The sequence below is a fragment of the Camelus bactrianus genome, chromosome 2 (genome assembly GCF_048773025.1).
Source record: "Camelus bactrianus isolate YW-2024 breed Bactrian camel chromosome 2, ASM4877302v1, whole genome shotgun sequence".
Taxonomy (NCBI): Eukaryota; Metazoa; Chordata; class Mammalia; order Artiodactyla; family Camelidae; genus Camelus; species Camelus bactrianus.
This window is the reverse complement of record NC_133540.1, coordinates 48,668,887-48,813,065: the sequence shown is the minus strand read 5'-3', so window position 1 is coordinate 48,813,065 and position 144,179 is coordinate 48,668,887. Positions and strand designations below refer to the sequence as shown.

The 144,179-nt window shown below is 40.4% G+C and overlaps 2 long non-coding RNA genes across 2 annotated transcripts; both read left to right on the top strand.

Moving 5' to 3' along the window:
* Positions 1-41,351: 41,351 nt before the first annotated feature.
* LOC123616179 (uncharacterized) lies at positions 41,352-50,666 on the top strand. The gene is made up of 3 exons (XR_006724057.2): positions 41,352-41,428; positions 41,786-41,893; positions 43,764-50,666. It is a non-coding gene; the product is annotated as an uncharacterized LOC123616179 (long non-coding RNA).
* Positions 50,667-68,407: 17,741 nt separating this feature from the next.
* LOC141573334 (uncharacterized) lies at positions 68,408-132,915 on the top strand. Its single transcript, XR_012498982.1, has 3 exons — positions 68,408-70,051; positions 94,360-94,437; positions 129,917-132,915. It is a non-coding gene; the product is annotated as an uncharacterized LOC141573334 (long non-coding RNA).
* Positions 132,916-144,179: the final 11,264 nt, after the last annotated feature.

Here is a 144,179-nt window from a genome sequence, read left to right as displayed (position 1 = left end):
ATCAGCCAAGAGCAAAAGAAAACCATTCAGAATGGATAATGGTATCTGATAAAATGATAATTTCCTAAACTGAAAAAAAGTTTTGCTACATCAGATAATAGGCGATACCTACTGCTCACTGTCAGAGAGAGGAGCCCACACATGTGCCGTTCCGGGAGAGCTGCCAGCGCTGCAGTCACCACTGGGAGCAAGAAAAGGGCATGATTAAAAGATTCGCTTGTAGTGTTGCTCACCAGGAGTAATTTGTATATCCGGTAAGCAGACGTCAACAAACCCAACTCCCTCATTGATATTTTTGCCCTCTTCCATTCTCTCTGATCCCCTTAACCCCAAAGGTGTGCCGGCTGTGGCAGCTAGTTTTTCAGTCTCTGTGGGCATATTTGGATGTCTGATTTAAGCACACACACTCTGAGCTCTTCCGCTCCAGCCCACCACCTCAGCTACAACAAACAAAAGCCTCCTCCAAGCCTCAATCGCAATCTTCAGTTGTTTCTACCTAAAAGGTATAACATGCTTTGGGTGAGATGAAGTGTTTTTCAGTCACAAAGTAGGTGGGATGGAAAAGATGACCACAATGAACAGGCCAGGTGGACTGATAGTGGCAAACACTGCCCTCCCAGAGGTGAGCAGAAGGGAGGAATATTTTATGAATACGTTCAGAGGAAAGACCCACAACAAGGGAAATGGCTTTGTTAAGTAACGAGAATGAAGAAATTGTGGTGACGTTAGGATGGCAAAAGTACAGAATGACTTTTTAAAAAAAAGACATCTGAAGGGAGATGAAAGAAAAACTGACTTAGTGAAGAACAGAGGGGAAAAGTTAAACAAACGCAGGCTGACGGAGGAGCCCGGTTTGCACACGGCTCTGAGGGGGAAGAGTGAGCTAATGAGCATTCATTGTTACATGTAAACTGCCGGGTGACGCACCAGGGCACTGCTGTTAGTCACAAAAGAGAAATTATGGTACATCTTTCAGGCTCGGAAGGTCCTGCTGGAGCCCATGGTCTGTGCCAGGCTCCCTTGTGAGAGGCAGTCGGCAAACCTATTTATAGAGTCATTTTTTTGCTGTGAGAAATTGGCCCTGTGGTACGAGGACTTCCCCCTCCTCCTGGGCACCCTGGAGATAGACAAGGCAGTGTTGCACGGCTGTGCAGCACCCTTGTGTTCCTCTTTCCAGTCATGTTTTCTGACACAAGAGGTACTGGGGACACTTCTGAGTCCATCTAAAATCTGCATCTCTAGGGGATAAGGAAGTCTAACTCTAATGAAGGCAGGTTCAGTAGCTCAGTTTTATTTCTGAGCAAAATAATGCAACCATTCTGAGGAGGAGTTTTGTACACTTTAACTTCCTTTTTAACGTCAAGAAGCCCAAAGTCCTTTCCAGAGCACCACAGCCCATCACTTGAAACCACTGTACCTCTATAATACACATAAATTAAAGATTAGTAACAAAGATGGAAAGCACGGGCTTAGGACTGGACAAACGCAGGCTCAAGGCCAGCACTTGCAGGGGACGGTACCTACTTCCAGTGCTGCCCTTAGACCTGGGCACCCTGGCCCTATCCTGGCACACTGGCCCGCCCCACCTCAGAGGGCCTTGCTCTGTCCTTTCTCTGACCCCCTCTTCCCATGTGGCTGGGAGCCTGTGGTCCAAGGCGACATGGCCACTCTCCCATTGCCTGTGCCTCTCCATAATCTGGGTACCTGGGACCCAAACAGCGGGGCCCGCCTTCAGGCAGGTATGGGACTCTTTCTCAGGTCTGTCTTCAGAGGGTAGACAGTGGTATGGTAGTGCTGCCGTCAAGGGAAGCGGTCACGCGAGGTCCCGGTACCTCTGTTTAAAAAAAAGGAAAGGGTCAGAAGAGGGGGTTGAAATAGATGGAACTGGGATGTGGGGGTTTGCAGGGTCCACACGCACGTGTAAGATGCCTAAGGTAGACCTTGTCCCCTGCAAGTGCCAGAGAGTTGGGCGCGGGAAAGAGCCCTCCGTCTGTACTCTGGACCACACCTGCAGGTGCTGGAAGTGGCTTGTCCATCTAGTGAAATTACTGTGATGTTTAAATGAACTAATGTATGTAAAGTGCTCTGCACAGAGATTGGTAGACCATGGACATTCAATATGTTTGGTTCAGGGATAGTTTCTGTTCTAAATTAAACTTGACTTAGCCTCCTCTAAATTCCCATGAAAAACATGTAACCAGAGGCTCAAAGTAAAATGAAACCTGTATAGCAGCATTGAAAGATAAGACTATTAGCCATCTTATTATCAGAATCTGGGGGGAATGTATAAATAATAGGAAACTGAAGCAGAACAGAGAATCAAAATGTGTGTTTTGGGTCACTGATAAAAAGCACAGTCTGCCCTACATAAAAAAAAATCATAAACCTGAATAAACTAAATTACATAGGTATTATGATAGGAATCCAAATCAGTATATTAAGTAAAAAATACTAGAAATAGATAAAGCAATGGACACAAATATAGCTATAGTAGAAGTAATACACAATTTTTTTTAGCCTTTGAGAAATCAGGTAGGTAATTTATAGACAAAAAATTTGAATAGAAAAGTTAAATTTACATCAAATTATTGAAGCTTGTATAATTCAAACAAAGAACAGTCTTTTTAAACATATGTGAAACATTTTCAGAAATTGATTATATAGTGTCATAAAGAATATTTCAATAAGTTCCTCCCAAGTAGAAAGCAAATGGGCCATAGTGTTGATCTTAATGCCATAAAACTAAAAACTAATAACAAAAGGTTAAACAAACTGATTAATTGTCCTGGAAATTAAATACCATATTTTCATGAAACTAAGATACCTTGATTGTCACACACATCTCAACCTGAGAGTTGTAAAATGTGCAAAAATGTGTGTTTTACAATTAATGAAATGCTTTACCTTCTGGGTCAAAGAAAAAATGGAAATTTTACCAAGGAAACAAAAACATTAATAGGACTATGGTATATGACCAAAGCTATATGATGAGACATATTCATAATCTTAAAATGTTTCTGTTACAAGGAAGAAAGAAAATAAATGAACTAAGTTTTTAATTCAGTAATAGTTTCTTTTTGTAGAGGAACCACCATTCCTTTTCCTCAGAGACTGTTATTAAATTTAGCCACCATGTCAGACTTCTCCCTCCTTGTGAGTTTCTTTAATCTCAGGAGCCCTGTATTTCTACTTGAAATCAAATTTCTGTTGTTTAACTCTCCCACCTTCCAATTCTGTCATTCGGGCATGTTTTATATGGTAGCCTCAATTACATAAACAATTTAAATATTTTAAAATGAAGCTTCTAGGCCTGATATAAATCAGATGATGTGGTTAGATACCATCATGGAGTGAATATTGCTTAACACAACATGCTGACTCCTTTAAGTTTTGGTCCTAACTCTATAAAAACCCTAAATGATAAAGAATTTCCACCCCAAACCAAAAGGCAAGGTAAAATTTAACAATGGAACACTAGAAGTAAAGTCAGGAATAAGACAAGAGTGCTTCTGTAACTCATTATTTAGTATTACTCTGTCTGAAGTAGAAATGGGAAGTAAAACTTACAGAAAAGGAGGATTGTTATTTATGATGAAAATATAAATATAAAATATAAGAGAATCAACTTTGAAACACTTAGTGTGGAAATTCTCCTTAAAGAAGCTAGGTAGTGGATCAATAATGAATAATTTGTGAGATAACTGTCCCCAGATCAATAGCTTTCCTATTTGGCAGCAAAAAACAAAACAAAACAAACAACAAAAATTAAGAAGACATAAAGAAGGAAAAGAGTTAATCAATAATAATAACTACACTTTTACTAGAACATTAGGAAACTGTAAAGATTTACTTTGCTTCTGGATAGAAAGATTGAATATGATAAAATTGATAGTTATTTCCAAATTAACTTGTAGATTTAATGCACTTTTAATCCAACATAGTTTCCTTTAGAAACTGGAACAAATTACTTTAAAGTTTATCTATATAACTAAACGTGTGAAAATGTCCATGACTTGTTTTTTTAAGACTGATTGATGATTATCTGTCTCTCCTAAAGAAGTGACAAAAATTAAATAGCAAGGGACCAGACCAAAACAAGAATAAACAAACAAGCCCATAGCAGAATAGGGGGCCCTGGAAAAGCCCCTCATGTTTATAATGACAGTTCATGATTTAAAAAGAAAGTCTTGGATTAAGAACAAGTTGGGTGGGAGAGCAGACCAAGAATTTGGAGAAAAAATAAAGTTAAGAGTTTCACTCTTTCACTATAAATCATAATAAATATTCAATGAATTAAAACTACAAAAATTTAGAGCATACATATTTAATTTTGAGATGAGGATAGACTCTCTAAGTATAAGACAATGTAGAAAATGCAGTGGAATAAATTATAAAAAATTTATTCAAAAAGCATAAGTAAAATGATGAAAATAATATTTGAAAATAGCAAATCACAAGTTAGTTAAAAACATCAAAAAAAAGGGCTATTATAAATCAATAAGAAAACCATGACTACCAATAAAAAATTTCAACCTCACTAGTAATCAAAGAAATACAGATTTAAGCAATAATGATATGTTTTAAAATATATGTTTATACAATATCTATACATTTTATATATCTAAATATATTAAAATATCTAATATTTGCTATTAGCAAGAGAAATACATTGCTTGTGGCAGTATACATAGATAATCCTTTTGGAAAGCAATTGTGCTTTAGGTAATAAGATACTACAAATGCTTTTAATGACCCAGTAATCTCCTCTAAAAATTGATCCCAAGGAAATAACTAGATGACTGAAAAGTACATGGGGTTATATAAACGGTATAATCTTTTTTTGATAGAAATACTTACATTTATTTATGCATGTACATATATATATATATATAATGAAAGCCCCAAAACAGTAATTATTTATACATGTTAAGATTTTAAGTTTTGTATTTTTCAAAGTTTACCAAATCAGAATGTATTACTTTTGTAACTGGAAAAACAATTGAATGTTATATTTAGAAGTTAAAAAAATTCTCTTCCCTTTCCATGTAATCTAAGAGCTGCGAATAAGTGGTCTGATCTCTTTTTTTCTAGTCTCCCTTTTCCTCCCAAGACACATTTTACATATCTTCATCAAGACCTATAGCTCTTTAGTAAAGAAAAATAAATTATACCCTTGTAATTATGAATTTTTGCTTTAACTGCTTTGTATAATATGATCATCAAGAGTTCCCAAGTCACGTTTCAGCTTAATACTGCATCTTCAGCTAAACACTTAATTGATCCCAGTGGTAACAGCCATATAAGTACTTAAGTGAGATTATTTTGGCAAACTTCCAAAGGTAAAATTAGATATTACCGTTAGAATATTTTTAAAGGTAATTTACACAATTTCTTTCTCTTGACTGGTAAATCCCAATTGCAGCAAAGAAGAGGCTTTCCAAAATTCAGCTTAAACTAAAGTCTATTTCTTACTTTCTTCATGGTCTCCATTATAGTTGATATCCACACTTCTGAATATCATATGTGGTTTAAAAAAATCTTGATCACAACTGTGACCTTAAAGCTGATCTTCAGTAAAGAATATTTTCCTCAATGACAGGTTCTTTAAGAAGAAAGGAGCAATTTAGGTGATTACACTCAACTTGTGAGATGAGAACATGGTAAGGCATGTTCCGGGCGAAATTCAGCCAGACTTTTTGTGTGCTGCTTCAGTTTATGGAAGCTGTCTCAGGTTGAGATGTGGGGTCCCTAGGAGCTAACTTAGGTATTTATGAGAGTCCTTGAATTTATTTTTGTAATTCCAAGTAACTTAATGGACTCATACCTTTTCCCATGGGAGGGTTGCTTTCTTCTGCTTTTTTCTGCTTTTGCTTTCAGTTGCACCAACAAATGCATACATTTTTGAGGCTAGAAATTACATGAATCCTTCTCAGAATAACGCTATGAGTTCAATGGACCATTTGCTTTTTGGTGAATGATTTGGAGATCTTCAGAAGGTATTGGTGGATTTTTTTTTTTAATTTTTGGGGGGAGGGGGTAATTAGGTGTGTATGTATGTATGTATGTATGTATGTATTTTAATGTGCTGGGGATTGAACCCAGAACTTCATGCATGCTAGGCATGCACTCTACCACTGAGCTATACCCTCCCTCTCAAGGGGAGTGTTGCCTCCCAGTCAGGGAATCAAACCCTGGTCTCCTGAGACAGGCAGGGATACTCACCACTATACTAATGAGGACGGTGATGTTGGTGGATCTTGATGCAGCTTTAGATTTCCTCCTCTAGGTGCTTCCAGATTTTACTTTGGTATTGAATGCTTTGGCCAGCTACTTTTGAATATACAAGTGGAAAATAGACAGGAATAACTATTAATCTATTATCAGCTATACAGAAGTCAAATGAGACAATGTGCAGGTAGAAATGGGGTTGATATGATTAGGGACTAAATTTTTTTTAATGAATTAAATGAGTCTGACTACAACATAATCAAAGTTTCCGAATCATTATGTCATTTCCCCCATCAACTCCATTCTTAGTTTTCTTCCCATGATAAGGTAAAGAACAAACCCTCAGAGACAAGTGAGTAAAAGAGAAAAAAATTTTCAAGGGAGCTTTTTGATTCATATTTACTGTTATCATTGAGCCCTGTTTCCGATAGATTTTTTTTTTTTTTTTTTGCGCTATTAGGAAAATAATTCATTAAAATGCATCATTTTTCTCTTGAACCTATCTAAAATTGAGTGTGTGTGCGTGTGTGTGAGTGTGTGTGTGAAAAATGTTCCTAAGATCAGCTCTATTTGCATTGGTATTTCCAGTGGAAATGTCAAGTGTGACCTTTTTCTTGTTTGGGTGTCTAATCCTATTTTAAAGCCCTGTCACGCCCCTGCTGAGGGTCAGTGCCCTTGTGAATAGAACTTCTGCACCTGCTCCCCCTTTCTTCTCCTCTTCTTCCCCTCTGCGTGGAACTGGAGGATGTTCTGGATGGCAAACAAAACAATGCTATGCTTCAGTGGCTGCAGTGGCAGAAAACAGCTCCAGGCTTGGGAATTTGGTAGAGTAAGTTTTGAAACCATGAGAAAATAAACATGAAAATCAGCAAACCTGAAAAGAGGGAAAGAAAAAACGTGCAGGAACACTGCATTTCACTGCTCCAAATATCAGGGTTAAAACATATCCTTGAACTTTTTAACTGATCAGACAGAGGCTCTGATAAAAATCAACTTTGCAAATACAGGATGCTAAAACCAGTGTCACTGACATTTCACCTGTAGGGAAAAAGTTATTAACATGAAGGAACTGTGGGAAATACAACCAAGGAAGTCCAAATTACCATAGTGACTGGGTTTGCTTTGCCTGTTTACCAAAGTTGAATTTTGAATAATTATGCTTAGTAGAGCTGAATTCAGTACTCAAGGAATATAGACGATTTGAATGGTAAAAGGATTGTTATCTTCAGGCTTATTATCATTTAAAGACAATGTTTTATAAAAATCAGCTCCTTTTACCAGAGCTTGGTTTGAATTATAATTTCCCATCACAAGAAGAAATGAAAGAATTTCTTGTTGGATCCTAACCAAATTTAAATATGTAATTTTCCATTATACTGCATTTGTTTTAAAGCTAACCATGAGAGAGAAGGCTGGGTTCACACTGAGACACTGCTGAAACTATAAATTTCAGGATCAAGAGTTCTACTTGATAACACATTCACCACCAAATCCCCAAGTGAACCATATTAATGTTCTCACTAGTTTTTCTCCAAATCCTGCTCATTTCCCCTTTTTTTCTTGTGAAATAAAGCCTTAATGGTGTTCTCCAAGCTTGTAACACAAATGCATTTTATCTTTCATTTTGTACTGTGCTGCCAAGTCCAGTTGAGGAGGCAGCTCTCCAGCAAGTGCATCTTGATTCTTCCCTCATCGTCTTATATCTTGACCCTGGGGTAGGTTAGTAACTAATTTCCTTGATTGCAGCCTCCCATCTCCACCCAATCCATCCTGCGTGCCACCACAAGAATAATCTTCCTGAAGGATAATATGACACTCCTCCTTAAATATACCAAAACCCAAGAGAGAAATATAAAAATGTAATCCATTTCACAAGGAGTCACCACACTAGCTAAAAGGGAAGCGGAGAGAGCTAGGGTGGTGAATGCTTCAGAGATGGCTGGAAGTGGAAACGATCCTGAAATCAGGAGGAGGTGGACTTGAAACAAGCCTTGAAGAAATGAGGAGTATTTGGCTAGAAGAGAAGTGGCAAGGGACCACATGTCTTCTCTTAGGGAACAGTGACCGAAGACACAAGAGTGTTTTGGAGCACGGCTAGTAGACTTGTGGGAGGTGACTCTGAAAAGTAGGTTAGGTAGGCCTTGATTATCAGCTTATAGATACTTGTCCTCTAGGTTTGGGGAAGCCGTGGAAGATGTCTGGGCAGGGCAGTGATCTCATCATGTGGAAAGACTCATTTACAGGTCTTTGTACAGGACGGACTGGGTGGGGATGGACTATTGGAGGCAGAGAAACTGGTTAGGAGACGGTTGTTGTGATCCAGGTGCGAGTAAGGAGCTTGATTGGGTGAAGGCAAGGAGAAGAGAAAAGTGGAGACAGATGTGAGAGACAATGACAAGGAAGTAGTTATAGGATTTGGAAATTAAATGGTTATGAGGGAACAGATTAAAAAATGACTCTAAGTTTGATGAGTAGGAGAAACAGAGCAGCCAGAAGAATCCGGAGTTTTGTGTGTATGTAGTGATGTTTGAAATGACTGCAATTTATGTCATTGGAAATGTCACATAGGTGGTTTGGGATGCGGGATTCAGGTTCCAGAGAGAACCCTGGCTTAGAAATGCAGATTTCAGAGTCATATCGACTGCTAGTTGAAGCACTCAACAAGGACTAGATTTTGGGAAGTACTCATTTTCTGAGATGGCAGAGAAAAGGAGAAAGTAAAAAAAGAGATTAGAGGTAGGTGGGACCCAGGTGAGCCTAGTCCTATTAAGGAACAAAGGAGACAATGGCAGAAAGGAGGAGGAACAGGCAAAAACAAACAAACAAAATCCCCAGAGAGGTTCACTGCAGAGAAAAGAAGCCGGAGAACAGAGCACTGCGTTTGTAAACGGGAAGACCATAGCTGGCTTTTGAAAGTACGAGGCCACAGCCATGTTATGAATGACTTAGGAGCGAAAGCAGGGGCAGCAGTCATGAAAACTCAAGAACTTTGGTGGTAAGGTGGGGGTGGACAGGGTACCCCACTCACGTGAAGGACATCGAGGGGACAGGCATGTTGCTGTTTGAAGTCAGACAATCGAAAGCCAGGAGACATGAAGGACTGGAGATGTCAGAGAAAGCGGCATGGAGTTGAGAAAGCAGGTGTGAATGAAAGACTGTTTCATATGTGTGACTAACTGACTGCATGTGAAGTTTGAGGTGACTATTGAAGTTTGTCCCTGCAGGAGGGTGTGTGTGTGTGTGTGTGTGTGTGTGTGTGTGTGTGTGTGTGTGTGTGTGTGTGTGTGTCGGGTACAGGGGTGCAGGTAGGGATGGGTGTCACTGCTGAATAAATCAGAGTGGAATGTTTAGTGGTGGCTGGAGTGGGTTGTCCAAGCTTGGAAAGGCTAAGGGGTTCACCTGTGCCCTCAGGTGCTGGTTCCCAGTGCCTTGTGACACTGCAAATTTAATATATTCATAAACAACAAACAGAATCCAAGTGCATGGACCCCAGAAAGCAAAAGTTTCACTTCTGGTGGTTTTGTCTTTTGGTGTGATAAGATGGGAGGGTAGAAAATCATACTGCATTGCTGACTGGTTTGTTTGGTTGGTTTTTGTTGCTGCTCTTGTTCTCTTAAGTTCCTGTTCCCTTCGGACCTCACTGTGTTGTGATGATGTTTGCTTGTTCATCTCTCCCCAGCTAACTCCGCAGGGCAGTGCCTAGGTGTTTTATCTCTGGATCACTAGTATCTTGGATGTTCCTGGCACAAAATAAGGAGACAATAATGCCCGCCAAATAAATTAGGGAGGGAGTGGAGCAGTTAGCTCTGGATAGGAGAGATACACCTTCCTCCGAGGCAGGAGGAAAAGGAGAAGGGAGGAATGGAGAGGCATAGTTTTGAAAGTTTTAATCAAAGGAAGAGACCACTCATGCAAGGTGGTTTCCATTTCCTCAGTAAAGTGGCATCCAAGATGACTTTTAGCAGGAGAGATGGCAGGGCCTGAGGAAAGCCACTGTCTTCTGTGACTGAGGTACTGTATAGACACTTACACACAGTTTCTTTTAAACTCCACAGTAGCACTGTAAATTAGTTATTATTCTCATTTTGCTGATAAGGAAATTGAGGCTTAAATAGCAATTCACTTACTTATAAGTTCCTGTTAAAATACAAGCCTTTTGATTGCAAAACCTATATTCCCTTCCATAGACCCCGTTATTGGAGCAGTTTTAGGACATGTGAAAAGGATTCAAGAGGTGAAGAAAAATACGATTGAGCAGCAGCAAGGGTCTAGTAAGGGTGAGTGAACTTGAACTTGCTTACCATCAAGGCAGAAAAGTTCTATGACTGAGAAAAATAGAGGAAGCAAAAAGCTATGAAAATCTAGACTTTGTACTTGGTATGGTTGAGGAAGTTGAAGCGAAGAAGATATGGCCAAAGACAGTATTGAATTCCTTAATCATTTCAGGTCATTAAGTCTAGTCTCCTTAACAAGACTGGAAGCCTCTGAAATGTCTCCTTATTGTGCCTTGCAAAGTGTTAAGGGCTGATTCAATACATAGTAATTGTTTGAGGCCTGATCAACATAAAGCAATGTGGAAACTGAGATTAAAATGGAGATGTGTGCTAAATAAATCCAACATTGTTTTAGAGTTGTGTGCTTTGCCTTTAAGATGCTATTAGGCTAAACAGTGATTATAACAAGAACAACAACAACAACAGTAACAAATAAGTTCTTCGTAAAAGTAAATCTGGCTGAATAGACTTTCCTGGATCAGACTAACTCCAGGAAATCAAATAGCCAATCTTTGGTGAAACAGATCTTTGGCAAATGTGTTCCCTTACGTTGTGTTGCTCTAGGAAGAAAGATAATAATAACAGACATTTCTGAGTACTTATTTGTTCCAGGAAGTGTTCTAAGTACTTCACAGACACTAGTTCATTTAATCCTCATAATGACTCTAGAGATAAGTATTGTGATTCTCATCGTACAGGTAAGGAAACTGAGGCGCCAAAAGTTAAGCTGCCAAGAATACACAGCAAATGAGCAGCAAATTTAGAATTTAAACTTGATGGCTGGCAACCAAGTCCACATTCCAAACAACTTTGCCATTCTCCGAATGCTGGCATTTTCTGTGTTACGGGACAAGCAACTTCTTTGCGTTCGAGGAAAAGTATGAGTAAGCTTTGACAAACGTGAAGTGCGTCCTTCCTTGGGGGCTGGATAAATTCCCTTTTACCCGGCACCTGTTCTGTCAATTGTGTTCAGAAGGAAATCCTCTTTCTTACTCACTTGTGTGACATTTGGATCTCAGCAATTTTCTGGCAAAAATGTTCAAGACCTAAAGAAAACACCTATGGCAAAGGATGCATTCGTCTCGTTTCTCCATCAATGACAGCAATGCTGAGCCTGTGAGTTGTCAGATTTCTCCTTTCTCTCAGTTTTGAACAGATTCCCCTCATTTGGCTTTAGAAATGGTATTTGAGAAATCTTTAAGAAAGGAGATTAATCTAATGACCATTGTAAAGTAATTCTTTAAAAATTATTTCCCCAGCTTTACTGAGGAATCATTAACTTAACCACTGTGTAAGTTTAAGGTTTTCATGGATGATCTGATACACATACATGTTGCAAAATGGTTCACACAATAAGATTGGTTAACACAGCCATCTCCTCCCATAAGTACAATTGTGTGTGTGTGGTGAGAACATTTAAGAGTTCCTACCTTAGCAATTTTCAAGTATGTGACACAGTATTGTTAACTGCAGTCCCCGTGCTGTGCCTGACATCCCCAGAACTGATTCATCTTGTAACTGGAAGTTTGTACCCTTTGACAAAAAAGTAATTGCTTATCAAACGAATAGTGAAATATGCCATGTTCATCTAGGATTTCACCTGGGGGATCATACATTTGGATTAGCTATACATTTGTGCGCCCTAGGGACAGATGGCATGCCGGATAGTTCTGAAGGAGAACTTTCAGCTTCTGTTTATTTTCTTACAAGAATAGGCAGAAACCAAGAAATGACTCCTTTGGCTTCTTCCAGTCCTCCGTATATTACTCAAAGATGATAAAGAGAAACTTAGATTCCATTTTGAACATTAATGTGAAGTTTGCATTTTGTCATTGTGGTCTGTCAAAGTTTACCTTTATAGACTGGACAGTAGGAGGCATAGTGTTAATCAAAATTTATGTTAAAGAATAGTTCTCTAAAACTACTTAAAGCTATTGTTTAAATTCTTATCAAATGCTCTTAAGTATCTCATACAGTGTTCGAAACTCAGTTCAAAACTAACTTAAGGAAACTGTGATTTGAGTTGCTCACATTACCTTCCAGAATGATTAATACACACATATAACAAGCTGATTTTTTAGTTGGAAATTTGCTTGTTGAACTTCCAAAGCAGAGCGTTATGTCTGACATAAGTAAAGATTTGGCCTATCTTATGAAGAATTTATAGAGCACATAACATTAAATTCTGTTGGTCAGATCATTGCCCAACCAAAAAGTATCTTTTATCTTGAAGACTTTTTACAATTTCTTGTTTTGTTTGATTTAGTATGGCTAGATTTACACCCTTCTAATAAGAATAGTAAAAGATAGATTCTCTAGCAAGACAAACACACCCATGCCCAGTGTGCCCATGTGTGCAAAAGTGTTTCTGTACTTCTAATAGGTCCATGTGCACATGCATAATCCTCTCATTCTGCATCACTAGCACACACATTTATTGTTTCTATTTGTCCATGGACATACAATCTTAAAGTATGATTCTAAGTAACACCTACATGCTAACATTTTGTAATAAGCATTGTTAAGTTTAATACATATTTAAAATTTTTTTCTAAAATTTCTAAAGACACAGAATGTTTGACAAATAGTACTAAGTAATCGATAGATAAAATCACATTGAGTTGCCTGACAAGTAGGATTTCTCCACCCCAATTTTCTTCATTTTATGCTAAAATGATTTTAAACATATGCATATATAAGCTTATCAGACTTCCAGAAATGAACCTTCTAGAAAATCACACTGGGCTCCTCAGTTGTGTTTTCTTTCATTATTTATAGACAAATCAGAAACAAATGTTCTTTAAGAAGAAGTACAATGAACTGAAACCATCTGTCAGGATGCACTTTTCTTCTAGAATTCATCTGTAATACAGACTCGTAGTGAACCAGAGCCTAAGTCTCATGAAATCATACCGTATTTAATGGTAGTTTTAGTGTCAATTCAGAGACACAAATGTTAGTGTCAGTTGCCACAAGACCTAAATGGCTCATTTAATTCAGTGACGATTATGATTAAGTAAACCAGTGATGTGGGACAAATGCAAATATTTTCATTTTGGAGGTTGTAATTTCAAATATATTTTTGAAAGAAGACATTTTTAAAAAACTCACTGACGGTAATTTAATGAATATTCTAAAAGTGGTTCTGGAAGTTTCCCTCCTACAACTATTGTAGACTATTGAATAGCCTGCAGCAATTGAATGCTTGATCGTAAAGCAAGATCATAGAAAAGGTAGTGACCAGGAAGTCTCAGGAAATATACACATAAAATGTTGACTTTTGTACTTATTCTAAACACACAAAAATTTTATGTAATAAAAACATTTTACTTCACTTAGAAAAAGCGTATGAAATTAATAAGAGCATATTTTAAAGTTAACCATTTAGTCTATTAAGACACTGTGTTTGTTTTCTTTCTTTTTCTTTCTTTTTTTTTTTTTACTTAAAAATTATCATCCTTTCTGGATGTGATACCTTGAGAAGGACATAACATCTCTTACCTATAATTCCTGCCAGGAATGCATAATCTGAGTTGAATCACGAGGAAACATCAGACAACTCTAAATGAGAACCATTCTACTAAAAAAACAGAGAATGAATTCTTCAAAAATGTCAGTGTCATAAAAGACAAAGAAAGGCTAAAGGAATTTTCAAAATCAAATGACACTAAAGGAACATGACAACTAAATACAACATCTGACCTTAGACTAGATTCAGTTCTGAAGGAAAAAAAGGTTATAAAAGACATTTTGGGAGCAAGTGACAAATTTGGACTACAGATGTTTGATTAGCTAGTATTGCATCAATGTTAAATTTACTAAAGTTATAGACACAGTACAATTACAGATAACTGTACTGTGGTTGTGTAAGAGAATGTCCTTCTTAGGAAACACAGCCTGAAGCATCTAGAGTAAAGGGTCATGATGTATGAAACTTAGTATCAAATGGTTCAGAATGATAAAGAAAATGGGGCAAAATGTTGACAACAGGAGAATCTGGGTAAAAGGCATGTGGTGCTCTTTGTACTGTTAAAGATTCAAATACATTTGAAAATATATCTTATGCATTCTATAAGAGCATCTTGTAATTAATGATGAAAGGGCCCTGGAATGGGAAAACATTGTTGGCTTTGCCTGTGTGACTTAATTTTTTTACACGATGCGATGGGAAGACTTTATGACATGGTCTCTTCTAAAGCTTCCTACACAAAATGTGGTCTACAGATTAGCAGTGTAAGCATCACTTGGGATTTTTTTTTTTTTGAGAAATGCAGACTCTCAGGCCCCAGCCCAGATGTATTAAATAGGAATCTGTGGTTTAACAAGAGCCTCAGGTCTCCCGTGTGCACATGAAGGACGTTCGTCCTTAGTTCCTGAAGACCTGCACTGCTGTCAGCTGTCTCATTACTAGGACCACTTTGGGAAGAATAAAATTAATGGCTATTGTATCTCCTTCATAGAACCTCTCTTTTTACTGATTGTTTACTATCATTTTTTGCCCTTTCTAAGACTTCTCAGTCTTTTTCATTCTTCTTTTTTTCCTCATAAATTATTTTTATTGCTCATCCTAATCTTGATGATTTTTTTTTTCCCTAGACACAATTGTCCTGAATGTTTTTTCATTACCTACCCACATAATGACTCATTAGTTCTTTTCCATTGTGGTCAGAAAATAATCTCTGTAAGATTTAAACCCTTTGAAACTCATTGAATTCTGTGTTATGGCTCAGCATATGATCTGTCTGGGTGACCATTCTGTATGCTCTGGAAAACAAAGTGTATTCAGCAGTTGTTGGGTGTAGTGTTCAGTAAATGTTAATTAGATTAATTTGATCAATTGCATTATTTAGATTATCTAGATCCACTATGATTTTGCTTATACTTATTGTATTATTTAGACTATCTAGATCTATCATGATTTTGCTTATACTTGTTCTATCAAGTATACTGAAAGAGGACTATTAAATCTCTAATTTTGTGGATTGGTCTGTTTGTCCCTTTGAGTCTGTCAGTTTTTGCTTCATGAATTTGATGTTCTGCTACTAGGCACATACATATTTAGAATTGTTATGTCTTTTTGACAAACCTCCTTTATTATTACAGAATGTCCTACTTTGTTTCTTATAATACTTTTTCTTGAAGTTTACTGCATCTGATATTAATATAGCCACTCTAGCTTTCTTAATTCACTATTTGAAAGATTTTTAATAGACTTTGATGTCCAAGGTATCTATTTCTTTATATTTAATATGTGTATATTTGGATTTTGCATTTTTATCTAGGCTGACAATGTTTGTTTTTAAACTAGAATGTCACATACATTAAATATGATTATTGACAGAGTTGTAAAGACTCTGGATTCTGTTATCTTCCTGTAAGGAATGTTAATTCTTGTGTTTGTAGTCAGTTCAGTTTTGGTCAATTACCTTGAATTTGTATCTTTGGAAAGCTTAAAATATATCTGAAGCTCTTCTAATTTGGTGAAACTTAATCTCTAAGCTCTGTCTTCCCTAAAGATCTTGCCTGGGCTAGATTTTAGGTTGATTAGAGCAGGTTTATGGCAGGTCTTATTAAGACATGGACTTCCATAGTCTCAGATGAATTCCAAGGGTGTTAATGGGGTGTTAATTAGATCTCTTGATCTGGCAGGTCTGGGGCTTTAACGTCCTCCATCAATTTTCAACATCTAGTATCTCTGTTCTCTTCTCAGCTTTTAGCAGCTACTATCTGGAGCCTTGAGTGAGATCACTCGCTCATCCCATGTATAGAGTTCTTGGGCCCTTATTCTGCACAGCTTCCTCCTGTTCAGTCACCTTGTCTTGAAAATTCCAGCCATTCCAGCTGCCCCAGATCTCTGAGCTCTGCCTGCCCAGCTTAGCCAAAATACCATGCCCAACTTGGACTCCCCTTCTCTTCACCTTGGTGAGGAAATTTCTAATATTTCCTCAGGGATTACTGTCTTGTACTGCCTGTTAACCACTTCCTGGAAACATTTATTTTGTTCAATTTTACAATTGTTTTGGAGAGAGGAAGGGTTATTTTGGTTCTAGTTACTCCATTGTGGCTGAAAGCCCCTATAGTTTTTATAATGAGCAGAAGAGAGAAACTCCTTACCTTGATGATTATTTAAGGATGAGTGGCCAAAAAATGGCAGAACTTTGTCCATTAAAGCTCATGTTTGATGTCTAGAATTTAATGATTATAAGATAATAGAAATAATAGATTCCTGTTATTAAAATGTGTACTCCATTTAGGATTTGAACTTTTCAAAATTATTTGTAAGTATGTTCTATCTAGGTTATTTTTGCTGGTGCCCTCATTGCCTTAGAAATATTATTTAACAAAGAAAAAGTAAATAAATATTTTAAATTAGTCATGAGCATTTCAATTTACTGATACCAAGGAAAAATACCACACTTTTATGAACTCTCAGAGAGTACTGTTAGAGGATAAAGCAAGGGCTAGCAATTTGCATGTGTTTTCCTTGAGATGCCATCAATGCTTCTATGAAGGCTAAGTCCAGTCTTTTTTGAATAAAAGAGTGCTGTAATTGAACATATATATTGCCTATGTTTGCAGTTGGGTAAGATACAGGACTTCTGATGCCAAAGACTTAAGACCCTCTCATCAAATTATTTTTCCATTGTTTCAGGGAAAATTTGTAGCCTCACTGTGAAAATGGGTTTGTTTAAGAAGCCAGTTTTCCCCTCCCCTGCTTCCAGGATTTTCATATTTCTAAGGAGAACTGAAAAACCTGTTGTGAGTAACTGGTATGGACCTAGTGGGAAGAGCTCTGAATCTTAATAAATTACTGTCTAATTTTGATTTCCGGCAACTAGTTTGAATTAAGACGACTGTCTAAGAGCCTCTGCAGAGTCAGGTAAGTAGAGGACTCTTTAGAAGGCTTGCTTTTATGTAAGTTTTTTTTAGGGTAAACCAGGTGTTGTGAATGGGTTCATTAAAAAAGTCTTTAGGCTCACTGGTAGTAAAGAATATGCATATTAAAACAACAATGGGAGACTATTTCCCTGCTAAACACGAGGACAGAGAAGTTTTACACACTAGCCTCAGAGCAACTGAAGGTGAAGTAGGTAGCTCTGGTTGGAGTGTAAATTGGTACATATTTTCTAGAGGGCAACAGACAAAAAAGAGTTTCAAAAATGTTTATGTTCAAGGACGTTCATCATACAATTGTTTATAGTAAAGAAAAATCTGAAACAACCAAATAATGAGGGGCTATTATATTTTCAGAGAATATTAAATAACATAAGGAAATGTTTTTGACACAACACTGAATAAGAAAAAAGTAGGATCTCAAAATTGTTTAGCATTAGAATTTTGATAAAAATTCAAAGTGACATTTTAGAATATTACATCATATATAGCTATTCATAAACATGTGCAATACAGATCTATAGATAGATATTTTTTAATCATAGAATATAAAAAGGATTTATTTCTTTAGCAAGGAATGCTCCAAAATATCCAGGACAAATAATTATCCATTTGAAAATCTCCAGGGATGGAAATTCCACAAATATTCGTAGTGTTTTTTAACTCTGATGGTCAAGAATTTTTTTTTCTTAAGTTTAACTGAAATCTCTCTGATTTAATTTAAAACCACATCTTCTTGTTCTGGTCTTCAAAACTGTAAGAACATTTTTCTTATGCTTTATACACTAATAAAACCACATGAGACATCTCCTTTATCAGATTAAATATCTTTATTATACTATTTTCCTCATTATTTAGCATTTTACCATTTTGTAAATGTCCCTTTCTCCCTCGAATCTGCTTCAATCCTGCAGATTCACCGGTAGCCTGTACCTTAAGAAGGATTAGAAACCTGCGGTAAAGAGTGATTTGTATACTTGTCTTGAACCCCTATCCCTTCTTACTCCTTCATATTTATTTCCTGCCTTTGCTGGGACATCAAAGACTTTAAGGGGATCCCAGGAATAGTTGCAGTAATAACAGTTTGGTTTCCTTTAAATTTCTTGTTTATCTTGGATAATTTAACTGTCTGCGGGTGCAAAGGGATGGATTTATATTTGCTGGAAACATGCTACGTGGCAGCACTGTGCAAGGTGCTTTATGTGTATCACCTGGAACAATTCTACAACACCCCTGCCAGTAGGGAACATTGTTCCTATGTGAAGAAAAGGATATTGAGACTTACATGGCTTAGGTAATTTGCCAGTGAAACCACGAGTCTACATCAGACTGGATTTGATCTCAGGTCTCTCTGAGTTCTTGCTGCTACACAATGTACTTTTGTTATTTTAAAAAATAAGAGCTCAACTGGTTCTTTCTTAGTTTGATCTGGCATATTAAAATTAGCATTTTTAGTATGTCATTAAAGCTTTCAATTAGACAGAATTTATTTTTTGTGGCTTGGTTTACAATGAGTTTAAACTCTCAAAACAATGATAGTTTCCACTTTATTTTGCCATACGTCTGTCCTGGTGGCTACAGAGAACCCTCATGTTCACACAGTTACCTACAGCCACCCTCCGTGGCAAATGGCAAACTATGGACCAACTTGGAGAATTTGAAATATGATTTCTAGAACAGCCTGGCTGTGGATCCATCAGGAAAGTCCCGGTGAAATTCAAGGTCAGGGACATCACAGATACCAGAGCTATAGAGGTCTCCAAATTGTTCAGAAGGGGCCAAAGTGGTGAGGATGGCAATGAACAATGGGGTCCCTCCCAGGCCACAGCGCCTCCTCCTTCCCTATCTTTAATAAAGGGGGGAGGGCGGGGACACTAAAGCTGCAGAAAAGCTACTTTAAAAATTATTTTATAAAACTTGTCATTATGACTGAATCAGGTCCAGAAAAGCATACATAGTAATACAATATTTGTTGGCATCTAGCATTCTGCTTAAGAAATAGAGCAATACAAATACAATTGAAACCCTTTCTATAGCCACCCCAATCCTATCTCCATCTTCCCTCTTTCCCCAAGGGTTATATGTGTTTGAGATTTATGCATGTTAATAATGAGAGCTTTAATTCATTCACTTTCCACTGATGTATAGTATCCCACAATATGAATACAGTGTAATTTACTCACTTTCAAATTGATGGATGTTTAGGAGACATGGGTAAGATTGGTGGGGGAATATGTGATTGATGTGAGTTATTTTCTAGGCTTATTTTTGTTTTGGGAGATGGATTCAACAGATGTTTATTACATTACTAAAAATAAGTAAATAATTAAATATAAGCTGAACATGGGTCATGAACCAAGGATCACGATTAATCCAATTAAGATACACCAGATTATGAATAAAAATCACAACTATTAGTTTGCTAGGGCTGCCATACAAAGCACCAAAGACTGGGTGGCTTAAACAACAGAAGTGTATTTTCTCACAATTGTGGAGGCTAGAAGTTCAAGACGAAGGTGTTGGCAGGGCTGGTTTCTTCTGTGCTTCTCTCCTTGGCTTGTAGATGGCTGTCTTCTCTTTCCTGTTTCCTCCCATAGTCTTCCCTCTGTGTGCGTGTCTGATTCCTAATCTCTTTCTCTTATAAGAATCCAGTCATACAGGATTAGGGCCCACACTAATGACCTCATTTTAAGTTAATTACCTCTTTAAAGACCCTATCTCCAAATATAGTCACATTCTGAGGTACTGGGAGTTAGGACTTCAACATACGTATTTGGGGGCATGTAATTCAGCCCCTAACAACTGTTACAGACAATGCTTCAAAGACATTCCAGTAAAGCTTTCCTTGTACAAGTAAGTGCAAGTTTCCCTGGGGAATCCACTTAAGTATGGAAGGGCTAGGTCACCGAACAGAGTGCTGTTAAGTGAATGATGATGATGCTTGCAGTGTGAAAATCTAAAAACACAGCAGTAATAGTAGCTAGTATTTTTCAAGTGACAATAACTACAGTATACGAAATTTTATTTAATTTTTACAACATCTATTTGAGGTAGGTATTATCATTATTCCCATTTTCCCGAGAAGGAAACTGAGGCTTAAGGAAATGAAGTCATCTTTCTAAGGGTCCAGAGGAGCCAGTGATAAAGCTGGGATTCTAACCCAGGTCTGTGTGATTCCAAAGCCTGTGCTTTTGTACACTGTAGCTCCATTTGGGGAACACACACACACACACACACACACACACACACACCTACCTCTGTGCAGTGTTGCTCCGCAGCAGAGTTAGCCCCTAGATCAAAAATCCCTTTAGTAAGCTGTACTAGATGTGGCTTGAATGACAAGCGCTGTGAGAACAGCCCAGGAAAAGAAAGGAGGTACCAATCCCCTGAAAAACAACTCCCAGAAAGGCACATCTGTGTTGATTTACAAAAATAGAAAAGCGTAGAAACCTTGTAGCTGGGAGGCCCCGGCCGGAGGGGCAGCGGCTCGACATCCTGTGACGCCAAGAAGTGGTGGCGGAAGTCGCTGCGAACAATGGCCACAGATGCCAGCCGAGCAGGGAGCCCTGCGGGGGAAGGCGTGTGTGTCACCCAGCAGCTGCGGGCCGGGCGCAGGAAGGAAGTGCGGGACCCGCGGGGTTGCCATGAGCACCCTGCGCCTCGGGAAAGGCAGGGGGCTCTGGCACAAGCAGGCGCGCGGCACAGGTGCTTTATGGCCTTTGTTGTTATTCCCTTCACGTGGCCCGGTTCCCGCAGACACACAAGTCAGAAACAGTAGCCTCTTTGAAAGAGGAGATAAGAGTTAGATTAATAAGCCCTCCGTTAGCATCCCACGGCGGGGGTGTCCGCCCTGTTCATGTCATTAACCCAACCTTTAAATAACACTTGGGCAGATAGCCCCGGACAACACTGGGGGGGGGGGTTGGAGGGGGGGGGGGTTGGAGGAGGGCGGTGTGCTGTTCTTTTCGACTTTCATGGCAGGAAAAAGCAAAAGATGCTGGTCTCATCACACTAAAACAAGCTGTAAAGGGAAATTAGGACTTCACTTGAAGCACAAACAAAAGTGATTTTCAGTAAATGAAGATCCAGTTCTTAGGATGCAGAGACGAATTACCCAAGGTCAAGTGATTTGAAAAGAATCAAATCTCTCTCTCTCTCTCTTTTTTCCCCCCTCTCACTCCTTCCATCTCTTCAGCCCAATTGGAATTTCTTCCCTTGAAAATTCTAAAGGACCATAGAGTTAGGGGTGGGAACGGTTAGATCTTTGAAGTCATCTTTCTGCTGCTGAGATATTCCTGTGGAACAGTCTGTACCGCTTTGCCTGGCGTGGCTTTGAACAATGTGTCTTTTATCAGATGAACTGTTGTGGAGACGGAGGCCTCGGTTTCTGTCCAGAACAGGTATGGCCCAGGCGGGAACGAGGGAGAGGCACACCTCCGCGCACCAGGCAGGCCCGGCCCGCTGGCGGGCACTCAGAAGGGCAAGAGGGGAGCCAGGACTCCACTTTGATGTGGTTGTGTGTTTGTGTGCTGGGGGCAGGGCGGGGGAGTAAATACCAGGGAGAGTTTTGCAATGCATGCCTATCAGCTGAGCGCTGGACAAACATTTTTACCAGCGGCTGTTTCCCCGAGGCTGCTGACAGTTTGGGCCACTTGTGTTAGACATTCCTGAAAGAGAGGAGCATTTGTTCAACTTATATAACTTCTTTTTACATCATAAGACTAAAGCAGTCCTTCCGGGCTTATGTCCTGTTGAACGGCGTCCAATTGAAACTTCTTTCCTTTCCACACTCAGAAACCCGACGACCTGTTTCAATTCCGCCTGATAGCATAGCTTACTGTTTGCCCGCGGTCCTTCTCTGGCCCTCCTAGACAGCCAGGTTTCCTCCTGACATTCCTTCTTCCTCTTGTAAGTCTAGCTGGATTTTTTTTTTTTTTTTAAGGCGGGGAGGGTATAGCTCAGTGGTAGAGTGCGTGCTTAGCTTGCACGAGGTCCTGCATTCAATCCCTAGTACCTCCATTTAAAAATACATCAATCAATCAATCAACCTACTTACCCTCTTTCCCCCTCAAAAAAATCCAAAGAAATTCTTTGAAAAGAAGCCAAATCTTATGATTGAACAATTTCTACAATGTGTTCTTAAATTGGGTGTGTGTGTGTAAAATGAATGTATTTTTTGTGCATGTAAAATGTATGTATTTTTAAAACGTTGGGGATACTGTGTGATTCTGGAATTGCAAGGTAGGAGTTTAGCTAATGGAGTTGGGGGATATCAGGGTGTGTGCGTGGCTGGGGTTGCCTGCTCAGGAATGTGGAGATGTGCATTCACACACTTCCTGCCCCCCAGTAAAGGAGTTTAATAAAGCACATGCAGCTTCTTATATTTGCTATAGCTTTTTATTTTTCCCTGCCCATTTCTTTTTTGACAAAAATGCTGATCAGTTATGCTTTGGTTTGTCTTTCTTCAAAGGTTTTCAGTACAAATTGGTTTCAGGCATTATGACTGAATACAAGCATCTAATAATCATTACTGTACCCTGATGCTTCCCAATACTGCTAACCCTGTGGCCTCGCAAGAGGTCCCGTTCACCCAAGCAAGCTTGGTGGGTGATGGAGGGACTTCGCTCTCTTTCGTTTAGGGGTATACAGTTCAGAGTGCACCTTCACACAGGTGTTCTCACTTTCCTTGCACAGCAGCCGTGAGTAAGCAGCACAGGTGTTACTAGATTCATCTGACAGATGAGGCCGCAGGGCTCAGGGAGGCCAAGGGCTTCTGTCCAAGTTACAGTTGGGAAGTTGCAGAGCCAGGCTCCTTTCTCTAAAAGCACTTATGGCTCAATCAGCATGGGTTTCCACTAGTATCATGGTTGTTACCATGTGCCAGTCACTGTACCTGGTGCTTCATGAATGTTATTCCAGTTACTTCTCACTACGACTGAAGAGTTGGCACTGGTGATGGCAGAAGAGGAACCCGAGGATCATGTCATCCGGACAGTCTTCTCATTTGGAATCAGGTCACCGGATGCACCTCGGGTGCTCTTTAAACTCTAGCCCTCTCAGTAACATGACCCTGTGTCTCACTCTGTGCTCTATCGCTTTCCCCTTCCCGTCGCCTGCTGGAGCTGGGCTGGGCCCTGCTTTGGGATGTCGAAGAGGGAAGAAAGTCATGGGCATGACACGTCAGTGGAGGAGGTCTGGCTGTCCCCGAGATGTTCGGGGAGAGGGGGGCTTTGAAATGTACACACGCGAAACCAAGCACGGGGGACACCAGGGCCATCTGGGACGAGAAGTGAGGAAAATGTGAGCCATCTATGGGCAGGACTGCAGCTCCCAAAGTGAAGAGGCCACTGGGAACTCCCAGAAAATCGGGGTCTCAGTCCCGCATTGCTCTGTGTTTGTAACACCCTGGTGCTCTCGACACCCTGCCATAAATCCTCAAAGGGAATGGCTACTCTGCTCTTAACTTGGGACAATTGGAAGAAAAAATTGTTATTATTTTTTCAATATTGTTGCAATGGCTGTACCCTCGGCATTATCTGTGAGCAATCTTGTGGATTTGGCAGACATCAGGACCAACTTGGATTGGGAAATGCCAGACGGGGAAAATTTGAGTAAAAATTTTCAGGAAGAGAAAATGTTCCTGAGAGTTAAAATTGATCACTTTAATATGTGTGGCTTATATTCTTAAGCTCAAATTTGAATTTCCAGGTGTGGCCCCTTATAACATTCATATAAAAATTACCACTATTTTTGAAAAATTTCTATTTCAAATGATACTGGGTTTTTAGTATTATTCCAAAGTAAGGAATGTGATATATCAGAGCTACTACTGGCTCTTACATGTCTCAGTGCTTGCATTCATAAAAACACCCTGCTAAAAGGTGTGGCTTCATTTCAAGTTATTGGAGATGCCTAACAAAACGATCATCATGAATTAAAATGCATTATTATTGACATACTGAATGTTTAGAAGCAGAACCAGCTTGATATCTTAAAGACTAACTGACTGAATATCAGTTGTCTCATGCGAAAATAAAATCTTTTATCTACCTGTTTGGTTTCTCTTTACACAAAAGGGAAGTTAATCTAGAATCAGATGGAATGTTCCAGAGACGGACACTGTTCATGTGAGTGTGGTCATTTGTGGGGGCAGGGTTTGGCCAGGAAAATAGTAGTCGCTCTCTGTGTTCCAGATATAAAGAGGTTAATTGAGGATTAGGAACTTATACAACTTTTGGAAAAGCTGGGGGTGGGGGTGGTGAGGTAGGGTGCACCGGTGCAGAGCTTTGTAAAGCTGCCCTTGAAGGTCAGAGGAGTTGACTCTGAAGCCCACTGGAGTAGTTTCCAAAAGCTTGTCTGCAAGCTGCAGTACTTCTTGAGAACTTCTGAGAAGCTCTCACTGTCTCAGTCTGCTGGGCCGAGTGGGAGGTTCTCAAAGACCTGCCTGTGCTTTTGTGTGCAAATGCTTCCGAAGGCTCAGAGAACTGGCTTCACCTTGCACATCTATCCCGAGTCCTCTCCAAAACTCTCCACGAAGATTCCGGGGCTGTTCCTAGGCTTAGAAGGGGTCGGTGGTGGCACTGGATTGGCAGTAGCCAATCTAGCATATGGCCTACTTCTCTAAACTCTTGCAGAAAAAAAAAATCAATATAATCACAGAACAAAAATAGACCCTGGCATGAGTTCCTTCCTTCCTTCATTCATTCAATGAAATATGCCTCGAGTAGTCAGGCTATGTGCTGTGTGCTATGTGCTTGGAATGCTATTGTACAGAGACAGACTAATGCCTGCTTATTCTAGTCGGGAAGACTATTAACATGCAAATAACCCCACCAAAAATAACGATAGCTTTTGATGGTAGGAAGGACATAGGGGCTGTGGTGTGTGGCATTTCATGTTGAGTGGTACCTCTCTGGTGGCACTTTCACATGGTGCCTTGTATTAGACTTACCTGGATATATTTCTTCCTCCTCTGTGAAGTTTTAAGCCCTTGGAGGCCAGGAAAGTTAGCCTACTTATAATCTTACTCTTTCCAAGTACTGTAAAGGCAAGAAGGCAAGTAAGCATGAGTTAGACAAATGTAGGCCACAGTTCAGAATTCCGGACAGACTCAGGAGCTTCCAGGGCGATCAGATGGACGAAATGTTTTAATTTTGTGTATGATTCACATTCTTAAGTAAACAAGGGTGCATGGTGGGGATTGGTCACATATTCCTCCATTTCTTTTGTTAAATACCTGGAATCTCAATCTTGACACTTTGGTTCTCAGAGTTCTCATAAAACAATCCTCCTTTGGGGGTGGATTCCTCCAATCTAACTGAAGAGGGCAGGGGCAAAGGTAACAGAAACTATCAGAAGATAAAACATGTTGGTGAATATATTAAACTAGTATTCCATGATACCTAGCAGGAAACAGGCGAAAAATGAAAGCCCATCACAAATTCAGGAGAATAAATATTTTAGTTTGAATTATTCAGATTAAACATCTGTGTCCAGTGCAGTAATTGACATGTCAGCGGACTAATTGTGTACCTCTCAGGGGAATGACCCATGGGGTGAAACTTACAAATAGCAGAAATGTAGGTTTGTTCAAGGTTCCCTCTTGGGGATAATGTTGAAAGCCCACATCTTCCTGAAAAGCAGATCATACAATGAATTACGCCAATCATTTCTTCTCATCTGTTGTTTGCAAATGTAAATGAGATTTATAGTCTCTTACTCTCCTTTTGCATTTTATCAAAATTGAGACAAGCAGAAGGAGAAATATGCTGAGAGTTAAGTTTCTTGTCCTTTTGGCTACCTCTCCACAAAAACATATCCCAAATCATCTCTTCTCCCCACATTTGATTCTCCCTGGTAAGAAACAGTCTTAGTCCCCAAGATTGATTGGGAAGAATAAATTGCAAATGTTGCTGCTGTCTGTAAACAGAGTGTTAAATGTGGCTAGTTAGAAGGCAGCTCATTCTGGGGAACTTTCTGTGGCTCACCATTTCCTCTTCTGCTTCCCAGCCTCCCCTGAACGATGAATGACACATTTTGCCCCAGCTTGTGTTGCACCCAATGATAAACAGATGGATCCTAGCCACAGCATGAAGCTGGGAAATCTGTTTGGGACAATATGTTTCATATTCCTGCCCAGCTGCCTTCTGCTTCTGTCTTTATAAAGTCTGCTGAAAATTTAGGACTTTGCATTGTCATCTATGAAGGAGTGTTCTTTACCTCTGCCCCCTTCCTCCTCTGCCACTATAAATTATTTCTCCGGTAGTGATTTATGTAATGTCCTTAAGGGAGAAAGGCTGTGACAGCAACACAAAGAGAAAGATGCTCCGGATGGAGAGCCCCATGAGCCCCCACATCCCAGCAGGGTAGTGTCCCGGAGCATGAAACCATAGTTTTCTTTGATTTTTTGACTGTGAAAGGAAAAAAAAAAAACTTATTCCCTCTCCCACATCCTTCTCCTCACTTCAGACCAGAGTGCATTTCATACCTATCCATGTCATGTTAAGATGTGCTGATAATTATTCTGAAAAAGATCAGCTTAGACACAAGAGCAGTGTTACCTGGTAGGCTCTTGTGTCACCATGCTACATGCCTCTTTTAACCACGTTGAACCATTTAACCTATTAATTTGGTTGATTTAATTTGTCTCTACTAGGTATATGATGGGAATAATACGGTAAAGAAATATTTCCGGGGAATTTTAATATTTGAAAATTATGGATTGCTATGTTTTTATTTGCTGTCGCAACCAGTTAATCCAAATATTTACTGGGCGCTGCTCTAGGCAAAGCCCAGTGCCATACGCTGCTGTGAAATCTACATCACGCTCTGGAATGGCAATGATCACTTAGTTACTTAGTAGATTCTTCTCTCTGTAATCTGTGTCAAGACCCACGCCTCTTCCACTTTATAGCAGTGTCAAGCACATTGTAAGCAATTTTGATTAAAGACTGTCTTATAGGATGGAGAAATAATCTTTATAAAGATTAATATGAGATGCTGAATTTCCAATCAGGATGGTGAATAAACAGGTATTGGCACAAAGGGAAATAGTTTCATATGCAAGGCTACATGTGGCAAAGTACAAAAGCTGCTACCTGATGAAGGTCTGTCAAGTGCCCTCCCAAGATGGGATTTATGTTCGTGAATTCATATTGATCTGAACGTGTAGGATTAGAAATCTGACTTTATCACTATGCTGAAATGTGTTCTTTCTATAGAAGCTGCCTCTTACTAGTCAAGCTCATGGGGACTGATGTATAATCACAATGTCCGTTTATTAATTATTTATCATTTTAAAAAATATATATTTTTATTAAAGTATAATCAGTATACAATGTGTCAATTTCTGGTGTACAGCACAATGCTTCAGTCATACATGAACATACATATATTCATTTTCATATTCTTTTTCCCCATAAGATACTCAATATTAATTCCCTGTGCTATACAGTATGAACTTGTTATTTATCTATTATATATGTATTATTTAGTATCTGCAAATCTTGAACTCCCAGTTTACAGTTTGTTAATTTAGATTAAGAAATGACTGGCAGAGAGATCCCAGATGCAAATGCTTTGGTTCGCATATTTTCATTTTTCCTCTTTATAGGTACATATATTTTTGTTATCTGATACCAATAATACCCAATTAATTTAAGCCACTGTAGATGGTTTTTGTTACTTTGCAACCAGATGTCATCTTGATATTTCTTGTTCTTTGGTCAAAAAATGTTTCTCTTGGATCTTTCCTCTTTCGTAAGGATTTTAGGGTTGACTGAACAAGTTAAATGCATATATTTTGAGAAAAAAAAGAAAAGAATCTATTGTAATTTTTAACTTGCATTGTATGGTATTTAAAGATTTATCTGAGGAACATAAATATATTTCTGATGTTGGGTATACCCATCTATGAATATTATATATATATAATGTTAATTTTATTTTATATATATATAAATATAGATATGTTTTTAAAATCAAGTCTTATTTTATGTCTTTCAGTGAAGTTTTCAAATTTTTTCACATGTCTTGCTCATCTTTTGTAACATTGATTACAAAATCTCTTAAATTGTGTTTTAAAAAATTGTATTTCTTTGCTATTTATTGTTGCTGTATAGGAATGAAATTGATCTTTATACATTGTTATAAGCAACTTTGCCATCATATTCGTTCTAATAGTATACTCTATATCAGATTAATAGTGTATAAATTCTCTTGAATTTTCTAGATAGTTCTATCATCTGCAAACCATGACAGCTGATGTTTTCCTTTCTAGTTGTGGCAGGGACATTTATGACCCTCGGAATATTCTTTCGAGTCATTTGCAGTCCATGCTTGTGTCTAAATTTTCAAGTTGAGTTATTTATATTTGCCCCTTTAGATTAAAAAATCTTCACTGTGTCATAATGTTCCCTTTCCATGTATTCCTAGTATCAACAGTTAAGAATTGCATGTCCTTTTAAGTATCTACGTTAGCTTATCCTCCATGTTTTGATATAAATGACAGTACTTTTACTTTTTTCAGTTCTAAGTACAGCCGACCCTTGAACAACATGGGTTTGAACTACGTGAGTACAGATATACATGGATTTTTTTCGATAAATATGTTGGAAAAATTTTTTGAGATTTATGACAGTAGAAAAAACTCACAGATGAACTGTGTAGCCTAGAAATATCAAAAAAATTAAGAAAAAGGTAGACATGTCATGAATGCATAAGATACATGTAGATACTAGTCTATCCTTACATAGGCACAGGTGAGTGGTATATAATATGAAATTAATAATGTGTTAGTTTTCTTTTAACTTTGCTTTCGAAGAATTACAATATGGTATGCTTGTCTCTCTCTTGTAATTGGAGAAACTGTGTATCAGCCTATCATCACAGGTAAGTGGTTTTTTTTAAAAAATGTAACACTTTCCAATACTGTGATCTGAGATTTTTTTTTTTAATTATTTTATTTTGGCAGAGGGGTGTACGTAATTGGGTTTATTTATTTTTAGAGGTGGTACTGGGGATCGAACCCAGGAACTTGTACACACTAAGTATGCACTCTACCACTTGAGCTATACCCTCCTGCCTTATTTCCAATACTGTATTATAAATTTGACTGAAATATTGTATGCCATAAAAATTTTATAATAATTTATTCATTAGCATATAGGCTAGGCTACCATGAAGCATTTGTATCAGTTACACTAGGCAATCATATTGATTACTTCTTCATTATCAATGCAGGAATCATTTTACCTGTAAATAAATATGAATTTCTTTTTCACATTATCTTTTCACTTTTGATGTCTAGTGTTAGTAACACATGTAACATCTGCAGTGTTTTATCATATGAGAAATATTGATGTAGGTACTAACAGATTGATTCATCTCGTAAACACGAGGTAAACTTACCATATCAATAAATACAGTACAGTATGACAAATGTATTTTCTTTTCCTTATGACTTTCTTAATGACATTTTCTTTTTTCTAGCTTACTTTATTGTAAAAGCACAGAATATAATACATATAACATACAAAATATGTGTTAATCGGCTATGTTATTGGTGAGGCTTCTGGTCAATAGTAGGCTTGTAGTAGTTAAGTTTTGGGGGAGTCAAAAACCATACCTGAATTTTCGATTGAGTGGGTCAGGTCAGTGCCCCTAACCCCCACGTTGTTCAAGGGTCAACTGTATTTTCTAATTTGCATTGTGATTTCTTCTTAAGCTAATGACTTAGAAGTATTTCAAACATGAATTTTAAAAACCAATTTTTATTCTAATTTTAATTACATTATGTTCAGGAAACATGGTCTACCTGATGTCAATTCTTTTTATTAGTTGAGATTTACTTTGTGGTTCCACGTGAAGTCAAATTTTCTAAATATGCCATTTGTGCTTGAGTAGAATTTTTGTCTCTTAATCAGCAGATGCAGTATACTAGACAGATTCATAAAATTTTGTATATCCTTATAGATTTGTTTTAATACCTTTATTGAAGTATAATTTATATATCATAAAATTCATCTATCTAAAATTGTACTAAAATATTATGATTTTTAGTAAATTTACATGATTGTGCAAACATCACGATAGTAGTTTTAGACCATTTCACCGTAAAGAGATTCCCTCCAGCCCATGTGCAGTAATTCCTGTTTCCATCCTTACTGATCTGTGTAGCTGTCATCCAGCAGTTTCAGAGAGATATGAATGTGGGATGGTTTTGTCAATTTCTCTTAGTAATAATGTAAATTTTTGCTTTACACAGTTTGTGGCTATTTTACTAAGTACATACAAGCTTAAAATTATTACATTTTGTAGGCAAAATTTTCACTTAACCATTATATAGTATCTATCTCTAAAAATCCTTTTGTCTTAAAGTCTATTTTGTTTGCTATTAATCTAGTTAGAACAACCTTCTTTGGATTAATATTTATTTAGTATATCTTTTCCACCATATTTTTATAAACATTCATGACGTTAAATTATAGGTATGTCTGTTAGAATCAGCATATAATTGGATTTGGTCTTTTTGTTTAATCTGACAATCTCAATCTTTTAACAGGTTAAACTATGTACATTCAATGTGATTGCTGACATATTTGCCTTTTTTTCTACAAATTATTTGTTGCCTTTTATTTACCATGAATTTTTCTTTTTCTTCCTTTCCTCTACCTCCCTTCCCCGCCTTTTCCTTTCCTGTCTTTTTCGCTTGACTAAACTTTTTTCCCAATTCTCCACTGATTCTGTCTGGAAGTGATGCCTTCTACACATACATACATAATACATGCGTATGTATTTGTGTGTGCGTGTGTGTAGGCATATAAATGTATGCGTGTGCATGTGTATATAAAATCCTTGAAAAGTCTACTTTTACTTTAAGAGTTATAGTCATGTAGCATTTTAGTTCCATCTTGAATTTTAGTATTATACTGTAAAGTATCGTTAAGATTTATATACACGTTTACCATTTCCTGGTATAAAACTATTTCTTGCGTCTTATTTTTTCCTTCCAAGCTCAATCTCTTGTTTTTGAAGTACATATTTTAAAAGTTTTTTTAATGAGAGTGATAATAGTAAAGGCTTTGATTCTTTGTGTGTTTGGACATGTCTATTTCCTCCTCACTATTGAATAAAAATGTGGTTGGGAATAGAATTCTGATTTATCTGGTATTTTCTCTCAGCATGTTGAAATTATATTCTATTGTCAGCTCATTTCTTTGGTTAAGAAGTCTGATAAAAGTCTATGTATCATTCCCCTATCACATTTTTAATCTCTGCTTGCTTTTATGATCTCCCTTTATGTAGATTTAATTTATATTTATTTACTCTGTTCAGCACTCATTCTGCCTGCTGAATCTGAGGAATCATATCATTGATTCATTCTGGAAAAGCATTAACCACTACATCTTCAAATTTTACTTCTCCCTCATAAAAATTTCTGGAAATCCTGTGAGGAGCTTTGTCATTATCTATTCTGTCTCTTAAACTCTCATATTTTAAAATCTCTTTCTCTGTGTTGAATTCTGAGTATTTTTTCAGAGAGTTTTGTTCTTTTAGTGTTTTAATTATTTATTTTGTCTTTAATCAATGTACATATATTTATTTAATGATATCTTAGAGTTTTTCATTATTTTAATTTTGCTGTTTAAGTCTGTTGTTTGTTGGGTTTGCGGACTCCCAAATGTGGTAGATTCCTTCGATATTGTGTGAGATCATTTTCAGTAAGGCTCTATCTCTGTGAATTCTGTGCACCTTGAGTTGTGAGTACACTTCACAGAGTCTGTATTTGCCCTGCCAGCATTTCCAGGGATTTAAAGGCCTAGGGCCAGTTTATATGTTAATGTTATGGTTTGAGGTCCTGAGACTATGTTGGCGGTATACAAATCCCAATTCCAGCTATGTGTGATGTTGACTAAGCATTATTATTATCTAGGATAGATCTTGACCCCCAGTTGAGTTAAACAGGTATCTGCCAGTTAGTGGATTTTTCAGTCCACTCAGACTTTTCAAGCTACTTTTATTATCTTCTTTTTTTGCTCCTTCAACCCAAACTCCCACACTGACTGTTTCTACCAGGAGGCAGAGATCTGTGTTCATAATGCCTGCCCAAGAAAGACGGTGTGTCCGGATGGCCCATTGCAGTACCCCAGCTGGTCAATCAGGGTGTAGCCTGACCCTTCAGCCAATACTTCCAAACATGATGATGCCATTTAATTCCAGAGTAGTAGACTCCTGACCACCTTCTAGCCTGTGGCTCCGTTCTTCCATTCAGTGATCATGCAACACCTAAGATTCATGTCTGACCAAACAAATGGGAACTACAGCCTGGCCAAGTTGACACAGAAAACTGACTACCCCACGTATGTGCCATGGAGAGCCTGGAGGATGTTAGATCACCAAAGCAATTAGGTACACACTTTGATTTGCCCCTCCAACCTTCCTCTTAGAACTGGTCCCCAGGGGAGGAGGTTACTGCAGTCCGGGAGGAGCTGCTCCCAGAGTGTATCTGGTGTCTGAGGACCCAGGTGGTGCAAGGGGTTCAGCCTAGTGGATATCATGATGTTCCACCCAGAGCCCCCTTCCGCACTGAAGGACTTGTTCCCCCACTTTCTGGAAGTGCTACCAGATGTGCCATCCAACTGCCAGCCCTGTCTGGGAATTGCCCTTGACTGAAGAGAGCCCTCACCCCAACTGAAGATGGCTGGCTCCCTTGTCTCAACTCAAGATACTTATGAAAAACCACCCCAATTTCAAAGCCTCCCCATGGAGTCAAATGAGGCCCTAGATGACCCTGAATGGAAGCCCTACTTTGCCCTCTGCCTAATCCTGCTTCCTTCTCTTCCTCTATGGAGGTGGATCCCGAGAGCACTCCCTGACCCACCTTCTGCATGCTAACCTCCATTTCAGAGTCTGCTTCCAAAAATTCTGATACATATTCAGCTGGTTGAAGTTCTTTCTCTGCTAATACAGCCCTAATTTTCATGCCTGAGAGGTCTGAGGTCTTGGTGATACTGCTTATATGGGTTTCCTGTCATCTTTTGGGGGGTATTTCTTCCTTTTTATTTGTGGTGAACAATACATAAAATAAAACTTACCACTTTAACCATTCGTGAGTATCTAATTCAGTAGTATTAGATATATTCATAATATTGTGTAGTCATCACCACTGTTTATATCCAGAACTTTTTCATCATTTCAAACAGAAACTCTGAACCTATTAAGGAATAACTCCCCATTCCACCCTCCAAAAATTGCTTTTAGTGACCTCTGCTCTACTTTCTGCCTTTCTGAGTTTGTGTATTCTAGATTCTTGATATATAAGTGGAATCATACAATATTTGTCCTTTTGTGTCTGACTTACTTCACTTAGCGTAATGTTTTCAAGGTTCATCTATGTTGTATCATGTACCAGAATTTCATTCCTTTTTTTTTTTACAGCTGAATAATATTCCACTGTATGTATATATCCATTTAATTTATCCATTCATATTTTGATGGCCACTTGGGCTATTTTCACCTTTTAGCTATTGTGAGTGCTGCTATGAACATTGGTGTACAAGTTTCTGAGTCCCTACTTGCAGTTCTTTTGGATATATACCTATGAGTGGAATTGCTGGATCCTATGGTGCTTCTATGTTCAACTTTTAAGGAGCTGTCAAACTGTTTTCCATAGCAGCTGCACCATTTTACATTCCTACCAGCAATGCATTAGTATTCCAGATTCTCCACATCCTTGCTACATTTGTTAACAATATTTGTCTTTTTCCATTTTAAAAGTTATAGCCATCCTAACAGGTATGAAGTGGCTTATCGCTGTACTTTTGATGTGCATTTCCCCAATAACTAAGGATACTGAGCATCTTTTTCATATCTTCCATTTTTTACCATATATAAAAAGAACCCCAGAGGATATCTTGGGTTCAGATGTACCCTCTCTATGCCCTTTGTGTAGCAGCTGTCTTTTACCTTCTTAGCAACGATGTATGTGGGATACCATGCTGGTGAATAAAGCATTCACCTAATACACGTAAATTATCACACAAAGAAGGAATTGCAGGCAGGGTTGCCCAATCCATATCCAAAATAAACATCTGTGAGGACAGTATGCACTTCACGATGTAAGGGATTCAGTGTAACTGGCCTTGCCAGGTGGCTGGATAGTTCCTTATGTTAAGGTGGCCCTATTAGGGGCTCAGCATTGGTTTCTGTTGGTTGGAGATTGGAAACTTAGTAATAGCAGGAGGTAGTTTAGCCTTGGTGGAGGAAAATCCACATTGTACCCATACCTAACCCTGTATATACAATCTCTTATTTCATAAGCCAACTGAGCATGGCTGAGTGAAGATAACCAACCAATATCTACAAAGTAAGCAACCTTAATGACCTAGTTATTCAGTGTTTCCTTTGCAGAAGAATCAACTGTGAATACTGACATGGAACACAATCATCTCTATTCTCTTGGTATATATTCTGAATGGTCCATCTATCTGACTCCTTCCCAAGTCCCCTAGTTATCAATCTTTCAAACTTGTTTTTTTCCAAGACCCAGTCATCAGACCAAACTTAGCTATCTCCATCATTTGAAGAGATTTCTACCTCCAGTTATTTCTCCTAAGATTCCAAGTGGACAATAAGATGTACTTCCCAAAGTTCTGCCCACTTGTAAGCATTTTCCATTCTCTGTCTTTTTGAATCATACTTGGGTGAGACTGCAGTAGAACACTTATAGCTGGAGCCAGCATGTTTTATAGAACCTTCTCTAAACAAGGTTGAATATTTTATCCTCAGTTAACTGGTTACAGGGAGTTCCCAACAAGGACCTAGATATATGTTGGTGAAAGGATAGATGGGAGGCAGAAGTAATATGTTGGAAGTGGGAAGCATCTGCTTGCTTCAAGAGCAAAACATCTATTTGCTGAAGAGCCTTTGATCCAAAATCCTTAGAGTTCTTAAAATTATAATTATCTTATTGCCACAATCTCCATGTAGTGCCCTGACCCACAAGGTGATAAGAGATAACAGACAGGGTTTATTGCCATTGAGCCTGGTAGAGCTGCTGAATCCTCTTTCTCTGGACTCTCACTCAAAGTAGTAGGGGCTGTTTTGTTAATGGGCTAAAGCAGAATACTTGAATCCAGAGAGGCCTACCAAGCACTGTGAAAGGGAGCAAAATGTTTAGCAAATTGTTTCCTACTTTGGAATGAAGATACTGACTTTCTTGGACCACTGAAAACCCCAGAAACTTCATAAATAATAGATCTCTGAATGTACTTGGGTTTTAGCTCCCACCATATGGCATGTCCACATTTTCCAGGACATCTAGAGTCCCTGTTACTTTCAGTTCATTGGTCCTATTAGCACGTCATCATCAACGTAGATGTCCAGAGGGATGCCCTGTGGGATGGTGGTGATCCAGGTCTCAGCGGACCAAATTATGCCGTGGGACCAGGGAGTTGACAAAGCCTTAAAGGGAGTTGGTGAAAGTATAATGCTAAACCTCCCAGGGGAAAGCAAACTATAAAGGGTGGGGCAGAGGAGAGCTTTGTTTTTTGGAAAAAGTAGGTACATTCCAGATGCCAGGGACAATGTTGATTTGCTACTGTAATGAGATCACACTTGAAACAGACCTGCTGTGGAGTCACCAACTGAGAAAGCTTAGTAGTCTACTATTAATCTCAAAAACATACATTTCCCCCTCCAGAGATCAAGTCAAACAAATGAGTTAAAGGAGGTTATCACAGGAATAACTATACCTTAAATTTCAGTTCTTGAATGATGGTATTATTCTCTATGATCCTCTAACAGGGACTAGTATTCATTTTGGTTTACATTTTGGAAACTGAGGGAAAGGTTCTAGAGCTTCCACTTATCCTTCCCTTTTCTAGGATAATCCCACTCCATAGGTCAGAGTTCCCATGGAGGGGATTCTTCCAGTTGCCTGGAATAGCTGTTACAACTATTTGGCAGAAAAAACAGCACGTGGACAATCTATCATGACCTCAAATCCTTGGGAGCAACTAGCTACCTTCAAAGATTCTTACTGTTCAAACAATTCTGACTTAATTTGATTCAGATGCCTATTTTGGGAATCACATCTACCTCACCTCCAGCAGTTAAATGTTGCTACTTGGTCTCTGCCTGTCCAGATTTAATTAACTTCATTTAAATAAAAAAGCCATTATCAGTGGGGTTTTCTCTCACCTTCATTTCTGACCTGTAGAGGACAGAACCAATGAACTTTAAAAAACTGCTGACACTTGTCCCCTGCCAATGCACTGCCTAATGTCAGGTTCAGTGAGTATTCTCTGGGCCCTCTTGGCACATATAGTTAGGGAGGGGGGAAGCTGACTGCATATGAAAATTTGTCTCAATGTACTTATTTCCTTTAGTCGTTAGGTTCTTTCCTGAACATTATATCAAGAAATTTCTGGCATCTCAACCTTATTTCCTGTAGACCACTTCTAAGTCCAGATTTTAGAAAAGCAAGTGAACAAACAGGACCACCAGCTACTCAAGCTAAAATCACTGTTAAGTGGAGCGGTGTTGATTAATTCAAACTGATCTGTAATTATTTACCTCCCTCTCTAATCTAGAACCCTTAGAATCTGATCCCCTGTATATTATCTGTGTTCTGGATGATCTAAATAAGAAAACTGTTATAGTTGTGTTTGTCTTTCTTTCTTAGTTTAACTTCATAAACATGGGAATGCTGAAATATGACTGTGGTTATAGGTCTGAAGGCAATGAATGGTGGTTAAGGGAGGAAGACAGGGAGAATTGGCATCTAATGCAAATTATTTACCTGAGGTGGGATTATCACAGACTCTTAATGGATGATAGTTACAGCTTCAACAGATAGGGCAGCCCAGGCTGATTATTCTCGGTTAGCCCAGTGGGACTGGACAGTTCAAATACTCACTGTAGTTAAATCCTCCCAAATATCCAGTCCAGTTATGGGTGGAAGTGGCAGGGTACCAAGCAATCCAGAATTTCTCATCAGAGAACTAGTATGAGTGTAAATTCACTGATGTCATAATTCAGACTCACAGGCTCAGACTCTACATCTCATTTTTGGCTATGTCACACACAAAAAATGTGGCTGTCAAGAGATTAACAATCTTTAGGGCAACTGCAGTAATTTCTTTGTCTCTGACCATACCATCAACCAAGAACTTAAAACCCTGATGCTGTCTTTTTCTTTCTGTAAGAACCCCAGTACAATTAGAATTAGTCAGTCAACCACACAGACGGTATATTTCTTATGTCCCTCCATTCTGCTCTGTAACGGCAGCATTCCAGTGCTTCTGGTGACTTCATGTAAATGTGTAGGCACCTGTGTCCCATCCTCGGATCATAATCAGATCCTCAGTGCCTTCAAATCCAGCCAAGTCAGACAGTCAATCTCAGATTTCTATCCCCTCACCTGAAAAACCACCTCTGTTACCAAAGACTTTTTATGTCAGAATTCACTCTAATCAGTTTAAGGAAACACTAGGTGTTTAAAGAATCTTCAGGAGGGCCAGAGAAGCAGGCTGGGGTGACTGCTACAAAGCAAGGAACAAAGCAGCCTTGAGAAATACAGAAGTCTTACACAGACATGTTTTGAAGAAAACACTCATGGTATTACCGTCTATCATTTGGAACTTATAACCATAGGAACTGTACTCCAAGAGATTCTACCATAGCTGCCCTGGAAGAGTTGGATGTTCCTGCTTTCCAGGAGATCTGAGCTCCCCTTCATGTCCACTGCTCATGTTGTTCACATCCACCTTTGAGTTTGGAGTGGTTATGTCTGCTTGGCAGAAGCTAGATCTCATGAGGACCCCTAAGCTGCAAGGGAGTCTGGAAAATGTGGAGTTCAGCTTCTGGACTCTGCAGAACAGGAAGTCAAGATACAAGGAGGTTATATAAATGCTTAATTGTTCAACTTATAGCTATTGTTCATACTTGTTAAAGGAGCTGTCAAACTTGACCCTTTTCTCCATTTGATTAATCTCAGCAGACAGCATAGGAAGGTTAGGTGGGAGTCAACGTGGCCAAATTAGCTGTGGGGCACTTCTTACAGATTAGGAATTTTAAAGGAAGAGTGGAGCTATCAGTAAGGTACTAGAGTTATAATATAAAAATAGAAAGCAGATATATCTATCTATCTGTATCTATATCTATATCTATATATCAAACATAACAGCAAGAGAGTAAAAGAAGTCCATATTTACAAAACAAAGAACTAATGGCATTTCTTCCCAATCTTCTAAGGTATGACAATGGTACAGCCAAGAATAACAAAGAACAGGAACTAGAAAAAGTGAATTGCAGTTTCTCTTAATTTTCTTTCATATCTAAATCCTCTGTTCTTGGATTTTAAAATAAAAACAGCAACAGGAACTTACCTTTGGCAAAAACTGGAAATAATTTAGGTGGTTATACCTCTTGGAAAACACAAGATTTTAATTTTTTTTCAGGCTCAAATAAACACAATTCAAAGTAATGTAATGATAATCATGAATGAATGCTAAGTGGAAGGGATGATGATAACATCTTAAATTGATGATAAGATAGTAATTATTTGGGGGGGGGCAAGTTCCTATCTGCTACATCTAGAAAGTTAGACTCATAAAATCAGGACGTGAAAATTAAAAGGAACCTCAAACCAGTCAAGCTTCTCACTGCGAGGCAGAGTTCTTTCTACTACTCCCTGACAAATGATTCATTTTCTATCATCAACTTGAATATTTCTGAGAACAAAGAACAAATTGCTGCATTGGTCATCAAACGTAGAATGCATTTGATTTGGTGTAACTTTTTCTTAGCGATGTCTTACTATTTGTTACCCATTGATTATTGTTTTCTAAGCTCTCGTAATCTATATAATCTGTTCTTTTATTTATTAATTGTAGTTAACATATTTATTAAACTTCTTGATGGGGCGAAAAGATTTTTAAAAATAAATTTCAACGTGTCATATATCTTCTACTTAAAATCAAAATGAAACATATTAAGAGGATTAACCCCTTGGGTAGTTTCCAACCTTCCCACCTAAACCCCCATTTGGTTCTCTAACTATTAAGCAATGGGCACTGCTAAGAGAAAAATTTTCAAATCCTCAAAGAAAATAAAAATCCATCATGTATTTTATTTTAGTGTGCTATATGCTGAAGAAGAAAAGGCAGGGGAAGTGAAATGGCTGTTTATAAGGCTGATTTATACTGATTTGCCTGTTACTGAAAGAATTACGAACTGTACTGATACCAAAACCCCAAATAAATTCAGTGACATAAATATCATCAACTGTGAGATTTACCTCTTCCCACCATGGCAATCATTCTGGTCAGGAGTCTTTGAGATTGCAAACAACAGAAATTCAATAAACTGGCTTATTCAAAAGAAAGAATTTATTCTTAAACATACCTGAGAAGGTGACTGATTCAGACATGGCTGAATCCAGGTGCTCATATGATGCGGTCAACAATCTCCAAATCTGCTTCTATTTCTTGAGCCTTAGGCTGACTTTTCCTCCTGGATAATGGTGATAGTCAAGTGCAGCTCCAAGTCTATATGCCACCATTTAGTCACACTCCACTGCAAAGCAAGAATGCCTCTTTTCTAAAAATTCCAGCTTAAGTTCTCAGGCTAACTTTCATGAGCTCAACTCCGTTCACATGCCTGTTCCTGAAACTCTTCATTGTGGCCTGAGACTTTGAAAAGGCTGGCTGGCCAGTATGAGTGAGTGTACTGCTGCAAGTAGGAAGGCCTGAGTATAGCTGTGAACTGTACAAAGCCTGCAGCTGACGGGCGGTGCAGCCCCTGCTATTTGCTGGGCAAGCCTGGTGTTTTGGTGCTGGACATGGGCTTCATTTGCCTGGAGGAAGGTGTGTATTATTTGAATTTGCACAAAGGCATCCTATGAACTAGCTGTGGCCCTGGAGCCATAGATGTGAATCACCTGGACTGTGAGTGAGGCCCAGTAGTCCTCTGGTTGAAAATCAGATGCTGTTTCTAATGTTAAGGAAAAATGGACACTGGGCAAAGAGCTATCAGATGCCCACTACAGAAGAAATGCCATTAGTGTCATTCTGAGTGTCTTGTCTTGTAGATCCAGCTGTGCTCAGTTTACATCTAAATCTACTCAACTCAGCTCAATCCAGTATTGAGGCCAAAAAGTGCGTTTGCTGGGTAGGTGGATAAAGAGACACTACCAAAAACAAAAACAAAAAGGCAAAGGACAGAAGAGATTTTTTCCTTAAATAGCATAAAATATTCTTACTTTAAACTATGTCAACTAGGAAAATTTTTTCCTCTAATTGAAAGTTTACTTTGCTTTTACAAATAATTTAAAATTTCTCATGCAAAATCAAAGATGGTTGAGTGTAAATATTCCTTTAGTTGCTTTTTAGCAAAATAATCTGTGTATTTAAGTGAATGGCACATTATATGTTCAAATATGATTACACTCTGGTAAATTTACAAAACTGAGGGATTTAAAAAGAAATACTTACTTCATTATATTTATTATAGTTTTATCATTCCTTACTTCCTAACGTTATCAAGTCCGAGCTCCTACTGCCCACTGCACAACAGGCCAAGAAATCCATAGATGAGGTGTTGGGGCAAGGAATGGCGGTCTGATTCGGAAAGCCGGCAGGAGAGGGTGGGCTAGTGTCCCAAAGAACCATTTTACCTGGTTAGAATTCAGGCTTCTTTTATACTAAAAGGTAGAGGAGGGCTGTGGCTGGTTGTTGCAAATTTCTTGGTACAGTAATCTTTTGTTCTCATAGCTGCCCTATAGGTCTGGTCACAGTGCTCCTATAAACCTCCAACAAGACAATTGTTATCTCTCCTGTTCTGCAATTTTTTATCTGTATATGAACTGAAAAGTGTTACACCTTTAAGGTCAGAGCCTTGAAAACGGGCTACCCTGCATATTGCAGGCTGTAGGCAACATTGTTTCACAAAGCTGCAGAGGCAGCATGACTAAGCACAGGCCACAGAGCACGACCCTTGGCGCTAAAGGAAGAGACCCAACATGAAGTCAGGTTTGTTTTCTGTTACACTAAGTCTGAAATAGCAGCCAGATATGTACCCAGTAGAAGGATTTCTTATATTTTAAAGTGACCTTTAAGTACTCTTTAGCTTTATTTTAAAATTATTGTTAGTAACTCAGTTTGCTTAAAGAATTGAATTAACCTTTTATTTCTGTAAAGAAAAAACCTACCTTTACTTCCCCTTTTAAGTACTGTTTTAACAGCACGCGTTTACTTCAGACCTTAGGGAAGTACAAAATAAACAGCAAGCTGATAGTATTATCTAGTCAAAGTAAAACACGGCACAGGGAAATGGGGAGAGAGGGCGGGCAGTCACCAAATACCAAATGGAATTTGTTTTTACTTCAGCATTTAGGGAGCATCGGTGAGAACTACTTCTTCTAAGCTAAAAATGTCTAGCACCTGAAAAAAAAAATCAAGACGGGTTCTCTCTGGATACAAGAGGACAGGATTTAAGTGAGTACACACTTAAGGTTAAGTGAGTAAATACTTAGGGCGGAAAAAATGTAACCACCACTGTGGTACTTTGGAACTTTTTTGTTTGTTTGTTTTTAAACTCAGCAGCAGAGCAGGGAACTTTTCGGTTCCTCGGCCAGTCGGCAGGCGAACCTGCGTTTAAGGCGAGGGACACCCTGCTGGGTCCGGGAGGGAGACGACGATGCGGACCAGGTGATGACGATCTGCAGAAATTAAGGCGCTGACAGGGCTCGCGAGGCCGGGGCGCTCGGGCGGCCGGGCGGCTCCCCGCGCCCGCAGAGGCCCCCGAGCGGTGGGGACGGCGGGCGCGTCAATGGGCCCATTCAGGCCGGCGCGGCGCGGGGGTTGAGAAGTTAAGGGGCGGGAGGTGGCGCGCCGAGGCCGCGGCCGCGCCATTTGCATTTCAATGAAACCCGTCTGTTGACTCAGTGCCCGGCGCTTCCGCAGCTCCCACCAGAATCTGCCTTTGTTGGTTTTAGCTCCGGTCAAGTCCACTTCTTGCAACGGGGGAGCCGCGCGCATTGAGTTTGTGTAGTCAGGCAGAACACTCGACAGGAAGGAAGGAGGAAGGGGTGCTCCGCGCGGCCATTGTCTGGGCAACCGGGCTTAAGCAGCCGAGTGACTATTTAATCTATAAGGTGCACTTGAATCCCTTGCAAATCCTCTCAGTGTGGAGCAGGGGGCACCCAGACGGGGACAGATGGTGCAGAACCCCTTTGTTTAAAAATATGGAAATGCGCTTTTTCATTTACTTAAGGTAGTCTCGCTCTTTTAACTGTTGCTATTTCCGCGTGTTTCATTGTCCAGGAGGGACCGGAGATGCTAATGGGTCTGGTCGGCCTTGCCAAAGCGCCCCGGCTCGCTCGCTCTCTTTTTTAATGTAATAGCTGGAAGTGAGTCTGTTAAGTTTTGGTAAGCCATCGTTACACTAAGGAGCCCTCCTACCTTTGTGGAGTCTTCTGAGCTTAGGCAGAGAGCAGCAGAGGGAAATTTGTTTAAAAGTCTTGCAAGATCTCTTTTTCAGAGGCCCCCTTCTCTCTTTTCTTTTTTCACATTGAACATCAAATTCAGAGGTGTCAGGTTGCTTCGAGCGTAACTAGGGGGAAAGGGAGAATGTCCTGTTCTCAGTGTCCTCTGCTACTTTGCACTGACCCCTTGGGCCATGACGCACAGTGAAGGGTGACCCACTTGGGTTCCCATAGCCGGAAGGATGCTGTGGCTCGGGCCACACATGTGTTTCTGCTTCCACAGCTGTAATTTAGAGTATGTTCAACATCAGGCTGTGGCAATGTACGCATATGCAGTATCTTAGAAAAGTGGAAGATTCTGCCCACAGAGCCCTTGGGTACGCTGACAGGTCACAAGATGGATTTTCTGATTATCCTGCCAACACCGAGGACTCCATTTTCAGCGAGCCTCGGGGCGCACGCAGCAACACACCCCAAGCCAGTCTGAAAGGAGGTCGACCAACTGTCCACACACGACCTATTTTTCCTGCCCCAGCTTTTGTTTGAAACATGGCAGTCATGATCCTGCTAGACTCTTCTAGCCATGGCAATACAAATCAATTAAAGAAAAAAATGTGAATGGATAACAGGTCAAAATCAGAAAATTTTCCATTTCAGCACAGATTACCCAGGAAGAAGATTAGTGTCTTGTGGTTTTGGAGGTAGGCTGAAGCTGACACATTGGAAAATAGGTAGTTGGAATATCTTAATCTTGAGATGTTTAAATCTTGGGCATGTTAATACATTTATATGAAGAGACAGATGTCTGTTTGGTCTCTAATTCTAGCACAAACATTTGACTATGTGAAATGCTCACAATCCATTTCTATTTTTCTTAAAAGGTCCTGTGTCTTACTTGCCACGTGGCCCTCAAGTTGTTCTGACACGCTTTCTCTAAGAACACAGACAATGCAGATACAACACCTGGATCTGTGAGTTAATTACTACCTCGGCCGCCACCAAGAGACTTTCTAAGTGGCCAAGCACAAGGATCTTCTGTTTCTTATCCAAGTGCCTTATTTCATCAAAGCCCCAAGTCCATGAATTGACCCTTAACTATGAATTCCTGCTTCATTTCTATTTCACTTGGCCATTTTAGAGCACGAAAGAGCCAGAATTAGGTGTCAGCCAGCAGGTGTGGCTTATAATTCATATTTTTTGAAGAAAAATCTGTCTAAGCTGGTTTTAAGTTATCTTGTTAGACATTAAAACTGTGGGGGTGGGAGGGTCAGTGTTTTTACATGCTTAAGCGTTGTTCATTAAACAGATTTGTTGAGAAGTTCAAAAGGTAAAAGAGAGCTTTGTTTGGAGTTTTAAAATTTTACAGGTTTCCCTTCCAAATGGTGAAAAGTGGCATACAATATTATTATTATTATTTTTATTCCACAGGCAGGTGTGAGCTTGAGCATATTAAGTTTCTTGGCTTTCTTTTGATTTTATATAATGAGCCTTTGTTGGACTTGATTACAGTGATGGTCTCCCTCTCTGATTCTGATTAAACCATGAAACCCCACAAACTCACCGATACTTGTCATTTCAGTTTGGTTGGTAAGTGAATTTTGGTGATGAAACTGTGAAGCCACAAATTCCCTGGAGCATTGGAATGCAGTTAAAAGGAAACTACCCCAACTAGCAAAGAGTTTGGTTTAATTTGAACCTGCGGCTTCAAGCTCACTCACAGTTAATAAATGATACCCATTCATCTAGCCCAGGGGAATGAGATTGGCGGCACCCACATTCGACTGGGTGAAGAATTCTCAGGATGCTCCTAAAACCAAGCTGGGTTGTACAGGATCAACCTGGGCCTCTGCTGAGGATCAGAGAATGAGTATTCCCGTAGGTAAGGGCCACTTTAGCAACTGACCCTGTTTATGGTAGAGGTGGTGGCCAGCTGGGACATGAACTCACAGGTTTTAGTTACGAAATCAGTTTTTAAAAGACTATCATAACTGGGTTGAAGGTGTTCAAACTGAACTATTATTTTTAGTTTCTGCATTGCTTGGGTTTGTCCAGAATGAAAGTACTTCTGGTGACCTTCCATACCAGAAAGAGGACTGTTTAGAGGTGTGAACCATTCAGGTGTGGACTCAGGTTAGGAAAGTTCTCCAAGTCATAAGCTGTTTTTCCTAAAGGCAGGACACGTTCCCAGGTGCCAGCGGTGTAAGATTTGTGTTCTGTCTTACCCCGTCTCTGCAGTGGTTGACAGTATTGATTGCTTCTTCTTTGAAAAACTCCTCCCTTGGCTTTGGTGACAGATCTCTCTCCTGGCTTTGCTCTTACCTCTCTGGCCTCTCCTTCTCACTCTTCCTTGTAGGCTTTTTGCCCCTTTGCTCATCCGTTAACTGTGTTCTCTTGGGGGTTCTGTCTTTGGTTCTCATCTCTTCTGTACATTGTCCTTGGTGAGATTTCTGGGAGACCTTTTTCGTCAACACACTGTGTCTTCCTGCCTCAGGGCCTTTGCTCATATGGTTTTCTCTGCTTACAGTGTTCTTTCCCCAGAGATGGGGATACCTGACTTATTTCTTTATTTAGTTCTCTACTCAAATTGTCAACTTTCAAATGAAGCTTCCCTGGTTATCCATAGAAAATAGCAGGTACCCAGTCAGGGTCGGGACTAGGGTAAGGCAAGTGAGGCGCCCAGGGCACACAGTTTAAGGAGGCAAGTTCAGATCAGCATCTGAGACCGTGTGCCTCCTTATAGTTGGTACTCTGGGCATCTTTCTTACCTCATCTGTCCTGACCCTGTACCTGTACTCAGTCACTCTCTAGTCTCTTAATTTAGTTTATCTTACTTTACAGATGTTATATAACTAACATATATTTAGTTGATAATTGTAGGTCTCTCTACCCTTGTCTCACCCACGCCATTAGAATGTGGGCCATGTTGGAGCAGGGCCTTTGTCTGCTTGGGTTTTTGCTGTCCCCCCAGAGCCTAGAACAGAGTCCAGAATGTAGTAGGTATTCATCATAGATTTATATTTAAATGAATATAATATGTAAATGACTATCGCTCATATTATTGATGACTCTCAAATGCACAGAAACAAGAATTGTAAATGGACCTCCCCTCTTGGATGTCCCGCAGCTATTCAAACTCAGTGTGTCCAAAACTGCATTTATCACCTTTCACTCCCAAACCCACCTCCCACCTAAATTTTCTTTTTCTGACGAATAGTGCCTCTGTTTTAGCTCAACCTAAAATGCTAGAGATGTGGTAACTTGAGCCTATCAAGTTTCCTCCCTAAATAACTCCTGGCTTCCTCATCTCCTTCTCTGCTGCCCTGCTGTGATGTAGGCTCCCCTCCCTTCCTCCTGGAAAAACTGCCGGTGCCCTTCCAACTGATCTCATGGCAAATACCTTGTTCTTCTCTGCGGAAACCCTCTGGCACACTGCTGGGAAGTGAGCTCTCTACACCACATATCGGATCACGCTGCTTCCTTATCTTAAAATCCTTCCCTGTACCCCCATAGGTTTCAAGATACAGTTCTGATTTCATAGACTGGAAGCTCCCTTTGCGGTCTGTCTGCTGACTCTCGCCCCAGAGTCTCCTGCTGCGCCCCCTCCTCTCCTCCTGCTCCTGCCACTATTCCTCGCCCGCTCAGTGCACACCCTTGGTGCTCCAGTCACAGAGGACTTGGAATTTGGGAATAATCTAGCCTCCTCAATGCTGCTCTACCATTGCCTAGCTAAGCTCTACCTATCCATCAGCGGAATGGGCAATTTGAACTCCCCTCTGCCTGTCAAGTTGTTTTGTAATTTTCTGTTTACTTACCCTTCTCCCCATCAGACTGAGAGCACCTTAAAGACAGGGACTGGGTCTTTCATTTCTGCACATTCAGCATAGAGTTGGCCCTTGGTGTCATTTATTTTTTTTTGTTTCGTTTTTTTATTTTATTTTTTTTGGGGGGGTGATTAGGTTTATTTATTTACTCATTTATTTTAATGGAGGCACTGGGCATTGAACCCAGGACCTTGTTCATCCTATGCCTGTGCTCTACCGCAGAGCTATACCTTCCCCCCTTTCCATGTCATTTGTTAAATGAATGTATAAATTCATCGAAAGATTATCTTGTCATGTGGGATGAGGTTTGGATCTAAATGACTTTTTCCTTACTTGGTATCTATTTATTCCAACATTAAAAAAAAAATCCTTCCTTACTCCCTTGTGTGAGGAGCTTACTCTGTCACATAGTACATTCTTTCAAGTAGTTGGATGTGGTTTCGGTTTTCCGTTGCGTGCTCTGGATTTACGTATCCGTTCCAGCATCAGTAACACACCAGTTTAGACTTCCTCAGACACTTTTTTTTTTCACCAGAATATTGTCGGGGTTTTGTCTATGTTTAGTTTTCTAAATACATTTTGGTATCTAATGTCTTACTGATTTTTAATGCAAAAATCCAGTTAGAGTTATAATTGGAGTAGTTATCTGAAAATTAATTTTGAGGAAACAGAACTCTTCCTCATTTTATTCCCATTATGAAGTTGGTTAGTTGCTAGTTTAAGAGTAATCAGATAACATAAAAACCGCATCAAAAACTGGCCTCAAGTGATAGCCACATTTTAAAGTTAATCATTCTACTTCCTCATGACAGTCCTCATAGACTCAGGTTTCTCATGTCATTATATGCGCCTCTCTTCCCATGAATAGATGACCCGTCCAGCAAGCCAACATACTTGTCTTTGAAACCTCTTTGAGGGAGATAGGCCATGTCTTCCATGTACTGTTTGAATGTCAGATGGAATAATATGGGTGGAAAGTTCTTTCCCTTGTCCAATCCTAGTACTTGAAAACAAATTCAGCCTGTTTTCTTGGTGGAGATGTAAAACAGCTGGCCACCATCCTGTTTCCACAAACTCCTTATACCCTCATCTGGCAAGAGGGAAATACATCTTTAGCTCAGTTGGTCTGAAAATTTATTTTGTGGGACCTTCTAAACATCCATAAATTTTACACAAACCATTCGAGCGTTTTACGTGCTTAATCTTGTATTGTTTATCTAGCGCAAGATGCTGCGCCTGCCCGAAACCCCGTTATAAAGGGAGGGCCGTAACCTTGGAGGAGTCCGGGCTTAGTGTTCACCGTACGGTCAGCCTTTCTCGTCCCCTCGTTTGTATTACGGGATTAAAATGAAAATCATAGACATTTTGGTTTTTGCCTTGCTTATTTTAAGTCTCTGGTGTCTTTTTTTTTTTTTTCTTTCTTTCTTTTTTTCTTTCTGGGAATAGATGCTAAACTTTCTAATTTAAGCGAAGGGGTTTATGAGCCCCTGGGGCAAAGATTTCATTCCATAGCCCTGAAGTTGGAAGCGGGGAGATGATTTGGTTCATTGATTTCTCTTCTGAGTCTTTTTCTTCCCAGTTCTCTAGCTCCTGATCCCTATCTGCCAGGGGAGTAGTTAATAATTTTTACTCATATCCTCTGGCCTTCAATTAATAAGTACTCAGGTGATCTGATGTAAGGTGTGCTTTAAGTTTGTTCAAGCCACTTACATGAACCCCCAGCTACAGTGTATTTCAGGCGAAGTTAACTACAAGCCTACAAGGATGATGAAAGTTGGTTGACATTATCATGAAGTCATTTAATTTTTAAACAGGTTAATTTTACAAAAATAGATGTAGTTTTTAAAAAGTAACCATAGCCACGGAAGTCCAATCACTCCCACTTCAACTTCCATGCAGTATAATTTTTAAACTGCCTGAGACAGCTGTTTTAAACCGCCGTCAATCAACAAAAACAAAAAACAAACAAACAAAAAAGCCATCCCAACTCCCCCAAGTTGGATCACTGTTTACCTGCTTTTCCTCCATTTCTCTTATAGGAGAAACAGGAACAGAGCAGGTCCGTTTTTAAACAGAAAACCGCTTTGTAAAGCAGCGAGTACATTCAGGGTGCACGCCCTGGGCTGCATCTGTCTGGTCCAGCACACGTGCAGCGTTTGTAGGAGACAGAACATAACATGTTCTTCTGCAGTAATGACTTGGAGCACTGTATACTTATTTCAGGGATGCTGCTATTACTGAAGATTTTTTTTTTTTTTTGTACTTCCTTTAGGAAATGCTTTTAAACTTTCAAACCCAAAGTATTTCCTAAATCTGTCCATTTCTTGTCATCCCTACAGCCCATGTCCTAATTTAGATGCTTACCATTTCTTAATCTTGACTATGGAAAAATCCTCTTACTAGTTTTATGCCCAGTTTTTTATACTCCTACAATTAATCCTTTGTACTGTTGCTAAAATTATCTTTTTTCTCTGACCACATCCCTTAGCATGACATTCAAGGCTCTCCCCAGTCTGGTCTTGTTCTACTTTTCTAGCCTTTTTTCCTCTCTTTCCCCTCCACACATTCTATTTCCAGGCAGTTAGTAAAGTTAGACTGACCCTGTACCCCATTTGCCGAGAGTGGTCTAGGTTTAAGCCTGCTGTCCTGGGGTCCTGTCTAGTTTAGCATGTTTAGCACCTTCAAAGGTGTCCTGGTTTGGATGATAAATTATATGGTCACTCCATCATATTTTTAAACAGTTTTATTGAGACATAATTATGTACCATTATATTTACCTGCTTAAAGTGTACAATTCAGTGGTTTTAACATATATACAGAGTTGTGAAACCATAATCTTGATGCAATTTTAGAACATTTTCATCACCCCCAAAACTTTGTACTGGTTAGTAGTGCCTTATCTTACCCCCATTCTCCATTCCCACCTCCCAGCCTTAGGCAACCATGAATTTACTTTAAAAGAAATTTTTTTTAATGTTTATTTTTATTTATTTATATTTCTATGCTTTTTCTCTCTACAGATTTGCCTATTCTGAATATTTAAAATAAATGGTATTATACAATACGTATGTGTGTGACTTCCTTTGCTTAGCATGTTTTTGATACAGTATGTATCATGTGTCAGTATTTCATTCCTTTCTCTGACGGAATAATGTTCCATCATCTGGCTATACCACATTTTATTTATCCATTTATCAGTTGAAGGACACTGGGATTGTTTCCACTTTTTTTGCTACTGTGAATATAATGCTGCTAGAACATTAGTGTACAAGTCTTTGTGTGGATATATGTTTTAATTTCTCTTGAGTATATAGCTAGGATTGGAGTTGCTTGGCCATATGCTAACTCTATGTGTAACATTTTGAAGAATTGTCAAAACTGTTTTCCAAAACAGCTGCTCCAATTTACTGTCCCACCGGTAAGGTATGAGGGTTCCAATTTCTCCACATCTTCATCAACACTTGTTACGGTCTGTCTTTTTGATTATAGCCATCTTGTATGTGAAGTAATATCTCATTGTGGTTTTGATTTGCATTTTACTAATAAGTAATGATGTTGAGCATCTTTTCACATGCTTATTAGACATTCACTAATTTTCTTTAGAGAAATGTCTATTCAAATCCTTCACCTATTTTAAAATGAGGTCATTTGTCTTTCAATTATTGAATTGTAAGAGTTCTTTATATAGTCTGAGTCCCTTATCAGACATGATTTGCAAATATTTTCTTTCACTCTGTGGGTTGCCTTTTCACTTTCTTGATGCTGTCCTTTGAAGTACAAATGTTTTTCATTTTGGTTTAGTCTGACTTACCAGTCTTCTTTTTGATGACTTATGCTTTTGGTATCACATCTGAGAAATCATTGCCAAGCCCAAGGTCACAAAGATTTACTGCTGAATTTTCTTCTAAGAGTTTTATAATTTTAGATCTTTCATTTAAGTCCATGATCCACTTTGAGTTAGTTTTTGTGTATGGTGTGAAGCTAGGGGTCCAAATTTGTATTTTGCTTGTAGATATCAAGTTGTCTCAGACCATTTGTGGAAAAGACCCTACTTCCATTAAATTGTCTTCACTTGCTACCTCTATGCATTTTCAGTTTAATAATTTATATTGTTGCCTTGACCTAGAATTTTTTTTTACCATCCTTCTCTTCCTGTTAACATCTAATTAATTCCTTCAAGATTATATTCAGATCTACCATCTCAATGAACATTCCCTATCGACCCAAGCTGAATTACTCCTCTCTTCTTTCTGTTGCCATAAACAGCATTTATTTTGTCTTGAATATGGCATGTATTTTATTGTGTTTAAATTAGCTGTATGTACTTCTGTCTTTCTTACTGGACTGTGTATTCCTTATGGGAGGGCTTTCTCATGTGTGTGCTAAGTACAATGTGTAGGAGGTAGTCAGTAAATAATTGCTGGTTAAATAAACAAATGAACAAATAAATGAATGAATGTCTTAAATGATAATACATTTCTAGCCTATGGTAGTGGATTTTGTGTCTAAGAACAACGAAGAGTTCAGTGAATGAGAGTGGTCTGGTTGCATAATACTATTTTAAGCCAAAGGCAAACTCTGAAGTCCATTCCAAAGGAGGGGACCCACAATATTTGACCAACAGTAGCATTTATTTAAAAATTTTTTTTTATTGAGGTAAAACTCCTTTACAACATTATGTAAGTTTCCTGTGTACATTACACATCTATCTCTAAATACCCTACAGCACACCGACCACTGAAAATTTAGTTTCCATCCACGTCCATTCAGTTGATCCCCTGTACCCATTTCTCCCTTCCCTGTGCTCCTTCCCCTCTGGTAACTGCTACTCTGTTTTCTGTATCTACGTGTTTGTTTTTGTTTGGTTTGTTCATTTACTTTGTTTGTTTTTTATATTCTATATAGGGGTGAAATCATACAATATTTGTCTTATTTCACATAGCATAACGCCCTCAAAGTCTACCCAAGTTGTCTCAAATGGCGAGATTTCATCTTTTTTTTTCATGGCTGAGTAGTATTACATTATATATATGTGTGTATTAATGTATATTATATATGTGTATATAGATATATATAATACTATATATGTATATGTACGACACATTTTCTATATCCATTCATTCATTGATAGGCACTTAGGGTATTTCCCTCCCTTGGCAACTATAAATAATGCCACAGTGTATGTAGGGGTGTATGTATCTTTTCAGATGAGTGTTTTTGTATTCTTTGCATAAAAAATACCCAGAAGTGGCATAGCTGGATGATAGAGTAGTTCTAGTCTTAATTTTTTTTCAAGTTAATTAATTATTTTTAATTTAATTTAATTTTTTACATTTTTTATTGAGTTATAGTCATTTTACAGTGTTGTGTAAAATTCCAGTGTGGAGCACAATTTTTCAGTTATACATGAACATACATATATTTATTGTCACATTTTTTTTCACTGTGAGCTACCGCAAGATCTTGTATATATTTCCCTGTGCTATACAGTATAATCTTGTTTAGTCTAAATTTTTTGAGGAATCTCCATACTATTTTCCATAGTGGCTGCACCCAGTGATAACGTTTTTGGAATAATTCCTCCAGGTCCCCCTACTAAGGAGGACAGCATTTGAACAGATGAATAAGGGCTAGTATGGCTGTTTAAAAGTCTCATTATTTAGTTTTTACCTTCCCTCCCAAAGGTATCTGTCTTTGACCAGGGTAATAAGAGGTGTCACCCTAGGGTAGGAGTTATGACTGAGGGGTATCGCAAAGCTCTGCTTAACCCATACCTCCCCCGTTTCCTCCCTTACCTGTCCTGGTGCTTCCTTCCCTACTCTTTGGCTTATGAGTCCAGCCCAGGTTTAATGACAGGATTCCTCATGGGACACCAGAAGCTGAGGCATCATCCCTACAAGGTCACATTTAGAAAACTAAGCCACCACTGGGAGGCTGATCAGACTTAGTTGTCATTATTTAGGTTACTTTGGAGGACAGGAGGTGACAGAAATCTGAGGTGGTTTGTGCTAATAGACTTTGTGCCCAAATGGCTATTATTAAAAAATACACTGCTCTTTTGCAGGCGTCTAGGATCTCCTGGTCCACAGCTATAAAGGCAGACCTAAAGAGCTAATGGTCAGGAAAATCAGGTCCGCTTTAAGCCTGTGCTTAACTAGGACTTGTAGTGTTAAGGCAACTAGTGCTGAGACCGTAGAATTCTATTGTAACCTATTGTCTGGAGATAAGAAAACACCGTGTTACTGGTTCCAGCGTCACAATGAGAGAGCTCACTTTACACCATCACGTACTCAGGGGATGTGATTTAATCTGCGATATTATTGAATCTCTGGAAAAGTCAGTTGTGGATCTCCTGTGGATTTTTACCGTGTGTATTCCAAATAAAAGCAACAAAAATGAGTACGAATCTTTTGTATATGGTCAAAGACGAGTTAGTCAAGTGTCAGCGCTGTATAATCACATTCTTCTCAACACGTGTGTGGCTTCTGAACGCTGGCAAAGCAGCATTACAGTGGGGGTGGAGGGGGGTTGCTGGCGTTTTGGAATGAGTGAACGGCACCCACATAGCATAGATGGCAATGAAAATTTTCAGCTCAGAGATTCAGACAGGCTCTCTGCTGAAAAGGGATGAGGCTAATCCACTGACAGCTAATCAGAAGGTTTTTGTGAAACAGAGTAAATCCTCCTTGCTTTTGAAAGTATTGGCTTCCCCTTGCTCAGACCTAGTTATGGCCATAGCAAACCATGGGGAATTCGAATCAGAGACCTTAGGAGGCTGAGGGGCCAAGCCCGAGCAAGTCCAGACTGTCCTGCCAAAGCCCACATGCAGGGAGATATAGTTCCTCTATTTGCTACTTTCCGGAGGGCTGGACCTGTTTTCTGTATTAGTGGAAATTAAAGCTGTAAGACATGGCAGTGTAAAATAAAACTCCAGGAGGGAGGGTCAGCTTCAGAAAATACCCTTTTTCTAATTTAACCTTCTATTGCTTGAGCAATAAGGCTATAACCCCAGTGAAGCTAACAGTACATCTGGAATGAAATCCTTTCATGAAACTTGGAGAAGAGAATATCCCATTTTATAACGTTGAATGTGTCTTTGCCACATGAGTAAGACTGACGTGGCCTTGCTAGTAAGGAACAACATTGCTGTTAGTTTTTAAATTATTGGCATACGGTAACTTTATGTGGACTTGCTGGCATAGACAGGGAAATAGCTGATTCTGAACAGACCATGGCTTTAGCATCAAATCACTGACATACTGTAAAATGATCAGTTCACTGGTAGAAGCAGAATATTAGGCCCGCTTCTCTCCCCATCTCCAGCATAGCTTATTGTTCACCTCTTAACTGTATTTGTCTTAAGGCATCAGGGAATCTATCATGGTAGAGATCTTTATGGGGAAAGTCACATTCCCAGAAAACAAAATCATGCATCTATATGCGTGTGCATATAATTCACGGAGAAAGAGAAAAACAAGGCTGAAGCCTGTTTGCTAAGAGCGGATTATGCTAAGTTTATGATCTTAATTTCTGCACCTATGTCATCAACAGCTTTGCCTGATTCAGCTTATAAGAACATTCATTATAGAAAGTAAAGAAGTCTAGCCTGTGGCTGCTCAGCTAATGAATAATGAAAACAGGATAATTTCAACCTGACAAAAGAAGAATGTATATAACAAGTATGCTAGACTATATAAAATATCTGAAGTCCTCACCCTAGTCGGTACCTAAAACATTGCCCTGTTCTTTAGCCTTGTATTGTAGGACATGAAGTCTTAGAATGAATGTGCTAGTACATTCAATAGAGTAAAATTTTGTAAGTTTAAACTAAGAAAGAATAACTTGGTATGAATAGTAAAACCTATTAAAATTTAAAAAAAATATTAAAGAAAAATAGATAAAACCGACTGTAAAAAATGTTTAATTATTCTTAAACAGACATGAGCCCAAACACATTGGACTTAATTTGGGGGCTTTTTTAACTTGACAGTCCTCCACCCTTCCGCACCTGGCTTAGAATCACTGCCAGGTGAGCCCATTACTGACTGATGAGCGTGTGTCATACCTGCACTTGGGAGGGGCAGGAAGCAAGAGTGGAAACTACTGACCCAGACTGGAAGGTCTTAAACATCTTCCAGACGACCCTATTTGTACCATTCAGTTTCTTTCTATGTGGTACAAAAGAAAATTTCCCCTGGCTGCTGAACTAAAATGATTATAAGTGATTGGAATTTTAGATAATAGAGTTTTAGGTAAAATTTTCATTTAATTTTTGTTTGTTTGTTTGTTTTAGAATCATACCTAGATAAGATACAATGTAGAGACGTGGAATAAAAGAAAATACATTTCACTCACTGTCATTTTGGGTGTGCATCTGTGGCACCTAGTCTGAGATTAAGTGTTTGTCCAGGACTGAGGGGATTGTCCTGGACATGGGACTTTCAGTGCTAAAACTGAGAAAGTTCTGGGCAAAGTGGGAGAAACTGCTTGCCTAAATGTATTCTCCCAAGTGAGACTTAACACAAGAACTGCTTGTCTTAGCCCAGTCATCTCAGGCAATCAGTGGAAAAGAAATAGAGAACAAGCTAGTTGTTTTAAGCTATTAAGTTTTGGAGTGGTTTGATTCTATCATCTATGTATTTGTCTGTCTACCCACCTGTCTGTCTGTCTGGCTATCTATCTGTCTATCTAGCTAAAATTGTACTCAGGGCTTTGTAACAGGATTTTAAAAATAACAGTATGTTATGGATCTATTTTCATGTTTTAAAATGACCCTTTACAACATCAGTTTTAACGGCTGCATGGAATTCCATTGAATGAGGAACCACAATCTATTTAACAGCTCTCATATCATTGGACTTTTATGTTGCTTCCCATTTTTTGCTCTTGCAAACAATGCTTACCCAAATATCCTTACAGCTAAATCTTTGCACGCAAACTCCACAATCTTTTTTAAGATTCTTAGAAGTGGAATTGCTTAAAAGTGGAATTACTGTTTTGAGGTTTTTGATGAATATCGCCAAATTGCTCTTCTTAAACGTTGTGCTAATATTCAGACCCACTGACTGTGTGTGAGAATGCTCATTTGCAGACAGCGGGTTTGCAACAAGACGAGCTCCCAAACTCCATCAACTTGACAAGTTAATGAGACCCTCTTACATTCTACGGTTAGTCTCAGGCGCACCACAGTGAGATCCCTCTGGTCAATTTAAAACTGTGCCATGAGAATGTGTTCTGTGCAGCAGCTCCTGATGTTTACATAAATCATTACTTAAGCCCTCAACATCATCAAATATTTATTTAACATCCGCCGTGGGTTAAGAATTGCAGCCGTGAGCCGATGCAGCTTAGAGTGCAAGGGAGGGCACAGAGGCGTAGTTCATTACCTTTGCCTTGGGAGTATTTTCTTTTTCCTTCCTCTTCGTAGCTTTATAAAATCAAATTATGGGAAAACCATCCTGCAATTTAGAAAATTAACCATTTTACATTATGAAATATAAAATACTTTCATAAAAGAGCACCATACATATGTGTGGTATTAACAGTTAAAGTTGAACTTTTATGTAACCACCATACAACTCAAGAAATAGAACATTACCCACACCTGAACCCCCCCATCCCCACCCCTCCCGTGTGTCCTTATGGAAAGGCAACCTCTTCCTGCCCCCGAAAGGTAACCACCATTCTAATGCTATGGTAGTCCTTTCCTTTCTTTTCTTTCTTGCTCTACCATCGTTTAGTTTTGCCTGCTTTTAACTTTATATCAAGAAAATCCCAATGAGTTATTCTTCCGATTTTCTGCTTTTGCTCAACATTATGTAAGATTCATCTCTTGTATTCTGGGTAATTGCATCATATTCCACAGTATAACTGTGCCATAAGTTTTAATCCATTCTACTGTTGATGGATTTGGGTTGTTACCAATTTTTGGCTTTTGAGCCAGTTGAAGATTGATGATGTAACCATGAAGCAGATGCAGGGAAGGAACAGACTTCATATTAGATGCATAAATAAGTCCACTCTTTGAAAGAGATTAGTTCCTTTGTGATGAATTTTCCCCTTCCAGCGCTTTCAGCTTTGATGATTTGCTTAATTTATAGTTTTGATTGTGAATCCTATTGTCTCGAATCCTCTTTAATTACAGCTGTTTAGTGAGGGTTTTTTCCTTCCTCCCTGTGGGACTGTGTGTACATAGGAAACACTCCCGGTGGCCGGCCACCACTGCAACTGCCCGAGTGCGGTCCTCCTGCCACAGTTGCTGTTCTGGGTGAAAATGGAACTTTTGGAGAACACAGCAGCCTCAGAGAGAGGAGGCTTCCTCTAGTATTCAGGAAGTGGGCAGGGCTGAAGAAAGGATGATGTGTGGCTAGCGAAACAAGCTTTGCCCATTTTAGAATTACTCTTTGAACCAGCCATGTGTCCAGAGAGGAAGGTGGGGGAAGTCTCTTTCCTTTTTAAAATTTGTTTTTTCTTGAGTTTTAATTTCTAAAGTCAAGAATTCCTGCTATTACTCTTAGTTTCCTTGGATAGCTAAATTATTCACTAAATAGGAATTTGGGAGCTAGTTCCCAGATCTCCCACGTCACTCAAGCAGCTCTTATCTCTATATGAATTCCCCATGAAAACTGAAAAGCTATCCTGTAGCAGCTGAAAGCAGGCCAAACACCATTGGAAATAATCATGTTTGGGCAGCACACCACATGCGTGGAAATGCACGAAGACTCCCTTAATATGCCAGAGTAAGAAATGGGCCACACTTTCAAAATGCCCAGTGCTGCTCAGATGTGTGGCAAACGTGTGTGAGCGTTGATGTGTGTCTGTATAGGAGAAACAGCAGGAACTGGATGGGTCAGTGGGCATTCATTCAGATTCACAAACTACTGGTCTTAGTTCCCCTTTCAAAGAATGTAAGAAACTCTGGTAGTTTGGTTCTAGTCCTGCATTTAATTCAGTTTCTTCTGACTTCCATTCACCTTTGGTCACTGCTTATGCCCCCACTGGGAGGTTAGAGGAGCACAGGCTTCGAAATCATGTGGCGCATAGCATTTTCACAGTTTTGTGGGTAAGTGGTTTTGTTAACTGCCCTTTCCAAAGATAGGGTTAACAGAAAACGATTTCTAAATTTTATCAGATTCGGTTTCCAATAGTGTCTGGGATTCTTGGTGGAAAAATCTGTCCCATGGGCTCTATGTCCAATAAACTTGGCAGGAAGATTGACCTGAAGCAGCAAGTGTCCCCACGAGACTCGCTAAAACTTAACTTCAGATGGTTTCCATTATGTGGGGTGTGCCACTAAAAGTCCTTGGAAAATGGGGATAGCAGTGTCTATCTGATGGGAGGCTTCAAGGACATCATACATGTAGAACACTTAGCACACCAATGCCTCAAACAAAAAGCAACATTTGTTGCTAATATAATCAGAACCTAATAATATATCTTCACTGTTGGTAAGGATGGCAGGACTTGTGAATAACTATCAGATAAATAGCTGATAAAACTAGCTAAAAAGCTAGACAAAAGATATATGGCTGGACTGTCATACAGTCATGCTGCTCCTTTGTTGGCATTCCCTTGGTCTGATCATGACCTGAGTGGGCTCCGTCTTGCCTGTAGGTTTCCCCAGTGTGCACCAGCAGCTGGATTTCCATTCCTTTTTATTCTTCCCTTTCAGTGCTGTTGTTGAGTGGTGCTGGAATCCAGCAGTACTTGATGATCCCAGTTTGATGAATATCCTGTGTGTGTGTGTGTGTAGTGCTCCTATATGCGTGTTGGTACATGAACTTAGACTTTGTTAGGTCCATATCCCCTCATCTAGAGCAATGTGCTGACTCCAAAAAAAGTCCAGTGATACCTGAAATGTGCTCTGATGAGAGTATGTATGTGTCCGGTAAGTCGAAGTGCCTGAATGACATGCTTATGAATGTTAGACAATGTTTATAGCTTGAGTTGCAGAAGTTTTACCAATGGAATTTTTTTGTATGCCTTAGATTCTAAGGGAATGTCCACTTCTTCTGTAAAGGACAAGATAATAAATACTTTGGACTTTGCAGGTTACATACAGTCTCTGTCACATATTCTTCCTTCCCTCCCTCCCTCCATCCCTTTCTCCTTCCTTCCTTCCTTTCTTTTTTTCTTTTCTTTCTTTCTCTCTCTTTCTTAAAAAAATATAAAAGTCATTCACCCAGGAGTAGGCGAGTAGGGAGGTGGCAGGTGAGAGGTCATGTATAGGACTAAGGCCAGAGGCCCCTGGCTGTAATCTGCCTACCTCCATATGACATCACATTGGGCATACTGAAAAAACGTGATCTTGCTAGGCAGGCTTTGGGAAATCAGTATGGACTGACTGATTGATTTCCTATTTTTGAGTCATTCTTTAGGTGATGGGGAGTTGAATCCTTCACACCACCATCACCCCTCCTTTGTAGCCACATCATTAGGGAGTAAACTTGAGGTGATTGTAAATTTCTCTACTGGACTGAGCAGTACATCATTAGTGAGTGTCATGAGTCCTGTGGTAACAATCTGTGAAGTCCTTTGAGGTGAAAGGCAAAATCATAAATATTAATTATAGCCATTGTTTTGATGAAAGGAGGATTACTGGAGGCACAGAAGCCTCTAAATCTACCTATTAAACCATACTCCAGCTCTTAAGTTTTTGAATGAAGGGGTTAAATTATGTTAGAAAAGAAAGTCCATGGGATTCTTCTGTGGTCTGAAGCCTCATAAAAGGCTAACTTTTCATATGATACTATTTTAGAAATGCCTTCCAAAGCTTTCAGAGTCATTTTCATGAGGAAAAAAATTCAAAAAAGAAACATTTTAAGCTATTAGTGCTTTTCATCAGGAATGCAGTAATAGAGTCGTGTTATTGGTGCAAAGCCCCAGACTTCAGTGTTAAAAGGAACCCCGTCTACAGGGTGAAATTTTTAAGGAGATATAAAACACACTTAAGGCCTTTTGAAATAGTTATGAAAGAGGAGAAAAAACTTGAATAAACATATTTTTCATATTTTATATGTGTTACTATGGAGAAAAATAATTAGAAAGTTACTGAGTGATTTCATTTAGATCAAAATGTTTCCTTTGTGCCTTGCTATACTAGCCAAAAAGCCATAAACTATGCTGGTGGAAGGTGCTGATTATTTACTATCCTTATAAATGTCATCTTTTAAAGTCCCAGTGCTTGAAAAAGAAAAGGGATGATGTGTCACCATGTTAAAGGAAACTTATTTAGAAGTGAAGGGGCAGGTAAAACTCCAAGAGAATCAGTGGGTGATTACATTTTAATTTGTACATAGGCTTGTAAAAAGATGAGACCAAAAGCTTGGTTTTTAGCAAGATTTTTCTTATTCTAAAAGTAAAAATTATAAAGTAAGGAAAGTGATTTTAAAAAATCATATGTCCTAATACTCAGGGAAAAAGCCACCATTAAAATGTTATCTTTATTTATCCATCTATTTTGAACATAATTAGTTGACACAATGAGTATTGTTTCATAACTAGCTTTTTTCCCCCCACTTAATAAATCAGATCATCTTTGCGTGCCATCTATGCATTTAATTTTTGTTGGGTTACACTTCAGTAAGTTAATTTTAATGGCCACACAAGTCTGAGTCTGTGGTTTGCTTAACCAGTCCTGTTGGACATACAGGTGTATCGGTCAGAATGCATTTGGTTGCAGTGACAGAAAACGGATCTCCAAAAAGTTTATCCAAAAAGGGGAATTTGGTGGCTCTTGATATAAGGAAGGAAGAGGTCGGGTCAGCCTCAGAGTCCCCTGGATCCAGAACTGGGAGTATCAGGACTGTCTTCCCATTTCTCGGCCTTAAGTCTTGGCTTCTTTCGCACAGTCACTCATTCTGTCACTTCAGGTGGCTTCTTGAATGGAGATGATGGCAGGCAGCTGCAGAGTTAGAGGACAGTCCCCGGGGGAAGGCTTAGCAATGCTGAAGTAGGGAGCGCATCCTCTCATCTTCAGACTGGGGAATCTTGGGAAAAGAGAGGCTCAGAAAGACTCGCCTTTGGGCAGGTGCTCCCTCCTGGACCAGTTGCTACTGCCAGCAAGTATTACTCCCATTGCCTGGGCCTGGGTCATGGACCTCCCTGTTGTCAGGGGGACAGGCAGGGATGTGGGATTTATAGACCCATTCAAATGGGAGAGGCACAGTTTTTCCTTGTAGGGAGTTGGGGAAGGCTGGTCATAGAAGACTGGAAAATATGGTGCTATGCAGATAAATATAAGCCTTGTCCATTATGTAGACTGTTAGCAGTTTATGCAATTAAATGTTTATGTTTATAGCTAAATCTTGAGCTAAAGTTTAAAAATAGAGGTCATATTGGTTTCTCCAGATCTCTGTTGCATTTTCCTAAACATCTTCAGAGGATTAGAACAAAGTATGAGAGTAATAGTACAGAATAAAGACTGAAGAATTGTATCTCCCACGCTATTCTGTTTCAAGCCTTAAAAACCGTGTTCTAGCTTCTAAGTACTTGGCTGTATCTGCTTTTCCTTTTATTTAATAAATTGGTTTCAATTTCACCAACTCCTGTTTCCTGAATTAAGGACTTCCTGCATTAACAAGTCCATTATCTGAATTACAACTTGCTGTGATTGGTCCACATACAAGCCAGCAACACTGTAAGTTGTCCTGGGGTCTGAGCAAGACTCCTTTTATTTGTTCTCTCAAGAGACTCAGGTTGTGTGTTGATGAACGGGTTGTACATTACTGCTCTCATCCTCCCCATATTGTTAATGTGATGTCTTTCAAGATAGTGCAAAAGCCTTTAAGGAAATTGGGTGAGAGTGAGAAATCTTGAAGAGCTGCCCCGTAGGAGAAAAGCTTCACATGATGAAGCTGTCTTCTCTACTCCTCTTACCTTCTGTTAACCTCCAAAGAGCAGTTGCAACCACAGACTGTAATTTGGTGCCTCTGGCCACCAAACCTTCCAGCAGTAGCCTTTCAAAAATAGTTGTCTTGATGGGGGCTATGTATCGCTCAATAGTAGAGCACATGCTTAGCATGCACAAGGTCCTGGGTTCATTCCCCAGTACCTCCATTAAAAAAAAAAAGTTATCTTGTTTATTTTATTTTTCTGAGTCCTCCTTGAATTCTCATGTATCTTTAACATACTACTTCATTCTTTATTTAGCTGCCAGTGCATGTTTGGGGTAGTGCTGAAGGAAAAACATAACTCATATCTGATTCTGTACAATATCATTAAGTACTGCATACAAATATACCCACTAATGAGTTCCTTAAGTGTTAAATAGTTAGGTAATTGGGGTTTTAAATGCTTCTCAGCATGCAGGGCTCTTTGATGCATTGTTATGTAGAGGTCTAAGAATGATTCAGTTCTGTTTGGGAAAATTAGTTGGGATTTTCGGACACATTGGGGACACATTATTATTTTTCACATGAAAGATAATAATGGATTTATAGTTCCTGTCATCCAAAAGTTAGCTCACCCATTTTGGGGAAATGATTAAACTTACTCTGCAACACATTTTTCAGGATTGGATAATGAGGCATTCCTGTATAAGCTAATTAAAATCGGAGATTATTTTGATTAAACACAGCAAATGCACCGCAGCAAGTGTAGTGCTTCCGTGTGATGCCTCCTCACCCTTTTTCCCTCCTAGAATATCTAATCCAAACGAATTTAATGATTGCATTTTTGCATAAATTCTTTGAAGGGTAAGGCTAGCATGCTGTTAATCTTTGCATATGAAGGGGGTCAGAAAATGCCACCCCAAAATATGCAATTTGGGGTAAGTTTTATTCTGAGCTTAAGGCGATTAAGAAAGGGCAAACACAGGAGAGCTCTGCCCCACCCTCCTCCCCAAGGCAGGGCATGTATTTCCTTTTTGTAAAGACAATTTACATGTGTAAAATTTCCATTTGTAGAGTTATTCTCCTCTTTTGTAAATCTCTTGAGATAATGCATATCACCTCAGATAACTTGAATCTGCACAACAAACCTTTTTAAACAACCCTTATTTATCATGCATTTCCTAGTCTTCTCTGGAAAACATATCCCCTTGCCAGAAGCCCAAACCATCCATCCTCTCCTTTTCCCTGTCTGGTCCCTTCAGTCCACTTTATCACCCTTTGTTAAAGTGGTATATAAAACCCTCCTTGTGGCTTTCACTTCTTTTCTGTGAAGCTCCCCCTGTGCACATGAAATAAACCTTTGCTCCTATTAATCTGTCTTCTTTTGTTGGTTTAATTCACAGATTCCAGGCATGGAACCTGAGAGAGTACAGGGAAGGTTTTTTCTCCCCTCCACACGGCTTGCAGCGTGCGACATGCAGCGTATGCCCAATGTGTTATTTTTAAAGAGATAAAAATTATTTCATGTACTCAGTCTTAATGTCAGTTACGGCTGCACTACTCTACCTGAAAATCTGAAACCTCTTGGTTGGTTGATTTTAGCAAGCAAATGGTCAAATTAGATGATTCAGACACTGCAAATGAATTAGGTCTCGAAACTTTGTTGCTGGATCTGGGATACTACCTGAAACTACCAACACCCATGGGCAATTTCAGGAAAGCAGAATCTTGGCTTTGCTTGAAAATCATGAGGAAATAGTCACCCATCCTTGATTATTGGTCATGAAATGTGATTGGTCTTAGAAATGGTTCTGCTGATATTGTGATTGGTTTTAGAAATGTTTGTGCTAATATTGGTAATCACCTTAAAAGACAGAATTCCCAAAAGTCAGAAAAAATGTGAGAGTAAGACCTTTAATAAGGGGTTGCAGGTAGGTAATGGCGGGAGGGTGGCTGGAGAGCGGGGCTGGGAGGAGACTTGGAGCTTTAAAGAACATGATGGGCTCAGAAATAGCAGAAGGAAGCCACAGAGCAGGGGCAGCACGTGGTGACCGGCCTGGAGTTCTGTTCCTGAACAATGGAAACAAGGGTGGAACCCAGGAAAGCCCCAGAGTTTTGATTTGGGTGGCTGGAAGGAAGATGGTTTCAACTGGTATCCAGGGGTAGGCCCGGAATTGAGGCACGAAGAGTTATCTCTCATCCCCAGCCCCCTGCAAGGGCCGTGAGAACTGAGAGAACTGTTGGTCCTTGCAGTGTGGATTGGAAGGTGAACTGGGGTCATTACAGTCCTGACCGGTGTCCATCTAGGTCAAGCTCAGTGAGCCCAGGTCCCTGGTAATTACCCAGTCTGTACCCCGTGCTACCATCTCAGTGTTCAGAATTTACTCTAAGCAGTGGCCATACGGTCTGTCTTTCAGAGGAGACAGGACAGGAGTCAGGACTCGATACAGATAAGAGTATTTCAGGAGCATCATCTCTGGAGGAGGAATCCCTCAATTCCTGGTGATCATGGCATAAAGTTACTTAAATGTGGACTTTCAGATGATCAGGGCTTCTTCATGGAGGCTTTAAGAACTACAAATACTGCAGGTTCTGTTGTTCAGATAGTCAGACTGCCACTTCTGAGAGACAAAGAAGCTGACTCTATCTTGTTGAGCAAGGGAGCTGGACTGTTGGAATGCAATGTACTTGCAGCTTGCTTGAGCAGGCATATATACCTTTCTGAGTGAGTACAGAGGGTTTTGATTAGTTCTAAGAGAAGAGAGAGACCTTTTTATTAACTCTAACAGAATTGGAATAATGCTGATTGGCTCTTGGACCAAAGCTGGGCTGATTCAACCCAGTCAGTTTAAAGCTGTTTCATTTTGGTCAGATAATCCCTGGTAGGATTTCAGAAAGCCAGGTTTCTCAAGGGCCGTGATTTGGGAAGAATAAGGTTTCTTAGTGCGACGTCCCTGATGTTCACCAGCAGATGGACTTTCGCAGCTTTGAGCCTATACAGTCAGTCCAACCAAAAAAGAATTTGAATTATGTGGTCTAACCATTTTTATTAATTAAGTTAGCTAGAAAATATTTGAATCTCTTGTTCATTTTGTGTTATAAATTCTCAGTCTTCAGCAAAACCTAATACTCTTTTGTGTATTAAGAGTAGAGAGTCTAAAGTGGGTTGTGTGTCCTAGAAGTGAAAGCCATGGGGTATGGCGTCTGGGCCGGAGGGATTCCGAAGTATGTCAGAACGTCCCGTTCCACTACACTGCGCGGGCGTTTATGAAGCGCATGATACTAGTGTCACGCCTGCTGCTGCTCTGTGCCTGCCTGCCTGTTGTTTTATACGTGCAGTCTGTGATTCCCAACAGTCCTGCAAGAAGGTAAAGGTGTTACTATTACCATTTTACAAGTGAAAAATCTGGGGCTTAGATAACCTAAGGTCATCCAAGTGGTAAATGACTGAACGAGAAATTTAACAAAGGTCTGTCTGACTCCACATTCCATGATCAAACCTCTGGACCTTGCCTGTGCCTTTCACTCTCCATGGGAACCTATTGCAAGTTGGTGCCAAGACTGCCCCAGCAGGTCATTCTGAGGAGTGCATTTCTGCAAGGACAAGTCATTTATCACGAAACTGTCACTGTCCATTTCAGGATGCGTACTGCATCTTCAGCATCTCAGTAGCAGCATTTGGGACAAACTCATTTCAAGTAAATCACCAAGCCACTACAGCACCGTCTGTGCTCTAGGGTGGGAAGGACCTGGAACAGGAACACCGTTCGGGATCTACCTGTGGACAGGGTGAAATGCTGGCAAAAGTTTTCTGTCAGAGTTGTGATTCTTCACTCTGACTTTTGTTTTCCTCTTCTCTGCCTGTACTTTTAAGTCCATCAGTGCTTCCAGTCTGGATAAGAATCACCAACGGTAATAATTAGTAAGGTTTTAGTGACTAGGTGCTTCACTAAACATTTTATCTTCTTTTCAAAAGAAAAAAAAGGTGACAGTGGCTAACACAGAGAAGGCAACCATTAGCAGCAGAGCTCTGCAGGCATTCACTAGGCATTGGCAGCCAACACTTTAACGCACTTGGTGCTGAAGGATCGCAGAATGTGCTTTCCCAAAATGTGTCACTTGGGCCTATGGATTATTTTGAGCTAAAAGCACTAAAAAACAGCAAGTACCGAAAGGACTCTCTGATCCTCCCTTTTCTTCCTCAGCGCAGGAGATAAAGCTCCCATGTGAGAGATGCCCTTCCTGCACCAGGGGAAAGGAACACTCTTATCACCAGAGATGGGAATGGGGGCCGAGAGAACTCTGTACAAACAGACCTTGTTAAAATAACTCTTATCTTCCTTTGCTCTCCTCATCTATTTTAGTTACTTTTCCACAATTGCCTCTTTGTGCAACCTAGCATATACGCACTGAGGTTTTGCCGCTTCTTTGTCTCTTCATTTCCTTATGAAGGCTCCTGTGTCCTGCCAAACTTACATTAAATAAATCTGTATGCTTTTCTCCTGTTAATCTACATTATATCAATTTAATTCTCAGGCCCATCTAGGGACTCAAAGATGGTAGAAGTAAAATCCTCCCCTGCCTACAGTACTTACGGTACTGTGCTCAGCCCTCCAAAGTGAGACTGAGTAAAATCCACTTCCTGCCCGCACGGAGTCTGTGTGCCATCACAGGAGACAAACAGGTCAACAAAGTCATGGCAAAGACATCACTGGGGTCATGGAGAGGCGCCCAGAGTGCAGAAGGAGGGAGGGGGGCAGTGTTACAGGCAAGGCGTAGCTTCCTTTTGCCTGGCCATCACACTTCTCTAAGACTGACGTTACTCCGTTGTGAGGGTCAGATTGCTCTCACGGCTTTCAGCTGTGTTAGGCAAGCTCCAGTCAAGCAGACTGGGGGATCAGCACATCCATGTGATCTTCCCGGCGTGTGTTCTTGGGCACAGGACTGGGGATAGGAGGTGCTGTTCTTCTAAACGTCAGGAGAGTTAGCATCACTGCAGGGGAGATTTCTAGAGGTTCCTACTAGTCCCAGAGTATGGACCTAAGGGTAGTAGTGATTTCTTTTTTTTTAATTTTATTTTTGTATTGAAGTGTAGTTTATTTACAGTGTTAGTTTCAGGTGTACAGCAAAGAGATTCAGTTATACATATACATACGTATATTTTTTTATATTCTTTTCCATTATATGTCATAAGAAATTCAATATAGTTCTGTGTGCTATACAGTAAGTCTTTGTTGTTTATCTGTTTTATATGTAGTAATGTGTATCTCTTAATCCCAAATGCCTAATTTATCCCTCTCTGCCTTTCCCCTTTGTTAACCATAGTTTATTTTCTATGCCCATGAGTCTATTTCTGGTTTGTAAATCAAATTTGTAGCTTTTTTTAGATTCCATGTATAAGGGATATCATACGATGTTTGTCCCTGTCTGACTTACATCACTTGGTGTGATAATCTCTAGGTCCATCTCTGTTGCTGCAAATGACGTTATTACCTTCTTTTTCATGGCTTAGTGCTCTCTTTTTAAAGAACATTCCAATAAATTAGGATTTGGGGTTAAGGTGAAATTGCTTCTGGCTTCAGAAGAATATGTTAATGAGCCCTATGGAATTCTGGGGACATGGAGATGACTTTTGTCAAGTTGTTAATTCCACCTTTTGTGAGGGACCATTTCTTGTGATTCATGAGATCCACACATTCTGATAGTGCTTATTTTTAATGATTTTGATGGTGTTTCTCTTGATTATTTAATAGATGGCTTTTAATTTCTTTGAGCAGAGTTTCGTTAGTGTGTAATTACTCACATTGTGCATAGTAAATGCAGCCATCCTGAGGATTCAGGGCTCAATCCATGTGTCAGATATTGTCGTTTTCAGGGCCAGAAGCCAAATCTGCCTCAAACATCTTCTAACTATCCAGAAGTCATTCCTTTGAATTAAGTCCCCACCCCCAATTTTTGTAAATATATGTTTGTGTTATTTGGCCATTATAAATTAGCCCATTAAGATCCACAGCTAAATAACATAGGATTATTGTTGTTTTTAAAGAAGTCAGAGAGCCAAAGAGAGACATCAGAGGGAGCACACAGTGAAGGAAAAACTGGGAAAAGGAAATCCACTGAGGACTTCTAGAAAGCACTGGCCAACTCTTGGTAAGGAACTCCCTGAAAAAGGAACCAAGATTAGGGGGCAAATTTTGCCTGTTTTATGGTTTTGCATAGGGTGAGCCTTTTAAGGCTCCTGGGGCAGATGATTTTATTTGCCTACCTAGGAAGACCCTGAAGTTACAGTAAATAGCCTCAAATTAAATGCTGGTAAAGTCCGAAAAAATTTTGGGGGGAATTAAAATCAGTCCCCAAATGTTTTTAAATATTTAAAAAATGGAACAATAAAACACTGCATTTAGAATGAACATACTTACTTTTCTTTTAAAAAATGTGTAGATCAGTTTCTCTTAGGGAAATAACTGAACAGTTTTAAATTCCAAGTGCAAAAATGTATTCATTCTTACTTTTTCTCTTTTGTCCGGCCAGTAACTACTCTTAACAGAACTTGGAGCAGTGGCTTTCACACTTGGCTAATGACCTGAATACCATGGAGAATTCAGGTCAAATTCTCAGGTGCCATCTTAGACTTGCTCTGTCAGCATCCAGGCTTGGGGACCCTGAAAACTGTATTTTTGAAAACTGTCCAGGTGATATGGAGCCTCTGGCTGATTTGAGAACCACTGCCATAAAACAAACAGGGATTTAAAACTTTCAGTCTTATCTCAGCCTCACACTGAATATGCTTCTGTAATGGTTTAAGGTAATAATGACCTTGTTGTAGGCTATTTCCTGTTGATTAATGACCAGCTGGAAGAAGCTGTCTCTAGGATCTTTCAATTCAGAAGGCCAGTAATGACCCAACTAAAGATACACCTGCAGTGCAAATGTGTAACGTTTTTCTTCATGAGGAACACTGCACTCTTAGGTTGTCTTAATTGCATTCCTTTCCTAATTCATCTCGAAAATGCCGCAGTTGCCACAGTTGCTCCAAAACAGAAAAAACAAACAGGAGGATCAAAGTGTATGTCTCTGCTGGAACCAACAGAAGCAGAGACCAGGGGAGAAGATTTAGCTCTTGGGTGGATTTTGCTGAAATGTTCTATTTGTATAGCAGTGATTTGTACCAGGTAATGTGAACTAGGTTGCCCTCAGTCTCTTTACAGATTACATCCCATTTCCTTTACGGTGCTGCTAAATAATTCCTAGGGAATTATTCACCCTCAAACCTCTCTCTGCTAAGAGTGAGCTGCCACATATGCTTCTGCTTTAGGCACCGCTGGACAGCCAGTGGCTTCAGAAAGCCGCCTGCCTTTCAAACCGTTCAGGCTGGAGCAGCAGTCTTTCCACCCACCCCTTTCCCTTGAGGTAAAGAGAATGTTCATACCTCAAGTCTTGTTACCAAGCAACAGAGTTCCATTTGCCAATTGCTACCATTTCCTTCTCATAGTATTACAGGCCTTATTATTAACATTTAGTTCAGAGAAATTGCTGTCATTATGTGAAGTAACTTCCTTTAGAGGTTATTCATTAACCTTAGGTATTTTACTGTGTAATTATAATTGCCAAGTGCCCGCAGGCTTGGAAAACCTTTGAACTCCTCAAGGTATTAGGGGATGGCAGAAAGGATATTATCTGATTTTTCTTCCTTTTCTAGTTGTTTTAATCTTGAAGGTGTCCCATTTCCCCTGAAGACATGTCTGCCTTCCTAGAGGGTAAACTTCCAGATTGCTGACTATAAACTCAGAAGATACGAATGGACAAAGTTGCCTCTTAGAGTCTGATTTCCCCAAATACTGTAGACAAGAGTGAAATGGTCCCTCCTTTGTCTTAAGGAAGGATCAGGGGACTATTCCTAAGACCCACAGGGTTGGCACCAACACTTAGGCATGCGTGGGGCTCTGTGAGGACCTCGCACAATACCCAGAATTGTATATTGTGCACAACCTTGTTCTGACATAACGGAAGACGTTCATCCTATTGCTCACCCGATGGTTCTATAAAAGCAATTTGTCACTCCCCAGCTTTGCAGAAGCCAGGTGTGTGTTCCATAATACACCTATTATACAGCCATTCTCAGTAGCCACTGCTTACACAATGACCCTTGTGATTTGCCCCCTTATGTGGTGGTTGCCAAGGTCTTCGGTCCCCACCCAGCACAACTTCAGATACGCATTTCACTTGTATTATCAGGCCAAAAAAAAAAAAAAAAAAAAAAAAAAAAAAGAAGAAGAAAGGAAGAAAAAAAGAGCACTCCCTTTCCTTTCTCTCTTTGTTTCAAGACAAACAAAACTAATTGGCATTTTTCTTCCCCCAACCACATGCGCCTGCAGCATGGGTGCCCCAAAAAAGGAAACCTGTTTTCCTCCTCCCAGGTTTCTGAGTTCTCCACCCAGTCTTCCCACAGCCCTCCACTCCCCGCACCCAGCCCTTCCCGCCTCCACCCAGACCCGGAGAAGCGGCCCGACATTCCAGGTAACCTGACTCCCCAGACGGGAGGGGCGGGGGCGCTGCTGAGAAGGCGGCCACGTGACCTTGCCTGCCGCCAAGGGGCAGGCGTACCTGGTTCGGAAAACTAGGGGACAGGTGAGCCTGGAGTGCCGTTTTGAATCTGAATTTAAAAAACGTATAGTTTCTAAAAGGGTGCTTGCTTCTGCCTCCGACAGATTCCACTTTGATCATTCCCAGTGAAAAGGCACGGCTGGCCGTAGGGTTTTCTGGCGTGAACTGAGCTGCCAGACAAAGGCAGCGCGATCTCTGGGAGGAGAAGGCCGAGCGGGTTTTACAGCAGCCGCCGCACAAGTCTGGACGCGGAGGCTGCGCTCCGGGAGGGCCGGCCGCCCTGGCAGGAGCCCGAGCTGCAAGCCTCGGCTGGGAAGCGCATCCCTCCATCATTTCCCTGGCTCTGCCGTCCCTAGCTTGCCCTTGACAGCTCTCTTCTTTGATCTGTAAAATAGGAGAAAATAGGGGACACTTTGATATTCTTTAGAAGGCGCGGGGATTTGCTACTTTCTCCCCAAATAAAGGGCTGGTAGGGAATTTCTTTGAGAACTGGAAGGAACATGCTGTCACATGTAACCTTAATGAGCTTGGCCTCCTCTTCTAGTGCCCATTAATCAGTCAGCCAACACCGAAAGCATCTAAGTGTGGATTCTGTGTGCAGAGAAGTGAGAGCATGGTCTCTACTTTAAAGATACTTACGGTTTAGCTGGGGAGCTGGAATATATAGGAGTGTAAAACATGATAATAGCTAACATTTATTGAGTACTTCCCATGTGCCAGGTTCTGTGTGGTACTTTCCTTTATTCCTCATAAGAGCCCATCAAATAGGTACTACACTATCATCTCCATTTTACAGAGGGTTTTAGCGAGATCACGTGCCCCTGGACACACCATGTGCACAGCCAGCCTGTGCTTCAGCTCCAGCCTACTCCAGAGGAATAAGCTGCATTTAAGCCCAGATCTGTTTAACATCCAATGATGGCAAGTGGTCAGTTTCATTCGGCCTCCTCCTCTCTGCTCTGGTTCTGAGACTGTTCTTGCCCTCTCTCTGGAGAGCAGGAAAATGGCACTGGGACCTTTTAAGCCACCAGTGCTCTTTGGGACCCTACACATGTTCTCTTTCTTCCCCTTCCTCTGTTTTTTCCTACTGGGCAATCACAGTCTGGTTAATTTCTCCTTGGACAGCATTAACTTTATGGGTACATCTTGTCTTGTCCTCTCTGATTTTATTATTCAAGTAGAGAGAAGGGACCTGATTCAAACAAGTAAATGTACAAAGCATACAAAGCATAACTTCACCTTGTGAAGTGGAACTTGATGGTCCCTTAGGTTCCTTCCTCTGACTTACGGTGATTCCTTCACTCTGTGTGGTATATGCAGCAGTGACCGTTCTTAAGCACAGTCAGGCAGAGTCAGGGTTTCACCAGTACCCCAAAGGCTGGTCTCGCAGTATAGCATCTTCAGTTTGCCACTCACGATAACTCAAGGACCAAACAGAATGTGGTTTTTCTCAGGGAAGCCAACATCTTGATGATTTTTAATAGTGTAAAACACTAGCCAATGGGATTTTATGAGTATCATGGAGAGACACATCCTTTGACCTGGTGTATAATCCCACATCTCTGGACACTGGGCTAATAACTGCAGCCTCCTTGCGCATGGGTCTGAATGGGAAACAGTATGGTGTTTGGAAAATTCTAGATTGATGGCAATTAACCCAGAGCCCAGTGTTTTTTATGTTGTATCCCTAGTCAACCTAGTACCTGGGGACTGAGAAGACTTGGAAATCCCTGTTTAGTATAATTCCTTCTTCTCTTAACCAGAAGTATGGGTATCTGAAAACTTGCTACACTTAGTTTTGCTTTTATTGAGTATCACTTACTGGTAAAAATAATGAAAAAACAAAAAACAATGTAGATGTTAGGAAACCTAGGTTCTAGTTTTAGACCTGATACCAGCCAGCCTTGGATCCGTCATACCAACTCCCATCCATAGGGGCCTCAGTTTCCTCACTTTTAAAAAAAATAGAATAAAAGCTTGGACCAGGCCAGTGGTTTTGAAATCAGAGCAGCTCTGCTCGTATCTTTTATATATTGGGATCTGGTGTCAGACATCTGTGTACTAAATGGAAAGGGAGACTCACTGACGACAACTGTTACAAACCTGCTGCTCCAGAGGCTTGCCCAGGTCTTCAGCTCTAACGTTCGATGATTCTCTTTAAGGCACTTGGTGGTGGCTCTGCTCCTTGGGAATCATAGCTGTTTAGTTTGGCTGGATTGTAAATTGCATGACAGGAAGATGTGGAAGACAAGGCTGGAAGTGAAGTTTCCGTCCAGATTTGGTATGGCCCCGGGTGCTCTGCCAAGGAGTCTGGATGTTGTTTCCTTGAAATTCAGAGGCCACCAGTGATTTTTGACTGCAAAACTTTGTCAGTGATGATTTGAGTAACAGAGACCTGGAAAATAGTAGCTTATGCACGGAAGAGTTACTTCCTTATATAAAAGCCTTTGGAGATTGGCAATTTGGGGAAGGCATGCAAATTCCAGGCAGTCATCAGGGAGCCAGGCCCCTCCTAGTGTTTTGCTTTTCTGTTCTAGTGAAGCCAGCTTTCATCCTCACAGTTACCTCACGGTCCGTGATGGCTGCCGGACTCCACCCACCATGCCTGCATCATGGGCTGGAAGGAGGAGTGAAAGATAAAAGTGGGGTGCATCCCAGATGAGTCAGCCAACTCTTATCAGCCTTCTCAGCAGTCCCTCATGGCCCATTGTTTTACATCCATTGGCCAAACTGAATCTCATTGCCACTCCTGGTTTCAAGGAAGGCTAAGAAATGTACACTTTATTCTGGGCAGGGATGTAACTGGCTGAAAGGCAGGGCTTTGTTACTGAGACAAAAGAGAATATGGGTATTGGAAGCAGCTTGGGCATGGTCTCTGCTACAGAAAATGATCAGAACTCTGCCCTGGCATCATTTATTTAGTGGCAGTAGCTGGGAAACCATGAACTAGGTGGAGGGAATAAGGACCTGAACTGGGGTGCCCCTGAGAAGGTGGTGGAGGAACGAGGGGGAGCTCCTGCGGAGGACGGCCAACTCTTCAGGTGTGACGGGATTTCCTCAGCTGGGCCTGAGGGATGGGGAGCATCGAAGGACACACCCAGCTTTGTGAGCACGTGAAAGAGGTGCTGGTGATGCCAGTGACTAAAATAAGGAAGCTGGGGGAGGAGGTGGAGGAGGAGGAGTTTTAGGGAAGGAGGTCCTGAATGAGATTTTGGACAGGTTGAGTGTGGTGCAGGACTGGAGCTTGGGGGAATTTGTATTGTTTATTTCCAAGTAAATATGACATACACCTAATTTTTAAAATCCTGATATCTAGGATGTCCTGATGTCTCAGATGCTTTTTTGGGCTTCACACATTGTTATATAGGGACATGCTGTTAATGGTGGTGGAGTAAGTAAGTAAGCAGTGGGGTTACCTCTTCTCTGCTGACCCTGAGCTCCATAGAGGTTCTTTTCCACCGCTGGGCTTAAGGATCCTCAGAGTTATGACAAGGATGATGTTCTGGGCAAATGCACATTTCTTAAAAGAGCTGCCTGGGATCCCTGTGTGTTCTTCCACCCTAGAGAGCTCAGATATGGACAAAACACAAGACTCTTCAGTTGTAGTCCAGAGGCACTTCTTAGTAGCAGATTCTCTTATTTCTCTGTTTTTCTGAACTTCCACCTGGCCCCGCTTGACCTTTCCTGTCTTCTATCCACTGTTAGGGTGGCGCAGGCTAAGTGAGGGCTGCCCTGGTATTTAGGAAGAAGGTACGTAAATAGCCATATGCAACATCCCTGGGTCCTGGAGAAGAACTTACAATGCAAATGTGGAGGTGAGGGCCCAGGTTGGATGGGGAGTGGGGGCAGACAGCAAGGTTAATAGTAAAGGTAGTTAAGAAACTAAGGATTAAGGCAAGGGGTCGTGAGCTCAGGCAGCAGAATTTAAATCCCCGTGAGCATGAGGCATTATGGGGAAAACTCTTAGTGCATCTTGTCTGAGTAAAAGCAGCTCCTTAAAAGAGGCAGCCTGGGTCAGATAATCTCAAGTAGGGGCCTTAGCAAAGGCATGCTCAGTGAGAGAAGAGGGAGTTGTCCACCTAGCCTGCGTGTCATATAGAGTGTTAGTTACTCTCCTGCTTGGTTATGTGAACCTAGATTTTGGATATCCCCTTCCTTCCGAATTTTGAAGGCATCGTTCCATTGTCTTCTGCCTGAAGGTATTACCTCTGAGGAGTGTGACAGCAGTTCTGACCACCAGCCCTTTACTTGTAAGCTTTCTTTTTTCTCTTCGGAAGCGTTTAGGATTCTCTCAACTCAACACTGAAGTGCTTTGCCGTAAATCTTTTATTATTCAGTGGGCTGCTCCCTTAATGGGCCCTCCTTGTGTCCTTCAGTTATGGGGGATTTTTTCATAGTATCTCTTTGATCATTTCTTCCATGATACATTCTCTGTTCTCTTTTTCTGGAATCTGATTAGTCACAAGGTGGATCTCCTAGACATCTTTTCTCTTCTGTGTTTCATCCCTTTGAGGTAGTCATTGTCCAATGAATGGAGATGGGGGTGGGCAAGGCTTTTTGGCACTGGGACTTTGTCTGGTGGGCAAGTGCTCAGAATTCCCCCTCTCTCACCGCTAGTCACTACCCACATGGCTCTGGTCTTCCGTGTGATTTGACACAACTGAAATTCCTTGGTTCCTTGGATTTCTGAATGGCGACGGAGGCCTTCTTTGCAACCTCAGTTCTTCCAGCTTTCTATGTCTCTGTAGCTTAGAATGTATGTTCATGCATTGGGTGTTTAATGTAATTGGTGAATTGAAGAAATGGATGTTTTTTGTTATTAGTACACATAGAGTGATTTTAGTTCTGTGCAGATCCTGATGATTTAGTTGTATGACTCCAGGCAGCCAGCTGTCCATACTGCTTGAGTGAACCTGCTTTTCTGAAAAATTAACTTTTGAATTTTAGAATATTTTCACTTGAACGTCCTACTGGCATAATACAAATGTAAGAATGCTTGTTTGTTTATCATATTTTTTAGTGGAATTTGAGCATTCAACAGAATAAGCCCAAAAAACCCACAACAACCAAAAAAAAAAAAAACCCCAAACCTACTTCTTACCTTTGTCTTAAGAAGACTTTGTCTTACGGAGACTCAGGCCTTGCCAGAGAGCTGAATGTCCCTGCCCTCCCTCAGCCCCTTAGCAAACTTTCTTCTTTTTCAGATTCTGAACTACTGCTACACCATCTTGGTTTTTCCACTTTCTAGGTCTGTTTCTTGCTGCCTTCTGTGCCTCTCTGTTTTCACCCTTCCCGATTCCTCTTCTTCTCTAAGTTGGTGTTTTTCAAAGTTTGGTTTATGAATGTCCAGCATCAGAATCCCCTGGGGCCTGATCAGACCAAATGGATCAGAACCGCTGAGAGGAGGCTGGGGGCAGCTGAGGGGTCTGCCTGTTGGTTCAGCGTTCCTGGGGTTTCTCGTGCACCTCAGAGTTCAAGAAACACTGTTCTAATTCCCCTTATCCACCAAGCTCAGTTCTGACACTGCTTCACATCCTTGGATCTTTTTTTTCTGGGGAGGGTGGTCCTCATACAACTGGCGGGCGTCACTCTCCTGGGAGGCACAGAGGCTCCTCTTCGGCTGTGACCTCTTATCTCACGTCCAGTCTTCTATTTCCATCTATTCACGGGGACTTTCTCCTGTGCTGAGTGTGACCACTCACCCTTGCCATCTACTGGCACAGCCTCCCCAAGGGTTAGCTAGTGTCCTCCCAGGTCATTCTGTAGAGGAGGACACAGAGCCTGAGGGGGATCTATATGGGAAGATTGGCTTCTCTAGAGAGAATCATCATAAATGCATATTGAAAACATGAAGGCCAGAACACTTTGCCAGTACACACCATCTTTACAGACATGACGTGAGGTCTGGGTTTGTTGTTCTTCTTGAATGACTTCTAGAACCACTGGGAGGTAGGAAAGGAGGGAGCAAATGGTAGAGCTTAGCTTTAACAATCACAGTGGAAAAGCTGTGGGAACCTCCCTGGAATATGCAGGGCCAGCGGGGAGTGCCCTGTAAAGGGGGCCTTACCCAGTCACACTGTCAGGGGGAAACGTATGGTGGTCATTGGCTGTTGATTATAATAGAACTGGGTCAGTCAGAGGTCAGAGAGGCGGGGAGAGGCTGCAGTTCCTCCAACTCTGAGATCTTTAGAAAGAACATAGGACTTAAAAAACCCCCACATTTTGGGGAATTTTCTTTATAAAATTATCAGAAGAGTAGATCGCTGGATTGTTCCTCCTCTGCATGTGAAACCCTACAAATATCATAGGAAGAAGCCCCTTTAGGAGGAAGCACTTAGAACAACTGCCCATTGGCAGAGTCAGGTCACTGCTGGCCAGATCTGGCGGCGATCTGAATCCGTTTTAGTAGTTGAGAGAGGAATGTCTGTGCAGACAGAAAGTGGATACGGGGCGCACCCCCTCCGCTTCAGGGGTTGCTGATGGGTCCCGGGGGATTTACTGCTTCCTCCGAGGGGCTCCCACCGCAGCTGGAATACAGGCTTGTTTCTCCAGCTGTCTAACCTTTAGTTTTATCTGTCTCTCGCTGACCTCTGAGTTTTATAATGAGTCAGTTTATTTGCTTGTGCAAATTGGGTTTTCTTAGAAATAGAACAGAGCTAGAAAGAGGCCAATGTTTGGGTTGTTTCCTCTTAAGAAAGAGAAGCAGCCGGGGACCAGGCACTGCAGAAGCTGCTTCTGCTCTGACTGTCCGTGTTGTTGGTTTCCGGTAACCCGGTGTAGTGAAGTGTGGTGCGCAGAGAGAGATCATCTCCCTTGTCGGAGGTGGAAATATCTTCAGGCTTTGCCAGCTCATTACTTCTCGTTTTCCTGGGAGTTCAGAGAAGTTGCTTAGCAACTGGCCTGACCGGTACCCCCACCGCTGCTGCCCCCTCAACATTACCAAGCTGACCGGTGGGGCCAATGGAGCAGTTTTTGAATGAAACAAGGCCGAAGCATTTTGTGAAAATGGTACCAGTTTTTTCCTCGATGGGACCTGAGCTTGTAACCCAGTCCGACAAAACGAGAGGGAACAAGCCAAAAAAAACTTTTTAAAGAAACAACACAGGCAGTAGGAAATCATACTGGTCAGGGCTTGTTTTCCTGGCCCAGGGCCTCATTCCAACCTGTTGCAATCAGCTCTCCGAGTGTCTGTAGGGACACCCTGGTGCAGGGGCCCCTCGGAGGAAAGGAACTTTTACATTTCTGTTTGACTGGGCTCCTTGCCAGGGGCTAAGTTCAAAGTGCAGTTTCCAGTAATTTGCTGGGACTTCTCTGTGGGTTGGATAGGCCAGGACAGAAGCCTGCAAGCCGAAGTAATATTTCCTGATTTCTGTCATTTCTTAAGAAGAGAAGGAAGGTTTCTGGAGGGACCAGGGGTGGGCAGGCTCTTGCTGGCTCTGAGAGCAGATGGAGTCTTCGCTGCCTCCTGTCTTCCCCGCCCTTCCTCCTCTCCCTGTCCAGGGCCCTGGACAGCCTGGCACGGGGCTAGAATCGCACTGAGCAAACGAGAGGTGCCCGTGTGGTGCAGCCCGTGCACCCCTCCCGTGATTTACTGCGTGCGCGTGTTATTTGGAGCTATAAAGTTGTCGAGTAATGGCAATATGTTCTTGTTTTCTCGTATCTGTAGGATGAAAGCGAACATTTTTATAATCCTTCCCTCCTCACCACATTTTGTTCCCCTGCACTAAACATGTGGGCCTGATTAGAGGAGAAAAAGAGCTGCAAAGGGAAGTTAGATTTTACACTCTCATTCCCTGGGCCACCCCTTCCTGGCACGTGGAGGGCGGGGCCGTCTTCCTGTCATGCCATCTTTGTATTTCGGGTCTGGCAGAGGTCTCCACTCGTAATAATTCTGAATGACTCTTTATTCAATGAAGGAGAGTGGGGAGAGGGGGACTCTCATTTCCAAGGAGCCTCTGGTATAACAGTGTCACTTCTGCGTCAGGTAGGGGCTGGCAGGAAGGAAGCTGTATTGATTTGGTTGTAACTCCTTTTCTACAACAAAGAATTGTCTTCCAGCGATATTTGCTCTGGTCCCTGTATCCGCCACTCTCTACCTGGAAAGGAGCCAGTTGAGCACAGGAGGGCATTAGAACAGAGGAGAGAGAAGTAGGGGGCAGTAGTGGGGGCCCCGATATGAACTCTTTAAATTCCTTAGCCCAGGACCAAGTGGCCACCGCCCTTCAGTCGTCCTCCCGCTCCCTCCAATGCCCTTACACCCACAGAAACAAAGCTCCAGGAATACACAAAGGGGTGAGAGGGAAGAGGGGGCCTGGAAAGACTCTGTGGGAGTTACTTCCTTCTCTCCCCTGTGAAATTCCTTCCCCTTCTTCCTTAGCTCTTCTACAACACATTTCTTTTCATTCGCTGATTCACCTTAAAAAGACTAACCCTACACGAGGCTTTCCCTCTAGCCTGGAAACTTGAATTACAGCAATTTGACATTATAACATAATTCCACTGCAATAAAGCAATTTGGGACTGGCCGTGGTGATGGAGATGTTGGTGGAAATGGGGAGCAGAAAATTGATTACAATGTTTTTTTTTCTGTATTCGTCTGAGAAATACTAGGAGAAAGACATGTTGGTATGAAATCTTTTAAAAATATTTTAATCAGAGGATTGGTGCTATGTAAAATCATCTCCGTGTGTATCTAAATTATACCAAAAGAACACGTTAAAAGTTTAAAAGAAGATGGGAGACAGTCTGGTTGTGTGGATTTGCATCACACAAAGAATGAATTGGTGTAATTTTCCCCCTCTTTACTGAATTGACTATTTTTTTAACTTATGAGTGAATTGATTGTGTTTTACAATGTGTAATAAAAAAAAAGAGTCTCAAATATATTTCAGTAGTCTTTAGCAATAATGAAAAAAAAAACTAACTTTTGGCAAATTGTCTAGAAAACCAGGTACCTCGCTAACTCTGTCTGGGAGTCTCAGGGAACTGCAGAGCAAAGAAGGAGATGAACTTAAAAACTCTCCTTGCTAAATGACTTCTCACATCATGGTGTATGGGGTGTGGGTAATTTGGATTCTGAAATGATGTAAAGACAGCTCTCTCATCATCGTTGGCTGTCTCAAGGCAGGGCCTCGATTTCCCAGCAGGTATCTGACTTTTACCCCTCTCTGTTCAAAAGAAGAGAGACGCCTGTAAAAGACACTAGCTTTAAAGTTGATTTAAGACGTGTGTCACTTCCTCTCAGTTCCTGTATGTGCTGGAGTCTGGGGGACGTGGTTAACTGCATGTCTCCTCTGTCTGTAGTGTTAGGCCTTTGGCAGTTATGGAGTTAACGCTGGCAGTTTCACCTACTCAGGAAGCATCCTAAAAGCCTAGTGTAGAACCTTTGTCAGGCCCGAAGCTCTGAAATTTCATCCTGTGTGTGGGAACAGGCGCCTTCTGCAGTGAACAACGTGCCCACGACTTCAGGGTGAGTCTGTGGTTCTTCACAAGTCCCGATGGATGTAGCCTGTAACTCTTGTCAAGTGATCGCATTTGGTTCCCTGTGAAAAATGGACCTTCACACACAAAAAAGTCACCTGAGCATTTGATGGAAACAAGTGAGGGTCTACGAAAATGAAATGTCTTAGCCAGAACGTAGTTTTAGACAATTTTTAATCCTATATTTTTCAACTTATTAACCCATCAAGAATCTTAAAGAGTCACTTAGACTTTTCAAATGTACTTTCCTACACGTTGTGGAGGTGCTATCTGCTATAGTGATATTTGAGAATTTGAGAATTTGTACGTTAAATGACTTCCTGGGGTTGTAGATTTGGTTTTTCATATTTGACACGCTTGCCATATCTTGGAATATATATATATTTTAGGCTATTGTGCTCTTAGAATGAATAACTATTTTATTACGTGTTTTAGCACTCTCCTAGGCCCATCGCATTTAAATGAACGGCTTTGGAATGAGTGCTATAAATTATATATTTTTACAGTATCGCTAAACTGCGTTGCAGCTACATAAGTGAATGAGTATGCCTTTGTTAGAAAGATTTAGACATGAAAAGCATTAAGATACAATTATTCATATTGCAGAAGCATTCTGTGCTTCAGGAGAGGGTTGTGTGTCAGGTATGGGTGGTGTTTCTTTAGTTCTTTAATTGAGATTGTGCTGCCAAGTTAAGTAAAGACCACTCCCAGGCAGCTCTTCCTTTTCACCCCTGTCTGCCTCTTTTATTTCTTTGGGCCTCCTTTCTTCTAATTTAATGATCCTAGAGCCAGCATAACAACTGGGTGGGAAGGAGGAAGGAACTAAAATGTAACTGATGTCTTCTCTGTTTTATATACATTATCTCGTTTAATTCTCACGACACCCTCTGAAGCAGAGTACTGACAACACCCAATTTTGTAAATGAGGTTCAGAAATATTAAGTAACTTGCTCTAAGTCACACAGCGAGAAGGTAGAGGGAGTTACATCCAGATTTGTGCAGTTCTGAGCACAGAGCTCCTGGACTCTTCCGGCGGCCTCTAACCAGGAGGGATTTGGCCTTTTGTGGTTGGGCAAAGGGTATTTTGTGGCCTTGCTCCTGTCCCCCTAACGTCTGACCACATCATTTCATTTCTAGTGAGTCTCCCTGAGACCTTGAAAACTACGGTTGAATTAAGGAACATATCTCTTGCATAAAGCAAAGAACATCTGATTTCTTTTTTCCTGTGTGTATGACAGCTAGAGTTCCAGTGTCTTGCTTATAGTAAATGCACTTCCAGAAGAGCTACGCTTTTAATGAATGTCACCTTATTCTTCATTTTCAAAATAATCCCAGACATGTTAGCCCAAAAGCTATATATCTAGGCTATAATTTTAAATTTATCACTGTGCTATCCTTGTGAAAACTTTCAGCTCAATTTTTTTCCCCCTCAAATATGCCTAATACCACCATTACCTACTAACTGTGGATGGAAATAGCAAGTCATTACGATGTCTGAATTAACATCCAAAACATACTGGTTTTCTTCCAGGATTCCTGTATCTATTATTGCTAAAACATATAACTTTTAAAACTCAAATGGTTTTCCCAAGCCAGTTCTCTAATCATAGACATAAATTTCACTCCATTAAGAAAAGGAAACCAGGCAGGATGACTAAAGTTAGGAATAAGATCTGATTTCAAGGGAGGGGAAAAAAAAAGATTAGGCGTGGAATTCTTTCCATAGCTTGTGGAACACGGTTAACATAAAACCCTGCTTTCCCGTGTAGCCCTTTAAGGCGAGAGGCCGGATTTAGGTGCGGATGCTGCCTTGCCCTCACTCTGACACGGCAGGGCAGTGGGCAGAGACGGGGTGTCAGGATGCTGCTTCCTTTTCCCTGGAATGGCTGCAGGGGTCGTGGGACTGGTGAGAGCTGCAAGACAGGCTCTCCTCCTTTCTGCGTCTTAGGGTGGTTGGAAGTTATTCAGTTGCACTTTCTCCCATGAAATACCTGTTGCATATTTATAAGTCCTTTCAATAATGACGGTCCCTGCACACTTGTGATAACCAGGCAGGCCTGTGGGGAAGGAAAGGGGACGTGGTGGGAAAGTCTAGCTCCTTAGGCTATGGATGGTGGCTTCAGTGGTATGCTTTTGATAGCTGCTCCTGAAATGCCTCAGCCCCTCAAGGGCTGCTTTTTAATGTTGATCATGATTTGTCTTCATAGGAATCTCTTTTCAACCCACTAGGCTTGCTTCCTTGCTGTTTTTTAAAGCTCAGTCATGTTCAACTGTCTTTGAAAAATGCTCACTCTTACTCTCTGTATTCAGAATAGGAGACAAGACTATTTTCCACCCCTGCCTCACCAACAAACCCACCTGTTTCATTTGAGACTGGTCCCTGAGCACGTTCTTGATTTCCTAGAAGAGCTCTATAGGTATATGTGTATATGAAGTGTATAGAAAGGAGTATAAAAGTACACACTTTTTTTTAAGTGCACAGAGTAATAGAAAGTAGTTTTTGATGTTTACCTTGTAGCTGATGAACGTTTATATATGTTGAATTTGAAATAGGTCAGCGTAATTAGCAGAGAGAGAAAAATCTTTAAAAACTTTCCCTAGGGAATCAAAAAGGAAGACAAGAGAAGTTTATTTTTAAAATATGTATTTCTCTTGTTAGAAATGAGATCCTATTGGAAGTAAACCTTTTAGGAAGCAAAGTAGCAATAGTATTAAAATTTTAAAAAATCGTATCTTTTAACCCAGCAATCCCACATCTGGGGAACTGTGTGGTGTAAGAAATGTCTCTAGGTATCACCAAGTGGCTCTCCATCACATCACCCTCTTTGAATTCTCCGCAGATGACTTAGTGGCATTATCTCCTGTTTTTCTTGTTCAAATTCACTCATTCATTCATTCATTCATTTATGGTCTTCTCCCACCAGAATGTGACTCTATGAAAGCAAGGACTGCGTCTATCTCCCTCACCACTGAAATGCTAGTATCTAGAATTGTCTCTGGCACAGAGTAGGTCCTCATTAAATATTTGTTGAATAAAAGAAATAAAACACCCATAGATCAGGATGTACGTCCAAGGATATTTACTGAAATATTATCGTGGTGGCAAAAAACTGGAATCAAGAGCATGCCGGGGGTAGGGTGGGGACTAAGGTGTAGCTCAAGTGGTAGAGTGCATGCTTAGCATGCACAAGGTCCTGGGTTCAGTCCTCAGTAACTCCTTCAAAAATAAGTAAATAAATAAACTGAATTACTTCCCTCTCATAAAAAGAATGAATGAAGAAAAAAAGCATGCCCAGTAGTGACGGGCTGGCTCAGCCAGGCTGGTTGGCCCCGTGTGCCTGGCTCAGCCTTATGGTGTAGGGCTTAATAGCATGGCTCTAGCGTCAGGCTGCCTGGGCTTTAATCCTTGTAGTCATCTTAAATGTCTGATGAACGGCCTCGGGAGTGGTGCTAAGCTTCTGTGTCTCCGTTTTCTCATCCATAAAATGAGGACAACAGTGATACCAATCTCATAAGGTTTTTGTGAGAATTAAGTAAAACTGGCAGCATAATATGGGGACAGTTTCTGGCATATCATAAGTACTCAATAAATATGAGTTATTAAGAAATATTTAGAAGAATGAATTAAATGTCACTTAACAGAGGAATTCTCATAATGCACTGTTGAGTGGGCAAAATATGATGCAGAGAAATGTGTTTGATGGATGGATGCTACTTTTATAAATTTAACAATGCTAATAAAAATCCTGTCTTATGTATATGTAATACATTTATAAGAGCATAAAATAATGGAAGATATATACTAGGTATATAAAGCCAGTGCAGGAAGAGCAGGACTAGGGGGTGGGAAAGAGAAGAACGGAAAGTTAAAAGACAACAAAATATTTGTTATTAACACATTGCCGATACCATCATTAAATTACAAAACATGTGCGTTTATGTACTTGCACATGACGAGGTGCTTAAAAAGTGAATCTCTATTAAATATTAATGATAGTTGTCTTGGGGGATTGGAACTCCAGGTGATTTCTTCCTTATTCTTTGATGTATTTTAATTTTTTACAATAAGCATGTATTATTTATATAATGAGGAAAAACAAGAGAATATGTTTACTATAAGGATAAAACTTCTCTATTTCCATCACTCTATTAAAGGAAGAGAGACGACATTTGGGTGGGTGTGTCTCTCTTTCAGAGGTTTCTGAGCCTGAGGAGCTGTCAGTACCCAGTTTGGATCAAGCGCGTGGCCATGCGGTCTGAGTACAAGATGGATTTAGCTTTTGGCAAATCCCATGCCTGCTACCCCCATCCTCTCCTGTTTTGGAAAGGTGAACTCAAATCTGAGGGATTATGTGAACTGAAGGTGTTGTAAGCACAGACAAGTGGACCACAAAATTCTTGAAAATGGGAGAGAAGGGAATCACAAACGCTCATTTCTACTAATAATTCAGCCCTGGGAGGCTCTATGGACCCCGAATCTAGAAATTTTCTTAAAATGCTACTTTATTCATGTCAATGCTTTGTTCAGAACCCTTGTTACCTTTGTATCCCTCTGAGATTACGCTGAAATTCTTTAGGCTGGTCTCACCCACCCAGAGTCTCTCTTTCCCTTTCTCCCTCCTTTTAACTTTTCTGAATCTTACTCATCCGTTGAGCCTTCTCTGAAATGATTTTGAACTATCCGTGTCACCAGGAACTTCTCCACCCCTGTTCTTCCACTGCACGTGTCCTGCACTGCCCCAGCCACTTAGCACTCCCTTGTGCTCCTATAACCGGTCATCCAGCCTCACTTGCAAATTGTCCTCTTTCTCCAACTGGGAAGCTCCCTGAGGATGAAGCTTGTGCTTTTTCCTTCCTTGCATTTCCGCAGTTCCTACCATGTTAACTTGGGTATGGCTGGCATGCAGTAAATATTTGCTGATTGATAGGTATGTTATTTTCTGAAAACCAAAACTATGCGGTCATCCCATCATTAGTGTATGTGTTGGAGCCCTTGTGTAGAAGACAATGTATTTGCATCTAAGCTTATCTATCTAGATAAGAACGCCTGCCTAAATGTAGGAAAAAAAAAACATTAGGAGCCTTTCAAATCCTCAGAAATGTGTATGCACTCAGTGGTATGAGTCTACATTTGCTGTAAACAGGATGAATAAAAAATGAAGCTGAATGAGAGACGGTTCACTTTTGAGAACTGGAAACAGTGAAATATTACAAAGGATAATAGTGGCTCGCACTTAAATGGCTTTTATTTCGAGCTAGTTTGTCTGAATACTTTATGTGTCTTTACTTATTGAGTCCTTAAAACAATTCTATGAGGTAGACACGTTACTTTTAACCCCATTTGACAGGATGAAACACAGTTAATCAAGCTTCTACTTGTACTGAGTTTCTTCAAGCTGTTTAATTGAACTATGAATAATTTTATGATTTCTGACTTGTAAATTTACCTATGTGGCTACATCTGTACAAACGACAGAACCCACACACTCAAGTACTCTGTAGATGATATGGCTATGATTCTGCTTAAGGTGAGATTTAAAATAAAGTTAGTTTAAAGAAAAATTACTGAACATACTCCAAGGAAATTTTCTAAGGCAGACATTTTCTGAAGAAGCTATTTACGTTTAATCTGAGAATTCAGTCACTGTGGGACAGTCAGTATATGCTTCCTAAAAGAGATTTGATCTCCCCTATTAATAGTTACATCTGGTTTAAAACCCAAGACAGCTTTATTATTGGCCTCATTCAAATCATCTTGTCTGTGTATGATTATGATTTTATACCCTCAGAGACCGAAGATTTGCTGTCAGTGAAGGGTGCTCAGAAGAATTTTCTAATAGTCTCCAAAGGGATTTTCAAGACAAGAGTTCCACAAATGTTGGCAACATCTTGTAACCCAAGTTCTGGGAATATCAAACCACTATACAAGGTTACACAGCTATTCAGGGACAGACAAGATGGGGTGCCAGAACTTTGGCCTCCAGTCAGCTGGTGTCCTGCTGAACTGCACCACCACTAGGGGGCTCTGTGGGGGACGGTGGGCCGGCCCTGGAGCGGTGCTGGGAGAGGCAGCCCCCAGGAGTGGAGAGAAGCACGGGGCATTGACCTGAAGCCTCTGCTTCTTTGGGAGCAGCAGGTAGAGTGCCAAAATGGTGAAAACTGAAAGACTGGTTAATCTCTGTAGTATGTTTAATTGGTGTGTAGGGGGAAGAAGATTGTTGGATGTATGTTATGCCCCTCAGTAAGAAGAAGGAATAACAGTTCTCATGAGTCAGTCTTAATGGTTTAACAGCCCAGAAACTCTAAGCCAAGGCTTCATCTGATTTTGTGACCCCTAAAGGTAATAGCTAACATTTAAGTGTTAACTGTATGTCAGGAATTGTTCTCAGGGCTTGTCTTTGACATCATTTGATCCTCATAACAAGCCATTTGTATCACTCCTATGTTACAGAGGGGGAAGGTGAGTTACAGAGAGGTTATACAACTTGCTGTAATTTGCCCAAGATTACATCTCTGATAAGTAGCTGAATTGGGATTCAAACCCAGGCAGTTCAGCTTCAAAGCCTCATCAATTTAAATAAATCAATTATGGAAAATTTCAGACGGGCACACAAATAGAATAGTGCAGTGAACTTCATTTACCATCTCTCAGCTGCAACAACCATGAACTCATGGTCAATTTTGTTCTGTCTGTGTCTACCTCCTTAGTGCTCTCCCATCCCCCTTCCTGGATTATTTTCAAAAACACACAGACATCTGATCATATTATTCACAAACATTTCAGTAAGTACTGCTAAAAATACAGTGGCTCTAAAAAAACACACTCTTTTTCATAAGATACCCATAGTACCTATTGTCTCTATTTTTGTGACATCAGCAGCTTTGAAAAGCATTGTCTGGATCTGTGATAACCTATCATTTCTTCATTTATTTGCTATAATACTTTCCCTATACCAACAATTTGATTATCCTGATGTAAAGTTCACACAGGGAAGGCCAGATAGATGCTAGAGTCACAAACACCCCTTTCTCTCTGTTTTTTACTAGTTTCAGTGAGTTGGTTTCCAACATCAGCCAAAGTTGATCACTTAATTTGTTTAAAGTATCATAATGAACTTAATGGATGTTTAAGTCTATTTGATACTTAGTTGATGCAATTTTCTAATCAATGCTCAAATGGTCCCATTTGGGTTAATGGGAGCCTCTTCAAGTTAGGCTTAGGCGTCCTTCAGTCACCTTCAGCAACTCCCTTATTTTCTGGTATGACAAGATGTTCTAGGCTTATCTTGAATATTTCTCGCCCTCAACCTGGAATTTGGCATTTGTCCGAGTAGCTGGCATTCCTTTATGGGAAACAGAATTTAGAGACCACAGCCTGGATATAAGAGCTGCTTATTGCTACTAGATTGGTCACTGTTTTCCCGTCTTTCCTTCCATTGTTCCTTCCTTCCTCCCTCTTTCCCCCTCCCACCTTTCCTCCTCTTTTTTCTTTTTAAAGAGAAGCTAAATGATGAATTCTTACTGATAATTAATGATTTGTTTTCTTTATAAGTTTATATATGACTAATTAATATTTCAGAAGAACCATATAAACTATTATTATTAAAATATGATTATCAAAACCAATTTGAATTTATTTTACAGTTCTTTTCATCTTTAGAGTATATCCCGCTAGGAATGTACAGTCAAATTATTGTCTTTTAAGGTCACTTGAAATGAATTCTTCTCTAGACAGTCTAAAAACTTGCCTGGTGGTTAAATTTATTTGTTTCATTTTACTTTAAAGTTGTATAATTCTGTTAAATTTCATTTAACTTTGTTTTAAAGTCATATAAAATAAGATGTATTCAGAGAAGCCTGGCTTCCATTTTTGTGTGCTCCCTCCTCCATAAGTAGTTTATCATAACATTTTTTTTTATAGGAGCAAGTATGTACAGATACTGGTATCTTCCCCATCTCCACTTTGTTTGATGAATGTTAGCTTGATATACACATTTTCCTCTACCTTGTTTTTTCACATTTTTATACCATTTGTCTCAACAGTCATTAGCAGCATATGCAGACATTTCTTACCCCATTGAGAACAGCAGAGTTTATTCAACCAGTCCCCGAGTGACAGACATTTGAGTTGTTTCCAGTCTCACTTTTAAAGGTCTGTCCATATGTGGGTCAAAGTTGAAAGACATTTAAATGAGGGGGGGAATCCCATTCCAGCAAAGGGGCAAAATTAGATAAAATGTGTGCTACAATTTGGGTCACTCTCCTGGTCATCCTGTGTGTATAAGGTAAGAGAATCTCCTGTGTTAATAGTAGGAGAATCAGGACCACGTGGTTGTTTCTTAACCGTCCATGTGGTTCCTAGTCCTGGAGATCCACATTGGTGTAGTTTCCCTCCCTTAGCTGTACATGTATTTACATATTTACACATGTCAACGGTAATGTGCTGGGAGCAGCTGCTAACTGCCAGGAGTTCAGATGCTCATGTGACACAGACATTACTAATGTACTGCTTTTGGCCTCCTCTAGTTTTCTGTCTTGTTATCTTTTAAAGAACGAATCTACCCTTGTGTATACAAATATCACTTCTTTGCAAGTGACCATTTCAGCTTAGGTACTTCTCCATGGACCTCCAACCTAAGGCATCTGAAATTAAATGTATCATCTTGGATGTCTTGCATACGGTGTGAAAATGTCTGCTCTGCTATCTCTTCCTATTTTCAATGATGCAGTATTTTCCTGGATTTAGAGCCACTTGTTGTATATCTCTATTTATTTAACCTTTATAATACCTAATTTGACGAAGTCTCATAGGTTACATATTGATTTACCTGGGGTCACATGGAAATCTGGGCATGACAGTCACGTCCAAAAGAGACTCCTTAGGAAGAGTCTGTCACAGCAGCCGTTTGTCCCTGGCCCTTCCCAATGGATTGATAGGTTAGATGACGATGTGAAAACATACTGGTCAAATGTGACTATTAGAAGAAACACTGAATGTGTGGAAGAAAGCACTTGGAAAAATGATCTAAAAAGCTGGGATATCCAGTCATCTGTTGATGGCCATTTAGATTGCTTCCATGACTGGGCTATTTTAAATAGTGCTGCTATGAACATTGGGGTGCATGAATCTTTTCAAATTGGAGTTTTCTCTGGATCTATGCCCAGCAGTAGGATTGCTGGATCGTATGGTGAGTTTATTTTTAGAAGTTGAGGTATTTATAGACAATGGAATACTACTCAACCATAAAAAGAATGAATTAATGCCATTTGCAGCAACATGGATGAACCTGGGTATTATCATACTAAGTGAAATAAGTCAGACAGCTAAAGACAAATATCATATGATATCACTTATATGTGGAATCTAAAAAATGATACAAAGGAACTTACTTACAAAACAGAAACAGACTCACAGACATAGAAAACAAACTTATGGCTACCGAAGGAGAAAGGGAGGGGAGGGACACATTAGGAGTTGAGATTAGCAGATACACACTACTATATATAAAATAGATGAACAGCAAGGTCCTACTGTATAGCACAGGGAACTGTATTCAATATTTGGTAATAATCTATAATGAAAATGTGAAAAAAAAATATGTGTGTGACCGAATCACTATGCTGCACAATGGAAACTAACACAACATTGTAAATCAACTATATTTCAATTAAAAAAAAATCTGGGATAAATGAGCTCCAGTTGAACAAAAGAAACTGATTAAATGCCCTGGGGGAGGTCTTAGGAGAGACAGTGACCCGTGTCAGAAGGGTTAAAAGCATGTCCCAGCAGAAGCACTGATGTGTTGGGTGTGATTGCCTTTGACAATGAGAAATCGTGGTGATCCTGCAGCCTTGACAGGCTCTCTGTAGAAGGCTGAGTACTGTCGATATTGGGAGGTGCTGGGAAGCAGAACCAGGTCCAGTAGATGACAGAGGTGTGTCATCCAGGGTTCTGTGGGGCAGGAGTGCCCTCTGAGTGTGGGCTGAGGTATTTATTATAGGAATTAAAGCTTACACAATTGTGGGGGGATCAGGGGAAGGGTAGGTCCAGAAAGAAGAGTTGGACGATGAAGGAGTCATTCCCTTAAGAAATGAGGGAAGCACTGGCCTAGGTGAGCAAGTCAGAGCTTGCAGGGAGATCTGAGGAGACAAGCGATGCAGCTGCTGACATGGGACTGTGTCGGAGAGCTGGTGGAGTGTCTTTGGGAAGCTGCTGCCTATGGCCTGCCACCAAGGAAGTGGTGGTGCGACGCTGTGGGTCAGCGGGGCTCACGATCGAGAAGAAGAGCCGAACGTGGAGTAGAGGGGCGTGAGGACAGCTGGGACGGCGAGGCTCCTCGGCCTCTTTCTGTCTGTCACCGCACCCGACTGTGGACTTCCCTTGTGCCTCTCACATCGCGTCCGAGGTGCTCTTTTGGCTACTCCGCCCCAGAGCGCTAGAGGGAAGGGAAGTCCGGCCGTGTACTTACCAGTCTAACCACCTTGACTGTAGCATTCTCAGCACAAAAAGAGGTAGGCGTTTGCTCAGTAAAGAAAGAAAGGGATGATTTAAAATCTGTCCGAGTGTAGATGCCTGTAGAGGCAGTGAGGGAGTGCCCCCGTGGCAGGGACCTTGAAGGTGGAGCCAAGCGCAGGGCATTTAGTTTGTCTGGTGGTTAAAAAGCACTGCCACGGGCTGCCACCACCAAATATACCCACTTGCCTGCATCCGGACCTAGGCTCCCTACTTGTTGTTCCTCTGTCCCTTTCCATTTTCTGTGAACTGGTAGTTTGATTCAGAGATTGACTGCAGTCAGCTTAGATGATGATGATGATTTTAACAAGAATAATTCAGAAGATGTGCTTAGTAAGTATTATCTCTCTGTTGTGATGTTAGTGGTCACTGATGTTCATTTCTTCCTTCGGGGAAAGCCAGACCTCTTACTCGCTTGGCTGCTGCCTCTTCCATCCACAGTAACTGAAACTTAATAATCTTCGGTGGAGTAGGCGTGGCCTTGAGAAAGAAGGATCGGGCACCCGCGTTCTTACGTCCGCGTTCGCCTGCATCCCCACATACGCTTCCTTGTCAAAATGAATTATTTCAGTGCTATTTCAAGAGAAGGCCTAGGCGACCTTCTTAATCAGGACTGTTGGCTGCCAGCGTGAAGTGTGGGGGGTGGGGAGGTGCGAGGAAGAGCAGGCTCTGCCGTGAGCATGTGTCGTGCAAACATTTACCCCCGCCACCCCCGCCAGAAAAGCATATGACCCTGTGTACTTTATTTTCATACTGTGTTTTTGCACTGAGGGATAAAACCAAATCCTTCCATTTACCCTTCCCGGCGAGGCGGGGGTGGGGTGCGTTGGGGGTGGGGGTTGGGGGTGGGGGTTGAGGGTGGTGGAGGGCAGCAGAAAGGGGATTGGGGAGCAGCCCGGTTGTGAATCAAGGGATGGGCGTTTGCTTTCGTTGGCCCTGGTGCCAGCCCAATCTGGGGACCTGGGTGAAGCGTCTTTGATGCTTTCCCTTTATAGAAGTCCATAAATACAATCTGGGGGAGATCATACAGGACTCAACTAGTCTGGACGCTAAATCACCTGTGATGTCTTGACGGAGATTTTCTTCCGCAGAGATGGAACAGACTCCTTTGCTGAGGTGGAAGAGCCAGGGTATTACAGCGTCTTAAACTGTTTACACTTCGGGAAGTTTTTTTTTTTTTTGAATTGCTTTCACGAGTTGAAAGGTCCTATATTATTTCTATGGTTTTGGAATTCTCTGAAGGAAGGCTGGATTTTTCTGCTTTATAGTTTATCTGAAACAAAACTTCCTGAAGCAGTCAGGAAAGAAGAGAGCAAGAAAATTGAGACTGGCGCTCTGCCTACTGGTGGGAGAGTTGCTTAATTACTCTGACCCTCAATTTCTTAATCTGTGAAAATATGAATAATAATACCTAACTCAAGGGTTTCATGGCGGTTGAGTGATGTAGGTATGAAAGCACTGTGGGCTGGATTCCTGGTACCAGGTGCTGAACAACGATTGACTTCTTTGCCTGGTCTTGCCTTCATCTTCTCTGTAAGGCGTTGTGTGTAACAGGCGCTCAAGACGCACTCGTAATTGATTTCATTTTAGGGAAGCATTTCCTTGATGATGTAGAGCGAGATCCCTTTGTTGGTGACAAACTTGCGCCAATTCCCATTGGAGGATGGGTTGCATTGGGGAAGTCAGCTTGTGAATCAGTGCCTGTTAACATTTCGTATGTAATAGCTACCATGAGAGGAAAAAAAAGCTCATTTATTTTTCTGAGAAGGGCTGTGGTGGTTATATTGTCACTGTTGGCAAGTTTTATGGACTTAAAAATTATAGTCGTCCTTGCGAGGACTCCCTCTGCCTCCTCAGCGGCTGAGTGGCCCAGCAGTGGCTCACTAATTCCAGCCATCTTGTGTGGACTTGGGTCAGTTAGCTCAGAGCATGGCTCTTTCTCCTGTAGCCTTTGTTTGAGAGTTACTTTTATGAGCTCGTGGTACGTTAGGCATTGACTTCACCCCTCAGGGCTAGCATCCTTTTAGTATTTATTTATGTGTTTTTTTTACATTTTTGAGTGAGTTTTAAGAGTCCTTTATATGTTCTGTATACTCTCCCTTTATCAGATGTGTGATTGGCAAACTTTTTCTCCAATCACTTATTTTTAAATGGTTGGAGCCAATGAAATCTTTTTGAAATAAATCTGTTTTGAGCAGTATATAGCAACTCCTCTTAGATGAGTCATAGGTGGTTTAAAATCTGATCTAAGTTTACTTTTACTTGCCTATGGATTCTTTGCTCAAGCTTTATACAGCTAAGAAGTTTAAAAAAAAACTTTTTTAAAGCCTCTGTGAAGATAAAACATACAAGATAATATGTGCTTGCAATTGCTTTACCAAGGTTTCAGAAGAAATAACAACAAAACAAAACAACTAAGAAGTTTCTTTGTCAAAGGTCTGGAAAATACAACTTTTGGATCGATTTTTGGGAGACCTGTTTTGCATTAAAATACCAAATAAAACAAAATGATGGATTGTTTTGGCACCATTTAGGTTGGGCTTATGTGATGAGAACTGTACATAAAAGACAGCCAGTTATTGTCAGAGTTGACAGATTTTTGGGTACCGTTTACTTGTTCAGTAAAGTCCCAGGGGTGAGGAGCTTTTCCAAAATTCTTATGCCAGGAACGATGCAAACTTCGGCTGTAAAAGACTGACATTATCTTCCCAGTTCTATAGCTACCTCTGAATTGTGGTCTTGCCTGGCACACCAAATTAGTTCCTGTGATTTTCTGGACAACTTTTATCCTTCTTGACATGGCTTCATTTTATTTTTTTCCGAGTTTGAAAGTTGCCCGAAAGCATTGGTCAGATTTTAACAGGAGACCCGTGCAGAGGTAGCTCAGACAGGGAAATGACTCAGAGCACGTCCTAGGAGCAGCATGGTGATTAGCTTAATTGGAGTATAGGTGATGTCTAGGGGTTTTCTGAGAAAGAATGCTGGAAAGGGATTTGGGGGGACATATTTGGAAAGCTTTGCATGCCAGAACAAGGAACTGGTACTTAATTTACTTAATTTTTGGCAGTATGGATTCATTTTAATCTGATGAAACACATGCTGGAGAACTCCTCAGGAGGCCAGTGATCAAGAGGAGAGGTGACGAGGGTTGAATGGGGTGGAAGTGAAGACAGGAAGCACACCGAGACTGATTGCCTTCATTCTGCCACATTACGTTGAATGCGCTTGTAATGCAGTGTGGCGTCCGTCACTAAATGGAACTGTATGCCTGTTCATAGAAATAACCTCAGCCTGACATCAAGTCCAAGGTTAAATGAAGGATAAATGTGTTCAGAAAATATTCATGCGTGTTAGGTGGCTGTGGGGAGAGGTTGGACCACAAATTTACATCCCTGGGTGGAGGTTGAACTGAAAGGTGATTCCTGAAGTCAGTGCAAACCTAATGACACTTTCTTTCGGCATGTCACAATTTTTTAACATTTATTCCCTTTTTGGCCTCATTTTATCTTTAGGGCAGTTTGGTCAGGTAGCCTGTAGCGTCTTCACTGGGTAGAAGTGAGGCATAAAGAGGGTAAATACCTTGGTCAAAGTATAAAGGTGGCAGAAACCAAACCCCGAATCCTTGTTTCTAGGGCCCAGGTCCATTTCCTACCATTTTTGAATCCTGCTTCAGCAGAACTCAATGACCCATTCATCTGCAGTTTAATGAATCTGTTTGTGAATGTGGGCTGTTCACTATTTCCATCAAAGTAATGTTAACCACCCCCCTCCCCAACCCGAATGCTTTGTTTCCCACCTGAACTTCTAAGGGCAGTGTGAGAATTGCATTGTGACTCACCGCCTGGTGCCCCTGGCACAGCTGCAGGAGAGGATGCAGCCCTGTTTGGATGAAACATACTCGACTGAACCCTGGTAGCACTTCCAACGACAGGTCAGAACCGTTAAGCACTGCATAAATGCTAATTGATGAGCAGTGTTCCTGGGAATCAGAAAGATGCTTGAGAATGTGCCTTAACTGGAACCGTGAATGGTCCCCTAGTGGCTCTGGATTCATTGTGCTTTCCTAAGTGCCTCATTTATGGCCAGGCCTCGGGGGAGACCTTAGCTCCTTGAGTTTATTGTTTGTAATATTTGATATATTATTTGAAGTAAATTGAAAGCATTCCTTGCAGTGCTGCTTTCTACTCTCTTCTATCTTTTTACACAAAATATAATTCTCAATTTACAGATTAATTCCTGACTTTCAACTGAGCTCACAGAAGCAAGATTCCATGGTTAGCAGTGAGCTGCCTCTAGGAGACACCTGGTAAGGACTTGATTTTGATGATGAGATCCTAGAGTTCTATCCTGAGCCGAGGCCAGAGTCTGATACCATCGTGGAGGGTCTTGGGAGGGAGGGAGTGTATTTTTAATGTGGGAGGTGTGTTAGCATTTGTGGCCAGAGGGAGGAGGACTGTGGCAGTTTTAAGACATGGCTGCACATTCATCAAGAGGAAGGGTCTTGTCCCCTCTCTTTGAATCTGGATGGACTTAAAACTGTTTTGAAAAATAGAGTGTGAGAGAAGTGATGCTTTGTGACTTCCAAGGCTAGGTGATGCCATACCAGGCGGTTTTGGCTTTGTTCACTACAACACTTACTCTGGAACCCTGAACTGCCAAGGCTGGAGGTGACCCCTCTGTGGCTCTCATCCTGGAGAGGCTTCTCATCAGTGTTCTGGTCGACAATTTATGCTGAGTTCAGCCTTCCAGCCATCCTTGCCAAGATGGAAGACATGGAAGTGAAGCAGTTGTGGACTCTTCAAACCAGTCCTGCTGCTAGTTGGATACCAGTGGATTACCTACCTAGATACACATGCAACAGAAGAATCACCCAGCTGAGCCCTGCCCAAATTACAGACCCACAACATCGTGAGAAATAATGAAATGGTTGTTCTGAAGTCCTTCCACTGGGCTGTATTTCATTCTGGAAATACGGATTGAGTAACTTCTACAGGCGCAGTTCTGTTTTGGTCTAGCGGTAGGATCCAAAGATGCAGACAGTCTTTGTTCTCCAGGAGACAAGCTTATTTGGGAGGCAATTGGTGAGAAGTGAAATAGCAAACAGGAAGTTAAATACCATCAGAGGAAATGTGATGTGATAATGCGTGCTAAGCTTTGGGGTGCTTTGTTATATAGAAATGGTTAAGTGGAACAGAATTTGGTATCAGAAGTGAGAAGAACTGAGGGAATGCCTACCTGCCTGAAGAAGTCTAAGAATTAAGTGGTTAAGTAGTTACATCCACGATGCCCAGTTACATCTGTGATGGAAATTTTCTCTGCTCGTCTGAAAACACCTGAAAGTGTGTGTGAGTGTGTGTGTGTAGTTATATAGTACTTACGACCAACTCCAGAGTGAATTGTTATATAGATGATTGATGTTCCTCATTCCTTGCCATACAGAAGATGAGGGTCTAGATTCTTGCTACTCCTAGCAGGGTCTGAGGACCAACAACATTGGTGCTACTTGGGAGTTTGTTAGAAAAGCAGATTCTCAGGCCCGGCTCCGGATTCTGAATGAGAATCTACATTTAACAAGACCCCAAGAGATTCCAGCACACATTAAAGTTGGAGGAACATGGGTCTAAGCTTTGCTGCTTCTGTTACTATGGCTACCACCAAACACCAAAGGAGAGCATCCCCCTTTTGTCCCATGTGTGAACAATTTATATACATTGCTGCATATAATTTTATTCTCAGAATAACAATGCAACACAGATATTATCTTCTCTGTTATATACATGAGGAAGCCAAGGCTTAGGGACCTCAAAGAAGCTGCTTGCCTAAAGCTAGTGAGTGCTGGCCACAGGAGTGGAACCCAGACCTGTCTGCTTCCAAAGCACAGACACAGTGAAGCCTAAGGATTCAAATGTAGTATACTTGGAAGGCGCTCCCAGGAGACAACCTGTAGGGGAGTGGGGAAGTGAGACAGAAGTGGGAAGGAGAGATAAGGGGTTCATTACTGAGCCACTTACTATTCTGGACAACTGGAACTTCATCCCTGGGAACTCTGGGAAATGATTTAGAACAAAATCTTGGGGTTATTCCACCTGGACGACGAGGGAGTTGTGTAGAGGGCTGCTTCTGGGGGTGCCAATTCCCTGGTATTTTCGGGCAACTGAATATGTAAGCTAAGAGGGCACAGGTGGTGACAGAAATCTCTTTAGGGAAAGAAATGCTGGTGCTGGCAGTCAGAATGAGGGTAGGAGGATGTGGGTGGGGTACCCCCAGTACCTGCTGCACTGTGCTCGCCTGTATCTTAGACAGATTTCTCAGAAATGCATCTTCTTGTTCATTTTTATTTATTGGACCCATTACTGTTATAAAATTAAGGGAAATATACCTCAAGTCCTTATTCTTAGAGAACTGGCATTGTTTTTCAGACCTTAAAAGAAAATCTGAATAGTGGAAAAGATCACATCAAGTCATTTTACCTTAACAATAAAGATGTTTTCATCCCACTGTGTTCCCTGGCAGCACTCACCTATATACACATACCTTCTTAAGTTCTCTCTTTCAACCGTGATGTATCATTACCACTTTCTCTTCGGCTACCTAGTCTTTAAAAGGTAATGATGCACGACTCCGAAACATCCCATTGTGCGGCTGCCACAATGCATGGAACAAGTCCTCTATTGCTGTGCATTTAGGCCAAGAAACGCATCTTAAGTGGCACAAATACAGGAAGAGAGAACTTTTCCAGCATGTGAGTACAGCTCTGTTTAGTTGACGGTGACTGTGGTCCTTTCACTGACTGTATTTCATTCAGGAAGTATGTATTGAGTAACTTCTACATGCCCAGCTCTGTGTTGGGCCTAGCGGTAGGATCCAGAGATACAGACAGCCTTTGTCCTCTGGAGACAAGCTGGATTGTGAGGCAATCGGTGAGAAGTGAAATAGCAAACAGGAAGTTAAATACCAGTAGGAGAAATTTACAGTTAAATACTGGTAAATACCAGTGATGTGCTAATGGGGGCTAAACCTAGGCTGTGTTTTAACGAGCTTAGAAGTGTACGTTATACCAGGGGTCACTGAGTTTGATCTTGTTATCTTTTAATTCTGTAATGCATGGGCAGAAACTCTATATTGGTTCTCACGAGACTAATGAATGGAAAGGGTCCTGGACCCCTGAATGCATATTCAACAAGCACATATTTATTGGGAATGAGCGAGGAAGGTGTGAAACTACACATGACCTGGTCACACAGATTGCTGAGAGCTCTAGGATTCCCCATAGATTTGTTTTTACATATTGCTGGGGTTTGAGCCCAGGGCCATCAGACTCCAGAGCCCTGCCCTTGACTCCTATGTTATGCTACCTGCTAAGAAAAATGAGGATAGACTACTAGTGGACGCTTTCTACAGGATCTGAGAAGGGGTAGAGAGGTTCTTAGAATTTAATGCCCATTACTACTCTAAGTATCAAAAAGTGGGGGAGGAAGGTATAGGTCAGGTGATAGAGCACATGCTTAGTATGCATGAGGTCCTGGGTTCAATCCCCAGTACCTCCTCCAAGAATAAATAAATAAACCTAATTACCTCCACCCACCAAAAAAAAAAAAAAAAAAAAAAAAAAATTAAAAATTGATGTTAGCTGATCTAAGCAGAAAAAAAGATCCTGAATGGCTCATAGACTTTCCAGGAAGATTCTAGGCTCAGAGGCCATGTATCCAGGAACAATGCCCCAAATCATACACTGAAATGAATCCAATGAACACACTTCTGTGCTGCTAACCACACCACCGACCCCACTGATACGGGTCTTGTTATTTAGCCCTTGCTTTGGCTGCTTCTGGAATGAGGATTCAGCCACACAGGGTCCACATGCACTCTGCACGCTACCTGCTTCTTCCTGACACGCCACTGGGTGGTGATTCCAAGTCTGGGGCAGGTGATTCCAGTTGACAGAGGCTATGACAGGTGCTAGTCAGGGAGGCTGGGAAAGCACATACCTAGCACTTTTAACTTCTGTGAGAAGCAGGGCCATCAGGTGCTGGGGGACCCAAGAATGACACATTCCACAGCTGCCCTTTGGTTCTTTTTTGGTTCCTTCATATCATTCTCCTGTCTCTCTTCTGGTAAGCAGAATCTATCCACGCTTCAGGGTTCAGCTTTTATCCCACTCCCTCTGTGAAATTTTCTGGAAGCCCTCTAGGTTTTGGTTTTATTCCTCTTTTGAACCTCAACATTAGTTCCAGCCAACATGAGTTGTGAAAACATAATATTTACAAGTTGACTTCCTATCATTAGACCTGAACCTCATTGTCCCAAAGAACTGTTGTGTCTAGAATCATATTTGGGGGCTTTTTTGAATGGTTGGTAGAGAAATAGCTTGTTTGTGCTGTCAACTGAAATAAATGCACAGCCTAAAAGTTAAAAGAATTATGTTTTATTTGGTGGGAGGACTCGAGCCGGGATGAGGGACTGCTCTGAAGAAGTAGGGGAGGAGCTGGCATATATAGGAGCTTTACAACAAAGACCAGGTAGTTGGAACAATAAAAGATTGCTTGTTAACTAAAGAAAACCAGGCATCTTCAGTTACAGAATTTAGTGCTTTTCTGTGTATGGGAGGAAGCAAACATCTGGGCTCATTGTATTCATTCCTTTGACAAGCACCTAGCTATCTAGGGCCAGTATCCTGTCCTTTCTTATTCTGAGTCCCCTCAGAGTGCACCATTGTGAGTGGCTGCTGAGGCTGGGCTGCAGGCCTGTCCTCACTGGGGGTGGCAGCAGCCGCTGATGACTTGGTTTCAGCATTGTTTACTGACATGGTTGCAGTATTTTCGTTCACAGTCACAGTGCTAATAGCTTCCTCTCCTTCCCCCCAGCCTGCTCCTCTTGTTCTGTCTTTGGTCTTTACCTAATGATCAACACCATTTGGTGTTGTTGCTAATATTTTGTGTTATTTTCTTGACACCTTAACTAGACGGAATTCCCACTGCGGGTAACAATGATATTTAGTAGCTCTTCTGTGATGTCCGTAATATGGTATAAACAAGACATGCTTATTGGTTGGTTGAGAATAAATATGCCTGAAAAATGCAATATTTTATTGCATATATGGGTCCTTTGATCCAGTTAGGTATTCACTCAATGTCAGAATACCTCATTTGTAGAAACAGTAATTAAACTTCCTCCTTTTCCTGTAAAACTTTCCCTTTAAGTAGGGATTGACAATGGAATATTTTATAACAGGACTGAAGATTCTCTTAGAAACATCAAGTCCATGGCCCTCATAGAAAGAATCCCCTAGGTGTATCTACCCACAGAAGTTGACTGCATAATCCTTTAATATGCTTTCCAACAGACTGATTTCAACGGGAATGAGGAGCAAGTTTTCAGTACTGAATGGTTTACCTGTTAGACTTGTCTTGGTAGAGATATATACCGCCTCTAATAATTGATTTTTATGACAGAAATTATTTGAAAGACTAATACCTGATTGCTCAGCAAAAATGTGCATAATGTGTATTTTCTATTATGATTTTCTTTCAAAGGAAAAAAGTCCTTAAATGATAAATCTTTTTTTTTTTATTGTGATTTGGAAGATGTGTGTATCCCTTAGATCAAATCTCCCTGTATGCTGCACTTAAATAATTTCCAAGTAGAAATGTAGATTCACCATTACAAACCTCTCCATTACATTATTCTAAGCATCTTGTTGACTCATCTGAAGAGGTAATGGTATAAAGCTGCATCATTTGTAAATTTGAAGGTCATAAGGCCTTTTCAAAAGAACTGTTTTTCTCTATATGAGATGTCAACTCATTTAAAAATAGTTATTAAACACTTTGGGGGAAAATATTTGCCATTTGCATATCTGATAAAAGGCTAATATCCAGACTATAAAAAGAACTCTCAAAACTCAATAAAAAGGAAACAGACCCTCCCAAAATGAACTATATTTCAGTCAACATTTCACCAAAGATGTGTGGATATCAAATAAACACATTAAAAGATGTTCATCATTACTAGTCTCTAGGGGAATGCAATTAAAACCACTGTGAGATGTCACTACACACCTATTAAGATGGTGAAAATGAAAAGAAACTGACAATATCAAGTGTTGGTGAGGATGTGGAGAAACTGGAATTCATATACAGCTGGTGAGACTGTGACATGAACGAGCCACTCTGACAAATAGCCAGGAAGTTTCTTATAAAGTAAAGACGACACTTACCATATGACCCAGCAATCCTATTTCTAATTATTTATCCAAAAGAAATAAAAACTATGTTCATACAAAAACCTTACTGTGAATGCTTGTAGCTGCTGTATTTACAATTGCCCCAAACTAGAAACAACCCAGTGTCCCTCAGCTGGTGAATGGGTTAAAAAAACCAAAACAAACAAACAAATAAAAACTGTGGTGTGTTCATGAGTGGAACACTCCTCGGCAATAAAAGGGAATGAATGGTCTCAGAAATAACTTGGAAGACTCTCAAATGCGTTGTGCTCAGTGAGAGAAGTGACACTCAAAAGGCTGCAAACTGTAAGATTTCGTTTATGGACGTGTGGAGCTTGTATACAGAAACAAAACGGTGGTCTCGGGCTGGGAATGAGAGGAGGGGTTGACTACACTCGGAACAGGGGAGTCTGGGGTGCAACGGAACTGCTTGATGCCTTGATTTTGGTAGTCATGGACTGCAGGCATTCGTCCGGAATCCCAGAACAATATGCTAAAATGAGTGAAGTTTACATGTGTAAGTTATACCTAAATTCAAAACTAAAAAATTACTTAAGTTCACCCGAGGACTGAGATAACTACTAAGTACTGAGAATGAAGACGTAAGATCAGAAGAAGTAAGTTGAAAGGATGCAGCTACGTATAAGACAAGTTAGACCATGATTTTTTAAATTGAGGTGTAACAGAATGCTAGGGTAGCATACAGAAGACTGCAGTAAACGCTAACTGTGTCTGTGTGTGTGCGTGCTCCTGTGTGAGGATGGGAGGTTTGTAAGCCGGGCGGGACTCACGGAGGAAGCGACATCTGATGAGTGGGAAACTAAAGTTCCCGGATAAGATTAGTTGGGTGAGGGAGAAGGAGCAGGTACAGCCAAATCACAGTGACTAATGTAAACAGAGTAAACGAGGAATGAGCCAAAAAATATAGGGGAAAGGCAAGTGTGAGTTTTTAATAAAGAAACCAGTTAAATTTTTTTTATCCAAAGGAGAAGAAAAGCAAACATTATTGGAAACGTGCAAGCTGGGTTTTTTTGTTAGCTGCAGCTGCTAACCATACAGGCTTCCTGGCAGAGAGCAGGTTATCCATCCTGTGACTATGAGGACACACCCTCAGTGAGCCCCCAGGCAAAGAGATAATAATAGTATGCGCCCTGGCAGCCTCCACTCTGGAAGAGTTTATGAGGAGGAAGTCCGCAATTACATATTTCTGGGCAAACACTAACCAAGATTGAAACCCAGATTTGAAGAAAAATAACAGGCTGGAATCTTCAGACATATTCTGTAGCTGTTCTGTGGATTGAAAACAGTAGTCAGACACTGCTGACGCTTAAAGCCAAAGGAACATACTGGGAAGATAGTACCTATAACTTGGTAAGAAACCTTTATCCCACCTGCCCACAGCGTGCATTGTGTAACACATAGAGCATTGTCCACATCTGAATGGCAAGAAACTCTTTACATTCATCACAACAAAGCCAAAGCCGCAACATAGGAGCTATTGTTCACCTCCTAGCGATGACCGAATCTATTTATCCATGTGGTTTAAGAGCTCACCACCGAGCAGTGAGAGGCCTCCTCTTGGCAACATCCCCAAGAGCATCTCAATCACTGTTACCACCATCGGAACAATTTGGGTCCCGCCCTGTGGTTTTGTAATTTCCATTTTTGAAACTCCTTAGACTGAGCCCTGATGTGCCCAGTCTAGGTTGGGCACACTTAAAATGAAACTGTGAAGCTAAAATTAACTTGACATCAAGATGGTGCATGTTCATTTTCCTCATATTTATAGCTGACCACAGTCATTATACAGAAGGCATCTAGTCTTTACCGTGCACTCTAGGGAACAGGAGGGGCAGTGACAGTAACCAAAAAAAGAACTAACAGCTTTTCCAAAGGCAGATGGTCATAACTACTGCCTCATGGTGCTTGCATCTTAGTGAGGTCAGCCGTGGCGGGGAGGACTTTTCATGACATGGTGTTTACTCTTTGGTTCTTCTGCAATTAATCAAGACTGATAGGACCTTTTCTTAAAGTTTTGCTTGGAAGTCCAGAATTCAACTTACATCACCACAAAGGAAGCGAATGGAACAAAACTTCCTCTTCAGAGTTTCTTCAACTTATCTCCTGACCTATCTAAGAGGTGAAGGTAAATTAACCCAATGTGATGTAGAGCAAAGCGTTTTTGATTAGAGACAGAAGATCTGAATTTTAGTTCACTTTCTATCTCTGGCCAGTTGTGTGGTTTGGGCCTCAATTTCATCTGATAAATTCCGAGGGTTGAACAAAGATTCTTCCAGTTCAGAATTCTATTTCCTAACTCTCCTGAGAGAGAGGAAAAAAAGCTAATGTTTGTCATTCTTATTGGATGTCAACTGCAGAGGAAGGAAGAAAACCTTCCATTCACCCCATAAAATCAATATTTACATGTTTTTCAATTCCAGAATATTATATGGAAAATTCCTACATCTCAGGGATAAGATTTCTTGTGACACAATGTGCATGATCCTTGACCTTGTCTAACATTTGACTCTGGAATTCTAAGCAGTATGTTTTGGCTTTTTTGTGTTATTCTGGTTTCGCTATCTGCTCCCGTTCATTTGACTGGCACATGTTAGTTAAGGCAGAGGTGCAGGCCTCTTTGATCACAGGCTGTACTGTATATCCTATCCTTTGATTTTACTAGTTCAGTTTTTAAAATAACAGCCTTCAGGTATGCTTAATGGGTTATGTCCAGCATCCCATCTAAAATGAGAGTAAAAGTTTACTTACAATCCCTGCTGTTTACTTCCAATACATCGTAAGAATCTTTTACCATTGTCTTTCCCTGAATATTCTATATATTGTTACTAAGGAAGAAAAATCTAAGGCAACATACATCCCTGTTCTTGTGTGAATAATCCCAGATATGGAGAGGAGGCAAATACGGAGATCGGGGCCTCAGACACGAGGAGGCTGGAGATAAGACTAATGGGTTTACAAGAAGACACCAAATTCTAAACAACATTTTTATGTTGTTATACATAAAAACACCTTGTGACAATTACCACTTATCTAATGACTCCTAAGGGATTTTTAAGGTCAAGTGTTGTGGTACTTTTTCTGTTAAAGAGCCAGATAGTAAATATCTTAATGCCTTGTGGGCCATGGGATTTCTGTCCCAGCTCCTCATCTCAGCCTTGGTAGCATGAAAGCAACCATAAATGATACGTGACTGAATGGGTGTGCTGTGTTCTGATAAAACTGTATTTACACAGGCAGGCAGTGGGCTAGATTTGGAGTCATAGTTTTCTGAACCCTGGTCTAAATTTTGGGGATCATTTACATCATTATCATCATCAATAACAAACATTTATTGCACATCTACTATGCAACTTATGGTACAGTCGGGGCCTGTGTTGAAGTTAAGAAGAGAAGGAAGCTTGAGCATCTGTGGCCCGAAACTCAGTATCAACTCACCCATTGGAAAGAGACCAGTTTTTAAAAGAGAAAACTAATAATATATAGCAATGAAGATCAGAACAGATTCTCTGACTCTGCAGGTGTACCTTTATTTGTAGCTAAAATTGAAAAAAATGTCTACAGGGATTGGTATTTTAAAAATTACTATGTACATTTTCTTTCTGTATTACTCTATGTCCCCCAGAATTGTGAAATTAAAATCAAACTCCTGGTCACTTCTGGGTATTCAGGTGCTCTTTTGGAGACGTCCAGTTGGTCCTGTAGAATGTTTTAGTGATTTCGAGACGTCAAGTGACAAACATGTTCTAAGCTAAGCCGTGGCTCTTCCTGACGGTTCTTGTGTGTTGAAAGGAGCAAATGTTTGTGAAAACAAGGGTATATATGTTAACCTTTTTCCCTTAGCATCACAGGGTTGACCCAACCCAAGATAAGGTAAGACTCATTTTATCAGATCCATTTTCCCTGTTTCTACTTTCAAGCGTGAACATCCAGTTTTCCCTGGTGATGACAGATGAAATAAAAGTCTCATTGTTTTAGGCAATTCAGGAGATGGGTGCACCTGTAGTCCTAGTATAACTGCTTATTTTTTTGTTTGTTTTTGACTCCAATTGTCCTTCATAATAGAAGTCTAAACACGAATACGATTATTTTAAGACATTTTAGCTGCTGCTGAGGCTCTAATTTTAGGAGTAATAGACCCTACACATAAGATTCTAGGGGTGCTGAAAGAACCTATTGTGTAATACTGTCTTTTTTCTTTAGTGTTTGCAAACTCACTATTTCAGCTTTGGACATCTTGAAATATGTGTATTTTATATGATAGAGGGGTACTTTGGGCCATTAACGTCTCATCGCAAATTTGCTTGTATCACAGCATACAGGGCTAGAATCCTAAGAGAATGAAGCCCCGGACAGATACTTTTAAAAAGGAGATTGGTGATTTGTTCTCTCTTTTACTATGTCATTTCCTTACTCCAGTTCAGTAACACCAAAATTAGAATCCTTTTCTGAAATCTGCAGTAAATTCAACATATGATCTCTGGAACATGCTGATCAATTAAAAAATAAATCAATCATAAACTTTTTTTTCAGATTTTGTATTTAGCACGCATAATCTTGATGCTGAACAAACTCCCGTAATGAGAATAGCTGACTTTATTTCACCCACTGGATAAAAACTCTTTTCTGTTGGTCAGTCAGAATATATCAAGACGTAGAAATGATTGGAAAGGTCATATACATTTTGTTTGACCTCTCGATGTATTGCATTTAACGACAGAACAATTTTATAGTCAGAGACCATGTCAGTAGTTTCTAGGTCTGATTCACTATTTTTTTTTTTTTTTTCTCAGTTCTTAAGCTTTTCTGTACTGAGGAAATTGGTGTGACAACTGAGAGGAAGAAATTGAGATTGTTTTAATGGAAAACCTTGGGACATGTGTAAATTGATATGTTCTCGGGGGAGAATTAATACCCTCGACGAAGAGTCTTTGCCAGACCACATTAGCTTCCCCTAAAAGTCAAGAGAATGCCCTCTAGTCAACACTGAGAAAGCTCCACCAGGCAGAAGGGTGATTCTCCAGAAGGAAAGAGCCTGAGAATGTGCTTCATGGCAATTCTGCAAGAGAGTCCATTACAGATTCTGGGTGAGAGACTCTGGGAGGTATCACCAAGTCTGTAGGAAGCATTTTTTTTTCTTTTTAATTTCAGAAAATCTTTAGAACAGAGTGGTATGGATAAAGATTCTCAAAGAAAACGATTCACAGATACTTTTCTGTTGTCAAGGAGGGCTCTCCTTGGAGCCAAGGTGGGAAACTGCCAATATACTGTGAACATCATTAGGAAATGCAGGCAGAGCAAAGTGGTTTCGTGGCAACTGTGTTGAGGATTCTGGGAATGTTTGGCCTCAGCAGGAAAGAGCCGCTGGATGAATTAGTGATGTCTGCTATAGGTGCGTGAGGAGGAAGTAAGTGTGCATGTGATAAATCTGCTTAAGGTACATTCTTGTGGCAAGTTTTTTGATCTTGTAGAAGAAGAAAAAAACTTAAGTTTAATGAATGGAGCCTGTGAATTAAACTGACAGCAGACAGGTTAACAGGAGAAAAGATCCATTTTTCATGCACAAGGGAGCTTCACAGAAAAGAAGTGAAAACCCAAAGATGTGGTTAGGCTTGAGAGCCTCAGTGTCATTTAACAAAGGGCAATTAATTGTGGAGAAGTAATAAGGCAAAGGAAAAGGGATTAGGGCTTCTAGGGGTGGTAAATTGTAAGAAGGTAAGTATATGGGGAAATTAACAGAAGATTAGGGTTATTTTAGTAAGTTTTGTCATGCAGACGCAGGGTGCTATCTCCAGTGATAAAAGCCCCCTGGTAACTGAGTCATTCTCCTCTTCCTGGTCTAGGGGGTGTGAGGAAGGAAGGAGGACACTTTCACAAAGGCAAATTTGTGCTCTGCTTTTAGGAGGTGAAGGGGAGGGCAGAGTTCCTCCTTGTCTGTTGTTTCTTAATTGTGTTCAGCTCAAAATAATCCTTTTGCCAAGGTGGGAGATTGTTGTGGGGTGGCAAATTCTGATCCTCTTCAGTCTAATTTTTTAATCTGAAATAAAGATGTTTCCTTAAGAACTATTTTGAGAATGGAATGAGATGGTGTCTCTGAAAATATTTTGAGAGCTGTAAAGCATTCTACAAATATAAGTGTTTATTCCTGTATTTTAGGTTGCATTTTTCCCCTCAAATGAAATCTCAGTTTCTTATAAATTCACAATGAAATTGATCCAACTGAAGAAGGTGGAATGGAGATAAGAAAAAAGTCCTTACTTATCTTTCCAAAAATGCACCCATTCTTGTACTGTCAATACACAGCCGAGGAAGACAGGAATGGAACTCATTTTCTGCAAACATCCCTTGAGTCCTTTACTTCCCATCTGAATTTAATTCTAAAAAAAGAGACCCTGATAGATTCCTGCCTTCAGGTATAATTACCTCAAAATTGACTGACATTTAAAGCACACACAACACTTTTTAGCTTTAATTAGAGAAAATTGGTGGAATTTATTTGACCGGTTGTTTTGGGGATGGTTGGAGGCTGAGAATTTACTTAGCATTTCATTTCCTGCTGATGCTAAGATTTAGCCCCTATCAGAGAGTTCCATACTTAGGATAAAATCACTTCAGAAATGTAGCCCAATGATTGTTTCTACCATGAAGTAATCAGCCCAGTCAGTAAGAGATGCTCTGGGAAAAAAAAAAAGAATGCCATTGACAATAGTGAAAACCAAAAATCCACAGAAATTTTATTTAAACAATCTCGAAGGTTGTCTTGATTTAAGAATGTAAAAATTCTTTTGCTTTGCTATGACATGTTTCGACATTGTTAATATGAACACCAAAAAGAAATGCAATATGAAAGAAGTGTTCTAGACCAACTCCAAAAAGTATGAATAAAAACATATTTATTCATCTGAGTGTCTCTTAGGATTGCTTTAAGTTTCTCCATATTTGTGGCTATTTCTTCTTCTTTCTAATTTTGTTAACTGTCTTTTTTTCTGGGTTAGGCCAGCTAATAGTTTGTTATTTTCTTAGTTATTTCAAGGAATCAGTTCTTGGATTTATTTATCACAAATACTCTTATTTTTTGGTATTGTAATATTGGCCAATTTAACTTTTCTGATTCATTTTTTCCTTCCTTTTTACACTTCCTTAATTTTATTTTTTTGGTTCTTTTTCTAATGTGTTGACATGAATGTTTAATTTATTTTTATTCTTTCGTATTTAACAATGTGTTTGCGTTTGTGAATTAAGCTATAAGGGTTTTGGGTTGTTAGATATTTTTTAATATGTGATGTATCTCATTATTATTCTGTAGATATTTTGAAATTTTAGTTTTGCTATTTTCTTTGACCCAGGTGTTGATTCAAAGTCAAGTTCTTGCTTTTTGTGAGATTAGTTTTCTGTTTCCTGTCCTCCTCTTCTTTTTCTCCTCTTCCTCCTCTTTATTTATGGTTTAATATTGCTGGAGGACACAGTCAGCTAATGTGTTCTGTGCTATTTCTAGTTTTCTTTTTGGTTTGATTTACAGTCAGAATTTTATAAATGTCCCATAAATTTTTGTAAGGCAGGTGTACTTTAAAAAAAAAATTAGGATAGCAAGTTCTACATATCTATTATGTTCATGTTCATCAATTATGTAATTGACATCCAACATTCTTGATTATTTTTGTCTAATTGATCTTCTGTGGACTCAGATTGTGATTTAAAGTTCCCTAATCTTATATTTTAGTCTCTTCTTCTTTGCATTTCTTGTGGTTTACGTATTATGAATTTAATGTAATTATTTTGTGCATCGCAACTGTTATAATCTCATTGTAGATTTTATTCTTTGTTGTAAAGTTTCCTCTTTGTTTTACTTAATGTGCTTGCTTGAATTTAATCTTACCTAATATTAATACTCTGACCAATATTTATGATTGTATTACAAATGTAATAATTATGAATCAGATGAACAAAGAAAACTATAGCTCCTTTGTTTTTTACATCTGAGCTAATTTTCCTCATAAGCCATTTACCCTACTAGTAAAAGAAGACAGCAGGGACTTTGCTAATTAATGGTATCCCAGCCTTCTTGGGTTACTCATGCTCTTTTGGGTAAATGCTCAGGTTTTTTTGGATGCCTCTCTCCTCTCCCTGCATCTCCGTGAGGTGGCATTTTGGTGTAAGAGGCTATTTTACATAAGGTGGCAGGATCTGTCACCATTCTCTGGCTCTTTATTAGTCTGTGTTGCAAAGTCCCGTTTAGGTGTGCTGGCATTGTGTTGAGAAATATTCACATTTTGTGGCCTCTATTTTTTTTTTTTTTAATTTAATGGAGGTACTGGGGATTGAACCCAGGACCCCATGGATGCAAAGCCAATGCTCTACCACTGCACTATTGGCCTCTACTTTTCCTAATGCTGCATCTCTGTTGTTCCATCAGCCTGTCTGTCTCTTCTTAGCCCCCTCCTAGGTCACACAGGAACTTCTGAGTCTTTGCAAGCTATACCCAGACTTCAAGGAGCTACCACCATCCCAGGTTTGTGGGCCCAGTTCCCCAACCTCCCACCAAATCGATCCATCTTGCCAGTTTTCCCATGTCATGTTGGCCTGGCACTAAGCAGTGAGGAAGGGTTTCCTAGAGGCCTGCAGCCTTCTGTAGGTCATGGCAGGGGAAGAGGCTCTCGCCTTGATGTTTGCAACATCTTTTGTACTTACTAGAATGCTTTTGTAGCCTTATCCCTTTTTATGTTCATTTTAGAATTTTTGACTTCTCTGAGTTGCTTTGTGTTTTAAGCCAGAGATAAATCCAAGGCACAGTTAAAAAAAAGTACAGTGTAATCTGAACATCTTTTTCCTTTAATAGGTATATTTACCTCAGTGACCTATATTGTTGAACCATCAGCACATCCTGTTGATTTTATCTTCAGAACCTATCCTAACTCCATCTCTGTTCTGTCTCCACCACTACCATCCTAATATAAGCTACCTTCCTTTTTTGTTTGTTTTGTTTGGGTCTGGAGCAAGAGCCTCCAAATTTATCTTCCTGATTCTAATCTACATAGCAGCCAGAGTGATTATTAAAAAATGTGAATGAGATCATGTGAGTCTGCAAGACTCAACAAAGACATCTCTTCAGCCTTGAAATGAAATTCAGATTCTCTTCCGGATTCTACATGGGCCCTCTTCTCTAGCCAGTGCCCACCTCTGTAGCATCATGTCCTACTCTTTCTTCCTTGCTGACTGCCTGCCAGCCAAATCCACTGACATTCTTCTGCTCTGGAACTAGACAAGCTCCTTCCTGCCTGAGGCTCTAGGGGTAGTTTTCCGTGTCTCTTCCTCAGTGACTTCTTAAGTCTGGCTCCTTCCTGGTCTTGCTGTCAATTGTCACATCCTTTGAGTGTCCTCTGACCGTCCAGTCCAAGTAGTCTTCCAACAGCATTTTACCACTCTCCCCTTTTTGCATTCTTCACAGCATATTTACTCCTTGATTACTCTTAATGGATATATTTCTTTATCGGTCTCAAGCAGTGAGATGTAAGCTGCATGAGAGTAGGAACATGCCTGTCAGTTGTCATCAAAAATAATAACAAAATAATACAGCGTCTACTATGATTCTTCAGTCTAGTCCTGTTCTGAGCCCTTTCCATGGATTAGGTCTTTTTTTAATTTTAATTTTTTAAATTGTAGTATGGTCTGTTACAGTGTGTCAATTTCTGTTGTACAGCCATAATGTTTCAGTCATACATATACATACATGTATTCATTTTCATATTCTTTTTCATTATAGGTTACTACAAGATATATCGAATATAGTTCTCCGTGCTCTACAGAAGAAATTTGTTGTTTACCTATTTTATATATAGTAGTTAATATTTGCAAATCTTAAACTCCCAATTTATCCCTTCCTACCACCATTCCCCCCTCCTCTGTAACCATAAGTTTGTTTACTATGTCTGCGAGTCTGTTTCTGTTCTGTTGATAAGTTCATTAGTGTCTTCTTTTTTTGTTTTTTTTTTTTTAAGATTCCACATGTGAACGATATCATGGTATTTTTCTTTCTCTTTCTGGCTTACTTCACTTAGAATGCAGCTCTCTGTGTCCATACTCCACGGATTAGGTCTTTAATCATCATTACAATGTCGTGAGGGTGGTACTATTGTTATCCTCATTTTACAGTTGGAGGAAAGGCAGAGAATTTCAGTGACTTATCCAAGGTCACATGGCTATTAAATGAGAAAGCCAGGATTTGAATCTAGGCAAAGACACTACCCTGTTATGTACTAGTCATAGGAGTTAAAGATCCGAATCAAGAAGAGACAGTTCTCTTGAAAACTCAATAGTTGGAAAGAGAGGCAAGTGAAAGAAAAATCACAACAAAGCCTAAGTTTTATATTCCACGCATCAAAGGGGAGTTAGAAAGCGTATGACTGGGGCATCATATTTATGTTAAAAACTTTTTTGTGAAAATACATCAGAGAAGTCTGAAATACCTTCATTGCCTACTTGTTCGCCATCTACATTTGTTTATGCAAGTATCTGGCATCGTTGCTGTAGCAACGTGGAGGTAGCAAGATGAAACATTTTCTAATATAAAACATACTGAGAAGCAGAAATCTGTAAGACTGGACTCTTTTTCTGAAATGATTTTCATATTGGTTTCCTAGTCCTTTACCCCGGCTGAGAGAGAGATGTTTTTAAAGATGAAAGGTGATTTTAGGGGACTGGAAGAAGGTGAACCCATCCATTAGGAGAAAACCATTATCTGTCTGCTTTGAAGAAATCATTTTGAAATAATGAGGCATAATTAATGTCAGTGTTTAGGATTACGTGAAAGTTTGCCAAGATGCCCTGTACAATTCTAATGGCCAGAAATGACAGTTTGATCACAGGTATGCCAAGTAGCCATCCCATGCCTCACTGCATTTGGCAATAAAATGAGATGAACTGTAGGCATCAAGTAATAAATTAAACCACGATTACCGCCAACAATGGCCAGCCCTCACTCAGTGCCGGGAGCTGGTCTAAGGGCCTTGCAGTCTATTTAATCCTCGCCGCAAACCTGGTGAGGTAGGTATGAGGCCCAGAGAGGTTAAGCCATTTCCCTAATATCACACAGCTACACAGTGTGAATCTGAACTCAAACATAGGGTTGTGTCAATAAAACAAGCAAATAAGAATCACCATGGAGTGGCTGCTGTTTGCCTGGTGTTGTGCTAGGCACTTCCGTGTGTTTAGCTCTGTGGAGGAAGTCTTGTGCTCAGATAACAGGTAAAGAAACAAAGACTCAGATAGGACTAGGGAATTCTCCCAAGGTTATGTAAAACCATGCCTGTCTGACTCCAAAGTCTATCCCAAGTAGTAATTCATTGAACTCTTTAAAGCAGAAGGTGGAGTACTGTTTCCCTCTCTGTAATTGCCTTCACCACCCCCTTCTTCTCTTCTGGTACTTTTCTCTCATTCTTTGTGCTTTTGTGGACCACAGCTCAACAATGTGCTTAATATACAAACTGCTAACATTTTCTGAGCCCAGACTGGGTGCTGGCATTGTGCTAAAACATCATTTTCCATTAATTACCTCATTTAATCCTCCCAGCAACCAAGTATCACAGGTACTCTTATCAGCACCATTTATATACATGAGGCAGCTGGAGGTGAGAGAGATGCTCTTGGCAGCTGAGTCTGGTGATAACAATTTTCCTGCGAGAAAATGACGCATTTTAAAGCCGCATTGCTTACCTTCCCCTGCAACGGGGCTAAACAAGCAAGATTCAGAATTCCTTTTGTTTTTGAACGTTAAAAAACATGCAATCGTATTTAAAGTTGTTTTTTGTTTGTTTGTTTGTTTTTGTTTTTTGGAAGCAGGGTGGTTTGGACTTGTCTTGTTTGTGGCAGATTTCTTGAAAAGTTCTGTTGGGCTAATCTGGTTAATTCTGGCCGCTTCCTCTTCCGCTCGGCTCTCTGTGGCTCTCTGTTCTGTTCTTGGGATGGCCACCATTGGCTTGTGTCTCCTGAAGGAACAAGTGCAGTGGGGGCAGGGTGTCGGGGCTCTGGGAACCTCATTTGCATACTCCTTGTTACAAGGGCGGACCACATCCTGGTTAAGACAATGTGCTGTCTGATAAACAGACTGCATCCCCCAGTGTCTGCCTGGAGCCCCGCCAGCATGTGGTCCGCCTTTGTCACAAGGTGCTGTTTATTCTGCCTGGAAGTCCAACGACAGGACAAACCAGCTAAATGAACCCTTTATTCCTCCCATTCTCTGGCAGGAATTCCTTAGGTCACAAACATTTATTAATATTAGATTAAGGGAGAGGCATCAGAACTCTCCAAAGAAGCTTCCCTCATACTGTGGAAAACCTATAAAAAGGTTTTTATCTTCCTTGTGAGCTATGAATTCTTTGGGGATGCGGGAATCTTGGGGAACTTGGAAAATATAGTGTAAGGGCATTATAAAGATCAAGGTTTGCCAAGATTTTATGTTGATAAATATTTATTTCCACATCTGTTTTCTATGTGTTCCCTTTCTTTCTTCCGTCTCCCTCCCAACCCAACAACACACAGACAAAAGGAAGTGGAGGCGTAAACAATTAACTGGTGACTGTAGGACTTACTGTTTAAGAATCTGGGTAATTAAGTCCTAATTTCTCCATTCTACCTACAATTTGGTAAATTAAAAAAAAAGATTTTGAGATGCAGTCTCATTTATGTCAATTAAGAAATCTCTCTGTGCTACCCTTTTACTGATGTTTTTCTATTTAACGCCCCTCAGAACAGTTCAGCATTTCCTGCTCTGGTTAAAGTATTTTCAAATCTCTACGTGGTACGTATTTTAAGATGTATTTTAACCACCAATGTCATTGGTGACTGTAATCACTGAAAGGAAAGTACTCTGTGATACACTAGTTGTTTTAGTGTCTTTTAATCAATACTTCCTATAAACAGACTTTGTCCTGAGGGACTGGAATCTGCAGCTATTTCCTTTCTGCATTTGTAGTGACCTCAAATGTATCACAGCCTCTTATCTGTAGCTAATCCCACGTGTGTAGCGAAGACTTTCAGTAAGGTATTGACTGGAGTCCTCCTGGAGGTATTGGTGGAAGATGGTGCCAGTGATGATGCTACAAAACAGTCTGAAAAAGGAGCCAGTCTGCATTTTGAAGGATCACCCACATTTCTAATGAGGCCTCTGAAGAGATTCCTGGCAGCTGAAGAACAATAATATGATAGAGATTGATTATTTTGTGGTTTAGAAGTGAAATCCTTGCACATGGTGAATACTGCGGTTGACTGTGAAGATGAAAATTAGACCTCTATAGAAGACCTTGTGAAGAATAGCCTATCGGGGAGACAGTTATCTGAGCAATGTCAGCTTTCCCAGATTAGGAAGGATCTCTAAACTTTAGTGAATGGTTTTTCCTTTATTTTTTTATTTTTTATTTTTGTTTTTACATGATACCAGTCCTCAAGATTCAGAGTCAGCTGCAACTGGGAGTTTACCAAGGATGGTGAGCTGATTTCTACTTCAAAGAGGCAGTTGGAAAAAGAGCAGCCTTGATAAAGGGGGGTGTGATGGCCCCACGAGGTTTTGAGTGAACATGCTTTCCTACTGATTAGCTGTGTGGCTCTGGGCAAGTTTCTTAACCTGTCTGAGCCTCAGTTTCCTCATCTGTAAAATAGAGATCATAATGCCTACTTTGTGGTATTTGGTTGTGAGTATTTGATGTGTATAGAGTAAAGATGTCTGGCAAAGCAGTCAGCCCTCAGTAAATACCATCTGTTTCCACTCCTATCTCACTCCCTTGTTCTCTTCCTTATCTTACACTTGCTTAATGGTACTTGAAGTTGGGCAAGATGCTTTACTTCTCTGAACCTCATTTCTAAAATGAGGAGGCAATGTCTCTAGGTTCCTCCGGGTTCTGAACTTGTAGAGTCTCATGAAGTATGAAAGGAAATATTTGTAGTCAACCACCAGGAGTGTTAATTGACAAAGGCATGGTTTTTGAAGGCTCAGACGTGCCACTGTCAGACGGTGCTCTGATAGTGCCTCTTTGGTGCTGTTGAGTATTGAATCTTCATGTTGTATTTCCCAGAATCCTGGTTGGAATAGTTGCAGATTCAGGTTGTGGGATGGTGAGCTCTCTGTTGGTGGAATGGGTGCATATTCTACAGTCCTTCTCCAGTTTCTGGTTTTGCTCTGGGAGACCTTTATCATCCCGGAGCTCAAGAGATCCCTGAAGGCAAGACATTGGTTTTTCAGTCTTGTAACCCTGGTGATCAACAGGCTGCCCAGAAGGGAGGAGGTGTTCAGTCAGTCATGAATGAATCAATCAAGTTGACATCATTTACTGACCATCTCCCCAGGCCAGAGGCTGTGCTAGAGCTTTACTTACATTATTGTATTTATTGTGATACAATTCAAGTACAAATCAGGCAGCAGTTTTCTTCATGTACTTTGGAAAAGTAGATGTAAGAAGGCTGTCCCCTACCAGATTTCTTCCCTCTGCTTCTCCAGCCCTCTGCTGACCTGTATCCTCAGCCCTATGGTACTTTGATGACGTATCACATCGTAACCTGGTATTTGAAAGGACTATAGGCATTTAGAATGCAGGTGCCTCATGGCCTTCGCTGTCTGCATGACAGCGCGATCTTCTCCACAAAATGATTTGCGTTCTGCTGGAGCTGGAGCTCAGCTGCTCTTGCAGGATCCTGTGTTTGATGTTCCTGGTTGCCCCCAGAAGCCCCAGTTATCTCTTGATTATCCAAGAGACGGGGTTATCACCTGGCTCCCAGCCTCTTGGAGACTGGCCTTCTCCTTAGCATCTCTGCCGGAGGGCGGGAGAGGGAAAGCAAAAAAAGCTGAAACTCAAACCAGTGCATTTTGCTGCTTGGATACAGTGCTGGTAAACGGCTGGACCAGAGGAGAAGAAGACTGAAGTGGTCCGATTCCCACAGCTATCTGGCCCATTTCCCAAAGGTTCTGCTGGCTAGCGGGTTTGAGGCGAGGAAGTGGCTCAGGTGTGGTTTCAGGGCTGGACGTTGCCTCTCTCATCAGAAAAGATGGGATCAAATCTATAGGTCATTCCTATGTTTGAAAAAGTGGTTGACCAGTCTTCTATGTATGATTATTGCTGGAACACCCCGGGTAGGGCCTGTGTGCCAATCGTGTGGCGGTGTAAGGTAGAGGGTGGCAGGAGGGGTGGCTGTGGTTGTTTTCATCTCAAGTTCCTTGACATTTGGGGCATGAGACAGAAGTATATAGTTTTGGTTTGGCGTTCTACGACTATCCAGCTGGGTTATTTTTTCTTTCCTCCTTTTTTATGGGGTAGTTTAAGGTTTAGGTTTTCTTTTTTTAACCACAGAACCTAATTTAATTGTGGTATTTAAAAAATTATTATTTTGTATATGTGCCCAGAGCTTTTGGGGTTATTGGTAAACTTGAAAAGATACCACAGTGCATGTAAACATATATAATTTAAGAACCAGTCATGACTGAGGCTTATTACATCCTTTGGAAAATTCTTACTTGGGAGCAATTCTAATTAACAAGAAATTTTCTGGTTTCCTTCTTGCATGCTTTATTAATAATAATGCTATTAGTCAGATAGAATCTTTTTTTCCCTCCTAGGATATAATCTTTTCCTATTCCCTTTTTCAGTAGCCAGTTCTATTGCAATTGCCTTTAATACAAAGTGTGGTATACTTGTGATGACAAACAGCTAACCTGATCAAGATAAGAACAGTTGGATTCTTAAAAAGGAGAAATTTTGCAGATTTTTAAAAAAATAATAAACTCAGTGAAAATGAGTTCCTGTAGGGAAACTTCATTAAAGTGCAATTGGTTTATTCAAAAAAATCTTAAAATTTAAAGGATATGCTCTTCCCCTGGTTAACTAAATTTCCTGGGTGGTGGTGGTGTTTAAATAAAGAGATTGGATAACTCACTTGGCTCTTCAAAACTATTTTATTTTTCCTGTCATTTGAATTCCAGGTTAAGACAGTTGAATTCTTTTAAGTAATGAGGAGACTAATGTCTGAGTGAAACACTGATAAAATGTACTGCATATTTCTGACTGTGCTTGGGACCACAGTGACCAAGAGTGGTTAGGCTGTGAGCTTTTGGTATTCGGAGGCAACGGTAACTTGATTCTTCATTCTTGAAAGTGTCAGGATCTAGTGAAGAAGAGGCTGTTGTGTAGGAAAGGTGTGATCGCAGCTCAGTTCTAAGATGTAAGACGCACACAGTGAGCCTCTCGAGTGCATCCACCACAGCTGATGGTGGCCCTTTTTAACTTCGGGCACGGGAATTTATTCGAGGTATTTATTTATTTTATTTTTTCTGGCATGGAAATTTGTGTTATAAAATAATATTTATTAGCAAAATCAGTTGCTCGATGTCAACTGAGAGTTTAAAAATGAATTAAGCTTGTAATATTTCTTGGAGCTATTGTGTGCTGTAGCCCTAAAAACTGAGAACTTAAGCCCTTAAGAAAGTTATACTTGATACAACGAAGCAGCATCCAGTGCTATTGTCAGCATCATTTCTAGAAATCCTTTTAAAACATCTATAGCAACTATTTATTGATGTTATTATAAGAAATGATAAAATGCACAGGAAACACTATTTACAATGGATATTTGCTTAATATTCAGTACATGTAAACCTGAACTCAATCTTTAGCACATGAGCTGTAGTATCTGCCGGGATGGGTGTGTGTCTCCCATTGGAAGACTGTCTTTCCCAGGCATCACTTCCTTGGAAAGAGGCTTTGTTTATGATCACACGGCTGTTGGATTAGACATGAGTCACATTTGATATGCTGTGACCACCATCCTTCTAAAGGGTTCTCTGCCCAACTTCGGGTGTATCAGTGCCGGGGAAGGAAGTGGCAGTAACAAGTTATCATAAATACAGGTGAGAGATCGTTTGTCTCAATGAATAGCTGAAGGAAGCTGCAGGACTTCTAGTCTCGTCTCCTAGATCCTCATTCTGCTCGTGATGGTTAATACTTGCTGTGGAAGATCTTCTTAGCTAGGGAAAGGCTTGATGACGTTTCATACTTCTTAATTCAGTTCTTTCTATGTCACCAAGGAGCCACTTTCCTGTGTTGTCTAAACTTCGTAATTGTTAAAGTAGAGATACTAAAATATGTTGAGAAAATGAGTAGACGTTTGCAAAGTAGTTTAGCTAATTCAAGATTTAGAAAACCATGTTGTGGGTTCTCAGGGAATATTAAACAGCATTGGCTATGTACCTCCATCTAGTTTGAAATGCTGATGGAAGAAACTCAGATTTATTGGTTGTCCGCTATGAACCAGACACCTTGCAAGGTCCTTAGATGTCCTAGCATATTAAATCCCTTGCGGTGGTATTACTAGCTCTATTTTAAAGATGAAGTAACTGAGATTTTTAAAGGTTTAGCCAAATTTCCCAAGGTCACACAGGTAGTAAGTGGCAAGCCAATCTTTCATGAAAACTCATGTCTACAGTCTGTTTCTCTAGAATTCCTAGGTCTTTGCTGCTAGAGAGAAAGATAATCTTTGGCAAATCTACAGCATTAGATATTTAAGCAAATTCCCCATGAGTGCAATTATAAAGCAGCATTCTACGTGACACAGATATTATATACGTACTCATTACCATCAGCCTCTCCTCTATCAAGCAGCTAACCTGGTCCTGGGAGTCTTCCTTCATGAAATGTATTAGATTGATCTTCTGTTGACTGCAAAAGCTAAAACGCTATTCAGGTTCTGAAAACATAGCATTTGAATAGTTAACTGGTCCCTGTTGACTCTGGTCCTTGTTGAGGAGTATGACTAAATTAATATACTGAACCACCATTTCCGTTGTCATCCAGTGTCTGCCAGTTCACTGCAGGCAAGTCAGAACGTGGAAGGATTTATATAGTCTGTCTCTAAACTACTTTTTAAAGAATCCCCTACCACCTCTCCTATACCTGGACGTGGATCCGGTATTGCCAAATGGTCTCCCCACATCTCTAACTGTGCTCCTGACTGTTCACTGCTTAATAAACATGACCCTTCTGAGTCCAGTTAAGATCGAAGTTCTTTTCTAAAGCTACCGCTATTAGCCCTGAGGTCAAGACATCGTTTCCACTTAGGTCACCTCTTGTTAAACCAGTTGTTTGGCCATAGCTACTTACTGCCAGGTATAAGGAAGAGAATAGGGTTGAATATGACCCTTTTACTTACTGTCTGTGTGACCTTTGGCAGGTCACTTCATACATACGACTCAGTCTCGTTGAATATAACATGGGTAATGGTATGGAACTGTCCCCATTTGACCTACCAAGGGTGGGCTTCTTTTCTTCTTTGCAGCTCAGTTCCTGAAGTTGTAAAATAGAGATAAGAAGAATAATTGATAGAATTGGTGTCACCATTAACTGTGACTGATTAGGATGAGTTAGGTTATGTTGCTGGATAAATCAAACCCAAATCTCGCTGTTATTAACACCACAATGTTCTTGCCCACACACCATATCCTTCTCAGGCTGGCAGGAACTCTGCTCTGCGATGTTCCTATTCAGGGACCCTGGTTGCCAGAGCCTTCACCAGCTGGAATAATAATAACGCAGTCACTGTGGCGGGAGGGAGAGGATGGAGTGAACTGTGTGCCGGTTCTTGAAGCTGCTGCTTGGCAGTGGTGCACATCACTCCCCCTCACGTTTCATCAGCCAAAGCAAGTCTCATGCCCCAGCTTACCTCAAAGGGGCAGAGAAGAGTGATCCCCCAAGTGCTCAGAAGCACGAGGCCCGGAATCATCAGGGAGTGGCCCTGACCATGGTCACAGTTTGTGTCATTGGGCCATTTTCGTGTGGTACATTTCAAGCTTTATGAGTCCTTCTACAACGTAGGCTCCTTGGAGTGAGAATGAAGGCTGGATCCCCTGCCCTCCTGGCCCCACGGTGATCAGCATAGATCTTCAGGACACGTTTTACTGAATGGACGATTGGAGGACTTCTCCGAGTGGCTTTTCCTCTGATGCTAGGTTCTAAGTCCCAGGATTTACTCTAGTTTTCAGAAGAGTCTCAGGAAGAATTTACAAAATGCAAACCCAACATGAGGTCTTCGAAAGGCCTTACCAGCTCCTGCCATCTTTTCCTCTTGAGCCCATGTGGAAATGTCCACTGTGGACTTGGTGGCGTTAAGGGAAGTGCTCCTTTAAAGCTTCAGTTTCCTTCTCTAAAGGCCCATAGACAAAGGCCAGTGTTAATTACCCACTAGACTTAAGCAGCAGTACGTTTCATAGATCAGGAAGAGGTGAGTCTATCATGTCAGGACTCGGGCATGCTCAGCTGTGAGAACGTACCCGAAGTCAACTTATCTGCACCTGCGGAAGGGCTGGAGAAGCTCCTTGGTGCTGAGCGATGAAATTTTCAATTGAAGATCACCTGTTGAATAGTCTGAAATCATATTACCAACCTTTTATTTGCTCTTTCTTTTCTAATTATGTAAGACATTTGTATTTGTTATGGAGAAGTTAGCAAATACAAATGGACAAAAAGGAAAAAAAAACTCCATAAAAGGGACAATTAGCCAAAAGAAAAACATCTTATTTCTCATCTTGAGTTAATATCTTTTAAACAAAACACCATATACTCTTTCATTGCTGTGGTGAATGTTTCTTACAACACTGATCAATTAACATACTGTGTTAGAGTTTCTGTCACTACACTGTAATTTTACAGACAGTAAATTTACATCATAAGCTTGGCCTGATGTTTTCAAAGAAATTCCTTTTTATTAAACAAATTTTAAACAATACATAACAACTGTCTTTCTCTGACTTAGAATTACAAATCCCAGATGCAAGCATGGCTTTTTAAAAGTCACAAAAACAATCTTTAAGTAAACAAAGTGAAGTGGGTCCCAAGGAAGCAGTTCCATGAGTCTCTGGCTTGCTGTGCACCAGGGATGAGAGAGGTATTAGGACAAATCGAGACGTTCTGTAAGAAATGGGCAAAGGGGAGTCTCCTCTCTTGTTGGGGCCCTCGACAGGGTGCCGGGGTTGGAAAATGAGTAACTCTCCTGCTGTCTGAGCCATTTGAGGAGCCTGAGAAATGGGAGTCCGTGTTCCAGGCATCCATGGCTTTCGGTGCATTTGGTCAGGGACCAGAAGCTGTAAGTCAGAGAGCTGGCTGGCGGCAGGGAGAAGGAGGTGCCTGCGGGCTTTCCCTCTGATCTGACCCCCCGATGCTCTCCTCCACTTGACCACCCTTGAGTGAGAACGTCAGTGGGTAAATGGTGTGATCTCTTTGGGGGACTGACTCAGTCTGGAGACGCTCTGCTCTCTCAGGGCCTCTTTCCTCCTATAGGCAAGTGGGGACAATTTACCGGCTTCTGTGTCTCTGTGGATGTCTTAGAGAGGATATGGTTGTGGGCTGGGTTCGGGGTATCCAGTCTCACTAAATAGACAGCACAACTTGAGACTGAGCAAATGAACACAGAAATGGTATATGAAAAGGAATGACACTCCCAACCGAGGGACCTGGGTAAGATGACAACCAGTCTTTGTTTAATGCATTACAAGACAGTGTCATTATTACTCGTTATTAACTCCATCTTACAGACGGACATGAGGCAGGCAGAGTTGAAGAGTCTTGCCCCAAATTACATGAAGATGATGTTGAAGTTTCCTTGGAGCTCAAGAGCATATGGTGACTGATCTACATTTTCTTTCCTATAAATGCAGATAATGCTATTTCCTGCCTTTCTCTCCTCCAAGCCTTCTGTTTTCACCTCCACACCCTCCGTCTCCCCCATGGTCTTGTGAATACGCCGTGAGTGTTAGTATCCGGGCTCCTTTGCTCAAACCTTCTCCCTTCCCAGTCTCACTCCTCTTTACCTGCCTAAATTCTATGTTTTTCTCAGCCTCCCTGGTCCATCCAGCCCACAGAGATCTCTGTTACCGAAAAAACTGCTCTGGTATTTGTTAGCTGTAGCCCTTCCTGAGGGCTTACAGAGTGCCTGGTGGTGGAGGTTATCTTTGTATAGGTTTATGTGTTAAATCTGCCTACGCTGTAAATTCCTACAAGGCAGAAAGAACAACCTTGCGTATAGCAAGCTTCAATGAACACTGGAGCTTTATCTCACACTTTATAATGTACTTTTCCTCCTGTATAAATATACGTAGGGTACTGTAGATTCCATAACCTCTGGGAGGAATGGTCATATGATTAACATCATTATTCATATTGACATAGTCCATGCGGAAAGCAATCAGGGGAGACGCTACATTGAGAATCTGAGGCTTGGGAAATATTTATCCTAGCTTCACGTTATTTAGTATTTCTTAAATAACTGAAAAGGATTTATGGATTTAATGGCATTTAACCAAGCTTAAAACTCCTGTATACTTTATTTTGTGCCATGAGCTTAAGCATCAGTAAATTGAAATCACAGACCAGAAAACCGAGCAACGTATACTGTTCAATTTCTTCGAAGTTGGGCCTCTCCCCTGGAGTCGAGCTCCTATTGAATGCTAATTCTCCGTCCATTTCATCAAAGCCTTCTCCAATCCTTTTTTAGAGTCAAAAATAAAGATCTGAATAAAACCCAACTATCTGCAACGTAATCCTGTTGATTTCAAAACCCTTAGCACAAAAGGAAAATAAGGCCCAGTGACTTTAAGGCACATGCATTCTGCATATGTTTCCTCCAAGGATACAGGGTCTCGGGTCTTAGAGGACTTAAGCCTGAAGTTTGCAACTTTGATAATAAAGGCTGTTTTGTGTTTCAACAGCATCTGATGTTTAAAGATTAATCTACCCCTAAATCCATCCTGAGGAGAAGCCCAGATGTGGTAAATAGAGATGATTCAACCAACTTTATGGGGAAGGATTGGAATTTTGCCTCAAATTGTACCCTTTGGAGACCAGAATCTCCAGTTTGGCAACAACACTGATAAAAATAAGTGAATAATTTCTAAATCTCCATTTCCCTTTGGTTTGTGAAGACAGTAATTAATTGCCTGCAAGCAGATGATTAAAAGATGCTGTGAACACTTGCATTAATGGATGTTGGGCAGTGCGAGGTAGGAACAGAGCCTGGAAATACAGGACAGATAGAGGATATTTTTCTGAAGAATACAAAGCTGATTTTTTGGGGGGCCTTCTTCCTTCAGAACATACCAGTTCACAGGATAATCATAATCGCTGCCGTTTATATTTACATAATGCTTTTACCACTTGCTTTCACAGATTTTTATTCCCACTTGATCAGAGGGTGTCTGCTTTGGGCTGAGTGCCTAATCTTGAAGTAAATCATTTATTCTATGAGAATTTAAACAGGTCTTTTGGATGAAAAGTGCATTACATATTTATGAGCACTGATTTCAAGAATCACTTGCAAAGAACTATTGATGTTGCTTTAGATTAGAAATCGGAATGTAATCGCATTTGATTCATTCTTGGTTTTATTTTCCAAAGGTTTCAAGTCACGTTTCTAAATCCCTCAGGGTCCATTTCCTCCTTGTAAGAGGAAAAACGTTTAGATGCAGGTCAGGAGTTTACTAACTTTCTGCCACAATTCTCAGTATACTGGGAAGATCAATTTTCTGAAATTAAAATGGCAGCCCCTTTTGCGAAGCAATAATAACGGTGAAGAGAATGATGATAATAAAATGTATGGGTTCTAATTCAGTCCAGCCGGAGAGAGGAGATTATAGTCTGCTAAAACAAAGTCCTTTGATGTCTGCTGTGAAGAGGGGTCCCAGAAACGGTTCTCACTTTTAAAATACATTATTGCTTGAGTGTCCCTGATTTTTTTTTTTCATTTAGAAGTTGTTTATAAGGGTTACTGCCATTAAACCAGTTGCTTCCTGCATGATCAAATCCCCAAGAATCTAGGAGAAAAGACAATTGCATGTCACTGAAGTTATTTTTTGAGCTCCTGGGAAAAGAAAGAAAAAAATAGGATAATCATTGCTTACTGATCACTGTAATACAACTTCACTGAAAGATTTTGCTTTTTAAAATTAAAAATAAAATCACTAGGGGAAGGCTTATTTTTCCCCTTTAAAGAATCAAGGGGAAAAAAAGAAAAAAAAAAAAAACACAAAACAAAAACGAAAGCAGGGGCAGCTTTGCAAGGCTACTGGTGCCTGAGTAGAATTGCTAACTGGTTCCCTCTCTCTGTGCTGGGCTGTCTGTATTCACTGTATCACAAGCTTGAAGCCAGACCTCATTTGACTGAGCCAAAAAATGGTCCTTTTGTTGCTGTTTTTCCCCCTAGTGTCATCTCTCATGGTTGCCTGGGCAACCAGTGTGTATCCTTTCAGCATAGGTTACTGGGCCCCAGGAAGGAAGTGCTCCAGCGCTGGCCTGCTATTTTTATAGAACCGTTACATAATACAATCTATTAAAGCTTCCTCTTGGTGTTTTATTGCACAAAGGGGAAATTAAGTTTGATGACTCTTAAATGTTGGATGGAGGATGTCAGGTGACTTGGATTGTTTGGCTCAGGCCACATAGCAACAATATTCCTATATGCAATTCAAGGAGAACCGATATACAATCATGCCCTTGGCAGTGATTGCTTGCCTGCTGATCACTGGAGGAAACTGAGCCCTCAGTTGCTCAAGGGTGCAAGTTTTGTCCAAGTGCACAATGCTCCCTCTCTGGTAGGACGGCAGCGGACAATGGAACACTATTCACAGCTGAAGGCAAAGGAAATTTTAAAGGTGTAGCACATATGCTTTTAATAGGCAGGATGATTACTGGAAAAGAGAATTGGATTGAAAGGAGAGGACCGGGATTCTTTCCCCAGAACTGTCTCTTAAGCATCGCATGAATGCTTTGCACGCTGCTGTCACGCCTTAGTCAGATGTGCCGCTGGGTGACTCTGAAGTGGTCCCAGGCAGGGAGGCATCAGGAGAGGGAAGGCGGGGTAGTGAGCTGGCCTTCCAGAGGACAGCCCCGAAGGCTGCAGAGCCCTTTTACGCTTGTAGTGCGACTTCAAGCATTCTCCACTTGCTACAAAACCAACAGGGTGTGCAAGTTCTTCGTTCTTATTTTCCCCTCCTTACTTATGGGTTACAGTTTGCCACTAGTCTGGATTAAAGAAGGTGCAGTTGTACAGTGGGATCAGAAGATCTGTCCTGGAGAAGAAATGAACCCTTGAACCCCCAGGAGAGATTTGTGACCACAAGTGACCTGAGATTGGGGTTTAGCGCTAGAGAGGGTCTGAGCTGGCCGCTCTCTCCTGTCCCTTCACCCTCTCCCTCTGCTGCTTTATTCACTCCCATCACATCACATCAACAAAAACTCGAGGCCTCTGACTCTTAACATCTGTGTCCCCAGCCTGCTTTTCTTCCAGGCTGACCTGTCCTGTGTTCCCAGCTGCCTGATGGAGATCTTTTCCTGGATGCCTCACTTTACCCCAGGCTCCACATACTTAACATGAAACACATTTCTTTTGTTTCCCCGCCCGGGACCCTTGCAGACCGCCTGGTTTCATGAAGAGCTGATTTCAGAGAATGTTAAATGTTGCGGATCATCTGGTCCATCTTTACATTAATTAGATGAAGAAGATGAGGCTGAAGAGGTTAAGTTCAAGGTCACCCAGAGAGCTGAGAACAGAGGGAAGACCTCTTTGTGATGGGCCACATTCCGTTCCGTGCACATTTGATGTCCCTAGGAATTTTGAGCCCCCCTCCCTCACGCGGTCGTATCAGCCCTTCTTTCATGATCTCTCATAATCTAATCTTTGTCTCTCATTTCCACTCCTGCTGCAGTAACTGAGGTCTAATTTGCCTCAAACTTAGACGACTTTAGTTTCCTAGTTGGTTGCTGCCTTGGACCTCTACCTCTTGAGTCAATATTGTATTCAACCTTTGCAAAAACTTCACAACTTTATCATGTCACTTTATTAAGCAAACACATTTGCTGGCTTATATTCAAGCCCGAATTTAACTCTCCATAATCTGACCCTCCCACTGCCCATGTGCCTTTCTCGCTTTATCATCCATCCCAATCTGTGGCCCTCTGTTCACCAAGGTTTTTTAATTTGCCTTCCTTTCCTCCCCCCACAGGTCAGAGATTCATGGACTGCTTTCCTTTTTTGATGTTACTGCTTCAGACAGGATGATTTCTGATGAAATATTCCCAATCCTATTCTCTAGGGCTTCCAGGAAATTGAAAATGATATGGAGTGGATAGAATCATAATGAATATATTGTTCAAAACTTCAGTCACTCATTCAGAACATTCCGTTATGCTCAGGCAGTAACCAAGAAGGATATGGCCTGTGCTGTGGGGGAGCTTACTGAGTGCAGAAGGCAGGCGTTACATAAAAATTACATAGCCATTAAATATATGATTATACAAAGAACTAATTCATCACAAATGTTTTGAGGGCTCAGAAACCTAAGTGAGAGTGCGTGACTGGTGTGGAGCGGAGGTGCGGGCAGGACAGCCTGGGATTTAATACAGACCTAGAGGCAGAGGAGAATTTCCTGGAGAAGTGACATTTACACCAGAACAAGAAAGACAAGAGAGCTTGAAGAAGCATAAGGAGTGGTAATGGGGAAAGAAGGGTCTACCCAGGCCGAGGAAACAGGGTGTGAAAACCTGGAGGAAGCCAGGATCTAGAAGTTTTGTAGCATCTGAGAGAAAAGGCTGGAATGCTGAGCCCTGAGGCTCTGGGGGAAATTATACTGTAGAGACAAAAAGTTTTGATAGCACCCCATCTCTTTGTGGGCTTTATAATAAGTCAAATGCTTTTATTTTTAGGGGGACCCTCTATGTGGCAAAACTCCTACTCAGAGAAGTACACAAGTAATTGTATATCAATAACAGTGTTTCTTTGTTTTAAAGATACAATGATTCAGGAGATTGGGGATTGCATTCAGCTTTCCTCAAAGCACTGGCCTCTGCAGTAAAGTTACATTTATTATGGTCTCTTATCCTAGGAATTTGACCTTATTTTTCCCATGGGAAGAAGTTTCTTTCAAAGTGTAAACTCAATTTCAATAAATAGCTGGTTCGCTCTGGAACAGTGGACTAAGGGAATTTCTGATTGTTTAACTTACATTCATTAAAAATAAGAAAACATGGCCCCTTAGATAAGGTGATGAGAGCAATCTTTTATTTCTATAAATTCAATTGAGTAATAGAAGAAAGAATAAGATGCAGGAAAGGTAGAGCTTTAAAACTTGATGATATAATTTAAAATTCTTTTTCTTAAAAACTTTGACCTAAAAAAGCTACTCTGTGTGGAAGGGGAAAAGAATAGAGCTGGAATGTTGTACGTGACTCTGTTCTATTAATGTAAACAGGAAGGATGGAGAACATTTTTATTTTCTCTTTCCCTTTGGCAAGCTCTCAGCGCAGCTTCCTACGGGTGGAAATGGGCAATAAATAGCAGGGTATCCAGTGACCTCTTTCTAGGCCTCCTGGTTACGAGTATTGGCAAGAACCTCACTCCCATTTTCTTTCTTCTTATTTTTAGAGTGTGGATTTTTTTCTTTCTCAGGGTTGAGGGTAAGGCAAGGGCCTGTCATTATCAGGGAGTGAGGTGAACCACAGAGACTGGTTTCCCAAGAATCTGCGCCCTGCTGCCAACCTGGTGGGTCAGAGTCATCATCTTTAGTACCGCGGGTGGTTTTCCTGTGAAAGTGAGACTTCCTTTAAATTAACACACACACATGCGCGCACGCACACGCACACACACACACACACACACACACACAAACACACACGGAGTGGTATGCATCCCCCACATCCCTCCGTTAACTTGAAAAAAATACACGTCTTGTCCTTATTCTCTTTTGCGAATAATTCCCTCTGAGTTGAACTGTAAGCAAATACTAAGCACTGTCTGAAGATGAGAAATCATTACATTTTTTTTTTCCTCCTGGTTTATGGTGATCCATCAAACACTTTTCTGTGGCTTTGACTACGGGACAGGATTTCCCCTTCTATTAATGAGAAGGAAAATTAATCTGTGGTTTTAAAAAGGCTTTGGAATTTTGGAAAGAGAAATTTTTGCGATATTGGATGTTTTGGCCAGACTAAGCTGTTTAGTGGGCAGAAGGGGGAGAAACAACAAGAAGAATAAGTTTCCTAGTTGATGACAATCTACCTTTAACATTTTTTTAGGTGTAATCAAGTTACACGTAAATACAGTGTTGTTATAAGGATACACCAAAAATACGACAGTGTTACAATTCTTTGTTCTTGTTGAGAGAAAAGAGAACTTTATCTTTGTGGGGCACTTCTCCGTTTAGAGGAGGTCCTCTGTCTTTAGGCAAACTGGGCAGAATCCACTCGTCCACTTTTTTTTTTTTCAAATTAAAATGCATCGGTCCTTTTTCAGTGACTTTGGATCGTGTAACTAAGTGTGCTGCTGCAGAGCCTGGCTACTTGAGCTTGATTATTCTGATCTGGCTGGAGGGCCACTGCTTCCTCAATTTTGTCTCCTGGCTACTGTTTCAGTCTTCTGAGGTACTGGAACATCATTTGAGAAGCCACAGTAGAGAGCTGTGAAATAATTAAATACTTGATATTTTGATGAGTCTGAGGGTGAGGAATCCTTTTTCCTGTTCAGGTATGAACACGATCATTTTACATGGGGGTGACAGGATATTCTACCTCTGCCTTCTGCTGGCTGGGAGATGTACTTTAATGGGTGTCTGGTATCATGTTTTATAATACCACCGTCATTTGAGTCTGTCATGTTTTAAAAATGCATGCTCTTTCTAAGGGAAAGTATAAAGTTGCATCACTGAATTCGTATGATAGTTTGGGGACAAGGCTCTCGAACTTCCTGTGAGTCGCAGTTGTATTTCTTCTGTGATTGCCTCACTCTTGAGAGTATGTAAGATGACTCTACGTACCTTCTCCTTGGCTACTTCTTTGTAGGCTGCTTGTTGAGACAAACAAGTGAAAGACAATTTTATAGAGTTTTTGCTTTCTTGTCTGTTGGTAGCATTAAGAGTTGTCTGAGATTGACAACAAAGTCTAAGACCAGCAACCAGCTTTCCAAAGCCTCAGCCTTTTACAAACCCCTTTCAGGTTTACAAATAAGATTATCAGTGCTTTGGGGCAGTAGCTAGAGAAGAGGAGGAAGAATTTTAACTACCGTTAATTTCATTATCGGGAATAGATCTAAAGTCCAGAAGTTCAGGCTGGACATTACTTTAAAAGTCTCATTCTATTTCTTACTATACAGCTAAGGACATGGGAAAGTGAAGTGCCTCAGAAAAAGCCACAAGGTCCTTACGGATGCCTGATGGTAGGCTAGCTGTCGTTTTAGAACCCGCGTTGTAATACAGTGACCGCTGCCATGTGCAACCTTACAGAAGCGTGGCACTTGGCCAGGTATGTTATATGCATAATGGCTTTGAGAGAGGACAAGCTTGACTCCTTGTACTCATGTTAACCTCCTTAAGCCTAATTTTTTTAAATCTGTAAAACGACGATAATAGTAGTCTCTACCTCTGATGGAGATTAAGTCAGATAATCTACATAAAAATGTGACCCATAGTAAGCACCCTGTAAATGTTAGTTATTATTATTAGGCTCAATGTCATTAATCATTTAAAATATTTTTAAACCATTATGTTATAAATTCTAACTATCAAATCTAGTAACCTATTATAAGATTATCCCATTCATCTAATGTGCTTATTAAATGTTTACTGTGTGCAGGACACTGTGTGGGTCTTTTGTAAAATAGAAATGTAAGTAAGAAATAATCCCTGCCCTTTAAGGATCTACGTGTATGTGTGTCTATATGTATATGTATTTTGTATATGTGTCCATGTGTATACATGTGCATGTGTGTATATGTATGTGTACACGTGTGCATGTGTATCTATATGTATATGTATTGTGGGTACGTGTATATGCATGTACACATGTGTGTATGTGTGTATATGTGTGTGCATGCATAAGGCAGAATGTAAGTAATGTGAAATGGGGATGAAAAATGGTAGGAGTAAAGCTTGGTGATGTGATATATTATCTTGCTCTGTGTCTGTCCTTCCTGGTACTGGCACATCATTTATTTCTCATTTATGAGTTTCTCTCCCATCAACTTCACTGTATTTTTACAACTTGCAGTGATTTCTTAAACTCTTGGTCTCCCCCTGACAGAGGCTAATCCCACTACGTTCAGGAAAACTGTTAAGACCATCAACCGCCCCTCCCTGACCTGAACATACTGTAGTGGTTCACGTGCACATGGGAGCAAGATTACCTAGTGGACGTTAACATTTATAATATTTCTGAGAATGTGACTGGGGAGAAGGGCAGATTTTTCTTACTGGAAACGTTATCAAATTTTTTCTTAAACGGTCTGTATATACCATGAAGTTACAAAGAGCAGAAATGTCCCTCCTTCTGTGGAAACTTGAGTTATCATCCACCAGCATTTCCACCCATTCTAGGGCTGTGCTTTCGCATTGGGGTGGGGGAGTTTCCTGTCGCGTATACATAGATACTGTGTTCTCACCCTTTTATCTTGGGTACTGTCTGCTGCTCTGTTACCTATATTTTCTTTTTCTTGCTGCTAAAATACCCAGATCTCACCACTTCATCTTCTCTGTCCTCAGATGTGCTGTCTCTGATGATTCGGAAATTGGTGAAGCACACAGACATTAGGAATGCCTGCTACGAGAGTGCTGTCAGTGCGTGAAAGTGCCCCATGGGTTACTTGAAGGAACTAAACCACGTATGAAATACCCCATATTAAAGCGATGGAATCTTTTAAAAGGAGAAAACAAAACTCTTTGTACAGCCTGATTAAAGGTCTGTCACTTATGTTCATAAACAAGTTTGGAAGAGAAAAAACAAAACAAAACAAAACAACCCAGATCTCAAGTAGTCTCCACTCTTTTTATTTATCATGTCGTCTCACTAAGAAAGAAAGAAGCATCTTTATCTGCCTCTCAAGAGTAAGTTCAGGGAATGTGTACATACATTTTACAGCCATATATTTCCTTGCTGTCCACCCTCCACACTCGCAGCCCCTGTAATCCAGCATTTGACAGAAATCACTTCGGTTATGGTCATCTTTTGTCTGTCCCCAAAGGTTTTGCTTCTGATTTTGCCTTCCAAAGTAATAATCACTTCTGGCCTAACATTAGTGATGGCAGTTTCTTACTTATCCTAAAATGCTACTGACTTCTTTCTTTACGCTAACTGTGAGTATCCCTGGCAATTCTCGTGTTTTTTCCTACCCTAGGAAATGCATCCTCTGACATGGCTTCAAGTTACCTGCCACGTCTGGATGACTCACAAATCCGTATATGCAGCTCTTACTGTAACAGACACATACCCAAAGTGACACACTGTTATCAGCAGCCTCTCCACTTGGGTATCTGGAAACCTGTGGTTGCACCACATGAAATCACCAATTTAGTAGATAAAAAAAATAGTCAAATAACTATTTTATATGATTCAACCTAGTAAGTTATGTCTCCAAACTGAAGTTAGTTGCTTTCTACAAACCTCCATTTCCTCCAGCCAACCTCTCACTACTGTTGCGGTTCTGGATGTTTGGGTGCCAGGCTTGTTCCCTCGGGACATCTGTGGCAGCCTCTCTCTCCATTTCGTCTCCATTTCCCCTGCAAGGGAGGAGGCTTGTCGCTGTTCTCCGATTTTTCCTTCTTCCTAATCACGTTGTCCCTGGAGTCCCTAAGGAAGCTTGCATACCGCTTTTTATAATCAGATTTGTGCCCAGGAGCACTGATTCTTGGGTAATATAGGTTTGTTTATTGGCACTTCTCTTGGGGGGGCGGTCCTATGTATCTCTTGTTTGAAATTAAAAACGTTTGTGATGAGATACAAGGTTCTTCCTTGCTCAGTTTTTCAACACATATCTCCTACTCTACCCTGGGTCTATTATTTTTAGCTTCATAAACCACCACTTAATTTCAGTAAGCTTTGATTTTCTCATCAGCAAGTAAGGACTAATAATATTAACAGTCTCATAAGGCTGTGGTTGAAATTAACTTAATACATACAAACCACTTAGAAAGTGCCTGGGACGTAGTAAGCTCTTATTGAATGTTAATTATGCTGGGAAAAAATTGAGAAGATTCATTATTGTGTGATGAGTTCAAATTTCTTTTGTTGTTTTCTATATTTTTGTAACAAAACAAAACAAAACAAAACCACACTCAAAATCTGCAGCTTTTTTAAGGAGTCATGTTTAATTTGGGGTCTGTTAAAAAGCTTTTGGTTAATTCTGACTTGTCTTGATTCAATTTCATCCTCCTTAATTATAGTGCTCTTTAATAACAGTTCAAAAAAAAAAAGCTAAAAAAATCATGTACTCTTTAGGAGGCATTTAATATCAAGTATTCTATTAAAGGGTTGCTATGAAGAAAATCTTTCAGTAAAGGTGATTCTCAAACTTCAGTTTGCTGAAATGGCCCAAGAAATATAGTGAGGGATTTGTGCTGCGGTAACGTCTTTGAAGTCTGGTCGCCTGCCTTTAATTTTGCAGTAAGCGCCTAATCTCATTAGATTTCATACACTCAGTGTTTGCACTTGCACAAAAGCTGTCCAAACAAAGCCAAAATGTTGACACCACCGTCCTCTGATGGCATTTAGAATGAATATATTAAACACACTTGCACTAGCATTGCATTAAGCTAAGAAATAAATTTTGAACTTTGAACTCAGCAGGATAAAAAAGCTTTACTTGATAGCCCAGCAATTGTGTTGTGATGTGGTGTGGGGAACTCACTGTGTTGTTCAGAGAATCCAAACTTGCAAACATTCTCTATATACAGTAGGCACTGCACCAGTCAAGAATTAAAGTAAGGAACAGCCCTCAAATCCTGTTGTTAGGGACCTAAATGGAAGGTGAAGTGGGCTGGTGGATTTGCTTTGAAATTCACTGAATAAACTTTGATGAAATTCACTTCAGAGAAGGACTCAAAATGAAAGAACATCTTTTAGCTAGTGTGTGAGAGCCTGTCTTTATTCAATTCCCTTTGCTAATTGACAAATTTGGAGATTTTCTTTAAAAATCTAGCAATCATTTCTTTTTATTGAAGGTTGGGAAGCTGACAATTGTAAAGAGAGCTCAAAAAATAAGAGTTGTTTGTGCCTTCTCACAGAATGAAAATAGTAGCAAGGCTGGAATGGAGAATTAACTCAATCTAATGGCTAGAGGCATTTAATGGTTTCTAAATAGATAGAACCTAAAAGAAAAAAAATTTCCCCATAAATATGTATAAATGTTTATAAACCTACATACCTGAAACAAAGCTATAAATTAGGAAGTATGTGCTAGGAACCTTTGATCAAGGAAAAGAATTATCATAAAGTTCATTATTAAAGTTGGTGCACGTTACTGAGAATCTCAGTTGCTTAGACCAGTTGCTTTCACTCTTGACTTTGTTTTCTTTTGCTTGGGTATTTGATTTTGGCTTATATCAACGGATTTTTTTAAAGAAACACCATTTGCAGTGTATCACACTAGCTGTTGTCAGAATATCGTTGACGACGTTACCTGTTCTGTCTTATATCATCTTTATCATGAACACTGTGAAAAAAATTCTCTTAGGTCTTCATGTCAAGAGTGGTAGTAATTTTTTTTTTAAAATAGCTGGCTTGTTTTTATTTTCTGATCATTGTAAATCTGTAACTAGTTGATTACCTTTTCATCTTTGCTTTGGCTTCCAGGAAGCTTAGAGCTGTAATTGCTACCTAGCGCCAGCCATTATAGAGGGCTACAGGAGATGCAGTCTGTGCGTGTTACTGACGCGTGGCTTTATTATTTGCCTATTCTTATTTTCCCTTTGTTCAAATTCCCTAAAAAATCACTATCTTTTTTATTGCATAATTTTAAAAAGCTGCCACCAATCCTTTGTAGAAAGGGATCTGTATACACACATTCATACATTCACAGGTTCGTGCTTGTGGCATCAATGGTATATGGCTTCCAAAACCACAGCAAATTAGGAGCTGGAAGTTAGAAGGTGAGGGATGATTGCTAGGGAAAGAAGGACAGAAAAATGTCAACCGACATGACAGCTGATAAACTCCACTGAGGACACCAGCAAACTGTCACAAGAGACAGGGGTGGGAATTCAGAAAAGCACAGCTGCCCAAGACCAGGCAAGGCAGGGCTGAAGTGCTGCTCCTGTCTCTCGAATCCGAGGGTTGGTGGTTTGCTGCGGTTCTGCACCCATTGTTATAAAATGACCTCAATCATAAGATAAGATTATATTATATTCCACATACTTTGTCTAACAAGGCAGTGTTCTGCTTACTACCCTTTTGAAAGATGTATCTTAAAAAAAGTGTGTCTCTTTCAAGGACTGAACTTCAGTTATTGAGAAAATTAACTCATTAACTCAGCCAAAACCCTTGTCTTCTCAGTGAGGTTGAATCAGAGTGTTCTAAAATCACCACATGCAAAACATCTACCACATGACCAGCTATAAAATTATTACTTTATTTCTGAATACACCGTTGCAATAAGCATATTCAAGAGGCTGTTGGGCTCGGTTGCGTCACCTGATCCGACCTGCCGTCAAGGACAGCCTGGGCTCACTGAGCTTGAGCGTGTGCGGATGAGTCACCACCCACGAAGGGCACGTCTAGTAACAAGGGCTGCGTGGGAATTTGATTCAGATGTAAGTTGGTTAATAGCAAAAGCTAATGTCTCTTTGACTCAACTACCTTTTCTTTTTATGAGATGCCAGAAGCTCCCTGGTCTGCAGGAGTAGGGTGGTTATTGCCATGAGAGACAAAGATGTTTTCTTCTCACTTGTACGTGAACAAAGGCAATAGAGACATTACCTGAGCTAGTGTGGTACACTGTTCAAAAGGATGGATGCTGGAGCAGAATTCCTGGGTTTGAATCTTGGCTCTGCTCCTTACTTGCTGGGTGATCGTGGATAAGTTCCTTAACTTCTCTGTGTTATCAGCTTCAAAATGGGGCTAGTAGTATCCCATACTGCAAAGGGTTGTTGTGAGAGTTGCTATAAGTAAAGTGCTTAAGACAGTACCTGATTTTATTCAATATATTAGATGTTATATAAAGGGCATATTAAATATAACTCAGTTAATTATTAAATCATACTAAATCTTACCATGGAAGTCAGAAGAAGGGAGAAGTTTATTCCACTTCTAAAGTAGTATAAATTACCCCTTTCTCCTTACATGACATTAAAGTTGCTCTTCACGTTACATCTGCAGTGTTTGTGAATTTCTTACTCTGTTCTATTTACATGCCATTGAAGCGCTTAAAAGGCAGTTGGCTGTGGAGACACTGATTTGAATCTTGGCATAAAAAGTTTTTCTGATCTAATTAACAGACACATATTACTACAAAAAAATAGATGAACAACAAGGACCTACAGTAGAGCACAGGGAACTATATTCAATTTCTTATAATAACACATAATGGAAAATATTTGAAAATAAAAAATATGTATGTGTGTAACTGAATCACTTTGCTGTACCCTGAAACTAACATTGTTAATCAACTACACTTCAATAAAGAATTTTTTAAAAAGCTTATTTTAAATATGGCTTTAATCTCATTTTAAAAGTAACAGAATCACGTTACCAAAATTTGTCTCCATTTAGTCCAATCATGTGAACAGAACCACCGTTATGGAATAAACTATATGGTGTGTTCCATTCAGTCTCTCTTTTGTCTATGGGCATTAATGGATGTGTGTATGTGTTAGTGACAGTGATTCTTGAACTATTTTTTTCCTACCATACTTAATGGATCTTAACTTAAACATGCTCAAAATATTCCTTAAGCATTTCCTAACATGTTGACTGTATTCTATTTCTTCACTGAAAAATAAGGAAAATGATTTGTAAATCTGAACATCTTAATGGATTACTTGCAACTCAGTATCAGCTTAACGGACAAGCTTGTATTTCGTCTTTTCACTTAATAGCATATGTAAGGATTTTCCAGGTAATTATGAATTTTAGAATTGTTATTATGAAAATTTTTCAAGCGCACACACACACACACACACACGAGGAAAATACAATGCACCTTGCGTCCGTCTCACCAGATTAAACAATTCTCCTCATTTTCTCACACTTGCTTCATCTCCTTCTTTTCTCTCTCTCTGGTGGAAACATTTTAAAGCAAATCCCAGACATTGTGATATTTTGCCATTTCATCCATAAACATTTCAACATGGGTCTCTAAAATCAGTAATTTTTCATAGAACCACAACATCTTTATCACAATGAACAAAACTAACATCTAATTCAGGTTATATTCACATTTCTTCTAAAGACTCAGACAGGTCATTCTTGGATTGGTTTGCTGGCTTCAGGATCCAGCAAAATCCACACATTACATTTGGTATCGGGTCTCTTAAATCTTTATAATCTAAAACTGTGCCATCCAACATGGTGGCTACTGGCCACAAGTGGCTTTTTAAATTTAAATTAATTAAAATTAAACGACAGTAAGAAATTCAGATTATAAATCATGCTGGCCACATTTCAGGTGCTCAGTAGACACACATGTCTAGTGATTATCATATTGATCACAGATGCAGAACATTTCTATCATTATTGCAAAGTGCTATTGTATACAGGCTCTAGAAGATTAACCTCTCCCTTGCTTATCCCGAGATCATTGAATTACTGAAGAAACAGGGTCAATTGTCAGCAATTCTGGATTGCTTACTTAAGGACAGTTTCACTTGTTCTTCTCAACCTGGTATTTCTTGTACGTTGGAAACTTTATCTAAAAATCTTGATTAGATTTAAGTTCAACCACTTTAGGGTGGGGCGAGGGGCAGAAGTACTTCATAGGTGGTTCTGTGTACTTCAATAATCATGATTTTTATGATCACTTTTTACTTCATTGAGTGTATATACAACAATATTATACTTGTTGTCTTTTATTATTGTGTACTTAGTTTGTTTCCATTTTAACTTTATGTATAATATTGTTTTAGCTATTTCTGTGAGTAGAGATTTTGCTGTTTCTGTATCCTAAGGTACTTCTTTTAAGATAAATGACCGAAAAATAAAACTATGCATTAAAACTAATAGCAATTTGATGGCTCTTGATAGATGTTATTTAATCATCTTTTCAAAAGGTCTGTACTAACTGCTGCTGCCCCCAGTAGTATGTGGGTGCTATTTTTACCATATCTTCACCAGCATTGAGTATTATCATGGAAATGATCACAGTTTTTTTTTTCAATATAACAGCACCCTGCAATTTGAATCGGTTTCTCTCTAGTCCTTCTTAGTCCCTGACATCTTGGGCAGGCTCGCAGCAGTGAAGCCTTTCTTCCAGCAGGGTACAGTTTTCAACATCCTACATTTGAAGGCAGGATGCACCAGGAGACTTTGCCCTGGGCCTTTCCTGCCCAGATCCTTTGGGCTGATAATCCCTTTTCTCTCTTTATGATTCATTCTGAGCAGGCTTAGCAGTTAAGCTTCTATTTCCAGTTTTATGCTCTGTTCCTCCCCCTCGCCTAGATCTGAAACATCCTTTCCTTCAACAATTCAGATGTCTTGGCTATTCATTTTCCCCTTTGGTTCAGAAAGCTTTAGTTGTCGATTCCATTCCCTTGTCAGCAACAATTTTTATTCTTACTGGCTTAGTCAGGCTGTCTGCCCTGGCTTTCTTTATAAGTGTTTTTGTGTAGAATTTTTGCCTCCTAGGAAGCCCACTGTAGCATAACATAATTAAGTGACAATATATGAGGTGGCTGGACTTTACAAGCAGTTAATGACTGGTTGGAAGATTTATAAGCAAGAGGTGAAATCAAAGAGAACCGAACACTCAAGTTCTATATAAATAAATAAAAAAATTAATGTGGTTTAAATTGTTGTTTAACAAGTATTTGAAAAGAAAGATGTGAAGACGTGCATATTAAGAAATCATGAAATGCAGTTTTGCATCCACTAACATAACTCCCATCTGCACCTTCTAGCTCCTTTTCCAGCCTCGCATATTTGCCGGCCTCCCATAACCTTCTTCAGCATTTGCTTTCCAGTCTGCTGACCTCTGGCCCTCCTCTGCTTCTTCATTGCTCCCTCGTACATTTTCAGTAAAAATAAAACAAGTGTGACTGAGGTCAGAATCTGGCTCTTTATACAAAGCTACACAGGCAAGATGCGAACCAGTACAGAAAATGTGTATCATGGGAAAGTTAAAATTACAATGAGAAACTTAACTTTGGAATTTCCTGCCTGAGCCTTCTCTTAAGTTAATGTTTTGATCTGATGTCCTTATTTGGCTTAAATGAAAAGTCAGAGCTGAGGTAGAAGAGAACAAATCAACAAACAAACAAAATACTTACAAGCAACCTACTAAGCTGTGATGAAGACCACACAACAGCACAGAACTCTCAGATGGCTGTGCTGAATGTTTACAAAATCGTGTAGCATCGGCCAGACTATGTGACTGAATACTTAAAAAAACCGTGCTAAAATCATGCTACACATGTACAGACTGATTTTTGGATTCCCAATAGCTGTGTCCTAATAATGCCTTTTCCAAATCTATTTTCTGTTTTTTCAGGAGCTCAGAAATAAGCATGTGGAAAGTTCTGTTAAAACAGCTGGATTGTTACTGTATACAAAGAAGCGAATGTCAGTCCAAAAAAGTATCCCCACCCCACCTCAAATAAACCTAAAGTGGTTGAACATCTCATACTAGGTTGGGAAAAGGGTTTAGTGTTGATATCATCAACTGCTTCCTTCCAAGGGCACCAGCTGGCACAAAATTATTAATTGTTAGTATGTGACGGGTGAAATTGCGGTCGCAGCCATCGGAAGGTGCACAGCTCTTCTGTGCTATTCTAGCATTCATCCTTTTCTGTTTCTGATGGTGAGACTTCAGCGTAATCAACTCAGAAATGAAACTAAGATTTTGAGAACTTTTCACGCTTTCCTTTAGAAGGTTATGAAAGCCAAGTCTTTGTTGTGTGAGGGAGTTGGGGTCTGTGGCTTTCAAAACTGTAATTAATCATGTTTAGTCTTTAGGCCTGTTACTGGCATAACTGCCAGGGCTTTTATTGCTATAAGGCCATTTTCAAGATGGTGTTCCAGCAGGCTCCATTTACCTTTCCTTTCCAGAAACTTCTAAGGAAAAAGGATCTGTTGTGAAGCACTAGTGAGCCTGACTGTTAAGACAGATGTGGGTCATTCTGGTATTCATCTTTGCAGATATTCCTGGCTCTGAGGGATTTGTTCCTAGTCACTAACTCTACTAGCGACTTAGAGAAAAATCAAAATCCAAGTTTTCTACTGTAGAAATGGAGACACATCTGATGTTGGGACAAGGTCTTACTTTAAACTAGGTGAGAATTGAACTAGCAAAACACTGGAGTGTCTCAAAAAATTGTTGAATGAATGCCTGAACAAATCTCCTTGTTGAACTTACAAGCTGTTTCCTTTTGTTATTGTAAACTCCTTTGTATGGACATCTCTGCAGCTTTTTCTTAGTGCCCAATTTTGATAGGTATAAACTCCTAGAAGCAGAGTTTTGAGATTGAGCTATGTGCATATTGAAAAAAAAACTGATTATGTATTGACAAATTTCCTTCAAAAGGTTTACATCAAATTACACATCTATTAATAGTACATGGAAATGCTAATCTCCCTGGTTTTTCAGCAATAGTGGGCATGATCCTTCAAAATCTTTACCAGTTTGTTAGTTGCAAGAAAAGAATCTGATTATTTAATTTAAGTTTACATATTTTTGGTATTCTTAAGTCAGAGTAAAATGTCCTGTTTCTGTTGTTTTATTCTTCGTGAACTGGGATCATATCACTCACTACAGAATATAAGGGAGACTTCATTATTGCATAATAGTTACAAATAAAATAAAAAATAAGTCAATTACTCCTCCCCAAAGAAAGCTTCATCACGTCAGTTCTGGAGAATGTCTCCAAGTGGCCCCATACTTCTGGGCATCTATTAATTTTGGAAAAGCTTTTGTAGAGCTTTTTTCACTCAATCCATTGCACTTTTAAAAAAAAAAAACCAATAAATAATAAAGATATATGTGTTTTGTGGAAAGAAAGCTCCACATTTGAGAGTCTTAATACTTAAATTTTGAGGAAAGAGGATAATTATCTTATAGAGTTCCTGCACATAGTAACATGTATCTTAAGGGAAAGAACACATTACAGACAATGTTTCGATTGTCATGGGTAGAATGAGGTGAGTCTGGCTTTTGTACCATGTGTGGGAGCTTTCCTCCCAGGATATTAAAAGCATAATTGGTTTTGTAGTGGGACAGAGCATTCTAAGCCATCCTCTTGTGTCTTGCTCTGCAGGGTTATGTACTTTTGGTAATAAATACGTCCATGTAAACCAAGGGACTCTTTCCATTCTCCATGCCTGAAGAGGACACCTCTGTCTCTAGTTCTGTGAGTCCTCAAACCTTTGAAAAAAATGCTCATATACCACTTTCCTCTGTGTGCTTTACTGCTCTCTCTGAACGTCTGAAAAGTAGCTCCTTCAGCAAGAAGGGTATGCATGTATTTATGTTTGTGTTTGTAAGATTTAGGTTGGAAAGGCTGAAGATTTCAGGCAGAAAATACATCATTTTAGTCACATTTTATGGATTAAATGGCTTCTGTTATTTCATATATTGGAGGTACCTAATCATTGTCATGTTGGTTGCCTACAAACGTTCACACATTTTCCTGGTTATATTTGACCAAGGAATATTGCAGCATTCAGTCCACGTGCACCAGCACCTGTTCATATATTGTCAAATAATTCTCGAAAGAAAGAACAGGTCATGTAGCTCTCATTTACCTTTTTTGGCTGATGTGTGGATTTTCACAGGCTGCAATGGAAATATTGTGAACAAGGATTATCTCTTCAGGCTTAGGTGTAAACACTAGAGCTTACTATAATAACTTGGATCATGCACCATCCTAGGAGCCAGGGTTATTTCCTTGAGACACTTGAGTGGAAGGATCAGTTGCCAAGCAACTTGCATTCTTATGGGGCCAAGCTGGGGAACAAAAGGGTGCCAGGTGGTAATACAGAGAAGGAAAATGACAAAGATGCATGGAAAAATAAAGCCTCCATCTGGGATCTGTAGTGCATAACCGTTTAGAAACTTGGAATATGTTCCCTCTTAATAATTCATTTCAACAGCTATTAATCAATGGCTACATCTTTAATATCTATGCCTATCTCTCCATCTGTCTGTCCACCACCCATCCATTCATCCACCCTGGCAGAGAGATGTTCAGATTAGAAATTATAAGTAGTAAGTTGAATTGTATATCTTATATTAACTATTTTGCCAATAATTATTCTTCATAATTATTTCTTACTCATTCACATAATTCCCTCTGTTCCTTTCCCCCCTCTAGGTCTTACACATCTGTACTTTTCATCTCCTTGTCACCTGCTTTCACTTTCTTTTTCTCTCAGGACTGATTGTATAGATAGGACCATTGCTTCACTGCTAATGGGTGCTTAGATACTCAACTAAGGTGGAAATTCGGATTCCTGTAGAAGATTGTCAGCGCTGGCCTCATGGCTCCGCACTAGATGAAATCTCTCTCCTCAACCTACCTATGTGCTGAAAGTTAGCATCCTGGTGTCCATGTGGAAAACAGTGGTAACACTCCAAAATGTCTGTTTGTTTGTTTATTTATTAATGGAGGTACAAGGGATTGAGCCCAGGACCTCATGCATGCTAAGCATACACCCCTCCACTGAGCTATACCCTGCCCACCAGCTTTACATATTTGAAAACATATGTCACTTCTGTTTTTTTCGAATACACTATAAAAGTTAACCTTTTCTCATTATAGAAACTGAAACCAAGAAACGACGAATTCCTTCTTTCTGCAAGGTCTGCCAGCACTATATCAGATTGCGCTCCTCCAGCTTTGGGAGTTTTAATAGGTTGCCCCTAGGATAGTAACAATAGAAATCCAGTTGTCCTCAAGAATTTCAGAAAAAAAATGCAGTGTAGTTTGGGGTCATATCTGAAGGAAGAAGAAAACTATGATTTATTTAGTGCTTACTATATGCTTGGCATTGTCTTAGTCATTTCTTGATAGGTTTTAAAATGTTATCCACAAAAATCTTTGTATTGTGGGTATTGTTATCCCATTTAAAAATCTGTAACTAAGGCTTGAAGAGGTTAAGTAACTGTAAAAGATCACTGGGCTCCGGAAAACTAGGGTTTCTGCCCCTGGTATATCTCATTCTACTAAGCTGTGTTGCTGGGGAAATACTTCCTCCTGAGATGCAAGTAAACCAATAAAACAAGTTGAGTGGGCTGATACAGTGTGGGTGCTTATTTGATGGCAACTTTTGAAAAGTTGCCAGTGGGGGTTTGCGGGGGACGGAGAGAGATGGGAGGGCCGTGTCCGTAGCTGATGGAGCGATGGTGGGGGTGGGGGGCCAGGTGAGGGTCTGGACTGTTGGGATTCTGTCTCACTTCTCCTCTGGTCTTAGGTCATCCATTGACACTGACCTTAGTTCTCGCTATTGAACTTTTCCTCTTTGCCAGATTTTTGTCTTTTTAATTTTTTTCCACTTTTGCCCTTTGGTCATTGTCTGCCCATTTAAGGACTATAGTGGATAGAGTTCATGCTCCACCAGAACCCACTGGGTCTCCTGTATCTTTACTTGTGTACCAGTCCCCCTGACCTGCGTGTGCAGTGGCTGCTAGCACGCCTTACCTGCAGCTCTTTTCAGAAGACTGCCCCGGAAGCCCCCACTTAAAGAGACTCAGAAGTGCCGAGAAGTTTACACTGAGCCTCTTACTCCTGTCCCCAGTGGCATTTAACCAATGACTGACTGATGTAGGGACGTGAGAGGCCAGTTCCCTTGCCTCTCATCTGAGCAACTCACTCTTAGTTATAATTTTCCAGTTGGAAGCTCCCTGTTAGATTAGTCCAAGGCTGGGATTTTGCTGGCAATTACATATTTCCTCCACTTCTTCCCTTTCTAAATTCTGCTTCTTCCTTTGCAGTTCTTCCTGAGGGCACTTTCTTTTTCTTCCAATTGAAAAAAATATACAATTTTTAAAGGTTACTTTCCATTTACAATTATTACAAAATATTGGCTATGTTCCCCGAGTTGTACAATACATCTTTGAGCCTGTCTTACATCTAGTAGTTTGTACCTCCCACTCCCGACCCCTATATTGCCCCTCCTCCTCCCCACTGGCAACCACTAGTTTGTTCTCTACATCTGTGAGTCTGCTTCTTTTATCTTATATTCACTACTTTGTTGTATTTTTTTAGATTCCACATATAAGTAATATCATACAATGTTTGTATTTCTCTGTCTGACTTATTTCACTTAGCATAATTACCTTCTATGTCCATTGACATTGCTGAAAATGGCAAATTTTCATTCTTTTTTATGGCTGAGTTGTATTCTGTTGTATATATGTATATATACACCACATCTTCTCTATCCAGTCATTTGTTGATGGACACTTCAGTTATTTCCATGTCTTGGCTATTGTAAATAGTGCTGCCATGAACATTGGGATGCATGCAACTTTTCAAATTAGTGTTTTTGTGTTTTTTTTCAATATATACCCAGGAGTGGAATCTGAGGGCACTTTCTTGATAGGTCATTTGCTTATGAGTTTTTGCCTCAGATTCTGGGGAATACTCATGTTTTAAAGGACTGATGGATTGAGGATCTGATATGACACTGTTCTTGGGAAACCCAAACAATCTCATGGCTTCTATGTTTGAGTGAAGGAGAATGGAGGTTAGGTGATCAATGAAGTTCTGGCCTGGGACCATCTCCCATTGGGTCTAGTGAGCCTCTGGAGTCATCTGGTAGTCATTTGCCAATTTCTTGACTGCATAATCAGGGTGGACAGATTTAGCGTCTGGCAGGATACTCACATTGGTCCCCTAAGCTGTGGAGTAAGAGCTATTGTAGTAAGAAAGAACAAGTGGAGGTCACCCAGGTCAAGATGGTAAATCATAAATAATTCTGTCCCCCAACGCTTGTGTGAATGGTAGTGATTAGCATCATCCTTAAAGACTTAAAACCAACATAGATGCTCAACCCCATTATATCCCCATTTAATCCATCATTTTACTTCCTGCATAAATCAGGTGAATCATGGCAGGTGACAGAGGACTGTGAGAAGTGTAACCTAGTGGTATCCCCAATACGGCTGCCATGCTGCATGTGGAATTTTTCCTGGAACAGATTACCACTGCTTCTCATTTGTGGTAGGTCACTATTGAGCAGGCAGATGCATTCTTTTCAATACCCGTTAAGAATGAGGATCAGAAGCAGTTCACCAGGGTGGACAATAGGATGTATTCATAGACTTTCACTAGATCCAGGTTAATTCTCCTGCTCTGTCACAGTGTAGTTTGATGGGACCTTGGTCCTCTGAACATCCCACAAAATATCGCTTTGGTCTACTATATTGGTGACAGCATGTGAATCACACCTAACCAGGAAATGACAGTACTTTGGATGCCCTGGTAAGACATGCGTACTTCAGAGATTGAGAGAAACTCTACAAACATTCAGGAGCCTGTCATGCCAGTAAAGGTCTTAAGACTCCACTGGTTTGGGGCATGTGAGGGCTTTACTTCATAGTGAAAGAAGAGCAGCAGTGGGCCCATGTTCATAGAATTCACTGGTCTTGCCATGTTCTCTACCACCCTGTAGCAGCTGGTTTGAGAGAATGATGAAACGGCCTTTGCAGACTCTGTTACAGCACCACCTAGATGGCAATGCCTTTCAGGGCTGGGGCAAAGATCTCCAGAAGGCTGTGTAAGCTCTGAACCAGTGTCCAGTATATGCTGCTGTTTCTCCAATAGCCAGGAATCATGGGTCCAGGAATCAAAGAATGGACATGGGAGTGACCCACTACCAAAATCT